Raw genomic sequence first — 121,896 nt, forward strand, 5'->3', positions numbered from 1 at the left:
TGCTCGCTCATCGCACAATACGGGCAAGTCTGTGCCACCCTAACATGCAGGAACTAATATCGACCCTGTGTACTTTACAGGCTGGGAAGACTTGAAAAAAGTGATTTACAAAGTAATTTTTTTATTTGGAAAAATGTACTTTTTAATATAATTTATCGTCAAATTGGTTTCCATACAGCATCCAGTGCTCATCCCAACAAGTGCCCTCCTCCCTGCCCATCACCCACTTCCCCTTCTGCCCCACTGCCCCCATCTACCTTTAGTTGGCTCTCAGTCCCGAAGACTCTCTTATGGTTTGCCTTCCTCCCTCTCTGTAACTTTTTTTTTCCCCTTCCCCTCCCCCAGGGTCTTCTGTTAAGTTTCTCAAGATCCACATATGAGTGAAAACATATGGTATCTGTCTTTCTCTGCCTGACTTATTTCACTTAGCATAATACCCTCCAGGTCCATCCACATTGCTACAAATGGCCAGATTTCATTCTTCCTCACTGCCAAGTAGTATTCCATTGTATATATAAACCATATCTTCTTTATCCATTCTTCAGTTGATAGACATTTGGGCTCTTTCCATAATGTGGCTATTGTGGAAAGTGCTGCTATAAACATTGAGGTACAAGTGCCCCTATGCATCGGCACTCCTGTATCCCTTGGGTAAATTCCTAGCAGTGCTATTGCTGGGTCATAAGGTAGCTCTATTTTTAATTTTTTGAGCCACCTCCACATTGTTTTCCAGAGCGGCCGCACCAGTTTGCGTTCCCACCAACAGTGCAAGAGGGTTCCCTTTTCTTCACATCCTCTCCAGCATCTATAGTCTCCTGATTTGTTCATTTTAGCCACTCTGACTGGCGTGAGGTGGTATCTCAGGGTGGTTTTGATTTGTATTCCCCTGATGAGGAGTGACATTGAGCATCTTTTCGTGTGTCAGTTGGCCATCTGGATGTCTAATCTTTGGAAAAGTGTCTATTCATGTCTTCTGCCCATTTCTTCACTGGATTGTTTTTCGGGTGTGGAGTTTGGTGAGTTCTTTATAGATTTTAGATACTAGCCCTTTATCCAATATGTCATTTGCAAATATCTTTTCCCATTCTACACATCAGTAATTTTTAAAAAGTCTTAAACGTCACAAAATGAAACAAGTGAACATCTCTAGGAGTAGTAAACCCTTAGACTCCCTTCATTATTATGTCAACATATAGCCAACCATGAGAAGAATGTTTATCCTTAGTCCTAATTAGTGCCTCTTATTTGTCTTCTGGAAGCAGAAAAAAACATATTCAAATCCTGGTGCCACCATCAGGAGCTGTGTGACCTTAGATAAGTCACCTAACGTCTCTGAGCACCCACTTCCTTATCTGTAAAATGAGGCTGTGATAGCTTCCTCAAAGGGCCATTACAATGGCTAAGTGAATCTGTGCATGGAAAGCACAGGGCATATGTTAGGTCTCAAGAAATGGTATTGTTAAGAAATAGTTTTATTACTAAAACAAAACTTCAGAGTTACTAAAATCCACTTTATTCTCTTGTTCTTCTCCGGAATCCACATCCCTGATGCCTGTCACTGTTCCCAGTTCTCTAATCCCTGTCTTTCGCACGAGCGATTCTTAAACTCTTTATGGTTCTTAGCATTATTGACAATCTCATAAAAATTTCAGACCCTCTCCACCAAAAATTCGCCCACAATTTCAAGAAATTCAGGAAACTTTTGAAGCCCATCCGCATGCCCCCCACAAAGTTCATGGACTGCAGCTGGAAACCTCAGGTTTAAGAATTCCCTTACTGCCCGCCCCCCAACAAACTTGTGAGCAGTTCCCCCAGAAACAGCCCTTTCTGGCAGACTCTGGTTTCTGAAAGGGCCTGCCCGCCCTGGAGTGACTTCAAATACAAGTTTTTGGCAAGTGCAGGGATCTGGAGGAGACTGGGGTTTGGGCAGAAATAATCAAGCAGAGGAGAAATGTACCTCAGCACAGCCTGAGTCTGGAAGAACAAAGGCCCAATTACCAACCTCAGACTTTCAAATTGTCAGGCTCAGTTTATAGGAAACCTTTCTCAGTTAAGAGGCATTAATAGCACCAAAGGGACAAAGCTGAGTCAGAGGCAGCAGACACTGAAGCTGGCAGGGACACATCCAGGAGCTCGCAACTACAGGTCCCTTGACAAAATTGCAAAGACCCCAATGGGCTGGTCTGGGAACCCTGTTCATGAGCCAGTGCTCCGCCCTCCCCAACTTTTAACGGTAAGGTCCACATCCCTTCCACACACAGGGGCTCAAGACAGGATCTTACCATCTCTTGCCACGACCACAGTGAATCCCATTCACTTGGAGCCTCCTGTTAGCCCCACTGTGAGTTCAGAGAGGGGTCCTGCTGAAGGGTCCCCCAGAACTGCCCAGGAGAGGTGTCTGAAATCAGACAGATGCCTGCATCGGCATCTAGCTTCTACTGCTTCCTTTATAGGCCTCGGAAAGTCACTTAATCTTTCTGAGTCCAAGTTTCCTCATCCATTACAGCTGGATAATCCCCATCTCTTGGGGTTGTGTTGAGCATTAAATGAAGTAATATACCTAAAACATACATTACCTACAATCTAGTAAGCCCTCAGTGAATGGCACTATTCACTGGTATTATTGCAGTTATTAACATTACCCACAGGAAAAGGGATTGCACCAATATGGCCATTTCACCAAACGTGTGTTAAAAGCCTACTGTGTGTAGAGGCAATAGGCAATAAGATGCATGTAGGATTGAAAGGAGAAGAGACCATTTTCAGACAATTAGAATCTCCATTTACTACCAATTGTTGTGATGCTATTTGTTCTGTGGACCTCTAAGGAACTCCGTCTTGCAGAGAATATTTAGTCAGTTGCTCTATGGTTGGGAGAATACAACTACCATTGAGGGAAAATTCTACAGTTAGACTTTATGTTCATTTACACTAGCCTTTGCCCTAGTGAATCCTAATTAGTGAGATTTGTCTACAAGGAAAGAAACCCAACTGACTTACCACCTGTAAGCCAGAAGCTTTGACAGCTATTTTATTCAAGCTTCACAAGCCTGCTAGGCAGGTATCATAATCCTCTTTTGTAAGAGGAGACATTTCAGCTCAAGAGAGGTCCATGGAACACTCTTTGTTTGAGATCATAAGTTGACTTCTGGGATTTCAACACAAGCTGCCATGACGCTCCATGCAGCACTGTCTTAGTACAACTTCAACCTGCAAAGCACTGGTAAGAGCTGGGATGAGCTCAGGCTGGTTCAAAGGAGCCAAGTGAGGGACCAAAGAGGAAGGAAGACCTCGGGGGTCCTGTTAAAGAGAAATCACATTGAACACTCTCCAAACATGGCAAGAAAGACTTTAATGTGATGCCTGCACTAGAGGGGAGGGAATGAACTCAATTGCAAATACAGCAGGCCCTGCTGGGGACTTGTGGCCAATGGGCAGGGTGAGAGCAAGGCTGGGAAATTCCTAACAGGAACTTGGTGAGGTATCCAAGGTGGAGGTGGTTGGGAGGAACTTGGACACATGTCAAGGGTGGGGGGGGTGGTGCTGATTCTCCCTGAACTGGCTTGTCAGTGTTCTAACTAAAAAACTGTGCTCAGCAGGCCAAGGGTAGAGCCCCAACCAAGGCCTAGCTGAGAAGAGGCTCAGGAGAGCCCGGCTAAAAAGCTTGGTTGAGGAGCAAGCCTTTGTCAGTCCAGTGTGGCATCTCGCAAAAATGGCCACACTTCTCCATCACTTCTTGGGTCTGGGCCTTTTGTAATGTGACTCTGCAGTGATTTCCTTAAAGTCATAGTATCAGGTGCCTTCTCCTTTGAATCTGGGCTGACCTTGGGACCGGCTTCAGCCAATAGAAAACTATGGAAGCCACATGGTGCCAGTTTGGAGGCTAGATCTTTCTCTCTCTTCTACCAAGATGCCACGTGAACAAGCCTAGGGGGGACTTATGGATGGCCAAAGAAACAAGGCGCAGTCCCGCCCACACCTCCTTCCTTGCCCCTGCTGACATCCCCAGAGGCAGAGCCCCCCTCCTGGTCCTTGGCTGCCTGGAGACACATGAGTGGGCCCAGAGGCAACCAGAGGAAATGCCTAGCAGATCCCAGCCCAAAGTGCTAACCTATAGAAGCCTGAGCTGAATAAATGATTACTACTTTCAGCCACGAATTTTGGGGCCGTTCGTTAGGAGGCAATAGAGAATTGATACAATTTCAAACAGGTCCACAAATCGGAATCATCTGAAGAGCTTTAAAAAATACTAGTGCCTGGATCTTCCGCTATTCCCCACAGAGCTTCTCATTCAGAGTTAACCCCAGCATCAAGCGTCTCAAAGGCTCCCCAAGCAACGTCAATGTGGGGCTCAGCTCGAGCATCACTGCCCTAGTTCCTCTGGCTTGGGCCACCTGGATGTAGCCAGGTGGACTCTCCAGGTGTGTGGAGGACACAGGGGAGGTACACGGGTAGGTAATGACGAGTTGTCATCAGATCCAAGGGTCTATGGATCAGAGGCAGTGCTTCTCAAACCTTAATGTGCATTCTAATCACCTGAGGCTCTTGTTAAAATAGTCTGATTCAATTGATGGGGGGAGGGCCTGGGAGTCTGCATTTCTAACATGCTCCCAGGTGACACTGCTGCCGTGTGGGAACCATACATTAGCTGGTCTATGGGAACTTATTGAGACCCCTTCCTTACACTCTTCAGATGCTTGGCAGCCACCTCGGAGCTCAACTTTCTCACGGGAACTGTTGTGATCTGCAGGAGAGCCACCTCCAAATAATGAGATTTTTATTTATTTGAGAGAGAGAGCAAGCATGAGCCAGCGAGGGGCAGAGGCGGGGTAGCGGGGAGAGAATCCCAAGCAGGCTCTACACTGCCAGCACAGAGCCTGACTTGGGCTTTGAACTCATGAGAGATCATGACCTGAGCCGAAACCAAAAGTCAGATGCTTAACCGACTGAGCCACCAAGGTGCTCCCAAATAATGAGAATAATGCCACTCTGAGGGGCATAGGCAGGCCCTAGAGCTCTGCTTAGCAATTCCAGACCTCCGTGGAGTCAATTCTAGGACAGGGCCTCTGTCAAATCCAAAGAAGGGCGCTGTATGCATTTGCTAGAGCTGCAGCAACTGAGCACCCCAGACCGGGCGGCTTAAACAACAGAAATGTATTTCCTTACAGTTCTGCAGGCTGCTCGTCCAGGATCAAAGTGCCTGTAGGCCTGGTTTCTTCTGAGGCCTCTCTCCTTGGCTTGCAGATGGCTGTTTTCTGTGTCCTCACATGGTCTTCCCTTTGTACCTGTCTGGGTCCTGATCTCTTCTGATAAGGGCACCAGTTATATTGCAGGAGGGCCCACACTAGTGACCTCATCTTAATTTACTCACCTCTTTAAAGACCCTATCTTCACATACAGTCATATTCTGCGGGTTGGGATTTCAACACAGGAATTTGGTGGGTAAAACCCAGCCTCTAATAGACACTGCTTTTCTCTGCCCTCCTCTGTGGAACCGGTAACATGGCTATCTTTAACTGGCTGTAGCCTGCCCAGCAGAGCCAGGCTGGAAGGCAGGTGCTGGGCTGTGAAGCCCTTTCAAAGGCAGAAGACAGCAAGACAAAGCCATGTTTGGAAGTGAGAGAGTGGGCTGGTGTGGCCAGAGTGTATATAAAATACCTGAAGAAAAATGGTATTTTCTCTCAGAACAGCCCATACGAGAGCACGGATCTATAGTATGAAAATCCCTGTCTAAGCAAACCAAACGCCTGATGTGCTTAACTTGAACTAAGAAAATGGTCAAGGGATGATCTTAAAGCACCTGAGACCATACAGGGGAACCATGCAACTGTTTGGATTAGGACTCTGGGGGTCAAACTGCTGCCAAAGCTTGAGAGGACCATGGGGCGGGGGGGCTTCCCTGAGCATTAGTGCAGCACGTCAGGACTTTTCTTCCTAATAAGGTCTTACCACCTGGTTGACCTGAGCCTCATTTCCTCCTGTGTAACATGAGGTTAGTTCCACCTCCCCCATAGCGTTTGGTGAAGATTAAATGATAAGCTGTATCAGCATGGAAATGTGCCCACATTCCCAGGCTCCATCCTTCTTCATCTCCTTGGCACCCATCCCACCCCACCTGCCTTGGGGAATTTTGCTCAGCTCTTCCTCGGCCCTGGTCTTTCAGAAGAGTTCTGCCTAACCATTGCCTGGCTTTTTGCAGAGCACTTAGGACGAATGGAGGGAGAGAGAGAGAGACCGCACCAGAGAGGCAGAAGGCAGGGCGACAGGCTCTGGCCCGTTGGGTCAGGCCCAGGCCTGATGTGAGAGAGGTTAAATCTAGCTGCCCAGTAAAGATCTCAGGCCGAGGAGAGGCAAGGGAGGGGAAAGCAGCAGCAAAAACACTGAAGTATCAGGGAACATTCTGGAATAGTTGCCAAACGAGAGCTTCTGAGGGAGGCCACAGAGTGTGGGAAAAGGAAAGGGAACATTGACAGATTTTGCTGTGGCTCGAATTCCATCATTCAGTGCTCTTTGAGAGATGCCAGCAAAGATTGGAATTCCTGCTTAATTACTTCTGTCTGCTAGAATTTGCTTCTGACAGCACGACTCAATGCAGAGACTGGAGAACATGAAGCCCTGGGTTTTATGTACGAGAGACCCATCCACATCCATGGCATGTCCACCTGTGTATCTACCTCATCTCCTTCTGCAATTTCTGCTACTTCGTAAATGGTATTGTATAATTGTTATTATTAGCCACTGGCCATATGCTCTGGGCCCGACATCCACATCCTTCTGAGAAATGACCCGAGATTCTGGAAATCTCCCATCCCCTCATCTCTCCAGTCCCTAACCCCCTCCAGACTCACCTATAGAAAGTCTGTTTCAGGATGATTGGAGGAGAGACTATCAGGGCTGGTTCCCACCTGTCGGAGCCTCCTGAAAAAACCAGAGAGCAGGTCCCTTTCCAGGAGCTATATATAGCCTCTAAGACAGAAGATCTCTCTACCCCAGTAACGTTAAGCTGTACTCCCCTGGGGACGGAAAAACCACTGACACATCCACAGATCCAAAGGCATAGCAAGCATTGCCCATGGGCTGAAAAACGATGTTATCACATAGATAAGCTATTTTGGAAATATATGTGCTCTGCTAGATTCAGTGTACTCTCTGCTATCCTTTACCTTCTCGATTAACATATACTTTCACACCAGTTCTGTTGTGTGAAGAGAATACCCTAAATATTTTTTTCCAATGTAAAAATAGTTCTCACAAGCAAAAACATTAGCAATCTCCAAATCCTTGAAGGCAGGAGACGTGCCTCCTCTGGGTTCTGGAAGTCTCCAGCCTTCACCTGGAAAATAGCAGCTGGGTTTTGTTCCGAGAGTTGTTTAAGACCAAGAGTCTCTCAAGAAACTCACAGCGTCTGGAGGCCAAGCGATATAGGGCAACATCACATGGCCTGAGGGAAGGGAACATCGCCCACTGACCACCTTGCCGCCTCACTGCACGCCTTCTCAGGGCTGGCCTCCATCTGGGTCCAGCTGTGCCACCACCTAATACCGGGGTTACCTTGCCCAGCTCATCTCTCTGCTCAGGGTCTCAGTCTCCCGACTGCATGGTGAGGAGGTGTTGTTACACGGCTTCAGACATCCTTCCGTGTTGAGCTCCTCATCAGCTGTGCACGGGTGGCCATGAGGAGGACAGGGTTCTTTTCCAGTCTCAAGCCCACAGGGAAAGCACTCTCAAAGCAGAGTGTGGGCAAGCACAGAGCGGTGACCCAACCCTGATATGGGGTGTGTGTACTGAGGGGAGGGGCTAAGGGAGCAGAGAGTGTGGGTGGTATTGCCAGGGAGGGCTTCCTGGAGGGAACGCCCTGGGTCGCAGAAGAGCAGAACAGAGAACACTCTGTGCCAGACAAGCTCAGATTACGTATGACGCACGTGAAGTTTTTAAATTTTCACCCCAAAAGCCACATTATAAAAAATTCCTTCTTCTTTTGCCATCATGCAAATCATCTTGGTACCTATTGATTGCATTTGCATGTGAAGAGGGTTGCTGTGTTTGTAACTGATGTATTTGCATGTGCATTTTAATTAATCCACTTGCTGGTGGTGGTGATTAGAGAGGTAGGTATGGAAATAGGACTCTCTCCTGCTAATAGAATTTGGCACCTCCAGAGTAGGCTGAGTGCCGTCTGACGGTGGCATTATTGCAGGCAGGTGGGAGCTGAGCGGCGACGGCCCCTCCTGACCTGCCCTGCAGGACTGCACACTGGCTGCCCCCTAAACCATGCACTGTCTGGCCCAACCTAAGGACAGGGGAGGGCTGCAAAGAGCGGGTGAGCTTTCGGAGAGACACATTCTGCGTGAAGAGCCCCTTTCTCGTCACGCCACTGTGTTTTCGCTGTGGCTCGGCAGAAGCCATGGAAAAGCCATCACATTGCGTCTGCATACCAGCAATCGGCTTGTCTCTTCTGAAGAAGGCCTCATGGCTATTTAACTACCTTTTTTGCTCTTTGCTCTTTGCAGCTAGAGTTGATAGTATGTCTAATTTGCATCTAACATTTAAATGTATTCATTAAACTCTAGAAGCCACAGCACCTCTTGACAGCCCAGTCTCTGATAACGACTATAGCCGCTTCAGAGGAACATGTCCCTTTCACAGAACTAGCTTCCTAAAACACATTTTTACCCAAATACAAGGTTTTTTTGCATACAGAGGAATCAAGTGACTTCTCTGCTGGCTGTCCCCAGGGAGTGGTGGGAAGAGGGCACAGCAGTGGGTGAGCTCTGGGACCTGGGAGGGGGTTGTTCCCCAGAGTCCTGGCTGATCTGACTCAGAACTCAGAGTGTCTTTTGTCATTGATGGTTTTTTGTTTGTTTGTATTTGTGTTTTTACATTTGCTCAAAATGAGTGAGGCTGACCACCAGCTTGATGCCAGGGAAGAGGCCTCAGTTCTTAAGCGCTCAATTGCCTGAGTCCCCTTTCCTCCACAAGGACCACCTAAGATTCTCTACAGGTGCACTTTTCCAGGAATTGGGAATAACAGGGGAGCTGTATTTGGCACTGCAAGTAAACAAACTCCAAGCGAGTGCTAATATACATTTGATACATCTGGTGTGATGGCTAACAAGGCAACATACGTGTTTGAAAAGAGACTCAAATCAGCATTTTTGAGATGAGACAGAGTCTTAGCATACAAAGTATATGACTGAAAGAAGATTCAGAGGTGGATAGATGGTTGGTAGATAGATAGATGATAGAGAGAGAGAAATAAGATGACAGGCAATAGATAGATAATAGGTAGATAAGAGGCAGGTAGTTAATAAATCAATAATAGATTAGATAGATGATAAATTGACAAATGATTTGAAAAGAGAGAGGATCTTACTATTCATTCAGAAGAATAAAGAGGGAGTTTGACATTGAGAGACTAAAACATCAATATCTGTTATGTTATTTAACATTTACTTGAGTTACGGCTGGAGGAACCACGGCTCTGGCTTGAACTCCCATCTCAATTCAATCCACACTGAATTCCCTGGCCATCTCGCCTGTCCTCCCAACTTTAAACCCCCTCTCAGTGCTATGACTCCCAAATTTATGTCTCCAGTGCAGCCCACTCTTCCGAGCTCCGGACTCATAGCCAGCCACCTTCCAACACCTCCACTTGAGTGTCTAGCAGACCTTCAAGGGTAACACATCCAAAACAGGAATTCTGCTCTCACCCCACAAACCCACTCTGGGCCCACAGTCTTCCATATCTTAGTCTTCCAATTACTCAGGCCAAAAACTTAGGTACCACCCTGACCCTCATTCTTCCACTCCCCAACCTGTCAGGAAATCCTTTAAATTCTGGCTGCACAATGTATCCAGAATGCAACCACTCATCACCAATTCCATTGCTGGTACCTGGCCCACACCCCCATCACCTCTCACTTGGATTACTGCAGATGCTTCCAGTGGGTGTCACTGTTTCCCCCCATACTCCTGTAGAGAATATTCTCAGCAGAGCACCTGGAGCAGTCCTCTTAAATGTCAGTCAGACTCTTTCACCCTTCTGCTCAAAGCCTTCCAAATGGCTCCTATTTTAGAAGGGGCTGATTCTTCACAATGGCCTCCAGGGCCCCACCCAGTCTGTACCCACCTTCTATTTCCTGTTGTTCCAACCTCCCGCTTTTCTGCCGTTTTCCCACTCAGTTCCCGCCCTACAGGTTCCTTGTCCCCCCTCAGATTCATGCTCCTGCCTCAGAGACTTTGCACTGGTGCTGGTACCTCTGCCGGGAAGGCTCTGCCCTGCACGAACCGGGCCCAGGCTCTCCACTCCCTCTCCACTCCCCTTGCTTAAATGTCACCTTCTTTTTGCTCCATTTCAATAGCAGCCCTCACCCCTGCCGGCACACCCTCCTCCACTGTTGCTGGAGTCTGTCTCCCACTCACACTGGAACATAAGCTCCACGGGGCAGAAATTGTGGTCCACGTTTCTGTGCTCAGAGAAGCATCCTTCCGACAAAGGGGGCCCCACAACATATATGCTGGGTGAGTCAACAGGTATTTCAGTGGGCAAGGAACGTCCTAAGTGTTTTAGGTACATTTTTGTATTTAATAACCGTCCCTGTTTTCTTGAAGAGAACACTGAGACTCAGAAATTAAGTAGCTGGCCGAGGGTTTCACATTTAATAAGTCATAGGGTCAGAATTTGCATATAGGCCTGTTTAACTCCAGAACATCAAATAGCAAGCATAATTCGAACAGAATGAGACCTTCCTCAGAAATTTCACACACCTTGGTGAGGGATGTGACCCAGTACCCACAGCTCTGCCCCAGGTGCATAATTAAAGGGACCGAGGGTCTCTCCTCTCCAAGGTGCGTCTGAGGAGGCTGACTGTGGGTGGACGTGGCCCTTTGGGTCTATCCCTTCAATAGGTGAGCTACATCATAGTCCAGGGGTGGGTCAAACATGGTAGAACCCCACCTTCACCAGGGGAATAACAGTGCAATGCCTAAACATGGTTCAGCTGTGTTGGATGAGGGATCAAGAAGTAGGGGAGGAGGGGCGCCTGGGTGGCTCAGTTGGTTGAGCGTCCGACTTCAGCTCAGGTCATGATCTCGCAGTCCGTGAGTTCGAGGCCCGCGTCGGGCTCTGTGCTGACAGCTCAGAGCCTGGAGCCTGTTTCGGATTCTGTGTCTCCCTCTCTCTCTGCCCCTCCCCTGTTCATGCTCTGTCTCTCTCTGTCTCAAAAATAAATAAACATTAAAAAAAAGAAGAAGAAGTCGGGGAGGAGAAGATTTTAAATGCCAGGGCTTCTGTCTCAGGATCCCAAGCCTCTACCCCAGTGTAATTAAAAGAATCAAATTAAGGTTTATTCCAGATAGGAAAGTCACCACTATCTTGGCAGCTTCTAAAGTAATTACTATGTTTCTAGCCCATTACATGATCTCATTTATCTCACTCAGCCTTTACAACATCCCTAAAAGGGAGGTCTTATTGTCTCCCTGGAAATAGAAGGTCAGGAAGGTTAAATAATATGCCTATCAATAAGACAGTAATGGATTGCAGAGCTGGATTCGAACTCAGGTGTCTCTGAACCCAAGTCCATGGTCATCCCCTAATTTCACATTGCACATGTGGCCCCACCTTTCAGGCAGTTCAGGGATAAAGAGGTAAACGTGGCAGCAGGCTAGGCACTAAGACACCGCAGATGCTCAGCTCAGCAAAGCGAGAGAAATCCTTAGACCTCACTCAGGGGCAAGGGACGCGGGTCAGGATGGGGTAGAGGGAAGATCTCCAGGACTGGCACAGTGAGAGGCAAGGGCAAAGTAAATACACTAGTCTCTTTAGACCTCCCTGGAAGGGGCCTGCCCTTGGACTTCATCTAGATTCCCCTGGCCTCCAGCCCAAGTGATTTTTGGCTTCAGTACATTGGTTACAGCTACACATTGGCCAGTGCCTCAGGTGGGTCCACACGCTGATAGAGTTGGGGGTTTCATAGAGCAGAAGCATCTGGGGAGGATCCCGAAGCTTAGGTAGGATGTTTACAGGCCTTGATGGAAATGCAAGGAGACAATTTCAGGCAAGGGCATGCAAGGGCATACATACAGGAGGGTAAGTGGCCCCATGCAGCTAAATTAAGGCCACGAGAGGAAAATTAGGGAACAGTGAGGGCCACAGTGCTCAAGGCCTTATCTCAGTAGGCCATGGGAGACCCTAGCTGCTTCTGGATAAGCGGGTGTGACGATCAAAGCTATATTTTCTAGAGATCAACCTGGTGGCAACCAATAGGTTGGGTTGGAAGGGAAGGAGCCCAGAGGCTCAATAAGAGGCTTATGAAGTGGCCAGACCTGAGGTGGCAGCAACACACAGAAAAAGGAATGGATGTGACAGACACTTGTTCCATTCCTGCGAGGTTCCCAGCTCCCTCCTGCCTTAGAGTATCAATCAGCACAGACATTTTTCTCTGCTTGGAACCTTCCATGCATGCCTCACCATTCCTTGTCCCACCCATCAGGATCTCTGCCTCTAATTGGTTCCCCAAACCTCCAAGACCAGTCCAGGCCCCCACTTCACACCTTCCTTTTACTTTGTTTGCTACTTATGGGTGAGGCTGTGTAAGTGGGGCCATCCCTCCAGCCATGACCTGCGCCCAGCCACCCCCAGCAAAGCCAGGCAGGCAGTGGGCTCCCCTGGGGCTGTGACACCAAAGTTCTGTTGGGGTTCCCCCCCTTGCTGCTTTCAGAGGCAAGTGGTTTGGGGTTCACTGGACACCCGTACCACTCTGAGAAGTGCCGTGTCTGGGGGGGAGGTGGTGGGGAGGGCAGGCAGACTAAAAGCTGGGAGCGTGTGGGGGATACCTGCCCTCCCCGCAGATGCCTCGCTGCCCCCCAGGCAGCCCCCCGCTTCCCGAGCCCCGCATCCGCAGCAGGCAAGCTTGCAGAAGTGTTTCTCATGCTCCAAAGTGATTGACTTCTACGGAGAGGTGCGGCAGCTCAGGAAAACGCTCCTGGCTCACGGTGTATTGTGAGTAAAAGAAAAGAAATAACAGGTACTCTTCAAGTGTGGGAGCTGAAGAAGATGCTAATTAAATGTCAGGGCTGGAGTTTAACCCACTTGAATCTGTGTTTCTATTCCGGAGTCCTTGCGCTTCTCCTTCCCAAGCACTCAGCCTGGTTGAAAAGCTTTACAAGGGGAGCTGGGGGCACGGTGAGGGCCGGACCAGGCTGGGCTGGGCTGGGCTGGGCTGGCCGACCTGGTGAGTCCACCTCCTCCCCTGGAATTCAAAACCAGCCGTGCAGAGCAGGGCAGGGACCCAAGAAGCTGAGGAAAGCCACTCAGCATCTGAGTCTTCTTCCTCATGTCCAGAGCAGACCCAAGAAGGGGCCAGAGTGGAAGGACCCATTTGTAGGGGTGGAGGTGGGAGGGGACATGTCTTACATTCCATGTGAAGAAGGGGATTTGGAGCGGAGGGCCCGGGGGCCCAGCAAGGCTGAGGCACAGGTGGGGACCTATCTGACTGTGGCACGTGTATGGGGGGAGGCTAGCCTCACTGGGCCAAGAGCCAACACCCAGCTCTTAGTGTTACCCTTTTGCATTCCGGTCCCTAATCAAAGGCCCTGCAGGGGCAGCCAAGGCCACCTGGAGGTTTTGCTAATGTGCTCTGGCTAGAGAGGCCAGCAGACAGGGGACTCAGGGCTCCAGCCCCGTGTGGAGCCCCTTGGCTCCCAGATACAGTGAGTGGCAGAACATCCCCTCCTGTGGGACACAGGGTGCTGGGGTCCTGCTCTCTTCCAGTCCATCCCCTGGTCTCCACATTACCCCCACCACCATGTGGGGATGAGGAGGGGGCCCCCTCCCTGTCCTCTGTCCCACCCCCATCTGTAGTGGAGCAGGGCTTGCAATAATAATAATAACCCCCATCCCCAACACAGGTTCCCTGCTTTTTCCGAGCCCTTACCACTGCTAATTGTCATTACTGCCCTGTGAGGACAGATCCACATGCCTGCTGCGAAGCTAAGAAAATGGGGCCCGGTGGTGATGTGACTTGCCTGAGCTCAAACAGCAGAAACTGACAGTGATGGGAGTCCTTCTCCAGGGCTCTTTGGACCAAGCCTCCAGAGCTATGCCATGCGGTGGGAGGATTGGCCACCTAGGCCCCGGGGCCCCAGCACACTGGACTCTCCCACCCAGGCAGTCTCAGCTTCACACCCCTAACGTCTGCCCAGGCCTGCAAGCCCTCCTGCCCCCGCTCCCACCCACGGGAAGCCTGGCAGGCCAGGGGGGCTGAGAGGCCAGGTTGAGGGTCAGAGAGCGAAACTCAAGCAATGACCTCTTAGAAACGAAATCCTTGTTTTAATCATCCATTTGCATGCATGGTAACCATTTTTCCATTTCTTCCTCCTGCCGTCCACAGGCGCAGGGGGAGGGAATGAGGGAGAAGGATGAGGAGGAATGAATGAAAGGCGAACAAATCCCCCCACTGGAAGCAGCAGCATAAACCACTTATTATGAACAGAGGCCCCTAGAGAGGCTTGTTTTTAATATGGTTTGGATTAAGCAGAGAAGGAACCCGGGCTCCCACACACACTTTGGTGTGATTAACTCAGCCACAAAGGGGCCGGCCTCACCACCCCGCCCCTGGGCTCCCAGGCTCGAGCCATCCGTGGGGCTGGAAGGGGGCCAGCCTCTGCACAGGGGCTTGGATCCTGGGCCACCTCTGAGCCCCTGGGGGGCCCAGCTCACACACGCTTGACCAGGGATCCATCACACCACCCTCCAGAGCAGCCACCGACCCTGTGTCCTCACAGCCCAGGGGTCCTCTCTAAATGGATTTTCTGTATTCTCTGAAGACAGGAAAGAAACACCTCGCCAGGAACCCGGTCCCAGCTCTGACATTCCACCAAATGGGTGAAATGACACTTGCTCCCTCTCAAAGTGTGGGTCTGTGAGGCTCCTGAGGGCTGATCCAGCTGTGACATTGCCTCAGACGGGAAGCAGCCTTCTCTCAAATGCTGCCATGGGCTCTGCAATGTCATGTTCCCTGCCCCCTCCCTGCCAGGTACCTACAGAGTGCCCAGCACTTAAAGGCATCTTACCAACGTGTGTTAAATTAATAAATAAAGGAACTTCCCTTTTTAAATCTGTGACCTGGGCAGACTGAAAGTTCTGTGTGTCTAACTAAGCTCTACACTTTTATTTCAACACATTCTCCTTAGTTATCAGTGGATATAGCAGACCCTGGTTACTGACCTAAGTCCTGGAGAAGGGATGAGGTGTCATGTTGGAAAAAGGGTTAAATATGTAACTTGCATTTACATATATTCAGGGTTGGTGCTGAAAATACTTAACACCTGCATGGGCACCAAACCAATCAGATGCCCCCTCTAGCATTCAATACCTTCTCACCAGTGAGATCTGGGTATCTGGAACAACAAGCACGCATGTAGACAGAGTAGGTGTTTAATATGTGCACTACAACAACGGATCTTCTCAAAAGTCACAGGCTGACAAGGCCCTAGAAAATGGGTTCCAATGTTGTCACTGTCCATGGAGGTTATTACATGTCCCACTGTGCTAAACTGTATTATTGTCCAGCAAATGCTCCTTCCATATGTCCTGACACCACCCACACCTTGGCTGTTGGGCTTGGCCACACGACTTGCTGTGGTCAATGGATTCTGAATGGATGTGGCATCTAGGTCCAAAGCTTCTAGGAGGACTGTGCATTTATGGCAGCCTTTTTGAGCTTCTATTCTCAACCATGAGAACAAAATTCCCCACAGTTTGGAGACTCCTTGAGCCTAGTCCTGGAGTGAGGAAATACTACATGGAACAGACTTGAATGTGGCCTTCAGCCCAGAGCCAAGCCCAGCCAGGGCCAGCAGAGCCACAGCTGAACTGTGGACCCATAAGTGTGAACAAAATGTTCATGGTTGTAAGCCTTGAGGTTTAAAGGTTGTTATAAGAGCAAAAGCTGATGCATCAAGTCACTTCCCTGATTCTTGGGAGCTCCCATCCAAATGTGACCTGAATGGCATTGTTCAGGGCATCATAAAGTGGAGAAACTGATGGGCTTTGAAAGCAGACAGACCTGAGTGCAAATTCTGGCTCTGTCGCTTAGCTGTATGATGTTAACCAAGTGACTTTGACTCTCTGAACCTCAATTTCTTCCTCTGTAAAATGAGATTGGCAGAAACCCTCTCAGAGGACTGTTATTAGCATTACATGTGAAAAATGTGTGTATGTGGGTTTGGAGGCATGTCCCCTTGTGTCAGTAGAGCCTCAGTGCCTTCAATTGTAACAAGTAGATATTGAGCCAGGTGCAAACCCATCCATTCATCCATCCATCCATTCATCCATCCATCCAAAATCTATGCTTTGAGCAGTCTTTCCATCCAATCACCGTACTGGGCACAGGGACACAAAACTGATGAAGACAGATGTGGTCTCTGGCCTCACAGAACCCAGCTCAACCCCCTACCCCTAAGCTGAACTCACTACTAAAGCCAAATGCTGTACCTCGTGAAGGACACAGACATTGGGTGACTCCTTAGGTATTTCAATGTACACACAGGGGGCTATGGGAGCATGCAACCAGGGACCTGACCTGGTCTGGAGGTAGATGAGGTTCCCTTGAAGAAGGAAGATTAGAGGTGAACACTGAAGGGTGATAGAAATCAACCAGGTGAAGGACAGGCAAGGGAAGAGAGTTAGGGCAGAAGGAACGGCATGTTCCAAAAGTCCAGCACAGCTGGAAGAGAGTAAGTGAAGAGGGGAGGGGAGGCAGAAGGCAGGTCACGCAGGCCTGTAAGCCAGGCTGAAGATTTGGGGCTCATACCCTCAGAAAACATCAGGAACCCTGATTCTAAGCCAAAGACAGAGAAGGCCAGGCTCACTGTTTGAAAAGATTCACTCTGAAACACCTCAAACAGAACAGTTCAGAGAGGTTGGAAATGAAAGTGAAATGTGGGGCCCTGAACATTTTTCTGTTTCTTCCCTGATGTGACTAAAAAGGTGACAGTAAACAGATGAAAACAGGCATAAAACCACAAGGATTTTATGCAGGTAAGAGATGTAAACAGAATTTGGACTTTGGATGGAGGGGAATTGGAAGCAGCACAGAGAAACTTAGCTGATGAAAAAGAGCCGAGTCTAACTTCCAGCATGGAGGGCCACAGACAGGGAGGTGGATGCAAAGCCGCTTTCGTGCACAGGATCCCAGAAAGGCTCAGGAAGGGGAGGCACCCAGGAGCTCCGAGGCAGGATGTGGCTGGGACTGAAAACCATAGCATTGGCCCAAAGTCTGTGGAACCAGCAGTCAGGCCCCCAGCCCTGCCATCGCCAGGCAGAAAGGAGGTTTAGGAGAGGGAGACCCAGAGAGACCTTGAGGGTAAACGAGGTCTTCATGTTTAGTGATGAGACTCCCCCCTCCTTCCCTGGCCCTCCTTCCCCACCGAGCTCCCAGAAGTGGGCATCTATATATATTTCCCCACCCCCCACCCCACCATCCAGGGCAGAGGGCAGGAGATGGACACATTCCCCTCTGCAGAAACTAACTGGTCAAGAGAAAAGATAGTGTCATGGCGGAGGGATGGGGTGTCCTCAGGAAGCCACGTGCCCCCTGCCCAGTGATCTCGTGGTAAAACCCACCACTGGAGTATCTGCCCCACGTGCCTGAACTTCCAGTCTGCATTGTAATGCCTCACTCTTAGCAACTAGACAAAGACCAACAGATTTAAGAAAGTCTCTAATATAAAACACAAACACCAAACCAATAGAAAAACAACTTAAAAGAAAGTGAATCGAGGTAGGAAGCAGAGAAAACTCCCTCAATATTGTAGTTAATATCCTCAGAAAGATAAAAGGAAGCTGTGGCATCCATGGAAATTAGAACAGGATGCAGAAAAAAATTTTATTTAAGTGTTGGGGGGGAGGGGTGGAGACGCACCTGGGTGGCTCAGTTAGTTAAGTGTCCAATGCTTGATCTTGGCTCAGGTCACAATCTTATGGTTCATGAGTTCGAGCCCTGTGTTGGTCTCTGTGCTGACAGCACAGAGTCTGCTTGGGATTCATTCTCATTCTCTCTCTCTCTCTCTCTCTCTCTGCCCCTCCCATGCTCGCATGCTCTCTCTCAAAATAAATAAATAAAAAGTGTTGTGACGAGGAGACTCAGGAAACAAGAATATATATAATATCCTGAGTTTAAAAATTGATAGAAGGATTAGAAGATAAAGGTAAAAACTTTCTTTTAGATAGAATAATGAGATAAAGAGATTGAGAATAGGAAAGAGAGAAAAGTTAGAGGATTTGTCCTGGAGGTCAAGTATCTGATAATATGAGTTTTGGAAAGAGAGAAGAGAGAACAAAAGGAAGGAAGCTGTTCAAAAATACAATATTGTGCAAATTAATCTCTTAGACCTGAAGGAGTTGTTTCCACATAGGAAGGTCCAATCATCAAGAACGCAGCACAAATTGTCATGATGAGCACTGGGTGATGTATAGAAGTGTTGTATTACTATATTGTACACCTGAAATGAATATAATTCTGTCTGGTAACTATACTGGAATTAAAATAAAAAATAAAAATAAAACAATAAAAATAAAGAACCCAGCACATTGCAAGAAAATGGATATCCAAGCATGTTATCATAAAACCTCAGACTCCCAGGTGTGAAGAGGTGATCTAGAGGCATCCAGAGAGGTGACGTATTGACAGGAAGGGAGGTGGGGAAGTTGGGGTCACACCCAAAGGATCCAGAATCAGAAAAACTTCTCAATAATACTGGAAGCTAGAATATAATGGTCCTTCAAATTCTAAGGGAAAATTGTATCGAAGGTAGGATTCTCTATCTAGCCAAACTATTAATCAACTATGGAGACAGAATAAGAACATTTTCAGAGATAAAAATCTTCTCAGAGCACCACTGAAAAATGGCTCTACCAAAATGAGAATAACCAAAGATAAAGCCAGAAGACAGGTGATCCAACAGAGAAGAGAACGAAGGGGATCCCCGGAGGGTGGTGGACAGAGCCCTCAAAATGACAGTCTGGGCAGCAGGCTAAGAGGGTGATTATTCTTGATTGGAACAAGAGGCCAGGGCCTCCAGGAAGATACTACTGGAGTTTTGAACACATTGAGACAAGAATTATACTCCCGTCACAGAGTATGGAGTAAACTAATGACAAATACGGAGAAAACTACGCAAAAAGAAAGTCAATAGTAACTGTGGGGGGGAAAACACAAGGTTGTACAAGAAAGGATATGTAGCTATGATTCAATGCATGGCTCAACTCTAGCTAATATTCATACAATCACAATAACATACACATTTACTGATATATTTAGTCCCCAAAGTTGTAATATAGCTGTATTAGGAGAATTAAGAGGGGAAGTGGGGAAGAACAGAATGAAAGAAACTAATCCACATTTTCCATTGTGGGAAGTCAATAGATTGTAGCTAAAACTTAAAGAAGTTAAAAGGGGGGGGGGGGCAACATAACCGTGTTATTCAGAAATATAGAGAAAATGCCGGAAAAACTAAAAGGATTCAAAGTGATTGCCTTGCCTGAGTACAGAAGCTGTGGATGAAAAGTACTGGGGAGTTTTGTAAATACATATTTTCAAATATAAGACCCATGAATGTTTGCCATTTATGTCTTTAGATTCCTATGTATTCCCATGTGTTCCTTATAAAAAACACAAATTAAATGAAAGGGAAAAAGCAGGGGCGCCTGGGTGGCGCAGTCGGTTAAGCGTCCGACTTCAGCCAGGTCACGATCTCGCAGTCCGTGAGTTCGAGCCCCGCGTCGGGCTCTGGGCTGATGGCTCAGAGCCTGGAGCCTGTTTCCGATTCTGTGTCTCCCTCTCTCTCTGCCCCTCCCTTGTTCATGCTCTGTCTCTCTCTGTCCCAAAAATAAATAAACGTTGAAAAAAAAAAAAAGGGAAAAAGCAATACAATAAGTAGCTTCATTGAGCATCTCCTAAATGTAGGAGACCAAACAATGGAATGTTCAAGAATGTTAAAGTATTTGTAGCTTGGGATAGCTTTGGCAGTGGTATTAGTACACATGGATACAAAAATTGTGGCATCTCAGCTTTTAGGAGATAAAGATGATGTGCTCTGGAAAAATTGGGATAAATGAATCAGAACATTATCTCTAATGATGGAGAAGAAAACCGTAATCCTGAAAATGCATGCAAAGGATTTGAACGAAATGATTTCATAAAATAATGAAGGTGGAGGAAACTGAATTTCTTTTTTTTTTTTTTCAGAGAGAGAGAGAGTGAGAGAGAGAGAGAGAGTGCTAGTGAGGGAGAGGGGCAGAGAGAGAGAGAGAGACAGAGAGAGAGAGAGACAGAGAGAGAGAGGATCTTAAACAGGCTCCACACTCAGCACCAAGCCCGATACGGGGCTTGATCCCACAACCTGGGATCATGACCTGAGCTAAAATCAAGAGTCAGACGCTCAACTGACAAAGTCACCCAGATGCCCTGGAAACTGCATTTCTAAATTAAGATTTAATTTAATATATGAGTTTAGGGGCACCTGGGTGGCTCAGTCAGTTGGGCGGCTGACTTCGGCCCAGGTCATGATCCCCACACTTCGTGAGTTCGAGCCCCAAAACGGGCTCTGTGCTGACAGCTCAAAGCCTGGAGCCTACTTTGGATTCCGTGTCTCCCTCTCTCTCTGTTCCTCCCCTACTTGTGCTCTATCTCTGTCTCTCTCAAAACCAAATAAACTTACAATTTTTTAAATATAATATATGAGTAAACATGCATATGCAAGTGAACTAACTGATAAATTAAGTTTAAGTTTGAAAAATCCTAAATGAAAATGTACAAGAATATGAAGAAAAGCATAGGCAAAGGCTTTTGAGGCAAACGTATATTTGAAGTGAAACGCAGGAGGAAAAAGTGCTAAAACAAAACAAGGTCTCTTACAAAAAGAGTACAATTCACCACGGAGGTCTAACAGCCCTGAATATCTGCACCCCGACAATAGGATGTCTAAATTCATAAAATAAAAACTAAAAATATGAAGGAGAAATGGAAACACGTCTGTTTAATAATACCCCCTATTAATAGGCAAGGGTGTGACACAGCACTGATAAAGTGGACATCTGTGAAGATCCACAAAATGTATCAGGTTACCAGGGCACCGACGTATCTTTGGTCCAGGAATGCTATTTCTAAATTTACCCTACAGATAGAATTGCACATTATGAGAGGCACCTTTAAAAACATCTATGACAGGGGCATCTGGGTGGCTCAGTCGGTTAAGCGTCCAACTTCGGCTCAGGTTATGATCTCACAGTTTGTGGGTCCGAGCCTCGTGTCAGGCTCTGTGCTGACAGCTCAGAGCCTGGAGCCTGCTTCAGAATCTGTGTCTCCCTCTCTCTCTCTGCCCCACCCCCACTTGCACTCTGTCTCTTAAAAATGAATAAACGTTAAAAAAAATTTTTTTTAATCTAGGGGAGCCTGTTTATAATGACAAAATACTGAAAATAATCTGAATCCTGTCTGCTCAAATGGTAGTCAATGGACCAGAAGTATCAGTATTACCTGGGAGCTTGTCAAAAATGCAGAATCTCGGGGTACCTGGGTGGCTCAGTCGGTTAAACGTCCGACTTCAGCTCAGGTCATAATCTCACGGTTTGTGAGTTCGAGCCCTGTGTCAGGCTCTGTGCTGACAGCTCAGAGCCTGGAGCCTGCTTTGGATTCTGTGTCTCCCTCTCTCTCTCTGCCACTTCCCAGCTTGTCGTCTCTCTCTCTCCCTCAAAAATAAATAAATATATCTATTTTTAATGCAGATTGTCAGGTCTCAACCCAGAACTACTGAGTCAGAATCTGCATTTCAACAAGATCACCAGACGATTTAAAGTTTGAGAAACACTTGTCTGAACATCCGTCAACAGGAAGCTGATTGGATAAACTATATAGCACATCCATAAAATGAAATTTTATACACAATTGTTAGAAACTATGGGACCTCTCTTACGAAGTGCTGAGAGAGAGCAGTCTATAACATACACTGTAAAATGGTGGGGGGGGGGGTACATGGAACAGAAAAGCAGTGTCCTATGCTACCATTTGTATGGGAAAAATTATTTTAAAATGTATTGTGCAGCTACAACCTAAATGGTGACCTAATTGGTCACCCAGAGTCTCCTCTTGTCCCAGTTAGGTCAGTATTTTTCCTCCTTCTCAATCCCTGGCGATCATGGGATCAATGGTCAGCAATGACCATTCATTTTCATCTTACTCAGCTCCTGGAGGAGATGGTTAAAGACGGGAACTGGAAGGCAGTATCTCCATCATCCCTAGGCCCCGTGGAAAAAAACAACACAACAAATTTTTAAAAAAGAAACAGCAGCCCAAACCAGCCCTGACCTTGTCCATTTTTCACAAGCTTGTCTGACACCCATGTAGGACTCAGAGGTGGGATGGCAGATAGGTCAGAGCCCTTTCCAAACCCATCCTCTGTCTCTCTCTCTCTCTCTCTCTCTCTCTCTCTCTCTCTCTCTCTCTCTCTCTCTCACACTCACTCACACACACACCCACCCCTCTGAACAGTCTCAGACTATGGTTTTACGGGCCGCACCCCACACCAAACACACCCCATGGGAGGCTCAGTCAGGCCCTGCCGGAGCCCTAGAGAAAGCTGTGTGTCAAAGTGGGCATTTGTCACTTGCAATTATCTGCTCCTGTGGTCAATAGTCATTTTGTAAATGACGCACTAACAGCCCCTAAGAGCCGGCTCAGAGGCAGATATTGATTAGACCCCTGGGGCCAGGGCCCTCCCCCTGCGGCTCCAGGGCTGAGCTCTGAAGCCTGTGAGCAGCCCCTTGCAGATGGAAGGAGGGTAACAGGTGATTAACGTCACCATTCGCTTCCCCTTTGAGTGAAGCGACTGGTAGGTAGGAAAGGTAAAGTGGCCCAGCCATCACATCCAGGCCTGGCAATCGATCCCATGCACAAATCTGTGCCCATTCCCCAGCAGCCCACATCGCGCCTGCCTGTGAGTGACAAGAAACCTAACATTGGGGGTCTGAGAAAGTGAGTTCCTGTAAGCATTTGGGTCTGGCACCATGCCCCAGTTATCTGTTGCCACATAACAAACCAGTCCAAACTAAGTGGCGTAAAGCAAACACTATTTCATTCCCCTCACAGATTCCATGGGTGAAGAATCTGGACAGGGGGCCGTATCGGAGAAACTCAGCCAGGTATGGTTGACAGGAACAGCTGGAGGGGAAATCACTGGAGGCTTCTTCACTTTCGTGTCTGGTACCTGGGCTGAGCTAGGACTACCAACCAGGTGCCCGTGTGGGGCTCCTTCATCTGACACAGGCTTCCCACAGCGTGCTAGCTGGGATCCAAGAGGGATGTCCCTATGGAAGTATCCAGAGACTGAATGTTCCAAGAGAACCAGGCAGAAGCTGTGTGCCCTCTTGTGACCTAGTCTCAGAAGCCTCAAAGGATCTCTCCCTCTGTATTCAATGGGCCCAAGCAGTCACAATGCCACACAGATTCAAGGGGAGGGGACAGAGACACCATCGTTGGAAGGTACAGAGATTTCCCATATATACTCTGCCCCTCACATGCGTAGTCTCCCCGTTAAAAACATCCCCCACCAGGATGGTGCATCCGTGACCAAGGATGAACCTGCACAGACACACCATAACCACCAAAGTCCGTAGTTTACAAGGGCTCACTGGTTGTTGTATATACCCTGGGTCTGTGCAGATGTACAATGACATGCACCCACCATGACAGTATCATACAGAGTGTTTTTCCCCCGTGCTCCACCTATTCATCCCACCCCTGCCCCTCTCCCCTGGCAACCACTGATCTTTCTACTATCTCCACAGCTATGCTTTTTCCAGAATGTCGTGTAATTGGAATCACACGGTATGTGGCCTTTTCAGATTGGCTTCTTGCACATAGTAATATGCAATTAGGGTTCCTTCCTATCTTTTCATGGCTTGGTAGCTCATTTCTATTTAGCACTGAAAAATAAATATTTCATTGTCTGGACGGACTACAGTTTAGTTATCCATTCACCTACTGAAGGGTATCTTGGTTGCTTCCAAGTTTGAGCAATTATGAATAAAGATGCTATAAACATCCACGTGCGGGTTTTTGTGTGGTCATTTCTTTTAACCACCAAACCTGGGATCTTCTCAAAGGGGCCCTTCTAGAACAGCTATATAAATTAGCTGATACTCTAAAAAAAATAAGGCAAGGGACTAAAATATAAACTGTAGACTTTAAAATGGTTGAATTAGACTGAAACTTTCCTTGAAGCATTCAGATCTGGATTTAAGTGTCTGAGTGGCTTCTCAGTCAAGAAACTCAAAGAGCCTCAGTTTATTCGTCTGTAAAAGGGAAAAATAGAAGTTCCTTTTCTTACTTAGAAGTTGTTAAAATCACTGGGGAAAGGGGCGCCTGGGTGGCTCAGTCGGGTAAGCATCCCTCTCTTTGTTTCGGTTCAGATCATGATCTCACGGTTTGTGGGATCAAGCCCCATGTCAGGCTCTGCGCTGACAGCATAGAGCCTGTTTGGGATTCTGTATCTTCCTCTCTCTTTGCCCCTCCCCGGCTTATGCTTGCTCTTGCTCTCTCTCTCTCTCTCTCTCTCTCTCTGTCAAAATAAATAAACTTTTTTTAAAAAGGAAAAGAAATAGGGGCACCTGGGTGGCTCAGTCAGTTAAGTGTCTGGCTTCAGATCAGGTCATGATCCCATGGTTCATGAGTTCGAGCCTCACATTGGGCTCTGTGCTGACAGCTCAGAGCCTGGAGTTGACTTCAGATTAATTTTCTCTCTCTCTCTCTCTCTCTCTCTGCCCCTCCCCGGCTCTTGCTCTGTTTCTCTCTCAAAAATAAATAAACATTTAAAAAATTTTTTTAAATAAAAAAAGGAAAAGAAAGAAAACCTACCAAAAAAATCACTAGGGAAAAATGCATTTGAAAGCATATTAACTGCAGAATACCACCAATAGGTGGCAATTATAGTGTGCTTCTTTTCATCAATCTCAGCAAAGGATTGGAGGTCAGTGATAGTGTAGCCCAGGGAATTCAAGAAGGTATTCAGTCTGGGTGGGTGTGTGGGTTAGGGCCAGGGCAGGCCAGGTCGGGGGGGGGGGGGGGGGGGGGGGGGGGGGGATGGGGCGGGCCTGTCATCAAGGCTCCTGGCCTTTGGTATCTGGAAGGCAAAAGCGTCCTTTTTCTCTCTGAATTCCAGAATCTCAGAGGCGGGTATGTTAGCTTCTGGCTTCCTGGTCCCCAGAGAAGAATGGGTCTTGGATGGCAATCCCTCATGAGAGAAGATCAGAACAGAGCAGGGTCATAAAGACAGAAATGGACCATCAGAGAATTTAGAGAGGAAGAGGAGATCAGATGGAAGAAGGCAGGATTCAAACTGTCAGGAAAACATTATTAGGACGTTGGCACACCAAGTGGGCTACAACTGGGTTTTAAGAGAGGAGAGCAGCAAAGGTCATCTCCAGAGCTGTCCTCTTTGTACTTGGGAGGCTCACAAGTTGGCAACGGGCTGTTCATGCCTCATCATCCCGAGAAGTCACCTGCTACAGTCCTAGTTCCCTCTGTGTACAGCCTTCCATGGCCAACCCACCTAGGGACCTCCACCCTTGGGGAAAGCTGGGGGGTCAGGAGACGTGACCACACAGCAAGAAGGCTGAACTTTGACCTTCGGTGAGTCACCCTGGCCCTTGGGACTCTGTTTCCTCATAATAAGATGCTTTCAAGCTCTAAGTTTTGGTGAAACCAATCAGTAGAAGACCCTTCCTCCACCTGACAAACTATCATTGATCATATGTCGTGTGGACTGGGTGCTGGGATTGGATAGCAAACCAGACAGTTCAATGGGGGAGAAACATCCTTTACCTCTCCCTAGAAAAATGTACCCACACTTCTGGTACTGGTGTTAAATTACTCAAACGAGAAAGCCATTCGAGTAATGTGGCTTTAATGCCTTAGTGGCCTACACAAACAAACCCAAACGTACACCTCAAGGGTGAGGAATGGAAACCTATGGACAGTCAGCTGCAAACAGCCACCTAGACTTCCCCAAATAATGCAGCCACTGAAGCTACAGCCACTCAAACGATGTCCTTGCTCGGCTTCTGCTTCTTCTTTATAAAAGTCTTGCCCCAGCTCAGGAGCCCTCCTAACCACTTCCCACTGGGTGCCACCCAATTCCAATCAATTATGGTTCATATAAACTCTTACAATGTTTAATATGCCTCAGTTTATCTTTTAATACCGGGCAGAAACAGCTGCTTCCCTCCCACTTGCTCTCGGAAGAAACAGTGACTATGTGTTGAGATTGGGCTAAGGGCCAAGTGGATGTGTGACCACCCCTCCTTGCACTGAGTAAGATCTCTGCAGCCACCCCCCTGCCCTTGACATCAGTGGCGGCCTGTCATGCTGCTGGGAGTGGGGGGCAAACTCAGCCTTGGAAGGAAGGCATAGGGAACTTGTTTTGTCTTCAGGCCAAGTCACTCTCTGCAATCCAGCTTTATTAGCAATCATAAAAAGACTAATAATAATAAAGAGCCCATCTGACTCTTGTGCTTATTTCCTAATTCAAAACTCACAGCTAGAGGGCAGGAATTGTTGGCACTCCCTTTCCAGTCCCTCCTCCCTCCCCCGCCCCCATGTCCCAAAGCCTTTGTTCTCCAGGAACACAGGCTGGTGGGAAAGCCGGACCAGCCATGGCGATATCATCCAGCATGGTCAATGCGATGTTAGGGACCAGCCTGCACGTATCTATGCATGCACTCACTGCTTGGGAATCATCAGAAGGCTCACCCAGCCCAGTCCTGCAGGCCAGGGAAGGCTTCCTGGAGGAAAAGATGCCCAAAAAACCAGAGTGGGAGCAGGAGTGCAGCCCATGATAATGAGGATGTGCCTGGGACATGGGATGGCTGTGCAGTACCCACTCAGGAAGGGTACCTGGAAAGAGCGGCATGTGCTGCGTCTGGCTGTAGGATGGAGAAAGGATCTGACAAGGGCAATCTGGAGGCAGAGAGGCCAGCTAGGAGGCTGCCACCACCACCTGGGTGGAAGCCGATGGTGGTGTGCCCCAAGGTAGTGACCTAGGGGAGGGGAGGCCTGTGGAAGGATGTTAGGCACACTCAGGAGGTGAATTATGTGACTCGGTGACTGATTTGTAGTGAGTGGAGGTGGGACAAATGGCAAGTTTCCAGCCCTGGGGCATCTCCCAGCTGTGGCTGGAACTTGGGAAAGGAAGAAGAAGGGTGAAGGTAAAGGAGAGGGTGGCTGAAGCGGCACCCTGATGCTGCAGGTGCGTCTGAATCACCTCACCAATGCTCCCCTCCCCCCCATTAATGCACGAGCCTGCCAGCCTGCCACTTCACAGGGTACTCTGCTGATTTGCCCCTGGAGACAAAAGGAAATTGGAATTAAGAGGAGACAATGGAATTGCCGCAGGATTATTAGCTTCAATGAAGTTAATGAAAGGAGTAGGGGAGGAGGGAAGAGGGAAGGGCCTCAGGGGGACAGTGACTCAACCTGGGTGCTGCGGCAGGACCAGGCTGGGGAGGCAGTAAAACTCTGCTTGTCCGGGCTCCAGGGTCCTGGGGTTGCACCAAGGTTGGGGGTTCTGTGGGAAGCAGGATCCTATGCGAAGACGGAAGTTGGGACAGGGGGGAGGGTTTTCGCCGAGCAAAGGGAGCACAGCAGAGAGACAGCAGGGATGCAAGCGTGGGTATGGCCGTGCTTCACCCCTGAGCTCAGGGACGAGGGGCCCAGGTACTGAGCAGCCCCAGGCGCCCTCCAGGCAGAGTCAAAGCCCAGTTGTCCGCTCCTGTAGGGGTAGAGAGAGGGCTGTGTTTCTCCAAAGGGGGACCGACTAAATCTCCACCTGCTCCCTGGTAGCGAGACCCAGTCAGTGGTCTGCCCAGGTCCATATCCACAGAGGGTGAGGTCTGGGGACTCAGTTCCGGTCCCTAAGGTCAGAAGTCACAACACGGATGGAGAAAATGAAAAATAAGTACAGCCCAAGCCAACAGAAAGAGAACGGGCATTCAGGTGGGGGCACGACCTCACACATGCACACTGTAAGCTCACGTGGTCACCAACCCACATGTGACACAGACCCAAATGCACAGACGCATGCATGTGCACTCACACTTGGGCTCTCACCCGACCGTGGGAGGTTCTAACACTAACTCGGTGATAACCATCTCCTTTGCAAACCCATCCACACGCCAGCCCCTCTTTCCGATGGCCTGGGACTGGGTTTGCTTCCCCAAACATGGCTGATGTCCATCCTTCCCTGCTTTCTGTATCACTGGCCACTTAGAGGCGGGGCAGGGGATGTGGTCACTCCGGCAGCGTTGCCAGGACGACAGAGCTCTGCCCCAAACTGCAAACCCCCAATTCGCCCTCCCCTCTGAAATGAGACAAAGTGCTCAACAGACAGACACAGTTTCATTTCCAGGGTGGGTTTTCTTTCTTTCTTTTTTTTTTTTTTTTCTTATATGTAGCTCATGAGTCACTAGATTAGCACCTTTCCAATTACTGGGAGGCAAAAAGCCTATTATCATATAAAACCTCCTGCAGAATGACGGCTCTATTCTTTTTGATGGCAGCAGGCAGTCCCCCAGAGAGCTGCAGAGCTCAGCAAGCTGGGAGCCCAAGTTCCAGGCAACTTTTTGTCCTTGTTTCAAAAGTGAACTTTAAAGAACTCGCATCGAAGCCTCAGCGGCGCCTCATACTCTGAGCCAGACATGCCGGAACAGCCCAAATCGGGGGGCTGAGGAAGGGCAAGCGAGCACATCCCAGGAAGGTATACACAGGGCCCAGGGTAGACGGGTACTCCTGTGGGGTCTACTGTAGCATGAAAGGTTCTGTCAGAGCTAAGGAAGGCCACGTGCCTCACTCACAGAGTTTGGCAAGTTCTGGAATGATGCTGGAAGAATCGCCAGAGAGCCCTTCTCCGGAGGCCTTCGGGACGAAGGCAGCCAGCCTCACATGGCTCAATCACAGCCAGCCTCAATCTGGCTTGTCCAGATTAGGGACGTGGCTTGTCCAGACTGGAGCCATCAGACCTCAGTCAGGTTCAAGGGCTGCTGGACGTCTTAATGAGCCACATCATTGTGGGCCTTGGGCTGAGCGGGAACCTGGATCTGAAATCATCATTTACTTGCTATGTGTCCCCACTAAGGGACCTCTCAGAGCCTTCATTTTGTCAATTGCAAAATGAGGATACTGACAAACTCCCTTCCAGCTATGATGTTCTCTTTTCTCAGTGAAGGTTCTATCCAGATCCATTAAGACTGCTAGCTCCATGTAGCCAACAGCTGCAGGCAGGGATGGACCCTTTAACGGTTCAGAGGGAGCCCACCCCTCCCCCACCGTCCTTTTGGCCGTGATCCACTCTGGATCCCCAGGATGCCCATGCAAAGTACTGTGCAGGCAGATTGGATGAATGCTAGCAGTGATCGGTACCAGATGCAGAGCGCTTCTTAGGAGCCAGGCCCTGCATATAGATCATCCCATTACCTCCTCCCACAATCCTGGAAGGAGGTGCTATCTCCGTCTTACACATGAAGACACAGAGCCTTAGAGAATTTAAGTCATTTGACCAGCAGGATTCAAACTCAGGTAGAATGTGAACCAAACCTGTGTTCTTATCCATACGGCAGATCACCAATATACGAGTTACAGGTCACAGCCTCCAAAAATCTCAGGTTGGCGGGCTGCTGATGACTGCAGCCTCCTGGAGGCTTTCTTCTGCCCCTCTAGACATACAGGTCATGGGGGTTTACTGGAGGTCAATTCCAGATCACAGCCCCCCTCCTGGGGAGTAGGGGAATTCCTGCACTGCAGGCTCCTGGAGCCAAGGGTCACTCAGACTCACCAGATGCATGCTTTGTGCAGAAAGGGATGCCTGTGTGGGAAAGTGGGCACTACCTGACCCGATGTCCACTCCCGTCCTTCTATCTCCCAAAGCTTAAAAGATTTGCAAAGTCAGGGGCACCCAGGTGGCTCAGGTCATGATCTTGCAGTCTGTGGGTTCAAGCCCCGTGTCGGGCTCTGTGCTGACAGCTCAGAGCCTGGAGCCTGCATCTGACTCTGTGTCTCCCTTTCTCTCTGCCCCTCCCTCACTCACACTCTGTCTCTCCCTATCTCTCAAAAACGAATAAACGTTTAAAATTTTTTGGAAAAAAAAAAAAGATTTCCAAAATCAGCTCAGAGAGTTTAAAAGATAACAAAAGGACAGCCTGAGGCAGAAAGGGAGACCAGGAGCCAGGAGAACTGGGAGGGGTCAGGGGCCCGCTGACACAGGTGAGTGTTAAATTCTTATGTAGTGGCTTAGCAATGAAACTCTTCTTTCCAGAGACACAAACAAAACCTTCAGGATGTATAACTGCAGTATCTTTCAACATTTTTCAGAGCTAGCTTTCACTCAGACAAGATCATTTATTATTGACATTCACTTACTTTTTACAAATGGTCCGGCTCTATTAAGGAAATCAAAATCAGCATCAGCACTTAACCACATTAATTGTTGGGCTGTGTTTTTTTTTCTGCAAGCCACGTCTTCTGTAGCTCAGTGGATGTCAACTGCATAATTAGAATTGGCTGCATTAATTAATCAATTAGAACACTGAATATTCCTCCAACTGTTCCTTTGAAGTCATTTGAGCTCAAATGTGACTCCATTGAAGAATAAAAGATCTCCATAAATATTGCAGTAAAAAATGTAATTATACTTCAACTGCTCTGTGGATGTATTTGCATGAGTCAGAAAGTTCTCCTATGCTCAGCTTCTCAGCTCTTTCTTAGACCATTAATTAGCCAAATAACCATCTTAATACTTGACAGGCTTCAAATTCTAGTTTCAAGGAAACTTTCAACTTCTGGGAAGACAGGCCAGGCCCAGAGACAGAGCATTACAATCCTGTCCCGGCTGAACTGGACTGTCTCCTCTTTCCACCATACCTGCTATGAACAAATAGTAATCATAATATAAAATAACCATGTAATGAGGGTTCACAACTTACCAGGAGCTATGCTGAGTGCTTTATATACATGATCTAATTTATTTCTTGCATCAACTCTGGGAGGAATGTATTATTATCCCAATTTTACTGGTGAGGAATCTGAGCACAGAAAGATTACATAATTTTCCCAAAGACACATCATGAGTAAATGGCAGAGGTGGCTTCAAACCCAGGTTTGCCTCATTCCAAGTTCATTTACTCCATTTTGCCTTCTAATCTGTACCATAGGCCTATGGCAGAATAACATAATGGGTTGCTCCCAGGTCCTTCCCAAATGGTTTCAGGTCTCTGATGACTACCCCAACGGCTATTCTCTGGGGAAAGTACTCTCAGGAAAGGTATTCTCTAAGTAAAATGCATGGAGGCCATTGTGGCTCCACCCACCACTCATCAGCCATTCCGATCTCTTCAAGTCCACGACCACAGAATCTGGGAGTGTGAGAGCTGGGGCAGCCCTTACACATTATGCAGTTAACATCCTCAGTTTGCGTAGAATAAAACGGAGGCTCAGAGAGGTTTAGGCTACTTATCCAAGATCACACAGTTGGTTAAAGCTGGAGCAGGATTTGGTACCTGGATCTGGCCATTTTTTTGAATAAATGGGGTCACTCCCCTGCCACCCCATTCAGACCTCTCTTCCTTTGATTACATCGCTCCCCCAGAACAATTCACCTGACCTCTTATTAAGTCCAGAAGGTCTATCCAGGCCTGAGATTGTGAGGCTTTGACTATTTTCAGTCTGCACAAAAGCACAATGACCAGTCCCCCCTGTTTTGAGCCTCTGTGTAAAACAGCATTTTTTCTGCTGTCTCTTCGTTGAGCTTCAAAGTGCGCCTTCAAGGCCTTTGATCAAATCTCTACCGTCTCAGGCTCCATTCTGACATAAGACCCTCCTATCTCTGAATATCTTGGAGGTCTTCCTCTGCCTCCTTGCTATCTCTGGGATACTTTTTTAGGATGCAGTGGCCTGAATTCCAATTAGACTCTCTGTCTGGGAGAGCTGGCCATTAATCTCACACATGCTCTCTGCCCCTGGGAGCCCTGAGCCCTAGATCTAGTCCCTCTGTGGGTAAGCTCAACGGACATGCTGAGAAACCACAGATCTTCAAGTACAACACTCCTCTGGAGTCCCTTCCATCAGCATCCAGGATCCTCTGCACAGGCCCTCTGAGCCCCACATGTCCTCATCTGTACAGTGAAGGACATGATTTCTAAGGTCCCTTCCCCCAGCTGTGGACAAGTGACTCTCCAAGTCCAGTTTCTTCATCTGTGTAATGGGTATAATACACATCAATAATATGTATAGCCATAGGATCTAACACATAGTAAGCTTCAATAAATGTTAGCAATTATATTATCATTTTATTATGTGGGAGTCAATCTTAGAGAAGAGGAAAATGGGCAAGTGTTTAGAGGTAGGGCCTATGTGCAACACTGGACCAGAAGCTCTCTGAGCAAGAGTGGCCCCAATGGGACAGCCGGCTTGTGCTCACCAGCCTACCATCACATCCACTGAGCCTAGGCCCACAGTCTGGAGGCGGTGATCTCACTGAGGGCAGCAGGAAGACCAGTGCAGGCAGCCAGACCCTCATGCACCCTGCTGGGACTTTGTGCCTGGCACAGGCTGGAATGTGTCCCTCCCAAACTCATATGTAGAAACCCTAACCCTGGGTACCTCAGAATGTGACTATATTTGGAGATAGGCCTCTAAAGTGACAAGTAAGTTAAGATGGGGTCATAAGGGTGGGCCTTAATCCAACATGGCTGGTGTCCTTATGAGATTAGCACACAGAGACACCGGACATGTGCACGCACATAGAGTCCACCACGTGAAGGCACGGCGAGAAGGCAGCCACCTGCAAGCCAAGAAGGGAGGCCCCAGGAGAAACCAACACTGCCAACAACTTGACTTTGGACTTCCAACCTCCAGAGCTGTAAGAAGATAAACGTCTGTTGTTTAAGCCCCGGAGTCTGTGGTGCTTTGTTACAGCGGCCCCAGCAGACAAGAGCAGTGAGCTTGTGAAGAGAATGACTTGTGGAAGGCCTGGTGTGGTTGAGACACCAGCCCGCTTGCTATTATGAGCCCCCTCCCCCTTTACTTATCTTGCCCTGCCCCTTACACAGAAAGCTCCAGGGCTCCTGAGGGAGTTGTATCGGGTGGAGAGACGACTGTGGAAAACCGAACACAGGAGATCAACTGGCATCTCACAGATAAGGGACGTGCAGGGTCAGCTCCTAGGAACTGAAACAGCACTGCAGCAGACGGGTTGTCCATCCTGAGGCACGAGACATCCAATGAGGCTGATCAGAGAAGGGTGGCCTCCAGCCTGTCTTATCTTGCTCAGACCAACTAGGGTCTCGGAGCAGAGGTCTTATTACTGTGCTCCCTCCTCTCCCAGGCCCCATGCACCACAAAAGTGGGGAGACTAGGGGCGCCTGGGTGGCGCAGTCGGTTAGGCGTCCGACTTCAGCCAGGTCACGATCTCGCGGTCCGGGAGTTCGAGCCCCGCGTCAGGCTCTGGGCTGATGGCTCAGAGCCTGGAGCCTGTTTCCGATTCTGTGTCTCCCTCTCTCTGCCCCTCCCCCGTTCATGCTCTGTCTCTCTCTGTCCCAAAAATAAATAAACGTTGAAAAAAAAAATTAAAAAAAAAAAGTGGGGAGACTAGAGCAAAAACCTCCACATTGGGAAGGCAGATGATCCAAATGCTTGTCTGGTCTCTTCTATATGATATGATACGATGGAGTCCCCTGACCCTCTGTTCTTATCTACTAAATAAGGTACTCATCCCTGCCTTCTCAGCATGGTGCGAGGGTAAGCATGATCTTATCTCTGCAATTGCATCCAGAGAGCTCCCAAGGTCTCCGGGTTGCCAAAGATTGTGGAAACTGTTATCGCTCTCTGCAGGAATACGTGGTCAGAAAACCAGAAGAACGCTAGCAAAACCAAGCAGCAAGCAGAGAAAGGACTCAGGGACTTGAGAGGGACTCAGAGGCCTAGAGAGACTGGGCAGGCATTAAATGAAGTTAAAGTTGGTGGCTAGGGCCTGGGGACTGACTCTGGGTGGGTGGAGGGGGTCTAGAGAGCCAAGAGATTTTATAGCCATCTGCTCCTCCCTGGCTCCCATCTCCAAGCAGCCCAGAGTTTTTGGCGAAGCCAGAGGTTTTATCTGGACTAGTCTGGTGAAAATAATCATTTTGGCACTGTGTTTTTAGGGAAAATTGTCATTGAAACGCCATGTTCTCGGAGATGTCCACCTTGGATGGGATAGAGGTGATGGAGTAATGTCAGGGTGGTGTGCAGGAAGAGTGGAGGGTTGGGTGATGGAGAATTTACAGTCCTAAGGCCTGGTCCGAGACCAGCTTGAGAGGCAGGCACCGTACAATTCTGTTCTCCATCCAAAAATCCACCAAGGCCATCAAGCAAACCCTTTGGAAAGGAGAAGGCACAGGGAGAACAGGAAACTAGGAAGAAGCTTGTTTCCTTGCTGTCAGACAGGGGGAGAACTTCAGGAAGAAACAGTCAAGCTCAACTTTGCCCGCCCCTTCCACACCAAAGAATAATCACATGCCCACCTCCCAGAGCCTTTTCTCTGGAATGAGAGAGAGGCAGGGAAAAGAGTCTAAGAGGACGACCATCCCAGGCTAATCTTTCTTTTTAACAGCTTTGTTGGGGTCCAGTGGAAGTATGACAACCTGCACAGATGTCAAGTGCACAAGTGGATACATTTCAACACACCGTTATCAAGACAACAAACACTTCCATCACACCCGAAGGTTTCCTTGTGCCCCTGTGTAATCCATCCTTCCCTTCACCCCATCTTCAGGCAACCACTCATGTACTTTCTGTCTCTAGAGATTAGTTTGCTTTTCCTAGAATTTTATAGGAATGGGATGATACAGTCCATACTCTGCAACAGTAGCTTGGTCCCGGTATCACTGAGAAGCGTTCCACTGTGTGGATACACCACAATGTGCTTATCCATTCACCGACCCATGTCCATCTGGGTTGTTTTCACCGTGGGGCAACTCTGAAAATCCACCATCACGCTGCTACAAATATGCACCAGAGTGTATAAAAGCAAGCCCATCTTTGACTACTGTTTGGCCAGGGCAGGGATGGTGTCTTTGAGGCTTTAAATTTCTTAAGGTCTTTCACCTGCATGAGCTCATTAGATATTCAACACAACCCTGGTGTGCTGGTTATAGGTGAGGTAGGTTTTAGGCACCACTGAAATGCATGACTACATGCTGGCCGCCTGCTATGTTCAGGCACCGTGTTACGTGTTGGGGTTCGGGAGGGATGTGAGACGGGCCCTGAAGGATCTGACACTCTAGTACTTTGTAGATGAAGAAGCAGAAGTCCCTTGCCCAAGGGCACACAGATGGGAAGTGACACAGTGGGAAGCAGAGCCTTGTCTGGTATCCCCTCCCCACACAGTTGCCTCTTTAGATGGCCAGGCTTCGGGAGCTGCATCTGAACTGGATGTTGACCAGAAGGCAAAAGGTAGGAAGACAGGAAGAGGATGAAGTGAACGCATGCTGTCTTGATTTTTATCTGTGACGAGGCAATGGTGGGAAGTTTTCCCACACAAGCTGGTCCAGGGCTTCCCCTTGCCGACTTACTTTGTGGGCACAATTGCTAGACCTCTTTGGGGATGTAGGTTCTGTTTTAGGGGGAAGCCCTCTCTTGTTTATCCACCATGTTGTGGTGGACCCTGCAGGTGGCTGCATCAGGAAAGACCTCCGTCCCCCAGACCCCTCTTGTCCCCCAGACCCCCTAGGGCAGCAGAGCTGATAACAGAAGGGAAACCCAGATGAAGAGGTGTCAGGCCCTGCTCTTGGGGCACCCACTGGAGGGACAGAGCACAAGATTCCCACACGGGAATCAGTATTTCATTCCTTTTATTTGGGGCTGAATAGCATCCCATTGTATAGATATTCCACATTTTGTTTATCCATTCACCAACTAATGGATATTTGGGTTATTCCCACCTTTTGCCTATTCTATAACACCACGACGAACATTCGAGTTTTGGTATACAGAGGAGCACATACAACAAAGACCATAATGCCTAGATTCCAGCCCTGCCACAGGAACAGTAGGACTGACAGCTGCTGGGGCACAGGGGAGTTTGGCAGGCTCAGTCTTGGAAGACTACCTGGAAGAGGCAACTTTTGAGCTGCATTTAACAGTCTTGTTTTTTGTTTGCTTGTTTACGTGTTTATTTATTTATTTATTTTGAGAGAGAGCAGGGGAGGGACAGAGAGAGAGGGAGACAAAATCTCAAGAAGGATCCACAATGTCAGTGCTGAGCCCAACGGAGAACTAGATGTGAGATCACGTCCTGAGCAGAGATCAAGAGTCTGACGCTTAACAGAAGGAGTCACCCAGGTGCTCCTAAAAGCCTTGAAGGGGGGCAGGGTGAGGGAGATGAGCTGATGGGTAGCAGGTAAGAGGTAAGGAGAAAAACTGTTCCAGGTTAAGTGAGAAGGTTGCCTTCACTTACAGAAGATTGAGTCTGGACTGGACTCTCAGGGAGAGCACGCAAGAGGGAAGGGGACTAATTTTTGGCGAGCAGTGTTGAGCTTCCCATTTGAGCCTCACAAACTCACTAACCTTATTCTCAATTGAGGCTTTTTTATGGAAAAAGCTTGGGATCAAAAGTCACCCTGTCCTAGTTCCTCTGCTTAGTGCTTATGTGATTTTAACCTTTCCAAGCCTCAGCATCCTCATGTATAAAACAGGGGCTATACCGATGTCCACCCCAGGAGTTGGTCCTGTGTTTAACCAAAGTGTGTCTATTCTATGAGATTCCAGGGCACGTGATGCTTGATGCATGTTTAACAAACAGAAGCACAGGCAGGAAAAAGGCCCTCCGGCATCCCGCTCCAGGCTGTCGGCTCCAGCATTCCACCCTCCTCCAGCTCGGCCCTGCCCTTTCCGGGTGTTTTCAAGATAATCCCGTAGGAGGAGGCCCTGCAGACACTCCTGCCTGTTCAGAAGCTGGCAGGCACTGAAATGCCCCATCTGCCAAAGGGAAGTACAATGACTCCTCTTAACAGGAGAAACGACCTTGGCCACAGATCTTTCAGAGACTTATCTAGGCTTAGGCAGAGGAAAGGGGCCCCCTTTCCAGGGTTGAAATACAGCCTCCAGCATCCCTGCTGTGGCACTGGGGCGTCTGCTGCTCCTGGGACAGACAGTGCCACTTCTGGAAAGGCCCCTGCCCACATCAGGTGCTCCGGCACTGCACTTGGGCCCTAATGTGTAGGGGGCACAGGTGCCTGACGGCCCCACATTTCCAGTCTCTTGCTGTAAGCGTCGCTAACCCAATCTCCGCAGATGCCCAAAGTGGCTCCCGATTGAATTCAGAATTTTTGTTTAATTAATTATCATTCATCTGAAAACTACTGCTTTCCTCAGACCAAGTGATTAACTGTTTCCCTTTCTGAGACTCTTAGCTTCCCCTGAGCCCTGAAACTAGGACTAAAGAGTAAATCTCCTCCCAGGGAGACTCCTAGTTAAAGCTTCAAAGAGGACAAGGCAAAATGTCAAGGAGTCAAAAAAGTGAAAAGGCGGTCCCGGATGGGAGAAGATATTTGCGAATCTGTTAAAAGGTTAGTATCCTGAACATATAAAGAACTCTTACGTAAAACTCAACAATTAAAAAAAAATTTTTTTTAATGAGGAAAGAATGTAAATAGACATTAGCACATGTTTTCTTTAGAAAATGTTATAAGGGGTGCCTGGGAGGCTCAGTCAGTTGAGCGGCCGACTTTGGCTCAGTCATTATCTCATAGTTTATGAGTTCGAACCCCACATCAGACTCTATGCTGACAGCTCAGAGCCTGGAGACTGTTTCAGATTCTGTGTCTCCCTCTTTCTCTGCCCCTCTCCCTCTCTTGCTCTGTCTCTCTCAAAAATAAATAAACGATCATTTTTAAAAATGTTTTTTAAATTTAAGAAGTGTGGTAAAATTACTTTTAATTTAGGGGAGGAGCCAAGATGGTAGAACAGCACGGAAGTTTTTTTGTGTGTCTCGCGTCCATGAAATGCAGCCAGACCAACACTAAACCATCCTGCACACCTAGAAAACTGACCTGAGGATGAACACAACAATCTGCACAACGCGAACCACAGAATTCAGCAAGTACGCGGCTTGAAGAGGTGAGCTGGGGGAAACAGAAGCGGCGGAGGGCAGGGAGCTGTTTTTGCTTGCGGAGAGAGGACGGGAAAAGCAGCGCCCCCCTCCCCCTCAAAGCAGCGGGAGAGAAAGTGGAAACGTGGAAACAGCTGCAGGGACTGAACTAAAAAGAGAGAAAGGAGAAAGGAGAGGGTTTGAGTTCCATGAAGACGCTATAAATAAGGAGCGCATAGTGTGAGCCTCGGAAGCTCCATACCTGGTGGTGCTCTGGTGAGAAGGGCGAATCCCCAGGAGCAGAGTGAAGTCCGGAGTCTTCAGGCCACATGGGGAAAGCTGGTTTCCCTGCTCGGAGGACATCGGGTAGAGGCTGTGTGCCGGCAGGCAAAGGCCCCAGTGGACCCGGGAGAACAACCACATTCACTGAAACAAGGTTGTTGGGACTGAAGCCTGGTGCCAGGTATGTGTTGTGATTTTCCATAATCCCTGAAATACTGCTGCTACACGATCACGTGAACTTTTTCTGGGGCTGGTTAGCACCCGGCCCCAATCTCTGGGCATCACCAGAAGCACAGTCCGCGAAGGCTCCTGGGTGCAGGCGGCACCCGACCTTTGCTCGGTGAGACCCTCCTGCAGAGGGACAGAACGGGTCAAAGCCGCAGTCCCTCAGAGGTGAGAGGTCGGGACACACAGCCGCATCTGAGATAAAACCCAGGAGGGAGGTGCCACCTGACAACCTGACGGCTTGGTCACAGACATTGTAAAAGTGGGGAGTGGACGGAAGCCGGAGACAAAGTACGGGCGTGCGATGGCTGATCAGAGAGAACAGAATTCTGGTACTAGAAAAGTGGTAGCTGGGTGACGCCATTTTCACCGATCCGGCGCATGCGCATACGCATACGCACCTACGAGAGCAGCAACAATCCGCCCCAGTACTCTAAGCAGCGCCATCTAGTGGAGAACGGAGCCATTACACAAAGCCCAGCCTAACTGGGCCAACCTCACTCTTCAGGAACATAAATCTCTCCACCTGCTTAGTTTACAGACTTTGACTTCTAAGGGAAAACGAAGAAATTTCAATCTTATTTCAGTCTGTTCAGTGGCCCATCTATTCAACTTTCTTTTTTTCCTCTCTTTTTCATTTTTCTTGAATACAGAAAGATAAAAAAATTATTTTTATTAAAAATATTTTTAAATCATTTTCTAGTATATTTTTTACTTTTGTGTAAATTATTTCAAATTCTATTTTACTTCCATCATTTCACTTTATTTTATTTCAATGTATTCATTTTTCCAAATTTTCAAATGATTTCCTTTTTTTTTCTTTCCCCTATTTTCGATAATCAAGACCCTTTCAACACCCAGACCAAAATACACCTAGAATCTACCATCATTTATTTGATTTGTGTGTGTGTATGTTGTTTTTAATTTTTTAATTTTAATTTTTTTCATTTTAATTTCTTTTCTTTTACCTCATTAATTCCTTTTCTCCCTTCAAAATGATGAAACGAAGGAATTCACCCCAAAAGAAAGAGCAGGAAGAAATGACAGCTAGAGACTTAAACAACATAGATACAAGCAAGATGTCTGAACCAGACTTTAGAATCAAGATAATAAGAATAATAGCTGGATTTGAAAATGGATTAAAATCCCTCCATGTGGAGATAAAAGAAATAAAATCTAGACAGGATGAAATTAAAAAATGCCATAACTGAGCTGCAATCTCAAATGCATGCCATGGCAGCAAGGAAGGATGAGGCAGAGCAGAGAAACAGTGATACAGAGGACAAACTTATGGAGAATAATGAAGCAGAAAAAAAGAGGCAACCTAAGGCAAAAGAGTACAATTTAACAATTGGAGAAATCAGTGACTCATTAAAAAGGAACATCAGAATCATGGGGTCTCAGAAGATGAAGAGAGAGAAAAAGGGGTAGAACAGTTATGTCAACATATCATAGCAGAAAACTTCCCTAACCTGAGCAAAGACACAGACATCAAAATCCAGGAAGCACAGAGGACTCCCATTAGATTCAACCAAAACTGACATCAATAAGGCATATCGTAGTCAAATTCACAAAATACTCAGGCAATGAGAGAATCATGAAAGCAACAAGGGAAAAAAAGTCCTTAACCTACAAGGGAAGACAGACCAGGCTTGCAGCAGAACTATCCACAGAAACTTGGCAGGCCAGAAAGGAGGAGCAGTATATATTCAATGTGCTGAATCTGAAAAATATGCAGCCAAGAATTCTTTATCCAGCAAGGTGTCATTCAAAATAGAAGGAAAGATTAAAAGTTTCCCAGATAAACAGAAATTAAAGGAACTTGTGACCAACTAAACCAGCCCTGCAAGAAATTTTAAGGGGGACTCTCTAAGGGGAGAAAAGAATGAAGAATGAATGAATGAATGAATGAATAAATAAATAAATAAATAAATACCAAAAGCAGCAAAGACTAGAAAGGACCAGAGAACACCACCAGAAACTCCCAACTCTACAAGTAGAGTTGTCAATAAATTCATTATCTTTCAGTACTCACTCTAAATGTCAATGGACTAAATATCTAATCAAAAGCCATAGGGTAACAGAATGGATAAGAAAAAAAGATCCATCTGGGGTGCCTGGATGGCTCAGTCGGTTAAGCATCCAACTTCACTCAGGTCATGATCTCACAGTCCGTGAGTTCGAGCCCCACGTCGGGCTCTGTGCTGACAGCTCAGAGCCTGGAGCCTGCTTCAGATTCTTTGTCTCTCTCTCTCTCTACCCCTCCACTGCTCATGCTCTGTCTGTCTCTGTATCAAAAATAAATAAAAATATTAAAAAATTTAAAAAAAAGAAAACAAGATCCATCTATATGCTGTTTACAAGAGACCCACTTTAGACATAAGGACACCACCTTCTGACTGAAAGTAAGGGGATGGAGAACCTTCTGTCATGCTAATGGTCACCAAAATAAAGCTGGAGTAGCCATACTTAAATCAGAAAATCTAGACTTTAAAATAAAGTCTGTAACAAGAGATGAAGAAGGGCATTATATCATAATTAAAGGGTATATCCACCAAGAACACCTAACAATTGTAAACATTTATGTTCCAAATGTGAGAGCACCCAAATACATAAGTCAATTAATCACAGACATAAAGAAACTCATTGATAATAATACCATGTTAGTAGGGGACTTCAACACCCCACTTACAACAATGCAGATTATCTAAACAGAAAATCAACAAGGAAACAATGGCTTTGAATGACACACCAGACCAGATTGACTTAACAGATATATTCAGAACACTTCATCCTAAAGCAGCAGAATATACATTCTTCTCCAGTGCACATGGAACGTTCTCCAGAATTGGCCACACGCTGGGACACAAATCAGCCCTCAAGAAGTACAAAAAGATCGAGACCATACCGTGCATATTTTCAGACCACAACACTATGAAACTCAAAATCAACCACAAGAAAAAATTTGGAAAGGTAACAAATACCTGGAGACTAAAGAGCATCCTAGTAAAGAATGAATGGGCTAACCAAGAAGTTAAAGAGGAAATTAAAAAGTACTTGGAAGCCAATGAAAATGATAACACCACAGTCTAAAACCTCTGGGACTCAGCAAAGGTAGTCCATTGCTGCTGGACGCAGCAATCCAGGTCTTCCTATAGAAGGAAGAAACGTTTCCGATACACAATCTAACGTTACACCTTTAAAAGCTGAAAAAAGAACAGCAGCTAAAACACAAAACCAGCAGAAGACAGGAAATAATAAAGATTAGAGCAGAAATCAATGCTATTGTAACCAAAACCAAAACCAAAAACAGTAGAACAGATCAATGAAACCAGAAGCTGGTTCTTTGAAGGAGTTAACAAAATTGATAAGCCACTAGCCAGTTGGATCAAAAAGAAAAAGGAAAGGACCCAAATAAATAAAATCAAGAATGAAAGAGGAGAGATCACAACCAACACAGCAGAAACACAAATAATAGGAGAATATTATGAGCAATTATATGCCAACAAAATGGGCAATCTGGAAGAAATGGACAAATTCCTAGAAACATATACACTACCAAAACTGAAACATGAAGAAACAGAAAATTTGAACAAACCCATAACCAGTAAAGAAATTGAATTAGTGGGGCGCCTGGGTGGCGCAGTCGGTTAAGTGTCCGACTTCAGCCAGGTCACGATCTTGCGGTCTGTGAGTTCGAGCCCCGCGTCAGGCTCTGGGCTGATGGTTCAGAGCCTGGAGCCTGTTTCCGATTCTGTGTCTCCCTCTCTCTCTGCCCCTCCCCTGTTCATGCTCTGTCTCTCTCTGTCCCAAAAATAAATAAACATTGAAAAAAAATTAAAAAAAAAAAAACAAATTGAATTAGTAATCAAAAATCTCCCAGAAAGGGGCGCCAGGGTGGCTCAGTCGGTTGGGCGTCCAACTTAGGCTCAGGTCACAATCTCACGGTCTGTGGGTTTGAGCTCCATGTTGAGCCCCGTCTGTGCTGACAGCTTAGAGCCTGGAGCCTGCTTCGGATTCTGTGTCTCCCTCTCTCTCTGCCCCAACCCCCACTCAAGCTCTGTCTCTGTCTCTCTCAAAAATAAATAAACATTAAAAAAAAAATTTTTAAATATCTCCCAAAAAACAAGAGTCCAGGGCCAGATGGCATTCCAGGAGAATTCTACCAAACATTTAAGGAAGAGTTAACACCTATTCTCTTGAAGCTGTTCCAAAAAAGAGAAATAGAAGGAAAACTCCCACTTTTTCTATGAAGCAGCATTACCTTGATTCCAAAAACAGAGACCCCACTAAAAAGGAGAACTATAGCCAATTTCCCTGATGAACATGTATGCAAAAATCCTCAACAAGATATTAGCCAACCGGATCCAACAATACATTAAAAAAATTATTCACCACGACCAAGTGGGATTTATACCTGGGATGCAGGGCTGGTTCAATATCCACAAAACAATCAATGTGATCCATCACATCAACTAAACAAAGGACAAGAACTACATGATCCTCTCAAGAGATGCAGAGAAAGGATTTAAGAAAATACAGCATCCTTTATTGATAAAAAACCCTCAAGAAAGTAGGGACAGAAGGATCATACCTTGAGATGATAAAATCCATATATGAAAGACCCAACACTAATATAATTCTCAATGGAGAAAAACTGAGAGCTTCCCCCTAAGGTCAAGAACAAGACAGGGATGTCCACTCTCGCCACTGTTATTCAACACAGTATTGGAAGTCTTAGCCTCAGCAATGAGACAACACAAAGAAATAAAGGCATCCAAATCAGCCAGGAGGAGGTCAAACTTTCACTCTTCACAGATGACATGATACTCTATATGGAAAACCCAAAAGATTCCACCACAAAACTGCTAGAACTGATTCATGAATTCAGCAAAGTTGCAGGATATAAAATCAAAGCACCTAAATCAGTTGCATTCCTATACACCAACAATGAAGCAACAGAAAGAGAAATTAAGGAAGTGATCCCATTTACAATTGCACCAAAAACCATAAAATACCCAGGAATAAATCTAACCAAAGAGGTGAAAAATCTATACACTGAAAACTATAGAAAGCTTATGAAAGAAATTGAAGAAGACACAAAATTGTAAAAATATTCCATGCTCGGGGCGCCTGGGTGGCGCAGTCGGTTAAGCGTCCGACTTCAGCCAGGTCACGATCTCGCGGTCTGGGAGTTCGAGCCCCGCGTCAGGCTCTGGGCTGATGGCTCAGAGCCTGGAGCCAGTTTCCGATTCTGTGTCTCCCTCTCTCTCTGCCCCTCCCCCGTTCATGCTCTGTCTCTCTCTGTCCCAAAAATAAATAAACGTTGAAAAAAAAATTAAAAAAAAAAATATTCCATGCTCCTGGATAGGAAGAACAAATATTGTTAAAATGTCAATACTACCCAAAGTAATCCACATATTCAATGCAATACCTATCAAAATAACACCAGCATTCTCCACAGTGCTAGAACAAACAGTCCTACAATTTGTATGGAACCAGAAAAGTCCCCAAATAGCCAAAGGAATCTTGAAAAAGAAAACCAAAGCAGGAGGCATCACAATCCTGGACTTCAAGCTATATTACAAAGCTATAATCATAAAGACAGTATGGTACAAGCACAAGAACAGACACTCAGAGCAATGGAACAGAATAGAGAACCCAGAAATGGACCCACCAATGTATGGCCAACTTATCTTTGACAAAGCAAGAAGGGATATTCAATGGAATAAAGACAGTCTCTTCAGCAAATTGTGCTGGGAAAACTGGACAGCAACATGCAGAAGAATGAACCTGGACCGCTTTCTTACACCATACACAAAAATAAACTCAAAATGGATGGAAGACCTCAATGTAAGACAGGAAGCCATCAAAATCCTTGAGGAGAAAGCAGGCAAAATCCTCTTTGACCTTGGCCGCAGCAACTTCTTACCCAACATGTCTCCAGAAGCAAGGGAAACAAAAGCAGAAATGAACTATTGGAACCTCATCAAAATAAAGAGCTTCTGCACAGTGAAGGAAACAATCAGCAAAACTAAAAGGCAACCGACACAGTATGAGAAGACATTTGCAAACACTGTATTAGATAAAGGGTTAGTATCCAAAATCTATACAGAACTTATCAAATTCAACACCCAAAAAACAAATAATCCAGTGAAGAAATGGGCAAAAGACATGAATAGACGCTTCTCCAAAGACATCCAGATGGCCAACCAACACATGAAAACATGTTCAACATCACTCATCATCAGAGAAATACAAACCACAATCACAATTAGATAACTCCTCACACCTGTCAGAATGGCTAACATTAACAACTCAGGCAACAGATGTTGATGAGGATGTGGAGAAAGGGGAACACTTCTGCACTGTTGATGGGAATGTAAACTGGTGCAGCCACTTAGAAAACAGTATGGAGGTTCTTGAAAAAATTAAAAATAGAACTACCCTATGACCCAGCAATTGCACAACTAGATATTTATCCAAGGTATGCACGTATGTTGTTTCGAAGGGGCACATGTACCCCAATGTTTATAGCAGCACTATAGACAATAGCCAAAGTACGGAAAGAGCCCAAATGTCCATCGATGGATGAATGGATAAGGAAGATGTGGTGTATATATATACAATGGAGTATTACTCAGCAATCAAAAAGAATGAAATCTTGCCATTTGCAACTACATGGATGGAACAGGAGGGTATTATGCTAAGCAGAATTAGTCAGAGAAAGACAAATATCATAGGACTTCACTCATGAGGACTTTAAGACACAGAAGAGATGAACACAAGGGAAGGGAAGCAAAAATAATATAAAAACAGGAAGGGGGACAAAACATAAGAGACTCTTAACTATGGAGAACAAACAGAGGGTTACTGGAGGGGTTGTGGGAGGGGGTTGGGCTAAATGGGTAAGTGGCATTAAGGAATCTACTCCTGAAATTGTTGCACTATATGCTAACTAACTTGGATATAAATTTTAAAAATTAAATTAAAAGAAAAGAAAAAGAAAATTACTTTTAATTTAAAAATTTTTTTAATTTTTATTTTTAGAGAGAGAGACAGAGCATGAGTGAGGGAGAAGCAGAGAGAGAGGGAGACCCAGAATTCGAAGCAGACTCCAGGCTCTGAGCTGTCAGCACAGAGCCTGTCGTGCATCTCAAAGTCATGAACCATGAGATCATGACCTGAGCCGAAGTCGCACGCCCAACTGACTGAGTCACCCAGGCGCCCCTAAACTTACTTTTAATTTTATAAAAAGACTATCATCTTATATCTAATCTTTTGGGATTTAAGTCTTTCACTTATATGCGAAAGATTCATTCATAATAATGTCCTGTTGGTAGTTAACATTATAATTAAATCGATAGGCATGCTGTCCTAAAACGTGCTGGCAAATTTTTTAAAACCAGCTTTCCAGAAAACAAAATACATGCATTCAGTAAATTCTGTTCATTAATTCAGAATTGAGGGGCACCCCAGACACCTGGCAATTTCTCTGACCGCAGTGGGGCTCCCTACCTTTCAACTGAATTCTGATACTATCTACCCAGAGATGGCATCAGGTCCCATAGGTTAAGAGCTCGGTCCCACAGGTCAGCCCTCTGCTGCAGGTGATCAGCAGGCTACAAAATAGAGGTTCTAACAACCCCCTTCTTGGTTTATAGGCTAAGGGCTCAGTCCTACAAGGCTGCACACACACACCCCAACTTCAGACATCTGCAAGTGCAGGCTGTCTGTCGCCTGTGCTTCTGATCAATCGGCTCTAAATCAGAGGTCCCCATGACCCCCTTCTAGGATTCAATTAACTTTTAGAGCAGCTCACAAACTGAGAGAAACAGTTTACTTACTAGATTACCAGTTTATTATAAAAGGGTATAACTCAGGAACAGCCAGACAGAAGAGATGCTTAGGGAAAGGCATGGGGAAAGGGGGTGGAGCTTCCATGCTCTCTGAGTGCACTCTTCTCCCTGAATCTCTGCCTTTTCACCATCCAGAAGCTCTCTGAACCCTGCCCTTTCAGGTTTTCAATGGAGGCTTTATTACACAGGCAAAATTGGTTAAATCTTTGGCCATTGGCAACTAAGTCAACCTCCAGCTGCTCCCCCCTCCCTCCCCTCCCGGAGGTCAGGAGGTGGAATTTAAAGTTCCTTCCCTCTAATCACATGGTTGGTTCTCCTGGCAGCAAGCCCCTCCATCTCCTACCCACTCTCCCCACCCCCATACACCCCCAGACCCCGCTTTGGGTGCCTTTCAAAAGTCACCTCGTTAACAAAACAAAGAGCAGCTTTGTCTATTAAACATACTGAAAGTACTTTTTACCTGTCCTTTGTCCTAACTTTGTTTATGATGCCTTGGACATACTGAACTGTTCAGTCTTCATGTAGTTAAGCAACAGACCTCTCTTGCTTTTGGCTCTTGGGTTTGTATCTTTCAGAGAAGAGCCCCTCCCTTTGCCAACATTTTCTTTCTCCTGTTGACTTCATGGGTTTACATCTTGACTCTGACTCTGGCTGGCTCCATGCAACACAGAGACAGTGATGATATCTGCCAAGTGAGCCAGTTAGCCTGCATCTAGACAGTAATCTACATTTTAGATATTAGTCTCTGTCGTTAAAATAAGTGTATGGGTTATCTGTTTAATTCCTCTGGAATGAATGTTTATGTGTGGGGTGGTGGTCGTTTCCTTAGGACGCTGGGATGAGTACCACAAACTGGGTGGCTTAAAAGAACCAATATGCATTCTCTCACAGTTCTGGAAGACAGAAGTCCGAAATGAAGGTGTCAGCAAGGCCAAGCTCCCTCTGAGACTCTGGGTGGAATCCTTCCTTGCCTTTTCCAGCTTGTGTTGGTGAATGGCCACCTTGGTGTCCTTGGCCGGCAGCCCCGTATCTCTACTCTCTGCTTCCACCGTCACTGTGTGTGACATCTCCCTGTGTGTCTCTGTCTTCACAGGCTGTGGCAGTTTCCTCTTTTTATAAGGACACCAAGCATATTGGATTAGGGCGCACATTAATGACTTTGTCTTAACATGGTTACATCTGCAAAACTCTATTTCCAAATAAGATCACAGTATCAGTCAGGGTTCTCCAGGGAAACAGAACCAAATATATACATGTATAACATTATATTTTATACAATGAAATGGAGAAAGAGAGAGAGAGAGAGAGATTGATTTATTTTTTGTAAATTGGCTCAAGCAATTATGGGGGCGGGTGAGTCCAAACTCTGTGGAGCAGCCAAAAGCTGGCAGGGTGGAAATTCAGCTAAGAGGTGATGTTGTAGTCTCAAGTCCCAAAACCATAGGACAGGCCAGCTAGAAACTCAGGCAGGATTGCTATGTCTAGAGGCAAATGTGGGGAGAGCAAGCCCAGGCTGTGTGCACCTCTCGTTGTCCGGCTCCCTTCTTCACTCAGAATGGAGCAGCTCACAGTGAGGTGTGGGTCTAGGTCTCCTGCCCTGTCACAGTTCAAGCCAAGATTCTGACATCCCAGGGGAAAATGAACTCACGGGCAAAATCCACCAGCCACCTGAGAAGCATCACTGTAAAAAGAAAGACAACAAACTGCACAATCAACACAGGATAAATTAGAACCAATGGCACAAACTGATCAATAATGCAAAATAGGTATAATAAATAAGAGAAGGCAATGGTAAGATGAAGCAAAACAAAGCAGTTATTAAAAAGAATCAAATAGAAACACCAGATACAAAAAATTTAATCATTGAAACAAAGCATTCAATAGATGATGTAAATAATAAAAATGGATTCCACTGGAACATAGACAAGTGAGCAAGGTGATCAGGTTGATGTCTTCTCCAGAATGACACCGGGAATAAGAAAGATATAACAGAGGGGCGCCTGGGTGGCTGATTCGGTTAAGCCGACTTCGGCTCAGGTCATGATCTCGCGGTCCATGGGTTCAAGCCCTGCATTGGGCTCTGTGCTGACAGCTTGGAGCCTGGAGCCTGCTTTGGATTCTGTGTCTCCCTCTCTCTCTCTGCCTCTCCCCTGCTCATGCTCTGGTTCTCTCTCTGTCAAGAATAAACATTAAAAATAATTTAAAAAAAAGAAATATATAGAATTAGAAGCTAATAAATAGAAAAATAAGCTAATAAAATGTAGGTGTTATCACCTGTATACTAGGAAGTCTTGAAGAAAAGAAAGAAAGAAATTTTAAAAAGGAAAGTGTCAAAGAAAAAAATAGCTAAGCATTTTCCAAGATTAAAAAAAAGATGAAAAGCTACATGGGCTCATGGGGTGTCTAATCAGAAAGACATGAGAAAACTCATGCCTAGACACATTACAAGAACATTTAAAAACATGGAGACAGGGGCGCCTGGGTGGCGCAGTCGGTTAAGCGTCCGACTTCAGCCAGGTCATGATCTCGCGGTCCGTGAGTTCGAGCCCCGCGTCGGGCTCTGGGCTGATGGCTCAGAGCCTGGAGCCTGTTTCCGATTCTGTGTCTCCTTCTCTCTCTGCCCCTCCCCCGTTCATGCTCTGTCTCTCTCTGTCCCCCCAAAAATAAATAAATGTTGAAAAAAATATTTAAAAAAAAATAAAAACATGGAGACAAAGGCAAAACTCTAAAGGCTGCCAAAGAAAAGGAGATGGTCCTTCATGAAGGAATGAGAATCTGATAGACATCTAATTTCTGTTCAATAGTTAAAACACAGGCCAAAAGACAGACATGTATTCTTTTCAAAGTGTTAATGAACTTCAAGCCAAGGATCTACCTTGAACAAAAACAAAGATTTAAATATGCCATAAAAATAATCTCGGGCATAAAAGGCCCAAAGAAGCTAATACATGAAAGTCTCTTACAAACAAAATTCTCTCTTAGCGAATGTGTTCTAATTGGAAAAGAAATGAATCCATAACACTACTATGAGATAAAAATGAAATGAGAATCAATAAGTAACTTAAAAAAGTTAATTCTGTATTAAAAAGTAGAGGGAGGGGGCGCCTGGGTGGCGCAGTCAGTTAAGCGTCCGACTTCAGTCAGGTCACGATCTCGCGGTCCGGGAGTTCGAGCCCCGCATCGGGCTCTGGGCTGATGGCTCGGAGCCTGGAGCCTGGTTCCGATTCTGTGTCTCCCTCTCTCTCTGCCCCTCCCCCGTTCATGCTCTGTCTCTCTCTGTCCCAAAAATAAATAAACGTTGAAAAAAAAATTAAAAAAATAAAAATAAAAATAAAAAGTAGAGGGAGAAGGAGAGCTAGAGCTAAAAATAAATAGAGAGAGAAAAAGAGTGAGACTGAGAGAGAAAGAGAGAATATCAAAAGTATTCATAACACACCCGGAAATAAACTCTGGGCAACACTAACACAACAAATGAGCAGTGGATGAAAAATAGTTCTTTGCAAAGGGAGCCAAGTGCAAAGTGAGCATATACTTATTTTGTTATAGAGAAACATATAAACACTGATAGAGAACCTATGAGAAAAAATAAACACATATATGATTTTTAATAAGCTTAATATAACCATCAAAATGAGTAAAAATAGAAGTCAAGGTTTTCGAACAGGCAGAAGAAAACTGTATCTGATGAAAGACATGAAAGGGAAAAAAAGCAAAGAAAAGTAAAATACAGTAAGTATAAATTAGAAATAAGAGGAGTGAAATAAACACTAATATAAAATCTACTACATAATTTGTGTTCCGGATTGAATTGTGTCCCCACAAAAAAGACACATTGGACTTTTAAACCCCAGTACCTCAGAATGTAACCTTATTTGGAAATAGGGTTGTCTCAGACGTAATCAGCCAAATTAAGATGAGATCATACTGGAGCAGGGTGGGACCCTAACTCAATATAACTGGTGTCCTAAGAAAAAGATGGACACAAGAAGACAGAGACGCAGGGAGAAGGCCATGTGACAACAAAGGCAGAGATTGGAATTATCCAGCAGCAAGCCAAGAAATGCCTAGGAAGAGATAGAAAAGGATTCTCCTGCAGTTTTCAGAGGGAGCATGGTTCTCCTGACACCTTGATTCCAGGCCTCTGGCCACCAGAACCACAAAACAGTACATTGCTTTTTATAAAGTGTTTTCTTTTTAAGTTTATTTATTTATTTTGAGAGAGACAGTGAGAGTGTGAGTTGGGGAGGGGCAGAGAGAGAGAGGGAGACAGAGAATCCCAAGCAGTCTCCACAGTCTCAGAGCAGAGCCCGGTGCGGGACTTGACCTCAGGAAACCAGGAGATCATGACCTGAGCCAAAACCAAGAGTCGAGGCTTAACTGACTGAGCCACCCTCGCACCCGGGTTTCTGTTGTTTTAAGAACCCAGTTTGTGGTACTTTGTAAATGGCAACCCTAGGAAACGAATACAATTTGTAATGGATGAAACTCGGCAATCAGAAGACAGAGATTCACAGACTGGAAGGTTTTTCTCTTTTGAAAAATAATAATCGGCAATGTTTTCTCAAAGGAATATTCATAAAATACAAGGTGACAGGAAAGCTACAAATAAAAGGATGGAAAGGGGATATGCAGTAATTCCGAGCCAAATAAAGCAGGAGAGTGAATTGAGTGTCAAATAAAACTGAATTCAAAGCAAAAATAAATCATAAAGAGGGATGTTTTTTAAGGAAAACAAAATCAGAAAGCTGTAACAATTTTGAACATACATGCCTTTAAAGAACAGCTTCAAGATATAAGACGCAATAGCATAACTACAGGGAGAAACATATAGAAATTATTTCAGAAACTTTTAAAAATGTTTATTTATTTTTGAGAAAGACAGAGATCATCAGTGGGGGAGGGGCAGAGAGAGCTACAGAGGATCCCAAGCAGGCTCCATGCTGACAGTGTCCAGCCCAGTGTACAGCTCGAACTCACAAACTGTGAGATCATGACCTGAGCCAAAGTCGGGTGCTCAACCTACTGAGTCACCCGGGCACCCCTGTATTAGAAACTTTTGTACAACCATCTAAGAAACTAAGAAAATGAGCAGACAAATAATAAGGGATGACAGAGGATATTCAAATGACATGATTCACACACTTGAAATAATAATTATATGGGAAGGGAGAATAACTTAAAAAAACTGACTAACAAGTGGGAAAAACACATTTTTTTGAGCACACACTGAACATTTAAACAATTTACCATTTAGCAGATCAGAAAGAGAGACTCAACACAGGTACCAAAAATCAACATTATACACATTATTATCTGAGCACAATGGATTAAAGTGATAAGCTATCACTTTAATACCTTTAAGGCCTTTACATCTGGAGAGTAAATGGCATGATACTCAATAACCCTTGGGTTAATAAGAAAATATAGAGGAAATTATAAAATACTTGGAAATGAATGATAATGGGAAAAGTACATGACAGAATTTAAGAGACAGCTAAAACAGCCTGAAGAATAAAATTTATGGCTCTGAACTTATTTATCAGAAAAAAAAAACAATTAAAAATGAGCTAAGGTTGTAGGCTTTTTTCCTTCCAAGATTAATTAACATATGGTGTAGTATTGGCTTCAGGAGTAAAATTTAGTTATTAATCACTTACATATGACACCCAGCGCTCTAAGGAGCTAAGGTTTTAACTCGAGAATTTAGGGAATGAACAATAGAACAAATATAAAAAAAAGAAGAAGAAAGAGAAAAAGTAAGGGCAGAATTCAATAAACAACTGGACCAAAGCAGAAGCAACTACAAAGTAAGTAAAAACCAAGCCAGAATCTGGACTTTTGGAAAGATTGCTAAGATGTACTAACCTCCATCAGGAACTGATAAACGTGAAAAAAGATGCAGATATACAAAATTCAGAATCAAAAAAGGGAAAATACTTATAGACACCAAAGAGATCAAAATAATCATATAAAAGAGCATTACGGATAGCTATTCACTAGTAAAATAAAAGCAAAGATAAAATATATTTAAAACATTAAAATATTTAAAATTTATAGAAAAAGTATAAAATATAAAACTGACTCAAGAAAAATTAGGAAATTTGAACAAATTGGCAACCAATACAGAAATTGAAATGATTGGGGTGCCTGGGTGGCTCAGTCAGTTAGGTGTCTTCGGCTCAGGTCATGATCTCACAACTTATGAGTTCGAGCCCCGTGTCAGGCTCTGTGCTGACAGCTCAGAGCCTGGGGCCTGCTTCGGATTGTGTGTCTCCCTCTCTCTCTCTGCCCCACCCCTGCTTGCTCTCTGTCTCTCAAAACTGAATAAACATTAAAAAAAAAAAAAAAAAAAAAGAAAAGAAACTGAAATGATTAATAACAACAAAAAAGGGACACACACTCCTATCACAAGGGGGAAACATGGCCTCAGGCAGTTGGTTTTACAGACGAGAGCTCAAAAAACATCTGGAACAATTTGCTTCAGAAAGTAGAGAAAAAGAAAAAGCTACCCAGCTCGTTCTATTAGACTAGTATTAGATTAATTCCAAACCCTAATAAAAAAGGAAGAAATAAAGAGAATGGCTCTTTTTCACTTACAGATCCCCCAGATCTTAAATATAATATAAGCCAACCAAAGTCAACAAAATATAAAAAAGTAATAAGTCATAATTAAATTAGGTTTATCCCAGTAATGTAAAGATCATTTGACACCAGAAATCGTTGGATATGATCCATATCCTAGACTAAAGGAAAAACACTAAATGATTTCAAAATTTTTAATTTTATTAGAATTCCACATATACTTATGATAGAAACCCTCAGAATAAATAAAAGGGAATTCCCTTAACTTAATAAAGGAATTATGCCCCAAATATACAGCACATATCATACTGAATAGAGAAGATTAGATTAGACATGGTGTTCATTATCACCATTTCTGGGTATCCTGGCCAAGACTTGTCATACTAATAACAGCACAACAACAAGAAGTTGTAAGAATTCAGGGGTGCCTGAGTGACTCAGTCGGTTAAGTGTCTGACTTTGGCTCAGGTCATGATCTCACAGTTTGTGAGTTCGAGAGCTGCATCAGGCTCTGTGCTGACAGCTCAAAGACTGGAGCCTGCTTCGGATTCTGTGTCTCCCTCCCTCTCTGCCTCTCTCCCTCTCTCAAAAATAAATAAACATGAAAAATTTTTTTAATTAAAAAAAAAGAAGTTGTAAGAACCCAATGGGAAGTGATGAAACTGCTATCATTTGCAAATTATATGCTCATCTATGAGGAATGCCAAACTGTAAAATTCAGCAAGGAGGCTGGATACAAAAACAGTCTCCAAAGATCAGAAGCATTTCTGCGGATCTATAATAACTATCTAGAAATAGAAACAAAAAAAGACATGATTCACAACAGTGACAAAATCGATAACATAATCAGGAAATAAGCTAATAAAGAATGCACATTCTTCTAAAGGCATAAATTTAAAATACTATTAGTGTTTAAAGCTTGTTTAAAAGATATAAAGAAGACAACTAAATGGAGAGCTCTCTTTTCCCCCAAATTAATCTATAAAATCAATGCAATCCAATTAGAACGTAAGCTGAATTTTTGGAGGAACTTGACAAATACTTCTACAATTTATTTGGAAAAATAAGGATGTCAACTAGCAAAAATCAACTTAAAAATACAGTACTCCAAACCACTGGTCATTAGGGAAGAGCAAACAAAACCACAAAGAGATGTCACTTGTCACCTACTAGGATGTCTATCATAAAAACACCAGAAAACAAGGTGTGTTGGCAGGAATGTGGAGAACTGGAGCCCTGATGCATTGCTGTTGGAAATGTAAAATGGTGCAGCCACTGTGGAAAACGTTTTGGCACTTCTTCAAAAAAGTAAAATATAGTATTACCATCTGATCCAACCATTCCACTTCTAGGTATTTACCCAAGAGAACTGAGCGAACAGATACTTGTACACCCATGTTTACTGCAGAATTATTCACAACAGTCAAGAGGTAGAAACAATCACATGTTCCTGGGTAGTTCAGTCGGTCGAGTGTCTGACTCTTGATTTTGGCTCAAGTCATGATCTCACAGTTCGCGGGTTCGAGCCCTGCATTGGGATCTTTACTGACAGTGTAGAGCCTGCTTGGGATTCTCCCCCTCTCCCTCTCCCTCTGCCCCTCCCCTGCTTATGTTCTCTTTCTATCTCAAAATAAATAAATAAGCTTTTTTTTTTTAAAAAAAAGGTAGAAACAACCCAAACATATATCACAAATGACTAAATAAATATGATACATACATACAATGGAATATTGCTCAGCCATAAAATGGAAGGAAATCCTGAAACATGCTACAGCATGGATGAATCCTGAAGGCATTATGCTTAAATGAAATAAGTCAGTCACAAAACGACAAATACTATACGATTCCACTCATAGGAGGTTCCTGAAACAGGCAAACAGAGAGAGAGAGAAAGTAGACTAGAGGTTATCAGGGGTGAGGGGGAGGACGGGTTGGGGAATTACTGTTTAACAGGTACACAGTGCCTGTTTGGGATGATGAAAAGTTTCTGGAAATGGACAGTGGCGATGATTACACAGCCTTACGAATGGACTTCATGCCACCGAATTGTACACTTAAAAATTGTTAAAATGGTAAATTTTACATTATTTATATTTTACTACCATAAAAAATACAGCAGAAAAAATAACCAATATACAACAGTAAAAGAAAATATAAAATCCCTAGGATTAGACAAATAAAAATTCAGCTGGTCTACATGATAAGTGTACAACATGGCTGGAAGATGTTAAAGAAGACCATACCATTTTCCTGAATGTGGAAGTTCGATATGGCAAATATGTCCATTTTGGCCAAGTAGATCTATAAATTTATCGAAGTTCAAAAATTGTGCTGTTTCTGGAGACGCACTCATGTATACCTGTACTTACACATCACATGCACCTTTGAAACTGGGTGCACACTGAAACTCTAGAGAACAAAGGGAAAAGATACTCTGGCTCAGTCTGTCATTTTTTAAATTTTTTATAATGTTTATTTTTGAGAGAGAGAGACAGAGCATGAGCATGAGCAGGGAGGGGCAGAAAGAGACGGAGACACAGAATCTGGAGCGGGCTCCTGCTTCAGAACTGTCAGCACAGAGCCCAACCCGGGGCTCAAACTCACGGACCGTGAGCTCATGACCTGAGTTGAAGTCGGACGCTTAACCGACTGAGCCACCCAGGCTCCCCTCTATCATCTTAATCCAATCTGTCAAAAGCCTCTTCTGGTTTGGGGGGAAGGAGTTAAAAAAGAAACAAACAAAAGGCTAACTAGATGAGTAGAAGTCATTTCACCATGCATCTCTTCTCTGGAGAAAGAAGCCTCCTTCTTTTACCCAAAAGAAATGTTCTCGAGATACCAAAGTGGGCAGATCCCTCTTTGGTTCCACAGATACCCCCTGAGTCTGTAGACAGACAGATGCTCTCAGAACAGACTGAAGTGGTAAGAAATGGAAGAGAGACTTTGCTAAGCTTATTGGAAAGGCAGGAGGGACCTCTTTCCAGATGTCTGTATGGTGGAGGGTCCATTCTCAAACCTGAAGGGACCCAGGCTCCCCTGCCACCCTGATAAACAGAATCTTGGGGAAAGAGAAGCCCTGTACTGAGAGGAACCACTCTGTGCTGAATGATGGCTCCAGCCAGCCGGAGCAAAATTAGGAAGAGGAGGAAACTCAACTGTGCTCTATCTCCCAGTACCCTTTTTCCTTCTTGCCCTTTTTGGTCTTTCCTTGCTGTGCCCTTTCCTCACTCATTCACTCACACAACAAATACTTCTTGAGCTCTTCCTATGTGCCAGGCACAATGTCTGGCATCCAGGACTCTGAGGAAAGCAAGGATTTAGGCACCAACCCAAAGACCTGGAGATGTAAAATGCTCCTTCTGCCAACTTCTCTCATGAGGATTTGTGTTTTAAGAGCCCTCAGAGAGAAGGCAATGCTTAACCCAAAGGTTATCACTTCTCTAATAGAGGGTTTTAAGATATTGCTATCTTTTGGGGAAGAGAAAATACTTTGGCCAGCAAAAACGTTTCCATTATTCCTCATAATGCCAACAATAGCTGGCATTACAGCTCACAACAAAGTCTCCCTAGAACATTTCCTCATTCCACTATGTGGTGACTTTCCCCGTGCAGCAGTGATTTCCACCATGGGATATGCCAGAAGATCTATGAAGTATGAGAAAAGAATATGAGACCTTCTCATTCTTCACAACTTTCTCAGCCTATAAATTTCCCATAGGCTTTACAACATATACATTAGTGCAAATGTACAGGTAGAGAACTTATGAATAAAAACATAAGCAAAAACTGGAGTGTGTGCTCAAAGGAAAACATGATCAAAAATTGTGGATCCCTGATGTAACAAGAAGTGTGATCTGTTATACTTAAAACCAGTCTTGGTAGGAACAGTCTTGGCAGGTGCCTGGGATTTTAAGGCGTGTGTCCCCGCACTAAGGTGCAGCTCAGTTAACTCTGGGTCATTTCATCCCAGTCCCACAGACAGAAGGAAATTCTAGTAAAACAATAAGGGAAATGAGGGAGTCAGAAACATAGACTGGAGGGAGAATTGGCTCTTCCAGGTCACTGGCTCATTCATGGGCAACATCCCAGGATCTAAAAATAGAAGAACCATCTGCAGTTTGCCTCCTGGAGCTGGGGCTTGGACGAGCCCCAGGACAGACCCTTACAGACTGGTGGCCGTGATGACAGCACGGCCTCTCAGGTGACCTCAGCAGATAATGGCCAGGGGCCAAAGCAAGATGCTTCCAAAGCCAGGATCCTCACAGTAAAATTAGAGTAGCAGGAATAAACAGAGACATGAGCTCTATACCAGAAAGCTGGCTCTTGTTTCTTAGTCCAGAAACTGGCAACAGTGTAGGGAAAGGAAAGAAGTCTAGAAAAGAAGTTAAAAAATCAGATGGAGTCTCCATTCTCAAGGTTACATACTGTGTGATTCCAACTATAGGACGTTCTGGAAAAGACAAAACTATGGATATGGTTAAAAAAAAAAAATCACTGGTACCCAGAAGTTGGGATGGGGACAGAAGACTTTTCAGGGCAGTGAAAATCCTCCACATGATACTATAATAATGGATATATGTCATTATACATTTGTCCAAATCCACAGAAGGTACAACACCAATTTTGATATATCACTGTAGGTTGATCAACTATAACAAAGTGACTCTCTGGTCAGGGATATTGATAATGGGGGAGGCTATGCATGTGTGGGGTTAAGTGGTATATGGGAAATCTCTACACCTTGCCCTCAATTTTGCTGTGAACGTAAAACTGCTCTAAAAAAAAAAACACGAAGTCTTAAAAAGATTAAAACCCCTGCAGTCCTGAATTTGCACTGGAAGTATCAGTATTAACTAATGATATTTTTTGTATGTATTTTCTAGCTTTGACCATTGAAAAGACCAAAAGCAATGGCTAAACCTAGAGCAATGAGCAAATCCTAGCACTAGACTATGACCTTTATAGTCATTTCTCCCTAAAATGAACCAGGGCTCTAAGGAGAAATGGCGGATTCTAGGTCTTAGACAGGAAATTTGCAATAGGAGCTTAGAAGATCTTATCTTACCAGAGACCTATCAAAGACAACCAGGGCCATGTCTAGGACATGCAGGAGCCAACTTGAAGAGGCTCCTATGGGCGAAAGATGGAACACTTTGAGCATCAGTAAGAATAAATACAATTATTTAAACACATCAAATTATGTTTAAATCCATGAGTTTGTAACGTTAAATTTTTTTTAAAACTTCATTGGATGGTTATCTTTGGAGAATTCTAGGGAACCATTACCTGAAAACTGGCAAATAACGACAACAAAAAAATCAAGATCTATCTTGCCCCTTTTTTTGTGAACTATCTCAAGAAAAGCAAATAATTGATGAGGGTAACTTTCTTTTTCAGCTGTCTGGCAGCTAAAAAATGAAGGCAGCATGCTAGAATTAGAATATCGTGAATATGCATCCTCCAGTGGAGAACGGATCCAGCCCATAGTAGTTCTGTCCAGTATGGTAGCCAGTAGCCACATGTGGCTACCGAGCACTTGAAATGTGGCAAGTTCGAATTGAGATGTGCTTTAAGTGTAAGATCCACACTGAATTTCAAAGACTTCATTTAAAAAAAAGAATGTAAAATAATCCATTAGTAATGTTTCTATTGATTTCATGTTGAAATGATAATATTTGAAACATATTAGACTAAATATAATATATTATTAAGATTAATATTACCTGTTTCTTTTTACTTTTTCTAAATATAACTACTAGAAAATTTTAAATTACTTATATGGCTTGAATTATGCTTCTATTTTGTAGGACAGATCGAAGCAATACCCACCAATACAATAAGCACTAACAATACAACAGCTAACCAATGTTATATGCCTCTCGATAAAAGTATACAACATTGCCTAGGATGGATTTTTTCTTAAAATATCGACACTGGGGGCACATGGCTGGCTCAGTCAGTAGATCATGGGACTCTTGACCTCAGGGTCATGAGTTCAAGCCCCACAGTGGGTGTGGAACCTACTTTAAAATATGTGTGTGTGTGTGTATACACATATATAAAATCTGATACTTTATATTTAGCTACTAAATTCAGTAGATACAGGTGGAAGAGATAAGGTAAATGATACCATGAGCACACAATGAGCAAAATCTTGAAAATAGGAAACTAATTCTACAAACAAATCACCCTGTTAGTACAACAGATAAATTGCAAAGAAGGGAAAAACAGGAAGAAGAAAGCTAGCAATGAAGAAGAGATTTAAAAACATCAACTAGTTGTGAGGTATGGACCTTATTTGGATCTTGATTTGAAAGAACCATAAAAATAAATAAATAAATTAGGATACAATAGGATTGATTTGAACACTAACTGGATACCTGGTCATATTAAGGAATTATTCATAATTTAGGTAATGATATTACAGTTATTTTTATAGGTCACTCATCATTTAAAGATGCAAACAGAATATTTATGAATAACATGGTAGGATCTCTAGGATTTGCCTGGAAACAACGTAGGGATGGAGAGATAAGAGTGGGGATGGTATGAAACGAGATGGGCTGTAAGTAAATTGTTGGTAAAGCAGGATCATGAGGACGTGGCTACTTGTTACACTCTTGCACTTTTGTACGTGTTTGAAATTTCCCATAGTAAATGTAAATGGAATGCGTTATATGTAATAGTATTCATTATTAAAAGTGGAAAATCACAGGGGCACCTGGGTGGCTCAGTTAGTTAAGTGTCCGACTCTTGATTTCAGCTCAGGTCACGATCTCACAGTTCATGAGAACGAGCTCTGCATTGGCTTCTATGCTGACAGAGTGGAGCCTACTTGGGATTCTCTCTCTCCCCCCTCTCTTCTACCCTTCCCCTGCTCATGCTCTCTCTAAAAATAAATAAGTAAACTAAAAAAAAATAAATAGGGGCACCTGGACAGCTCAATCGGTTAAGTGTCCGACTTCAGCTCAGGTCATGGTCTTGGGGTCGTGGGCTGGAGCCCCACGTCAGGCTCTGTGCTGACAGCTCAGAGCCTGGAGCCTGCTTCAGATTCTGTGTCTCCCTCTCTCTCTGCCCCTCCCCTGCTCACACTCTGTCTCTGTCTCAAAAATAAACACTAAAAAAATATTTTAATAAAAAATGAAATAAACAAAAATTTTAAAATGACTTTTTAAAAAGTTGGACAAGTAGATTATAAACCCACAGGGTTAGCATGTGGAATCTGGCAAACAAATCAGTAAGCTTATTTCATGTGGTCCCAGAGACTGGGGACTCCAGTGATTGTGCCCAGAGACACAGAGGTCAGTCAAATACAGTGCATGAAAGATAAATGTGACTCCCAGACTGAAAGAGACAAAGCACAAAGGTTCTGGATGCTTCAACTGAAATCAGTACCAGAACTCAAGACAGAATCCTGGGTTCTGGTGATGGGAGAACTCGAGTCAGTTGCCTAAGTCTGAAAGGACCAGGCCACACCGGGCTCGGCAACGTAATGGGTTTTTATTTTTTAATCTGGGGCCAGGACCAGAAATTCTTCTGCAAGCCAGCCACATGATTGCTTCGCTGATACCAAAAGGGAGGGGAGAGCAATAACCTCCTCTCATTCACTGCCAACTCTGTGCCAGAGACTCACCCAAGACTTCCCTTTAAACCTCGCATCACTGGATGCAGGTATTGTTCACGGCTCTTCATAGAGGAGGAATCAGAGACTTGGAGCCTTCAATCATTCACTCAAGTTCACAAAGCCAACAGATGACAGTGGCAGGATTCGCACCCATGTCTTACTAACTCCAGAGCACTTATTTTTATATGTTAGGTTATGTTGTATCTGTTAGCACACACATACAGACTAATATTGAACATGACACAAAAGTGAGTCGGGATAATGCCCTGTTTTATGTGCTACTTCGGTGCCTCACTGCTCAGGGTTCCCCTCAGACCAGCACCATGGGCACGACCTAGAAGCTTGCTAAAAACACAGGATCTCAACCCAACTAAATTGGGATCCACACTTGGACAAGGTACACAGGTGAGTCTTATGCACACTGAAGCTGGAGAACAGCTTCAGTGCGTTTAAACCTGAAGAGTCCAAAATGACATAACTGATTCAGTCAACTGTAAACAAGTAAAGGTAAATTTATTAATTGATCCAAGTCTCTTAGCATAAATGTTTGCCCTACGGTTCTTCCCATTCTTCCTGTTCATGAGTTTTGTGTTAGGTAATTAAAATGTTTTTAAGGTTTTAAACCTATAGGTAGCTAAGGTTTTAAGGTTTTAAACCTATAGGTAACCTAAGGTTTTAAGGTTTTAAACCTATAGGTAGACCTCATCTGGGACCATGGGCTGCAGACCAGAGAGGCAATTCAGGGTTCCTGACTCCTATTTGAATCTCCAGGGAGTTCTATATTCTAATGAAGACTCAGAAAGTGAAACCTTCCCACCCTAGTTCCCAAGGCATCCAGATTCTATGAGGGTGAATGTAGCAGCCCCATTTTTATTTTTTTCACATTTTTAAAAATTTAAATCCAAGTTAGTTAACATATAGTGTGATAATGATTTCAGGAATAGAATTTAGTGATTCATCACTTAAATATAACACCCAGTGCTCATCCCAACAAGCGTCCTCCTTAATGCCCATCACCCATTTAGCCCATCCCCCAACCCATAACTCCTCCAGCAACCTCTGTATTTAACAGTCTCTTATGGTTTGTCTCCCTGTTTTCATCTTATTTTTGCTTCCCTTCCCCTATGTTCATCTGTTTTGCATCTTAAGTTCCACATATGAGTGAAATCGTGTGATATTTGTCTTTCTCCGATAAGAGAATGGCAAGGTTTCTTTCTTTTTAATTGCTGAGTAATATTCCACTGTATATATGTACCACATCTTCTTTATCATCAGTTGATGGACACTTGGGTTCTTTCCATACTTTAGCTACTGTTGATAGTGTGTGGCAGCCCCATTTTAGAAGCTGGTGGACCTCACCCAAATCTGTGTGTGCCTCACCATTTCCCAGACCCCTTGTCATAGACTGGCCAAGTGATGGAGTTCTGGTCAATAGGGTGTGGGAGAAAGTGATGTGTGCCACTTCCAGGCCCCCAGCAAATCCCACACCAAATTCCATCAGAGAGCCTGGCAGAACCACAAAAGAGAAGGAGCCTGGCTGGGCCCCTGAGTCACCACTTGGAAGGAGACATCCGACAGCATAACCCAACCCCATCAACATAAAATTTTATGTTGATGGGCCACTGATATTTGAGGGTTGATATAATGGCTAGCGTTACTTAGGGTGGCTAGAGAGTGCTACTAACCTATCACGCCATCTGGGATCCAGCCCAAGAAGCCAAAAAGGCGAGATTTTCTGAACATCTGAGACAAGAGTAGGTAAAAGTAATTGCTTATATATTAGTCAGGGTTACTCTAACACACAGAATGGCCTTTTGCCAGAAAATAGTATTTAAGTCGTACTGTGTGTATAAACTAGTTTCACTACTGACAAATTAAAGTTCTGAATTATAGTGGAGATGAAAATCACATCTAAATTTACAGAATTGTCAATGTAACACAAGTTATTATTTGCGAGGGTTGGGGGGAGGGTAGTAATATGCTTCCTGAAACAGCCAAAGATTCTTTTTTTCCTAAAAGCTGATTATACATTTGTTGCTAGAATTAATGGGCCTATTTTATACACTTAACTGGAGATGATTGTGTTAAGTTAGAAATCTTATCTCAAGTGGAATATAAAGTAAAAAGCAACCATTTTTGAAATTGCAGAAAGCGCATATAAAAGGATACTTCTGAGAGTTGGATATTGAACATTACAAAAATCATAATTATGTAGAAAGAAATTTATTTCTAAGAAAGGAAACTAAATAAATATTAGAAATGTTCATGTTATATGAAATTAGAGCAAGTGTTTGTGTCCAAATTCACTTGATTTTTATCAACACTGACATTATGTTGAAGGCAATCTGTTAATGTTTCAGTAAGAGTAAAATTAAGTGGATGTCAAAATTGTTTAGCTGTTTGTACAATAATTTAAAAAATGTTTTAATGTTTATTTAGTTTTGAGAGGGGGAGAGAGAGAGCACGAGTGGGGGAGGGTCAGAGAGAGAGGGAGTTACAGAATCTGAAGCAGGCTCCAGGCTCCAAGCTGCCAACACAGGGGCTGATGCAGGGCTCAGACTCACAAACCACTAGATCATGACCCGAGCCGAAGTCAGATGCTTAACCAACTGAGCCGCCCAGGCGCCCCTGTTTGTACAGTAATTTTAAAACAAAAACAGGGGGCGCCTGGGTGGCGCAGTCGGTTAAGTGTCCGACTTCAGCCAGGTCACGATCTCACGGTCCGTGAGTTCGAGCCCCGCGTCAGGCTCTGGGCTGATGGCTCGGAGCCTGGAGCCTGTTTCCGATTCTGTGTCTCCCTCTCTCTCTGCCCCTCCCCCGTTCATGCTCTGTATCTCTCTGTCCAAAAAATAAATAAACGTTGAAAAAAAAAATTTTAAAACAAAAACAGGTTTGTTATCATTTGTGATTTTTTTAATAAACGTGCAGACTCAGTCGAGCCCCCTTCACGAGGGCCTGGGATGAGCAGTTTGGGCTGGATGCATTTTAGGATCAGGAGTCATCCAGCAGCCTCCCAGAGCCACCTCATTACAGCAAAAGATGTTCCTATTTCTCTTATCACATAGGAATTTACATGGTTTGGGGGGCTCTATATCAGGAACCAGAGGCAGAGATGAACATGTATATTTTCTATGATCTTACAGTAGATGGCATGGAAAAGAAACTAGAGGTGTCACTAAGGCCACTTTCAGAGATGTACAAGGTTTCAGACAGCATGAGGACAAGTACAATAGCAGTGGAATTAAAGAAAGACAGGCAAGAAATATGTTGGAAGAAAGACAGGAAGTGATAGCTGGAGAGAGGTAAACAAGGAGACAAAATATTAAAGTCTCAAACCTGGGTTCCAGGGAGAAGGACAGAGTATTGCAAGGGGCCGCAGAAGAGGAAGGAAGGTGTCGATGGTGAGATGCTTTGTTCATAAAGGGTAGGGCAGCAGAGAGGTCATTTTGGGTTGGGAAGCTACGTTTCCACTGGTGGAGAAGCGGGAACGTGAGGGGCTTGTCTGTTAGACGAGTGCCTAGGCCAGGCTGAGAGGAGCTTCCTGAAGGCAACTGGAAAGTGTTCAGGAAAGAGCCCAGCACCTGGCAAAAGGCAGATCGGCCTCTGAATCCTAGCTCAGCCCTTGAGAGCTGTGTGAGCTTAGGCGATTTACTTAACCTTTCTGGACTTGAGTTTCCTCCTCCATAAAATGAGATAAACAATAGGTGGCTAAACAGAAGCCATTCTTTTTCCTTGACCTGTAAGACTACTTCCCAAACTCATCTCAGATATAGCAATTCCTGGGATCACAGGGGAAATCGTTTCTTCATCCCCTGTCCATCGGGCCAGGGAAAATATTGTTTACAACTGGGGTTCTTGAATGCTGCGTATGCACCCAAATCATCTATGGAATATTTTTAAAATACAGATTCCTGAGCTCTCATCCAAGAGCTTCCGTCTCAGTACTTCTAGGCTGGGATCCATCAATATCTTTCTGCTCAAGAACTACTAATCCATAATAAAAGCTGCAGTGGAGATTGAACAGAATGATGGTTACCAACCCCACGCATCCCAGGTCCTGGAATCCAGTGTTTGCTTAAAAAGTGGCTCTGGTTGTGATGGTGAGACGGTGATGTAGGTAGCAGGGGAGTGGGGGTGGGGGGGTGATGGGTGATGGTGAGAGAGGGTGGGTGGTGGCCCTGGAAGAGGGGAGTGATGGCAGTGGCTGGTGAGTGGTGGGAGCCAGGTCCTTGGAGGTCCCTAATTCAGCAAGAAGATTCAGACGATCTCAGGTAGAACCTGAGGAGGCAGAAAATGGGAAGCTTCCATTGGGAACATGTATCCCTTCTAGCCTCCATCAGGGATCTCCTCCTGGACTGAATCAAAGAAGTAGCAGCTCTTAAGAAATCATATTCTCCTGCCTTCAGAGGGCAAAAATAAAACTGAATCCATGAATAGCAAAACTGTACTAGAATTTGCAAAAGAGATCAATTGTATGAAACCACGCTTTGCTATACAACCTAAGATCAAAATAATGTAACCGCCAGCTCCTACACACCCATGGGCTCCATGATGAAAATGATTTAACAGTAATTCCATATGAACTCAGGTTCGAGAGACAAGACCACCGACCATTCACCCGTTTGCAAATTCTGACCAATCCTTGTCCAGACCTCACTTACTAACTTCTCCCCTAAAACCACCCTATCACAAGAGCGCAGGAACTTCCCCCTTTTCAGCTACTACTGAGACGCTGCCAACATGATAATCCCCTTTTTCTCAGCATGTTGAATAAGCTCCACTTTGCAAAATCACTGCATTTCCCAGCAGTCGTTGTAAGGGGGCTTCGACAAGGAAGGTAGGGACCCATGGGCCTTTGCTCTTAGGATGTCAGCTCGTTTTACTGAAACAGCCATCCAGCATCTGGACCCAATGAATATGGAAAACGGCTCAAACACTTTGAAGAATTCAGTGAGTCACTCCCTGTCAGAATCAAAATTTTGGCGTGTTAAAATGAAACCTTAAAGTTAAATTTATTAGAGTCTTTTTACATTCATTTTGAAAAGGGATCTGGGGCCCGGAGGAGCCATCAACAGGTACTTACCTTCCCACACTCGGAGAGCTCTCTGAGCACTTCTTGGAGAGAAAAAGACCAGTGGAAAAGCAGGGGCGACTTAATTATACCCGCAAAGGCCATTTTTCCAACTAAGGTCAAACTCACAGGTTCCAGGGATTAGAACATGGATGTATTTGGTGGGAGGGGGGCACCATTCGACCGCCTAAGCCTGCTGACATACATTATGAAAGTAAGAGACGTCCCTTCTGTCATCTGTACAAACCTAGCTCTAAATGTATCCCTTTGAGTCCATCTTGAGAAGTCATTTTATTCTTCCCTGCAAAGTTCCTTAACTTTCCACGTTACCACCAGCAGAAAGGCGTCTTTATCGTTTCTAGAGAACCTCAGAACTTAAGACGCTCGGATATTGACAGGAAGCAACACACTTCCTCATCCTGAAAGCTTTACTCCCCTCCGCCTGCCTGGCCGTTCTCCCCCAAACCCATGCTACTCTTTGAGGCTTCCTTGAAACCACCCCTCATCCACCCCTCTCACAACCAGGCAGAGATTCGGTCAGTGTCCTGTTGCCCTTCACTACATAGCTGCATGACTTCCTGCTTCTCACTTCCACTCTCAAGTCCCGTTTCCTCCTCGGTATGGAGGGGGCAAAGGCAGACAGTTTGATCTTGAAGGTCTCTACATTCGAACCACAGAGTTGAAGTTGTTCAGCCCAGAAACCACCATCTCTCTTGCAAGACCCCCATTCAGCCTCACTGTCCTGCTCGGGGACATCTCAGCTTCTCCTCTCACCCCAAGCCCGCTCGTCCTGTTCTCCTGCCCTGAAAGGACCCTCGAAAGGCCAGGCTTACGTCCACCCCTGAGTTCTCCCCTCCCCTCTGAAGGAATCAGAGCAGAATTCTCAACTCCTTAATCCAGCTCCTACTTCCTCACCCGTAAGTGACCTTCTGATCGTTTCACGAAGGCACACAGAATACTGCAGTATTCTTAGCAAAGCCCCACAAAAGCCTGCAAATGTTGTTATTTACCCATCACATCCCATTACCAGCCAGAAAGTGAGTATGATGAGAAAGAACTTTCTGTGGGTTTCTATGCCTTCCCTGTTAGAGGTGGCAGATGGTTCCCAACCAAAAATAAATACTTAATCATGCTTGATTAAAAATACATATATATACGTACAGTGTGCACACCAAACCGAAAGGACAGAGTCAGAGCGCAAATCAACAGCCTTCACTACTATAGCTTATATTTTTCATTCAAAGGCACTGGTTCGTGTGCATTCAAATCACATCATGCCACAATAAAATCCATAATGGATTTGAAAAAAACCAAAGAGAGAGAGAGAGAGAGAGAGAAACCTGCGTGCGGTATTTTTTCCAGCAGACATCAAGCTCAAACACTAGACGGTTTAGTTCAAAACCAAGCACACGGTAATCCCACTGCCTGCAGGGGCCTGGGGCCAAAACAGAGCCAGTGTGATACCCTCAAGAACAAGTCCAGGGGCAAGGCCAGCACTGTGGATTCCAGGGATCAATTGCTTTAAATAGCTGTCATCCTATGACTACCTTCCCTACCTCCCTCTTGGGCTGGCTTTGAAATTTTATCACCTTAGCCTTCACCAGAGCATCAACAGAGTTTTATCTTCCAGCCGTGCTCAGGGGAGTGGGTGACCCACCCCTTCTCATCCAGGCCTGTGAGATGCAGAGCCAGCCCAGAGTCATCCTCCCTGCTCAAAACCCGGCCAGCAGGGCAACCCTGGGGAGGCCCCGGGCCACTCTACCGCAAGAGCTGGCAGCTAGGATTCAAAAGGTTTCACCAACTGTAGGAAGCAGAAAAATATCAAATAAGGGGGGGGGGGGGGAATCCAGTGAGTTGTTCTGTGATAAGCCTGCCCTGAGGAGTCTCTACAAGCCATTATTCTGAAGCCTAGAGGCAATGCCTTCCCCAGGGGTGCCCTGCTCTCACAGATACTGAGAGGCCAGACAAAAACACTCCGTTTCAGAGCTTCGAGGAACCCCTGATGAGGCCGGGGCCCCCTGCAGCCGCACGGTGGTTCTGTGCATGAGGAGAGGTCTGAGGCCACCGGCAGAAGCAAGGGACGTGAAATGTAGGAACCACCCCAGGGGAAGGACAGATGTCAGTAGACATCACTGTTTGTGTCTCTCAAAAACCCAGATAGCTCCAGACTGGACAGGTTGCCACTCATTCATTCATTCATTCATTCATTCATTCACTAAGGACCTAACAAGTGTTAGGGGTCACAGCAGTCCTTGTCCTACTAGAACTGTTTTCACGTGGGGCGCCCAGGTGGTACAGTCGGTTAAGCAGCAACTTCAGCTCCCATCATGATCTCGCGGTTTGTGAGTTCGGGCTTGCTGCTGTCAGCAAGTCAATGCAGAGCCCGCTTCAGATCCTCTGTCCCCCTCTCTCTGCCCCTCCCCCACTTGTGCTCGCCCAATAAATAAATATATTTTTTAAATCTTAAAAAAAAAAAAAAAAAAGAACTCTTTCCATGGGAAGAGAAAATAGTATTTGTGATTATAAAACATCTGATCTGTTTTCTCGGAGGCATGCAAATTGAGGTGTTGAGGGGCACAGAGGAGGAAAGTCTAAAGCCCAAGGCAGGAGGCAGTCCTAGAGGAAGTCGTGTCTAACCTGAGGACTTTACAAGGAGGAAGGGGAGACAAGTTGCTGCGGACAGAGAGAGCAGCCAAGTTCTATGCCTCAGAAAGATCAGTGTAGCTGGAGCAGAAAGGAAGGGGGAGGCTCGTTGGTGGGAGGCGAGCCTGGGTAGTGGATTATAGGCGCTTCAAGGACTCTGGACATTGTCCTAAGCGTATCTGGATAGTCTTAAGTGAGTAGGGGAGAGGGACAGCATGCAGATGGGGAGCAAATGACATAATTAGATCTGCAATTTAGAATCATTTCTCTTAGAAGCAGCACCTTGACCTTGGGCTCTTTGTTATCTTTGACATGCTCAGCACTGGTGTCACAACAATTGGTAAAAAAAAAAAAAAAAAAAGTTAAAAAAAAAAAAGGCAGAAGATAGGAGACAGAAGATGGGAGGAGTCCCTTAATAATCCCCTTACAGAACCAGCATAAGCCTGCAAGGTCCAAGGCTCTCTTGAACCCACATCTGAAGGGAATGCCCCAGGTCCCTCCAATGCCCGGGACAGGACAGGTGCCCCAGCCTTCCCTGCACACAGACGGGGCCTTCGGTAAGCTCTCCATTGCCTTTTAGCCAACTGTGCCCCATCACATCAGGCTGAGTCTGTGTTTATAAAAGATGCCCAGAGACCCCCTCCACACTCACACTCAGATGCTTCTGAGGCCATCATCACAACCCCAAGAGACCAGCCCCTCTCTCCTGCCCACAGTCAGCACATTTCCCGAGTGAGGCTGCTGGGGGTGCTCTAGGACATCCCTGGGGAGCAAGTGGCCTGAACACTGAGCGGCTGTCAGCGCAGTGGATGCCTTTCCCGAGGGGCCTGCCTGCTGCTTGCTCTGCTAACCGGGGAAGGCAGAGTCCTGCCTCTGAGCCCAGAGGGGTTTCTACCCTGAGACTGACTATAAGTGGACACTGTGAGAATGCCACTCCAGGACAGGACCTTCTGGGCAACCTGCACCAGCTCTCAGTTCTGGCAGGGTTTCCCACTCTCATGGCGAGAACCTGGAAGTGGGGGGTTTGAGATCGTGTAGCCCGAAGGAGAGACAGAAGAGTTTGGAGGTGCATACGGTAGTGAGGGAAGAGTAGAGTGGATTAAAACTCTTCCAACGAAGGCAAATGGGCCACTTACTTAGAAACGACCTGTTGTCAGGTGCCAAGGAGGATCCAGAAGCGACCAGAGATCCGTGACCCCATCAGGGCAACAGTGTTTTCTTGTGCAACCCAGAGATGCTAGAAGACGACAGCTTTAAGAGGTGCCTTATTTTAGGTGCAATGGATGCTCAGTACAGTCCCTGAGACACACGTATAGATGCAGTGAGAACTCACATTTGTAATAGAGCTTTAGAGTTTGCAAAATTCTACCACCATCATATTGGATCTTTCTCACAAATCAGATGAAGTAGAAAAGGAAGGTACATTCACCACTTGACAGATGAAGACGCTGCGAGGAGGTGAAGCGAAACAGGCGTGGCAGAAAGGACGTGAGCTCTGGGCCTGAAAAATCGGGATCCAAGTCCTGCCTCTCCACCAACAAAAGCTGCAATAATAACTGTGTTTGTGGATTCACTCTTACAAAAATGGCTGCATTTCTCTTATTTCCATGTTCCTGGGGAGGGGACGGGCACCTCACTGCTGCCCCCATGCATGGCCAACACAGCTCACATTCTCTCCATGGCTCCCAACAGATTACTGCTCTTTCAGTTAATGTGCGCCAAGTGCTTTGAGGAGAGCCTGGTCTGCAGCAAGTCGTATAGGTACGTTAGCTACTATCGTTTATCTCTCTGTCCCCAACTCCCAGCACAGGGTCTGACACGTGCCGAACACTCCACAAAGGCTGAGGGCATGAATGAAAGGCCTTCATCGTCCAGTGAAGGAGACAGACATATATACACACGATGGCAAATGCACTGATGAGTGCCATGGAAGGCATGATGAGCGTGTGGTGGCGGGGAGTGCGAGATGGAGCTGCTGGCTGTGGGCAGAAGGGTGAGGGATGGTGCCCTGAGGAGGTGACCCACAAGGCAGGGTTTCAAGGAAGAGGGAGAAGAACAAACAATTCGGTACGACTGGAAGGTAGAGTGTGAGGGAAATCATGGTAGAAGATGTTGGTAGAGCCGAGGATCAGAGCCAGACATGAAGAGCTTCAAAGGCCAGGCTAAGGAATTTGGATCTTGTTGTTGAGCAATAACGGAGAGCCAGTGAAGGATCCTCTTTGAAGCCAATAAGTGAATGTTTGTATTACAGAAAGGCTGCTCTAGGGATCGTAGGCAGGATGGACTTGAAAGGCGTGAGACCAGAAGCAGAGGGGACTAGTCAGGAAAACTCCCTTCACACTCCAGGAAAAAGAGAAGAAGGGTCTCAACTAAGGTTGGATCCCAACATCAGGTTGGATCCCTTGGATGCACCAGGGAAGGAGGAGGCAGCGATGGTGGTGACGTTTCAAACTTGAGTGACTGAGTAAATCGAGGCACCACTCACTGAGTTAGAGGACACCGGCCTGAGAGCACAGGAGGGTTTCCCATCTAGATGCTCGCCCAGTGTGTAGAGCTGTGCAGTGGGTGCCCAGAACCAGAAGAGTTTGTGAAGAGTCTGCAGGGAAGTCCACCCTGGAGCCGTAGGCTTGGGGCTGTCAGTGGACAGGCAACAGCTCAGCCATGGGAGAGGAGGTAACCTGCACTGGCCATGCCTGGGAGCCACGGCCACATGCTCGTTCTGCCTAAGAACTTGGAGATGAGGAAATACAGACACTCTTCTAAGAATGAAACAGTAATAAACAGCGGATGTGAGGAGCTAACGGTGGGAGTCAACCAAGATGTCTGTAGCCAAGGGCCCCATGAATTGAAAAGGCCTAAAACACCAATCAGAACAGCCTGGTGTAACCTCCTTTGCTTGGACCTCGTTTATAGCTGTGAGGCCAGGGCTCGGTGCAGGGTACCAGCCTGAAGAAAGGTCAGAGTGCCAAGAGCATCTCAAAGAAAGCGAGCATGAGCCATGTGTGAACCATGCTCCACGCCTGGCCTTTTTCAGTTACATGATCCAACCAATCTCTTTTACTGCTTTTGGCTTATTTGAATTGTGTTTCCTGATACTTTCGGTTAAAAGCATCCTAAGCTGGGGGCGCCTGGGTGACTCAGTCAGTTAAGTGTCTGACTTCGGCTCAGGTCATGATTTCACAGTTCATGAGTTTGAGTACTGAGTCAGGCTCTCTGCGGTCTGCACAGAGCCTGCTTCAGATCCTCTGTCCCCACCTCTCTCTGCCCCTCCCTTGCCCTCTCTCTCTCTCTCTCTCTCTCTCTCAAAAATAAGTTAAAAAAAAAAAAAGCACCCCAGCTGGTATCCCCAGTGAGCCTGGAAGCATGGCAAGAGGAGGTAATGAATGAGTCCCAGTAGGACACAGCTGTCTGGGAACCAGGGGACTCAAGTCTAAGGGACGGACCAGGCTTCCCAGGATCACTGCTTGCATGGGGTCTAGATCTTGGCTCCCTGTTTTCAGAACTCCAGAGTCATCAGGGATACAATTTGTGTGGCTCTTTCTTAAAACAAAATTTATTTAACGCTTATTTATTTTGAGACAGAGAGAGACAGAGCACAAGCAGGGGAGGGGAAGAGAGAGAAAGAGAGACACAGAATCCGAAGCAGGCTCTAGGCACCGAACTGTCGGCACAGAGCCTGACGCGGGGCTCAAACTCACAGACCGCAAGATCATGTCTCGAGCTGAAGTCAGATGCTCAGCCGACTGAGCCACCCAGGCAGCCCTCTGTGGCTCTTAAGAGTGAAGAAGCATCTGGGAATGCAAGCTGGTGCAGCCACTCTGGAAAACAGGATGGAGGTTCCTCAAAAAACTAAAAATAGTACTACCCTATGACCCAGCAACTGCACTACGAGGCATTTATCCAAGGGATACAGGTGTGCTGTTTTGAAGGGACACATGCACCCTCATGTTTATAGCAGCACTATCCACAATAGCCAAAGTATGGAAAGAGCCCAAATGTCCATCGATGGATGAATGGATAAAGAAGATGTGATATATAGATACAATGGAGTATTACTCGGCAATCAAAAAGAATGAAATCTTGCCATTTGCAACTACATGGATGGAACTACAGGGTATTATGCTAAGTGAAATTAGTCAGAGAAAGACAAATATCATATGACTTCACTCACGTGAGAACTTTAAGAGACAAAACAGATGAACCTAAGGGAAGGGAAATAAAAATAATATAAAAACAGGGAGGAGGACAAAACAGAAGAGACTCATAAATATGGAGAACAAACTGAGGGTTACTGGAGGGGTTGTGGGTGGGGGGATGGGCTAAATGAGTGAGGGGCACTAAGGAATCTACTCTTGAAATCATTGTTGCACTACATACTTACTAATTTGGATGTACATTTTTAAAAATTAAAAAAAATTTTAAAAAAAGAAAAAAAAGAAAACTGGGACCTACTAGAAATTTAAAAAAGGAGTTTATATGGGTTTGCAGTGATGAAGCAAAAAAAAAGTTCACAACTTTAATTACCAATTTTAAATTGCCAATATTTTCCTTTGTGATTTTTTTGTATTTTGTCTAAAAACTACTTTTTACACCAAGGTAATAAAGTATTCTCTACATGGTTTTCTAATTAAAAAAAAAAAGAGTGAAGAAGGATCTTTCCAAACAGACCCCAGTAAACCTGGCCCCCCGTCTCACTGGACCAAGTGGGTCACAACCTTCCCTGAAAGAATCCTGAGGCCATGACTGATTCACAGCGGCCTGGATCCCTAATGCCAAGAAAATGTAGTTATTCTTAAGCCCAACAGGCCAAACCTTGGAGCTGAGGGTGGGGGCGGACAAGGGCAGGGGACCTGAACAAAACTGAGACAGCTGCCACAGGTAAGGGAAATGGGTTTCAGGGAGGGGCCTGAGACATCCGCTAGACTAACCAACTTCACCAACACTGAATACAAGCTGGCTTCCCATTCAGACCTACCTGAGGAGAGAATAAAAACACTGCCCATGCAAATATCCGGGCCCAAGCTGTATTTCATATTAGTAAGGCTGTTTTCATTTTCAAGCCATTTCGCTTTCAACAGATAAACCCAGAGATCTCAATGGTTCCATATAGTAAAAGTTTCTCTTCCTTTTTAAAATTTTTTTTAATGTTTATTTATTTTTGAGGGACAGACAGAGCATGAACAGAGGAGGGGCAGAGAGAGAGGGAGACACAGAATCCGGAGCAGGCTCCAGGCTTTGAGCTGTCAGCACAGAGCCCGACATGAGGCTCAAACTCACAAATGGTGAGATCATGACCTGAGCTGAAGTCAGATGCTTAACTGACTGAGCTACCCAGGCATCCAAGTAAAAGTTTTTCTTGTCCAAACTCTAATTAGTGGCAACAATGATAGGAGTGCTCTGCTCTGGAGATGGCGGGGTCCCTGCCTCCTTCAAAGGGGCTTCGAAGGTAATCCTGGACATCAGCATTCAGCCAGAAAACGGTGGAAGAGAAGTAAAGGATCAAGAGGGAAGTTCTATGGGCCACGCCTGGAAGTGAGGTACCTTACCCCCATCCACGGTTACATGCCACACACACACAACATAACTTCAGGGAAGTCTGGGGAAGATGTTCCAACCACACGCCCCAGAGGGAGGGGAAATGCGTGTGTAAACAGTAGCCAGTCTGTGCTACAGAGGCTTCTTAGCATTCCCTGGCTACGTTCCCTGCTCCCATCCAACCTTCCCCCAACTGCTCCCCTCACCCCATTGCAATTGCCAAAGAGACAGAAAGGAACAGAAGATGGGACAGAACACTGGAGGAAAAAAACATGTCATCTGTGAAGTAGAAAAAGAAGCAAATGAAGAAAACTAAGAATGGAAATCCAAGGACTGAAGACAAAAACCAGAAATGTGGACACACTGAGCTCAAAGAAAGGCGTCCCAACAAGGGAAATGAGAACACTTAACCTGTCTTTTTTCCTCATCAGATGGTATGGAGGGTTGAATGAGCTGGGGAAATGAAGTGCTTTGAAAATGGTGAGCTGTGCAGTTGGTTGAGCAGCCGACTTCGGCTCAGGTCATGATCTCACGGTCCGTGAGTTCGAGCCCCGCATCAGGCTCTGTGCTGACAGCTCAGAGCCTGCAGCCTGTTTCAGATTCTGTGTCTCCCTCTCTCTGACCCTCTCCCGTTCATGCTCTGTCTCTCTCTGTCTCAAAAATAAATAAACATTAAAAAAAAATTTTTTTTTTAAATGGTGAGCTGTGGCAGCCATGGAAGATGTCACTTCGGATACCCTATCGGTTTCCTACCACCATCAGGAGCCCAGCCAGCCTGCAACATTCCCAGCAGTCCCACCCTGCTCCCTGACTTTCTGCACTCCCAGCAGATGGAATAGCCAGGAAGGTTTGGACAACTACTCCCTATGACCCCCCCCCCAAAAAAATGCCCGCATGATTCCAAAACCTCAGGTAGACCTTCCAAAGTCAAGAGATGCCTCGAAACCCCCAAGAGGTCATGAGGGCTTACATCCCCAAGTTACAGTGTCCCTGGACCCTTTGTTCACACTAGACTGGACTGCGCTTGTACTAGAAGAAGAAAAAGAAAGAATAAATACAAGAAATCTCTTGTACAGGCGGCGGGATGGGAGGGTAGGAGGAGTGTTTCAAAAGCTTTTCTAAATTTAATTATATGTCATTTTCTAATTGTACTTCGTAATTGTGTGATTATCCCCAAGTATTTTTTCTTTAAGTAATAGAACTCATAATTACATGCTAATTGAAATGTGTAATCTCGTCATTAGGATATGTAAATACATAATAGTGTGAAGATAGGTAATTAAAATTCCAGGGATGACTCTGCCATAAAAACCTGTACATGGTGCTGCTTCTTTCCCAGGAGTCTCTGTTGCAATGGGCTTTGAAATTCCACCTGGACAGGAGAGATAAGCTCCAGGACCCAGGAAACACGTAATGAGACAGTACATTTACCAACAAACATGGGCCATTGAGCAGTGAGGTTGCCTCCCTCCACACAATCATAAATACCCCAAATTCCTCTCTGGGATTTCCCATTTTCACACTCTTCCCCAGCGGGGAAGACTAGACTTTCAGAACATCTAAATATGCGCTCTCTGACAACTCTCCCTCCCCTGGCTGAATGCAGAGCTCAGAGAGGGCTAGACTGGCCATGATACTAGTCCCTAGAAATGCACAAAAGTTAGAATATATATCCCCCCTCCCCCATATTAGTCAGTGTTCCCCAGAGGAACAGTACCAGTAGGATCTACAGAGACATGTTTAAGAGGAGGCTTATTCTAGGAATTAGTTAATGTGGTTACAGAGACCCTGAAGTCCCACAGTCTCCTACAACCTGGAGAAGTAGGAAAGCCAATGGTGTCATTCAGGGCAGATCTGAAGGCCTGTGCATCAGGAGCTGAAAGTTAAAGTCCTGCTCTGAGTCTGAAAGCCTGAGAACCAGGAGCCTTGATGCCCAAGGGCAGGAGAAGATTCACATCTTAGTTCAAGTAAAGAGAGTGAATCTACCCTTCCCCCACCTTTTATGTTCTATTCGAGCCCTCAACAGATGGGATGATGTCCACCCACATCAGTGAGGGTAATTTTCCTCGCTCAGTCTACCAATTCAAATGCTAATCTCTCCGGTAGGCATCCTCACAGACACACCCAGAAAAAAAATGTTTTACCAGCTGTCTGGGCATTCCTTAGCCCAGTCAAGTTGACATATAAAATGAATCATCACACATCCCCTAACCCCTGACCTCCTAACCCCTGTGATGCCCCAAACCAACCACAGATCAATTATGTGAGATTTCATTCATGGGTAGAAACTACCCCTTTAGGGAGGTCCACTAACCAGGATGACTCTGGGAGAGATTTCAGCCACCTGGACGGCCCCAAGAGGGAGGCAGAGAACCAGCCTGAGCCACAGCCACCAGGGGCACAGACCATGAACAACCCAGCCAACACGAGATGACACTCATGTTTTCCCCTATAGGGTGACAGATGTCCTCATGGAGTAAATTCAAAAGCTAAAGAAGCACAGATAAGGAGCACCAACAGGCAATGGGGAGGATGTGAGAACAGACTTCCTGGAGGAAATGACATCTCAGTTCAAGCCTGAAGGCTGAGTGGAAGATGAACCCGGTAGAGGAGTCAGAGTAGACAGGGTGTGATGTAGGGGAGACAACCTGCACCACAGCTGGGAGGTGAGAGTGTGGCTACTTCAACGGGGTGTAGAGCATGAAGGAGAGGGTCAAGAGAGAAAGGCTGGAGAGGAGACAGGCTGGGCTGAAGAGCCTTGGAACCTTCATTAAAGTTTGGACCCTCCTGAAGATAATGTTTCTGATTAATTTGGCTGGAAGGATGAAAAGATGGACAAATGGATGGACTGATGGAGTAATGGCAGATTGGAAGATCTTGGGTATCACAGCCAAGCCTAAAGCACAGCTGGGCTCCATCAAGGCTGAGGTGTTTCATTCTTCTTCTGGTTGCCTAATCCTACAAGGCCAGTGGCAAAGCAAAGGCTACACCATTAGGCCCAGTGCTCTCTCCCCTCTGTGTGCTCATCTTGACGACATAGAGAAGGTTGTGTCATCCACCCAATACTCCTCACCTGCTCTAGTCACTTCATGTAAACACACACACACACACACACACACACACACACACACACACCCCAAGTGCCCCCACCCAACAGCACTAAAGTCCCTTGACCTCCAAGTCCCAGAGGAAGGACCCCTCCGAGCCGACATTCTTTTTTTTGTTTGTTTTTAAATGTTTGTTTATTTTTGAGAGAGACAGAGACCGAATATGAACGGGTTAGGGGCAGAGAGAGAGGGAGACAGAGAATCCAAAGCAGGCTCCAGGCTCTGAGCTGTCAGCACAGAGCTCGATGCGGGGCTCAAATTCACAAGCTGTGAGATCATGACCAGAGCCGAAGTCGGACGCTTGACCGACTGAGCCATCCAGGTGCCCCTGAGCCGACATTCTTAAACAGAGAATTTAATACCAGATACACAGATTGATTTTTTTTTGTCATCATATTAAAAAAAATGAGAATTTCAAGCAAGTTGCTATGAGGTTCAGTGGATGATCCTCAGAAATCTCAGAGGTGCCTGGCTCTACAGCCAGATGGACAAGGCGGACACTTTCCTAGGAAGTGGATCACACACTCGTCTCCAGAGTGCAGGGCCTGTTGAAGTGTGGCTTGAGTGACAGAGAGGAGGAGGGAGGGTGGCTCTCTGCAGGGAACCTAGTGGAACCCCTTGGTGACAGCTTTGGTGTAGGAGGGAAGAGGAGGGGAGATTAATGTCAGAAACTGGAAAGAAGGTAAGTGGAGCCCCTACTTGTGTGTATTTTAAGCACTTTCTCCGTATACCAGTCAGATGAGGGTTGAATTGTGACTTGACTCAGTGTCCCCAGATGCCAGCAATCTGTTATAAGACCCACTCTAATCACTGAAACTGAAGAATACTTCTTACAAGTCCTTTTTTTCTGTCTTCTGAGATGTCTTTTTATTAACATGAAGAATTCAGCCCATGGGCACACAGAAATCCCCAAGCTGATGTTGGTGGCCTTCTTCCACCATGTTGTGCTGAAAGGCTGGGGATAAAACATGAGAACAGAGGGATCGCCCAGCACAGATTCCAGATTCCAGATATCCAGCTGGGGATAATAAGGACCTTCTTCCTTACATTTTCTTGGAAGCCTGGAATCTCAACTATAGTGAGGCCTCAAATGCCAGTCCTAGACAGATGGCTTAAATCTCATCCCATTTGTTCAGAAAAGTAACAGTTGCTTTGGCTTAGACATATTCTTTATCAAAGTTTCTATAATTGGCTGCCTCAGAGACACACACATTGGGACTTACATTAGTAACAATACAGCAGTATATTAAGTTAAATTACATTTTGAAAGCCATTATCTACTTCAGAAGTCTTTCCCAATAGGTCTGGAAGATGAAGCTGGACAGCTCCCAGCTGAGTCATTACCCAGGGCTTCTCTGGTGAAATTGGTAGGGGGCGGGCGGGGGGGGGGGGGGGTAGGAGCAGATGGGACAGAGGGAATCACAAGCAACCTGAAAACAGAGCTGAGATCCTTGGACATAGCTTGTGGCCTGAGACCCTGTCATCTAGTTGTGGTCCTCTGCCTTGGGTTATTCATCTCAGCACCCCTAATTCAGAGGCCATGGCTGTGGCAGATAGGGCTTGGAGTCCCAAGTCACACAGATGTGTGTGAATTCAAGTCCTGGCTTTGCCACTGAAAGTAGAGGGACATAGAGAATTTAACTTTATCTCCCTGAACTTTAGTTTATTTCAGTAAAATAAAAATAGATGCACAAAGCATAAGACTATTGGGAAGATTAAATCAGATAGTGTCTTTCAGTACCTGGCACAGAATGGGTATGCAATAATGGTCTTTCCTGGGCTCCCCGTGACACAAAATATAATATACCCTGCCCTTGGGGCTCCTTCCTTGCCCTAGAAATTATCTCTGTCTAGCTGGCTAGCTCATCTCCCTCCTACTCACCCTAATAAGAAAATGGCTAGTATTTATTGAGCAATTACTAACAAAGAATCCATAAATGGTGAGTGATAAACCTGGAGGGATGGGGGGAGTGATCAGGGAATGATGTCCTAGAATCTCATAAATGAAGCCATTCATCATCTCATAGAGAATGAGATACAAGGGTTGAGTAATGGGGTGAGTGAGATTATGGAGTACAAGAGATCAAAGATTCCAAAAGCCATGCTATTTCATACCGCCTGTCTTTAAAAGCTTAGAGACAACTGGAGAAAGAAGACATGCAAATACAAACCAGGTGCAGCCACAAGATTATGAGGTTATTATCAGTTGGGGGGCCATAGAGGACTGTGTGTAGCAAATACTAGTTCAGATGGGCAATATTTAGCAATGCAAAGACTGGAGGAAACAAGTTTGAGGAAAATATATGAGGACTCAGTTATTGCAAAGATCTTCTATCTTGGTTCTGGTTCTCCCAAGAAGCTTAAATTGGACTCAGAAATGTGGATTTTAAGCCCAGCTACTCTGCTTAAAAGTTGGTGACACTGGACACATCACAACCTTCCTGAACCGTAGTTTTCTCAACTGTAAAATATGGATAAGAATATTGGTTTGGATTCTAAGATTAAAGGAAAAAGCAATTGGTAAACAGCATACAGGTCAATGATTCCCAGGCCTACCTGAGTACTAAAATGACCTACAATAAAGGCTAAAAATACAGTTTCTGGAGGGACACAGCTCTGACTAGCAAGGGCAGAGCAGGGAACATGTTTCCAGGGCTCTTGTTGACTGAATCTTGCCAGAAGCTGGCCATCATGGAGGGTGGGTAAGGCAGCTTGTGGGAGTCTTTCTCCTAGCACATACAAACAAGGGTACAAACACAGAATAATTCACACTCTCCCCTTCTCAAAACCTTCAGTGGCTGCCTACTCCCTACTAAACTAAGCCTAATCTCCCTAACTGAACACCCCAGTCCCTTCATACCTACAGAAAGAGTCTGGAAAGACTCTTCTTCCACTCACCGCTCACATACTTGAGTCTGAAATGAAAATCAGCCAGCGCCACTTGTTTTCTAGCCCATCTTCTCAAGCCAGTCCACCTGCTGGAATGTTCTGCCCAGCCCCCTCTGTTTTAGGAGATTCCACTCAGCCTTAATTTAGAGTGGGTCTTGAGCTCTGTCCCTTCCATCATGATATCTCTGATCACCTCCAGCTGAAAGGATTCTTCTTTCCTTCTATTACTACGAATTTCATTTGTGCCTTTTGTATGATTCAGCACATCCTACACCTACACCTGTCATCCATCCTCACTATTTCTTGTAGTGAAGTTATCTGTGTCTACCACTTCCCCTGTTTGATTAAAAGCTCCTGGAGGGTAGAAACCATATCTTGTATGTCTACATTCCCTCATTCTCAACATTGTCCTGCTCAAGGTGTCTCTCCTTCCTTCCCCTAGCTCACAGGCTCCTATGCCTTCTTTAAGGTACCATTAAATGCTAACCCCACATATCCTCTGTGCACTGTATACTTGGCCCCCTACCCCACCTAGGGAGACAACACCATAGTTAGGAGCACACACTTTCAAATCTGAGTTCAAACCCCAAAACTCTATCAACTCAAAAACTGTGTAACACTGAGGAATTTATTTAACCTCTCTATGCCTGTTTCTTCACGGCACCCTTCATAGCAAATGAGTTAATATATGTAAAGCGCTGATTTAGCACATTGCTGGACATATATATTCAGTGCTGAATAAATTTTAGCTTAATATCATTACTTCACTCTGAGCCCCTTGAACACAGGACTTGTGTCTTGATCTTTGTTTCCCTAGTGTCTACACAATGCCTGGTATATAGTGGGTGCTCAATATGTTTGTGAGCTGCATGAATGAATACGCCTTTACTATTCAATAAATACTGAATTAATTTATTGATTGCTGGTTGGTTGTTGGTTAGTTGGTGGGTTGGTTGGTTGATTGGATGGATGGATGGATGGATGGAGGGATGGGTTCAAAGAGTAGGCACTTTGTTACTGATTGGTTGCATGAGTAAGTAAATCAGTAGCTATTCAATACATGTTGGCTGGTTAGTTCACTGCTTAAAACAAATGAATGAACAAGGAAATGAATGAATAATAGGTATTTAATAAGAAGGTTGGCTGTTTGCATGGTTGAATTAACAAACAGATTTTCCACAAATAGCAGATGTTCCATAAATGTTGGCTGGTTGAGTGAATGAACAAATATCCCTAAAATATAACAACAGCCTCGAGCCAAAGCCAGAGAGGCCACAGCTAGAACATTGGAGGGGGAGAGGGGTGATAGAGGCTGCCCCCCACTAACTGCCTCAGAGATTGTTCCCTTGTGCCTGCCATCTCTGAAGCTCTCCCCCTTTCCACAGCTACTTGTATATATTGCCTAGGGCTGCAGTGTGTTGCTATGGGAACCTGGGGCTGGGGAGATGACAAGAGATGGGCCACCCCAACCTTCTCCCCACTCAGCCCCAGAGGCCCCAGTGCTGGCCTCCCTGCCCCACCCCTAGTAAGGGGTTGGGGCTACACCTTCAAGCACAGTAGAAGCAAATTCTCCATTACCTCAGTTCCCGAGGGCAGGGATGTCAGCTAATTAGTTCACACATCCTTGGCCCCATTCCTTGGCCCTGCTTTTCCCCTGAGGCAGCCCCAACAGCTCACATCTCTAGTTAATGAATTATTTTGCAACAAGTCTGGAGATGCATGAACTAGAAATCTTACACAAGTTGGAAGATTTTGCCATTTCCATTAAATATGCCATTCATTTGGTGGGTAATTAAATGTGCAATAATGGGCTCTAATTTCCATCTTAAATGACGTCCTAGAAGCAGCAGAAAGGGAAATGCAGGGTGTAATTTTCTGGGAAAGCCTTCGCACCCCCACCCCTAAGCCTTCTTAGCACATAGAGGAAGGGGGAATTCAGTAAAATAAAGTTGGGTTTGATCCTGTTCCACAGGTGAGTCATCTGCAATTACCCACCTTGGGGAAAGATACAAGAGCCTACAACACAATAACAAACCCCCACCCCAAAGCCCCAGGGCAGCCTGGGGACAGCCTGAAGTGGGGCAGGTGTGGTGGGGAGGAAGCATCTCTGCAGACCCCAGACATTCCTCCTCCTGTCCATACTTCCTACAATGTACATGTATGCTGTACATGAGCACACACATACACACACGCACACACAGCATAGGATTCACCCTCTAACCCTAGAAGCACCAGTCTGAGCCAGCTGCAGGAAGCTGCCAGGAAGCAGGAGGGAAACCATGGAGTCCACATTAGGAATGGAGCCAGGTGAGAAGCACCCAGGGATGAGCAGCATGGGCTTTGAAATCAGACACATCTGGGTTCAAATTCAAGCTCCACCACTTGCTGTGAGAATATAGTTGAATTATTTTACTTTCCTCAGCCTCAGCTTCCTCATCTGTAAGATGGGAGTAGTCAAACCCAACTCAGAAGATAATTGTAATAGTCAAAGGAACCATGTATGGAGGTCCCCGTTCAGCCCTGGACATGGTAGCAAGCTCTCAACAAATCACATTCCCTCTTGCCCTTCTCCCCTCAGTTGGCAATGAAGGTCAGGCTTGCAGGGTCAACTCACAATTATAGAGGTCCAGGAGGCACTCACCCTCTGAGAGGTGCCCTGATTCCTCACTGCTCTCCAGCTTGCAATGGGCCCATTCCTGCCCTTCCCATTGATGAGGGAGCATAGGGCAAGCTGATAGCCAGCAAATACAGCCCCCCTGCCTCCCACCAGGTGGGACTTGTGTGACATCCCTCAGGCACTCCTGTCGGAACAAGAACAAAGGAAAGGAAACAAATGGTTAACTGATAGAGATCAAAGTCCTGCAGGACAGGAGTCTCTGTCAGTTTACAAATATCTTAGTAAATTATAAGAAAAAGGCAATCTTGTCCACAGCCTAATCTCCAGAAACCCATAGACTCAGTTTCCTGGAGCCCCAACATCATCCCTCAATAGTGATAAGGGAAACAAAGGCGAGAAGGAAATGGCAAGTAAAATTAAATTTCCTTATAACCTGCAGCCCATTGACAAATACTTGAGGCAAATACAGAGTATAACAGGTCTCCAGGAACCCCCTGCTGTCCTAATATTAATGCCTTACTAGAGGGAAAACAGCCTTAGCTTGACAATAGCAAGGCCCCTGGCATCTTATGAGTCCTCTTTAGCACATGAAAATCCTTCTGGAGGCCTCCCTTTTGCCTTTACCTCCCCCAACTCCACAGTACATAACCAGTCACTCTTCACAACCCCAGTGAAGCTCTTTCTGCCCATGCATTCTATCGCTGTGCTTCAATAAAATCACCATTTTGCTCCAAAGACATCTCAAGAATTCTTTCTTGGCCGACAGCTCTGGGCCCCACGACTCCAAAACCCATCAACATCTCTAGGACAGCCTCAGCATTTCAGGAGGAATGGGTCTTTCAGCCTTTCTTGAGGCAGGGCTGAGATTGCAGAGAGGCTGAGGAGGGTGGAAGAAACTGGGCTCCCGATATGAACACAAAGGTAGCACAAGGCAGCCTTTCTTGAAGCAGGGCTGTGAAGACCAAGACCAGGCCCTCGATTTTCTAGCATGGTCTGTGGTGAGTTCACAGACTTCCTGGTCAGCCCTCAGAGGCATGCCCCCCTCATTGAATCTTCAGAGGCTGATGCCTGGAGGCATCTAGCCAGGCTTCTCCCTTCCTCATGAATTTGGAGGACTCAATGGCAGAGCTGTCCCTGGCTGGAGCCTCTCAGTTCCTGGGTCTCTCCTTAGTTTGGCAGAGCCTCTGAGTGTGGATGAGGGTGCCAGGATGGGGCTGAGGGCAATAAATCAGGCTGTCCCCTGCTCCTCTGACTGGTCTCCACTCTGGGTATCTGGAAAGGAGATAAGTGAATAACTCTGAGGACACATCCCAGGGTATCTCAGAATCTGAGTCCAGAAAATGGATGCATAATAGCCTACCTGGAAGTAGGCTTGGGGAAGAGATAGAGTGAAGACAAAACGAAACCAAAAAAAAAACAAACAAAAAAACATAAAAAAACCCGGTTCACTCAAAGCAGATGCTTCACTCAAAAAAGTAGATACGGGTGAATGTGTGCTGGGCATTTATGAGGTGAGAGCACAGACTAGAATGGAAAGGAACCCCAGAAGACAGTTCCCAACTACAGGATCTGGGGCCCATTCAGTGAGGTGAAGGAGGTGGCCTGTGACTCCCTGAAGCCCCTGAGGGTCTACCCCAAAGTCTTTCCATTTATTTATTCTTTCAAGTTCTCACTCTTTGCTTACTCAATTACTCAACTAATATTTCTGGACTGACAACTTTACACAGAGCAGACTATTCATATGATAAATGTCACAGGTTTTAGGGGCAGACAGACCTGGGTTGAGTCTCTGTTCTGTCGTTACTGGCTTTAAGACACTGGTAAGTTACTGAAGTCCCTGGGCCTCAGTTCCTACATCTCTAGAAAATTGTTGTGAAGGTTAATGAGGCAGTACCCACAAAGTGCTTAACGTGATGGCAGGCACATAGTTTTGTGTGTACTAAAAAAATTAGTCATTGCTGTTATTATGAAGGCAATATGCTAACACCCTGAGATGTTCAACACATGATTATCTCCTTGGAAAATCAGTGCATAAAATACACTATATAAAATTACATCCCTAAGGAAAAGAGTATTCTGTCCTTTTCATTGCCTATGGCATGCCTGATAAGGTTTTACACATAATAGGAATTCAGAAGCTATTTGATAAATGGAGTTAAATTCCTTAATGACCAAGGATGAACCATTTCAGCGACTTGTCATAGAGAATATTATTACCTCATACAGGACCATTGGGCTGGAGAGGTGGCCATTTAAGTTGGGGCAATGACACAGACCCAAATTTAGACCAGTCATGAAATCTAGGCCCGAACAGTCTCCAGAGTTTGCCTTCATGATGTTTCATTTGAATTTTTCTTAAAGAAATAGGACATAAAACATGACATATAGGCTGCCAGGAATTAGCATTACAACATTCATCTCTTATGTTTTGTGTAATATTTAACCCTTCCTCCCACCAGTGATGCTAATATGCAAAGCAATTTTAGTTTGTGAAGAGGGAGAGAGAGGTTTGAGGGGGTCCAGGCAGAATTCATAAAATCATAGGGCATGACACAAATCTGTAAACTCCTCCCATAATACAAGACCAAGAGGGCAGAAGGAACTTAAGAAATCACCCTCATTCTTCCTGCTCATCTGACAGATGGTCCCAGGTGGCTCCAAGAGTTGGCCAAGGCCACTGGCCAGCTAGTGACAGGGCTGGGACAAAGTGTAGTCTCCTGACTCCACTTCGATGATCTTCCCACTACACCTGTCTGTCATGTTCCCTGAACAAGAAATCATCAGAGACAAGCAGATGACTGCTTTCCTTCCCAAGCAGGCCAGAGGGACCACAAGAGCATCACTTAGCAAGAGAGCCAAACACAGTTCTTGATAAGAAAGAAGGCAATGTGGTGATGTAACCATGCTCAAACGGATCCCGGTTCTTCTTTGCCCCCCAACCACCACCCTCTACCCTGCTTTTGAAGAGACGGATGTTGGTAAGCAAGTTTACATCTGCTACTAAGCCAGCTGTTCAGGGGACTTCATCCTAGACACAATTAGAACGGACACCTGCTTTTAATAACGAAAACAATCTGAGGATATTTAAGTTAGTCACAGTTCAGCTGTCACATTTGGGGGGAGAAAAAGCAGGATGAGCCGGAGGGATGGCCCTAAGGAAGGGATAATGGCTGCTGGGCCAGGCTCTTCAAAGGCCCTCTTCCACATGAAACCAAACTCAGGAAAATCCGCGGAGACCCCATCTGCCCTCTCTTCCCAGCCCTGGTCCACCAGGAAGACACAGGAGAGCAATGTGCATCAGTGGAAGTGGACAGGCTGGGGGCCATGGAGAAAAGGACGTTGAAGGGCCTGGGAGCTACCTGTGGACCCAGCCCCTGCCTGCCCACCCACTCAGGGTCCCGTTCCCTCCCCCTGCCCTCACACACAGTCCACTCCTTCTTCACTCTGCCTCGTTCTCCCTGATAACCATTGCAAAGTCTCAAGTGACAAGTGAGGGACCCTCATCATTTTATATCCAGAGCCTGGTACAGGTCCTGGTGTGCAGTAAGCACGTATTAAATAAGTGTTAAATAACCGATAACCTTCAAGCGTCAGCATTCATTTCCTTACATTATAGTTTAATTCTATCATATCCGTCCTTCACTTAAGTATTTATTACCTTTCAGATGTAGGTGGCTATGAACACCATTTCACAGATGGAAAACTGGAGTTTGAGCCAGTGAGGAGGACCTGCCCAGTATTACCAGGTAGCCAGAGAAGCCAGGAAGCCAGTAGGCCTTACGCCCCATACTCTTTCTGCCACGTGAGGAGCCTTGTCTGCCCAGAGTTGTTCCACAGGTATTAGCATTTAAAAGAGAACCCCCCCCCCCACACACACACACAGCCCAGGACCTACCTTGGGGCCATGCACATTGTCAGAGCTCATTAGCTAAGACAAACCAAACTTGGAGGCTATTCTCTCACAGGAGCCTGCTTGGGGGGCCGGGGGAAGGTGACCTAAGCCTAGTGTGGAGGTAGGCGCTGCCACATAGGTGGTGGTGATAGGAAGGGGCAAGAACACAGAATAATAGAGCAATCTCAGATAGTCACAAGAGCTGCAAAGATGGTCACAAATGGGAATTTTAGGGGAAAAATACAGGACCAAATGCATCAGTGGACTCAAGGACTGGGCTGTATGAGTCACACGCTAAGTGCTGAGACTCAGGGAAGGGAGAAACTAGGGTAAACAGTGTCTGAGACGCTTCATGGAAGTGGAGGGCCTTAAGAAAGCTTAGAATCTGCTTAAGTGAAGGGTGCAGGAGCTGGGTCTTCCCAATGTGAAATCCAGAACAGGGAAAGGAAAGCAAGGATGCATTTATGGAGCGATTGTTATGTGTCTGGCACCATGCCAGATGCCGTCACATCCATTAACAGCTCATTTCACAGAAGAGAGAGTAAGCACAACATGAGGGAACGGGGATGGGAAGAGACCAGACTACAGCAGAGGGCCCAAGTAGGAGGGGAATGAATAAGGAATGAGAGGTGGGGGCAGAGGAGCTCAGATTAAGGAGGACCTGGCATGCTGGGCTGGGAACACATCCCTGACTTCCCATGGCCGTGCTACAACACTGCGTCATGATTGTTCAGTAACGTCAGCTAAGCCCTGAGCAGCTTAAGAGCAGAGAAGGTTTCATATCCCACTGCAGTCGTTCCCAGACTGTAGCATGCATCTGAGGCACTGGGAGGGGTTATGCAAACAAGTTCCCAGTCTCACAAATGGCCCTCCTAATGCTTGCTTCCCGGTCAATCCCCTGTGGACTTTCCTCCCACACTGAGTAGATCTGACCTGTGGGACCAATGGGCTATTGTGGGAGTGAAGGTGTGTGGTTTCTGAGATGAGATTACAAAAGAAATTGCAGCTTGTCGCTTTTTCTCTTAGGCTGCTCCAGCCACCATGTTGTGAGGACACTCAAGCAACGCTGAGGAGAGGTGCACAGGGGTTGGAACTGAAGCCTCCAGCCAGCAACCAACACCAACGTGCCAGCGATGTGAATGGGCCACCTCGGAGGCAGGTCCTCCAGTCCTACTTCAAGCCTCCTGACTGCACTCCCAGCAGCTCCATGATAGATCCTAAGCCAGAAGCTCCAGAAACTAGGAGGGATAAGAGATGGTTATTATTGATTTAGGCCACTAAGTTTTGGAATCATTTGTTAGGCATCCATAGGTAACTAACACACCAGATGGTGCGGATGCAGCTGGCCCAGAGACCACACTTAGAGAATGGCTGTGCTATTTTAACCTTTGTACCTAGCATGTGCCTGGCACACAGGATGCACTTAATAAATGTGGTTTTTTTTAATGTTTATTTATTTTTGAGCAAGAGAGAGAATGCAAGTAGGATACAGGGCAGGGTGTGGGGGGGGGAACAGAGGATCCAAAGGGGCTCTGTGCCAACAGCAATGAGCCCAATGCAGGGTGCAAACTCACAAACTGTGAGATCATAACCTGAGCCAGTCCAATGCTCAACTGACTGATCCATCCAGGTGCCCCAATAAATATATTTTTAATTGATTGATTAATGAGTAAGTATCATATGAATGGATAAAGGTGAGAGACCTACAGCTATGAGTACTGGGGGGCCATACGGTTGGTGAATGTTAGGACATGGGAAATATTTGGGGATGTTTGCTGAGAAAGGTCTGTAGAACCGTGGTTTGCCAAAGGGCCCTGCTGGCAAAATTGCCATCTTAGTGTGCAATCTCCACTCTAGTTTCTAATGCCTCTGACCAGGGGCTTGGCAGGCAAGGGAGCCTAGGCCTGGAAACTGGTCTCTCTACTTCTCCTTCCAGCCAACAGAAGACCTGCCAAGATATCCATCCACCCCTGCATTTTTACCTCCATCAGGGATCTTCCAGCCCTCTCCCTGCTCTCCTTTGTCAGCCCTCATGCTCCCATTCTGCCAGCCCCCACCTTTTTTCCTCCAACAGCTTCACCTTCCTCTATAAGCCCACTGGGGAAATTCCAGCCTCCTCTGCTGCTGGCCCCATGATGACTGTTTTATCCCATTTACATTATTCCTACAAAGCAATTCACAGTACAATGCCCCAAGTATTTAGCAAGCACCAGCTGTCTGTGCTGGCCAGCACTAGACTGAATACACAGAGACAAATAAAACCTATTTACAAGTGAAAGATTTCCATTAAAGACTTCAGAGCACCCAGGACCAGCATCTCTGTTTCAGCTAAAATCCCTCCATGCCAAACTCCAATCTCCCCACCCGCCTCCACATACACCACAGCCACCTCTGTGGGACTAGTGTGGGTATAGGGGTTGTGACCACCAGCCTACGCTATGCATCACCTCCTTAGTGGCAGAAACATGTAGAAAAGTGCTAAACATGAGCATCTCTATCAGAGGGGACCTTTCACCACAACCCTAGCCCAGGACAAATCCTCTGCTCCTCCAGATATTTGATTACTGCATTTGTAACTAGCCTGGAGTCTCTGGAAGAAAACTGGCTTTGCTTTGATGTTTTTCCAGCTCTCTCCCTCTTGCTCCATTGGTTTCAGTCACTCTGCAAGGGCTTCAGACTTGTTTGTCTTCCCTTGCATTTTGGCTCAAAGTGTTTGTGCAGCAATATTCAGGATTCAGTTGGGATTTCTAAAAAACACAGTATCTGATATGCTATAGAACACTGGGGCTGTCTAGCCCACTTCTAGGAAGAGCTTGAGATACTGAGCCATTTATTTTTAGCATTGTTATGGTCAGGGTTAAGTGGGCCCATCTAAACCCCCTTTTCCCCTTTGGGTCTCAGAGGTCACTTCCCAGGATGCCTAGAGCCTTCAAGACAAGTGTAGTAAGCTTAAGGGGAGGGAGTTGAGCCCAGCCTCAAGTGCCACCCTCTCCTAAGCCTTTGCCATAGGAGCTCTAGAGTTGTTCGATGATACAAGTAAACTTCTAGAGAAACTCTCAGTCCACATGAGGAAGTGGGCCACATGCTCCCACAAAGGATACAGACCACCAGTGTCAACTCAGGCAATGTCCACCCCAGAGCCCTACCTATTGGGGCTCTCAGAGTCTGACTTCCAATCCCTTCCCTGAGGCTGCTTTCTATAATAAAAGCACCTCATACCTAGCAAGCCAGAATCAGAATGTTTGATCTTCCCCTCTATCTGCACACATTCATTAATATCACCATCAGTATCAGAAAGTCTTGAAGAAGTGGGAAGCTATCCAGATCCTGGTGGGTACAAGCTTTCCAAAACCCTACTGTTCACTTGAAACTTCAAATGCCATCGTTGTCAACCCATCAGTTGTTTTCCTTGAACTGGCAGACTCCCTCTGTTCATTTTTAAATGTCTGCAAAATATCAAATCTGAATAATCATAGTTTTTCTATCAATATATCTCACAAGTAAAATGACATTCTAGGGAAAAAGTGGCTAGTTCAGCTTGCAACTCGGTCATATGAGTGCTTTTCCTAAAGACATCCTCTGTATTTCAGTATGCAGCAGAAGGGCTGTAGGGGGGCTCCACACAGACTTTAAAAAAAAATGCATGTCTTGTCTCAAAAGCCAAGATTTAATAAAACTAGTACTCTATTGCTTCATCAAATATACTCTTTAGTGAAACTGGATTTTTTTAAATGTCTGTGGTAGTGAAAAATATGGTAGAAAACCACTAGAACAGTTTGGTGGCATTGCCTTCATCTGTGCCAAGGCACCAGCAGTTTTGCCCACCCTCGTTTTCGAAGTGTCAACACTAAGAAAGGGGCAAATGAAATCTTAGTATTATCATGAAAAGAGTTTTAACCATACAGATATCCTGAAGGAGTCTCAGACCCCAGGGGTCCTCAGACAATACCCTGAGTACTACTGGCCTAGAGCAAAACTGATCAGCTAGGGAATCAGATTCCCTCTCAGAAATTTTCTAAACCAAGAAACACTTAACCAACAAGGTGGCTAGTAGGGAAAAGTGAACTTAAGAAGGTAGCACCCTTAGATCAGAACCAGCAGAGCCCCTGTCCTGGATTGGCCTCCCACTTCAGGGGAGGCTAGTACTTTCTCTCTGATGCCTAGTAGCATCAGACGAAGGAGACTATCAGTATCATCTAGAAGGGGCATCCCAAGCCTGGATGAGGACCTGCAAAGGCCCTGTTTTATTTCTTTCCTTTGGGGAGCTCACAGACCCTCTACCTCATATGTGGGATTAACCAGATTCCCTGAGAGCCCTGGGGCTCACAGCAATGTGGTTGTCACAGGCCCTTATAGGTGTCTCCTGATTCTAGGAGGGCAGCTTGGCAAGAGGATTGCTTCTGCTGGCCAATGCAAAGTATTTCTTTCAAGGGATTACACAAGGTCAGGAAACCAGGATGGTATTGTCACATTTCTTTTGGTGACACTCACTCATGTCAGACACAAGATGAATTCAGGACTTTGGGCTACCAAAGGTTCACTATCAATCTTTGGGCTCATGTATCAGGTGTTCATCCATGGTGCTCCCTTCAGTCTACAGCACCCAAGGACAGTGGAGACACCCATGCTCCCCCACCATCTGTAGTACTTCTGCTTTCTGTGGGCTCCATGCCACATGTCAGATGATCCTCTGGGGATGGTCAGGCCATCTCCTCCAAGGGCTTTAGAGATCATGGTTCCACAATGCCAACAGGCCCTTATGATCAATGTCTTCTCTTGATTCTAATAGATGTGATGACATCATATTCTTCCAGGTTAGTCTTTAACTGTCTAAAACAAGGGACTTTCCTTCTTCCTCCACCTGTGTGTCCTTCATCTATCCTCCCTGCAGATGGCAGTGTATAGAGTACTACAGTGGAGTCAACATTGAAAGAAATCATATTCTAAAGTGTCCGAAAAAGTCAAAACAAGACTTAATTAGGAATGTCTTAAATTCACCTTCATTTTTTTTTAAGGATACTTTTGCTGGATATAAACTTCTTGGTTGACAGTCTTTCTATCAGAACTTTAAACATGTAATCCCACTTCCTCCTGGCCTCCATGGGTTCTCATGAGAAGTCAGCTGTTAACCTCGTGGAGGATCCTTTGTATTTTTATTTATTTATTCTTTTTTTTTTTTAATTTTTTTTTTCAACGTTTATCCATTTTTGGGAAGGAGAGACAGAGCATGAACGGGGGAGGGGCAGAGAGAGAGGGAGACACAGAATCAGAAACAGGCTCCAAGCTCTGAGCCATCAGCCCAGAGCCTGACGCGGGGCTCGAACTCATGGACCGCGAGATCGTGACCTGGCTGAAGTCAGATGCTTAACCGACTGCGCCACCCAGGCGCCCCTATTTATTCTTTTTTTTATTGGAGGATCCTTTGTAAATGATGAGTTACTTCTCTCTTGCTGCTTTCAAAATTCTCTGCCTTTGGCTTTTGTTATTTTGACTATAATGTGTCTTGGAGTGAATCTCTTTGAGTTTGTCTTCCTTGGAGTTTGTCAAGCTTTTATATGTATAGATTAGTGTTTTTAATCAAATTTGTTAAGTTTTTAGCCATTATTCCTTCAGATTTTCTCTCTGTCCTTTTCTCTAACTCCTTTCCTTCTGGGACTCCCATTATTTATATGTTGGTAACTTGATGGTGTCCTATATGTCTGAGCTCTGAGTTGGGTCAAACAAAGGCAATCCTTGAGAATGGCTCTCTTCCAGGGAGCATCCGTACAACTCAAATAAAGCTCTTCTCTGAGTATAGGGTTTTTTTGGAGAGTCCAAGCCCATTCTTCCCTTTTTGGCAGCTATTAAGCTGCTAATTTTCACATAAACCATAGTTGTGAGGCTGCTCATTTCCAAGGTTGCTGTGGAGCAAGGGAGAGGGGAATGGGAATAGGGCAAGCTAAAATACTATGAAAACATGATGTTCTTGCTGACATTTGGCCATTTCTTGAGTGAATGATCCTCAAATTGTTGTATATTGTGGTCAAATTCCAGCATTCTAGGAAAGTTGATTTTGACTATTTTTGCCAGTGTTTTCATTGCTTTAATGAAGAAGATTTTTGGAGGACCCTCTTCCACCATTGTTATAAGTGCTTTAAATTGTTTACATACACAAGGGCCCTGAACACCCTCCCAGTAGCCCTATCTGAAAGATTGTCAATGAGGCAGAATTTGAGCCATGGCTCAAGCCAAAGTTATAAGGAAACAGAAACTACATAAGATGAGGAAGAGCAAGCAGAAGCTATAAACTGGATGGAAAAAAAACCAAAACATATTGGGGAAACATATATTAGTTGGAAGAGAGCAGAGTTAAGAGCAGATGCCCAGAGTTGCTGAGTCACTTAGTGGCCAAACATTAGAGGAAATGCACACAAATTTCTGTGGCTGATATCCCTTCAGACACCTTGAAATCAGAACCGCCCATCTGTTCCTGCTCTTCCTGAGATCTGGTCTGCCTCTCTTGGGATCCTTAAAATAAAGTTCCTATAAAATGAAGTAATTCGAGAGAGTACCTGTTCCTTCGAACCAAAAGAGGCAAATAAAACAGGCAGACAGAGAGAAAGGAAGGAAATTCCGGGCTCAGAACTCAGCATATGTGATGGCACAGCCAAGTCATAAAACAGCCTGGAATGTTTGAAAAGATGAAAATGAGAGCCAGAAAAGAAGAAAAGGCTGAGAGCAGGAGAAAAGAAACAGTCAGGAGGACAAGGATTGCATTTTGTGGTGGTTAAAGTTGATGCTAAAGGAACCTGGAAAATGTCTGCTACAGTTTCCATGAGGAGAGGGCAGTGCACAGCTTTATATCTTGGATTTCCAGGAGTATTCCAGGGTTTCATTCTCCCTAAATTGGGTTAACACCCAGAGAATCCAGACCAAAAAGGGCCTGTCTTTTCCAGCAGAAATTCTCAAAACGTGCTGCCAGGACCAGTAGCACCAGCACCACGCAGGAATTTTCTAGAAATACAAGTTCTCAAGCCCCACCCTAATCCTACAGAATCAGAAACTCTGGTGGTGGGGCCTAACAGTCTGCATTTAACAATCCCTCCAGGTGATTCGGATACATGCTAAAGAACTACAGGTCTGTGAGCTGAGAGAGGTCTATGGACCCAGGAAGGAGAAGCCCAAGTAGAATTAGAGAAACACATGTACACGGAACTTGATGAAGAGAAACATTCACGTTTCATGAGCCCTGCATGTGGCCAGGACTGAGGAGGCCTCACTTCTGGTCACAGGAATCTCCATCCCCATCACTGGTTTGGGGTGGAAGTGTGGAGGAAGGAGATAGAGGGGAGTATTGCATGTGCTAAGGGCAGTAAACTTGAGCCACTTCAGTGACTGGAGGAATCCAGAATATCCTAGATCCAGACTTATCTTAGCATTATTTTAGGTTCCCACTTTGGTTTTCCAGCTGATTAGAGCTACACTGTGCTGACTTCAACATAAACTCAATATTGTAGAAGTAGAAGAGTGATCGTCCTCCCCCAGGTTATGTCTCTTATCCCCTTAATCTGGGACTAGAATGTTCAGGACTGACTTGGTCAATTCTGAGATGGTTCTACCTGTACTCCTACCTCAATGGTAGGCCTTGGTGCAAAGCCAGCTCATTCCTCAGCCTTCAGCAGCTTTGACCACAGAGTTTATTGATCCTCAACATTAGAATCAATAAGAGAACTTTCAAAAAAAAATTTTTTTTAAGTCTGACCCTGAGCCTGGGAGCAACTGAATCAGAATTTCTGGAATGGGTTGGTATTTTTAGGGTGATTGCCACGGCAACTCTAACACACATCCAGTGTGGAGAACCAGTGATGACTGCAGTTTCCTTGTGAATCCCATCCTCCTGCCCCATAGAAGGAGCACCCTGGGGTGCTGGGAATCTCAAAGGGTCAAGAGATGGAGTGAGGGAAGAAGGTGGACCTGCATTCTGCTAGAGGGTGTGTGTGCCCGACCCAGGGGTTCCGACACCATCCTGAGGACGCTGGACAGTTGCAGACAGACCTGAGATGGCACCGTGTACGTCTGGAAAAGTCACAGTGTGGTGGATGCAGTGGGAGGACCAGGTGTGGAGGACTGGAGCCGAAAGCCTGAGGGGAGATGCTGAGAGTGTGAAGGAAGGGGCCACGAAGGAGGAGGAAGAGGAAGACGATGTGGAGGAGGCCGGGTTCAAGGAACTCTGTGCGGATTGATGAGGGAGGACCAGGGATAACCCTGGGTTTCTAGCTTAGGCGCTGGCTGCAGGATGATTCCATTCACTGAGCTGGGTATAGGGGCTGCCCTAGCTGCCTGGCGCCCAACCCAGGGGTGATTAGTGGCCCCCTGAGAGCCCAATAAAGCAAGTGGCTGGGAGTCTGGGCTCTGGATTGGTTGGTCTGCATATGGAAGGTGCCCTTGCAGGGGAATCCTTTACTCTCCATAAGAATTAGCGAGCCCTGGGAGGGCCAGTCCCTCCAGAGTCACTGAGGCCTAAGGCATCAAAGCATCAGAAAATAAAAAGATATGATAAGCACAAGTGCCAATTCATGTAGCCCACTCCCATGTGCCTGGCACATAGCAGATGTTCAGTGGATGCTCACGGAAGAGACAAGCAGCATAGGAGAAGCATTTCTGTCTCTGAAGGCACCCAAGGTGGGTGTGGGAGGGCCTGATCGGATGGTGTCCTATCCCTGACAGGCAGTGAGGAACAGGCCTGAGAGACAGGTGGCAGGAGAGGGATGTTCTAAGGATTCATGAGGGCTCTTCAAAGAAGGAAGTGTTTGAAGAGAGGGGCAATGTCAGCGGGGTCCTGCGAGGAGGACAGAAATGGGACAGCTGGGGAGCCAGGGCCCCAAAACCACCCGGCCTCCATTGCAGGGCTAAGCCGAGCCCCTCAGGCCTTCCCAGAAGTGCCCTCTCGCATTTACCAGCACTGCCCTCCTGCTCCCACCCAAGTCTTAAAGGACCTGAAGCGCCTGGGGTTCTGGCAGGAGCCACCATCCTCATCCCAGGTAACGACTCCAGGCCTGCCCTCCCCTCCGGCCTGGGCATCTTCCACCCTTCCCTGGACTTGGCTGGCTACCCAGGCCTCGAATCAAAAGATGACTTACTTCCTTTCTGGTGCCAACACAAAAGAAAGTTTTGCCTTTAGATGGATTTTCCCCCCATTCTGCCCCACAGTGACCAGACCCCGAGAGGAATTATAAATGACTTCTTGGCTGAACAGTGAGATCTTCATCCATTCAAGCCCAGAATGTTTGGAGATCAGTGCTGTGCCAGAGATCCCCAGGGGTACATAATGGGGAAGAGGAGAGTGAACTCACTGGACACTTCAGTGCTGATTGTTCTGTCATCAAATGTGTCCTTGACCGTGACGATGGCTTCTGCATACTTGCTTTCATCTATTTCACAACCCTCCAAGGGGAAGGGGAGCATATTATTTCTGTCATACCCGAGTTGGACACTGAGGCTCAAAAAAGTCAAATAACTTGCCCAAGGGCAAAAGCTGAGAGCCTGCGAGTCCCATGGGGAACATTTTGGCTCGAGCCCTGCCGGGAGACACCATGGTGGCCACTCCTGGGCGTCACTGAAAGCGGTGAGTTTCTTGTCTTTTGCTCAGGAGGCAGGGCTAGTGCAAAGACCACAGATTTTTGGAACCCAAAAAAAGGTGTAGTTGAACCCCATCCCCACCTTCTCCATGTGTGTGAACTTGTGTGTGTTAACATAGCTGAGCCTCAGTTTCATTTACACAAAGAACAGGCTACCTCCTCGAAGCAGTTTTGTACAGATTCTGTGAACCAAGGTACTTAGCATGGCTCAGTACTTGATACAAAGGCGGTGTCCCACAAGCAACGGTTCCCTCCCTGCTCTTTTCAGCCAGGAGCAGTGGTTTGGCCACATGGAAAGAGACCACACGCTCATTCTCAGAGCTGTGGTTGCGTTGGAACCAGCTCCCTGCTCACGGAGAGACCTGAGCTCGGTGTGATCCCCAGGAGCTGACACCCTGAGGTTTGTGGGCTGTGAGATCTCTGAGCATGGTGCTCAGACTAACCCGGGGGTGGGGACAGCCCACGGATACCTGAGCAGAGGCCCTCGAAGGTCAGGTGGCAATCATGGCCTGTGTTCACTTGGCTGCACAGTGCCACCAGGAGCCCGGGGAGGCTGAACTTCCCGGTGGCCATTCCACAAGGTCAAGCAGCTTCCCTGAACCTCTCTATACCCCTCCCCAGGCCTTCTGCTCTGCACACTCCAAGAACTCATTAAATCCTTCCTTGATGGTATATCCATTCCCTGGTGCTCACACCACAGATTACAAGCTCTCCCAACAGGAGATTCCTTTTGTTGATGCTAAAATAAACTCTTTCCAACTTCAACTTTGAGATCCAGCAAACAGGTCAGAGGCCACCCTGACCATGACCTGACTCTAGAGGGTGCTGCTCCTGCCCATCCGTGCAGCCCTGACTGATGTGCCTTCATTTATTCAGTCTGCTCAGCTCAGCATTTATTCTGGAGAAAAAGCCATCCTGGCCTCTTGGGACCTTCTCTTAATAGACTGGTTTTGCGATGGCTGATCCCACCCTGCTGTTTCCTATCAATTTAGCTGCTTTGCCAACTTACTCTCATTACAGTCTCCTCTTAAGCTTTTCAACCTCCCACACTCAGTGCAGGCTTAACCGGCTGCTTCTCTTCACTTGGAAGGACCAATGCCAGAAAAGGGTGGATCTGAGGCAGACCTGGGAGCTGGGAACACAGGTCACCCAAGCCTCAGCTTCCCACCACCCTCTCTGTACTGGGTCTGTCCCACCCTCTTGGTACCTTGGATCCTGCAGTTGACAGAGAAACAGAGGCTGTGTGGCTCACAGACCCCCTAGCATTATTTCCTGACTTCACGATACCTGATGCTTCATGTTAGCATCATGAATCCAGACCATGGAGGGCCCAAGCCCACCTCCAAAGAACACTTTTCCAAAAAGTTCACATGTGTGTGAAGTCCCTTTCCCCACCTACACTGCCCATTGCACAATTTCCACTGAAAGCCCATCCTCAACATCAGCAGAAGAACCTACGTGCTATGACCGGCACTGAGGATATTCCTGGGGAAAATTAAGGGACAAATGCAATGCTCATTCCAATGAAAAGATATGTGACCTCAGAGGTCTAATGTAAATTCTTACCTTGAAGAGGCACAAGACAGCATAGTGATTAGGTACGCAGGCTCCAGGCTATGGATTCAAATCCCAGCTCTGTCACTTCCTAGCTGTGTGATCTTGGGCAAGACGCTTAACCTCTTTGTGCCTCAATTTCCTCGTCTTTAAAATGGAGAAAATAAGAGCAATCATCTCATAGGACTGCTGCAAATGTTAACAGTGTTGGTACATATAAACTGCATAAAACAGTGCACAGCACATAGCAGGTGTTCAGTAAAAGGATTTGTTATCAGTCTCCTCTTGGAGGGTAGAGGGGGGTGCTTTTCTACTTGGTGAGTTCCCTGAGCATACCCAGGTAGAAGTTTGCAAATGAATATAAGGTCTCTCAATATCCTGATGTTTTGCTTGGGTTCTCCCAACTCCCACAAATCATAGGTCACAAAGGTACCAAGATTATGGAAGTGCCACACGCTGTCTATAGGGTAGATGAACCCAATGTAGCTACCCCACTGCACTGCTCCTGCCAGTTTTGAGAGAAGTCCCCATCAACATCCAACTGAAGAAGCATGTATTAACGTAACCCTAACTGCCCAACTTCGGCCATGGCAGGATCAACACAAACAAACCACATAATACCCTTCACTCATGTCTTCACCTTCTGCAAGTGGCATAGGGGTTCTCAAATATTTGATTTACATTGAGTTTAAAACATATTTTAGCCATCTAGACCATTACGAAAATGTGTAACATGCCCAATTTTGGTACTTGGAGACCACCACCCCATTAACTTAGGATACGAGATTAACTCATTTTTATACAGACCTCTGAATGAAGTTTTCCTCTTTTAATTAAAGCATGCCCTGAGACTAAAAGTCAAGCTGTGCAAACCCCATTGCTATTAGCAACGACTTAACTGTGTTAAGTCAGGATTCCTTGGTGCTATGCAACTGAAACCAAAATCTGGAATTAAGCTGGGTCGTGAAATGAATATAACTCTGTAATTTGATGCATGGTTCCTGACTTCAACTGCTGATGCTCATCAAAATGGCATCACTGTTCACACTGACTGATTTTATCCTACATAGGTATCGGCAATGTGGAATTATAAAATGAACGCATGCTAATAAAACACTGCTTTGTCTCAAATATTTAAGGGCTCCAAATAAAGATTTTATCTTTAAAAGCAGTTTGAGACCCTACACTAACGGTTATATTAGTATGCCGCAGTTCCCCTCAAAGCCCACCTGCATATCTCCTCCAGGGTAATCTCTCCATTATACACGACTGTGACTCTCTCCTGCTTTAACGGTCTCAGAAGCTCCCCCCACACTTCTCATTAGACAAAGGAGGACTTCTTGGCTTGGCTGCCACTTATTCACAGGTGTCAGACCTTGTTCTAGGTCCACAATCACAAAACTACTTGCTTCCCAGGAAATATCAGGTGTTTCATGCTGTTCCCTTGGTCCCAAATGGCCTTGTTCTCTCTTCCCCTCCTGGCCATATCCACGCCCCTGCCCCAGCTCATTGCTGACATTCATCAGTCAAGGCCCAGCTCAAGCAGTCTCCTTACCCAGCCACACACCTTATTCATGCTCCAGAATGAAGCATCTTGCACCTGGCCCTTATTGAAATGATTGGTGCACATCTCTAATCTCCCCCACATGATTATGAGTTTCTGCTGAAATAGTGAGATACTTATCTCCACATTCTGGTACATGACAAGCATTCAATAAAAATGAAGGGAATGAGTATGGAGGGGAAAGGGAGGGAAGGAGGAAAGAGGAGACAGGAAAAGGGAGGACAGAGGGAGGGAGGAAGGGGTGGTCAGAGGTTAGCAGGACAGATTGGGGAGGACCCGATCCTCCACAGTGATCATCCTCACAAAACTAAACACGGCTTCTCATGCCACACTGCTCACCTCCTAGGAACATAAAAGACCTTCCAGATTAAGCTATGGCTGGACTACCTATGTGACTACTCTGTTACTTGCTCTTTCAAGATACTAGTATCTTTGGTGTAATTTCAGTTTCATGACAATAAAAGTAATGAGACAGAATCACTCCTCCTATACAGACAAGGAAACTGAGACCCAGACATGTAAAGTGATAGGCCAGGGTTAGAACCCAGGATTCCACAGAGAGCCTGATCTGATCCCTCTAAGGGCCCCAGTTTACCTCCCATTGTGTGCTTGCACGTATGTGTACGGGACCACAGACAATTTGGCAAGGCGCTGTGGGGGCTGGGGGCTTAGTCTTTTCTACTAAAAACATGATTCAACTAAGGCTCGCCTTATTGTGAATCAGAGGCAGCATTTTGTTTTGGGCTTTTTATTCTGCACAAATACGTTGGTATGGAAACCACATTTCTGAGGTTATGATCGAAACACCATTTGCCTCCATTGGTTTTCTTAAAACCTTACATGCTGATAGTAGGTGGGAAATTTCTACATTTGCCACATCAGTTCTTTCTTGGCAACAAGCAACTATCTGTAAATGGTTGTACAGTAATTGTAGCAAACTCTTTCAAAATATTTCATATTTGTGCTCTTTCAGCAAATAATAATAGCCGTGTTTTAGTGTTTGCCTGCAACTAGCCCATGAACCCCTCGAAGACAGTGCTATTCTTCTATTCAGTTCTGGGTATTCCAGGCTCAAGATGGGGCACGATAGCAAGGAGACATTCAATAAATGGTGACAATAAATGTGACAAGTGGCAGATGTACCAATACAGATTAGAAGCAATAACCTGTTACTTTTGCCTAGCTCCATACAATCTCCGAGGCCTTCTGGTTATTTCATTTGACTTGGTCTCCCCATCTACTCTGTGAGTTATGTAGAACATATGTTATTAGTCCCGTTACATAGAGGAGAAAATAGGAACTTCGCAAAGTCCAGAGACAGCCGGGCTCAATCACAAGGGATGAAGGCCAGTTCGGAACCCAAGCTCCAGGGATCCTGGACCTGGCCTCCCCTAAATGCCTCCCATGCATCATGTGATGGAAACCCAAACCACGGGCTCCAGCATCAGGCTGCAACACCCTGGACGTCCTCTTCTATTTATTCTCCTGTTTTACGAGCATCTTCTACAGTGATTCTCTTTTATTTTTTTAAGTTTGTTTATTTTGAGAGTGAGGGACAGCACACACGCACATGTGTGCAAGGACGGGAAGGGGCAGAGAGAGAGGGAGAGAGAGAGAATCCCAAGCAGGCTCCACACTGCTAGTGCAGAGCCCGTCTTGGGGCTCGATCCCACAATGAGATCGTGACCTGAGCCGAAATCAAGAGTCAGAGGCTTAACCGACTGAGCCACCCAGGCGTCCCTACAGTGATTTAATTTTATATTAATTGCTGTGGGCTGCCCTAACAGAATACTACAGACTGCATGGTTTAAAGAACAGAAATCTATTTCTCACAGTTCTGGAGCCTGGAAGTCCAAGATCAAGGTGCCATCACGGTCAGGTTCTCGTGAGAATTCCCCTCTTGGCTTGCTGATGACCACCTTCTGACTGTGTCCTCCTATATAGCCTCTTCTCTGAGCTTGTGAGGAAAGAGAGAGAGTGCTGGTGTCTCTTCCTTTTTTTATAAGGACACCAGTGAAGACCTCATTCAACCTTAATTACCTCCCAAAGGTCCTATCTCCAGATACAGTCACATTGGGGGCTGGGGTTTCGACACATGCATTTGGGGAAGACATAATTCTGTCCATAACAAGTTCAATCCAGATTTCTCCAAAATGCATACAGATTGTATCCTGGCTCCTCTCCCACAGACCTCCCCTGACCCTACACATCCATTTTTCTAATTAGCTTTGGCTTGCCTTTGTTTTAGCGAATTCTGTCTGTGAGAGAGTTCTGGAATATAGTTCATTTGTTCACTAGAGTTTTGTCCCTGTGTTTATCTCAGTTAATTTCTGAGGGCCAGTGAGTGGGAATCATGAATCACTCTATTTTTCCACTGAGCATGAGTCTGGGGACTGCCATGAGGGGAGGGGGGGGAGGGTGGCTGATGTAAAGTGGAGCCCCCTGAAATGTAGCCAGGGGCACTTTATAGCATCTGGAAGAGTAGGTGGGGGTCTACTTTTGTCATTCCACCTCTGTCTCACATGATGGGCTGCAGTAAATATCAGCCCCCACAGAGACCAGAAAGAGAAGCCAGCCTTGTTCTGGGCTTCTTACTTAATAAGACCCTGTCCAATAGGGCCAGGACCAGGATGAGGCAGGGGCCAGCCCACCCTGTGAGATCCTGAGAGCCATGCCTCACTTAACCTCACCCTAGGCCTGACCCTGCTGTCCTGGACCTTTTTGATCATACCCTCCCTCAAAGGAGAAGCTCGCAGGGCTGAGGTCACATGCCCACCCAGAGCCCATGTGCCCCCTTCTAGACCCTGGAATTCAAGTGGCCCCGAGGCTGCATTCGCCTCTTTCCCTGAGGGCAGACCCCACTGGTGGGCACAGCCCTAGGCAGGAGGAATGCCCTCCTGGCTGCCTACGAGGCCCTGTGCAGGAGGGCAGGGATCAGGAGGTGGGAAGAAAAGGTAGCCACACGCCAGTTCTCCCCATCCTGCCATGCCCCAGGAAAGAATCCAAGGATTCTAGGATTCTAAATTTGAACCTGGTATTCCACATCTTTAAGGAGGTATATTTGTCATGGCAAGACATTTTCAATTGAATGATCTGCTAGTTTGATGTGTTAGTTTTAACTCTTTAGACATATGGTATATTCCATCCATGCTCCTGCCCAAGCCCCACAAATGTTCAAGTGGACCTGGGGGAAGCAGTCTTGAGAGGCTGACTTAAGATTCAGAAGCTCCCATGGGGACATGACCACACATACGTGCACACACACACATATGCACACGTGCACATGCGCATATATACAAACAAGCTAGTACCAGACGTCTGTGTTTCTTATATGTGACCACTGTGATTCTTCCTAGTTATTTATGATCACATCTGCCAGGGTAAAGTGTTGAGGTGGTGTGTGTGTGTGTGTGTGTGTGTGTGTGTGTGTGTGTGTGTGTCATGGGGAGGGAGAAGCTAAAGGTGGGGGGAGCCCTGTACATGGAAACTGGCCAGAGTTCGATCTGCCTCTTCAAGGTTAGGGGAGAAATTCTGTAGAGCCTTATCCCAGACTCTCTTTATGTCTCCTCTTCCCTCCAGACCTTCAAGTTTCATAGAATATACATACCAGTATACATACAGACATGCGCCCAAAAACACACAGAGACCACACACACACACACACACACACACACACACACACACACACACAGACATATGCAGACACAGACACACAAAGATACACATACACAGGCAGACACAAAGATACATAGACACACACACAGTATGGATCCTATCACTTCCCAGAAGCCGCTACCAGTCCCTCAGACTCTCCTCTTTTCTGCTACCTCCCACCACCAGCTTTGACCCATTAGGATTGAGTGTACAAAAAGTGGTCCGTCTTTTGTTGGCCCCAGGACACTACGATGCTGTACTGTCTTGGACATGCATGCAGAGGTGACACCGGACCCCGTCCAAGGTCACTCTCAGCTGAAAGGTTCCAGGTCCCAGCCCCAGGCCAGGCTAGGCCACGACTAATGTCACTTCTTGATTGTGCCCATTACCAGGGCCATGAATACAAATGAGTGCAGCCTGGGGCCCTTTCTTTTGGGGTCCTCATTGGCAGTGCACCCTACCAGGCCCACCACATGCCCCAGGGTTTAAGAGGTTCTTGGACCCAAGCTGTTGGCTACTGGTTCATGTAAGGGACAGAGCAGAAGAGTGGAGGGGACGCTCTGGCCCCTGGGGGGTCACAGAGATGGCCTAAGTAGCCTCCTCACAGCCTCACCTTCCGCTCCACCCCAGGGTCCCTTCAAAAAGACTGCCTGGAGTCTGGCTTTCTCCCTGAGTCCCAGCCTGGCCTCCACCTGCTCCAGCCCCTCCCAGACAGGATCCGCTGTGCAAATACAGGGCCACCGCCAAGTGTGGGAACAGTAAATCTTCCCTTGCTCTTTTATTCATGCCCTCACCTCTGCAGACAGTGCCGAAGCAAAATAAACCCCACAAAATCCCTGTGGGCTCCAGCAGTCTGGCAGTCTCTTCTTTGCTCTTCTCTGCTCCCCTCCGGAGGGCAGAGGCTGGAGAAGAGACCCACCCGCCTCCCAGGAGGGCGATAGCCCCCTCTTATCCTCCTCCCAAGGGGGCTCAGTGAGCACCTCATGCCAAGCCCCAGACCAGGATCTGGGGACCAGACATGAGTGAGACGTGGGCAAAGTGGGAAAGCGATGTTCATGGCTTCCGGGAGCAGTGCTACATGTACATCACCTTCCTAGCCTCCCCCAAATTGCAGGAGGGCTTCTGGGCCTGGAAGGATCAGGCTATGTGCCCAGAACATTAGGTGAAGCGACAGCTGTCCTGGCTGCCATCTGAGGGACCACCGTAGGGAAGGATGGACAGCCAGGTCTGTGGGAGACTTGCTCCGAGGGCCTCAGGGCCAAGGCACTATCTGCTAACGTTGTAGCCTTGACAAAACCATCCAGACCTCGAGAATTCCCGGGAACCTTCTCTTCCTCCAACTCTGGGTCACCAGGGAAGCTTTCTTTTAAGCCCGATTGGACTGGAGGAGGCCGAGGGGCACTAGAGTTTACAGAGATGCCTTTTATACAGAAGGGAGGCAGCAGACTTAGCGTGACCCATTGGTTTGCCCGGATGGTAGTTTCAGTGTTAAAACCAGGTCAATCCTAGGCAAATTGGGAAGATAGGGTCACCCTGACTGAAGGGCCATGGGAAAGGATTCTCCCTCTGTGAGGCTGGTAACATGGCCAGGAACGGGGACAGCTTGAACCAAAGCTGCCTGTTAATGGTTCTGGTAGCCAAAACTTTTCCTCACTACTCGTCCTCATGCACGGGGAGAGACTGGGGAGCAGAGGGGGTCCTGCGGCCAGCTCAGGAGCTGTCAAGAGAAAATGGGCGAAAGGAAAGTGTCCGTGGGTCTTTGAGGTAAGGAGGGAATTCCCTCAGTGTCTTTAGGAGTCTGCAGCCCATGAGGCCCCACACAGAGCCCAGGGTGTCGGGAAGGAGCTGAGGAGCAGCTGAAACAGTGCCAGTCACCGGGCTCAGCCTGTCCTGGAACCCTTCACCCCTATACAAACGCTGGACAGATGGACATGGGGAAAGATGGCTTTTCAAGTTGCCTGGTGCTATCTCTCCCCTTTCCCCCAGGACCCAGAGGGCGAGCCTCAAGGGAGAGCAGCTGTGAGTGCCTTCCTCTTATGGGCCTGAGGAGCCCGAACAGTTGTGGTCCTTTAGATCTGTCCCAGGGAACAGGCAGCTGTCCATTGTGTCCCAACTACAGGGTGTGGGGCAGATGTCTCCGGGGGTGACAGAGGTTTGCGTGAAAGCTGACAAGGCAGATCCCATGGAGACCACCTGGCCCAGACTCCCTATTTGACAGGTGAGAGCCCAAGTTTGAGGGAGGCTGAGTCATTAGCTCAGGAAAGCAAACTCCCAAGTGGTTGGAGACCTAGATTGGGACTCTACACCCTCAGAGGCCACAGCCAAAGATTCCTGGGGAGGGAGGAGGCTCAGGAGATGAGCCCGGCCCTGTGAGCCCCGCTGCCTTCCTGCAGCCCTCACCCCGCTCTGGGAGAGGCACACAAGGGCGAGACCGGCGCCTTCTGGAGCCAGGACTCCTCTTTCTGTTTCGTCTGAGTCCCCAGCTTGGTCTGCTCCAGCACCAACCCCAGGTACAAACCCTCCAGTGGCTTCCCCTGGGCTGCTCTGACCCGGGGCCTCCAGCGCACGAGAAGTGTGCCCGCCTGCCCCGCGTCTTCCTGTCCAGGTAATGGAATGTGTAAGAAAGATCAGCCTCGTCCTCAGGAGTAGGAAGCTACTCCAGGCCTGCTGCTAGGAATTCTTCTAGAGGCAATGGTATTCAAGACAGTTTAAACAGCTGTGAGCAACCCTGGGCTCCAATGGGTCAGCAGGAGGCAGAGCCCCAAGGGTGAAGTGTACCCCAAGAGTGCATTCTGATGTGTCTGAGTAGAGGGGTGGGGGGATCCGGACCAGATATGCTGAGAGAGGCTGAATAGTGTAGCTGGGTTCTCTCTTCACTAGCCTGGAGGGTCCTAAGTGCATGGCCAGGAGAGGGCAGAGCACAGAAGGCAATAGAGAGACTGGGGAAAACCATCCCCTGACAGCTGCTGTACCAGCTTTTAGCATTTATAGCATTTCCAGTTTTGTCCTACTGTGGGTGAGCCCAGCACTTCCAAAAATAAAATGTAGGAAAGAGCTTGAGAAATGTTCCTCAGGAATGGCAGGCCTGCCCCCTCATTCACAGCAGCCCATCTAGGAAAAGCAGGACCCCACGGAAGTTCTAACAAGTAGAGAGAGCCTGCATCCCACTATACCTTCCAGACCCCAAAAGCACAGAAAAGGAGAACGTTTCCACCCTGGGCATGGCAGCCAGGAGCAACCTGCTTACAAAGTCTCCTGGGGCTCACAAGCTCTGCCCAGGCAGGTGGGATGCTGAATCCTTGGAAGGGACAGACAAGTTTCCTGCACAGAAATGCCCTGACTTATTCCACGATAGTCCCCTAGAGCTCCCTTCGCAATTATTGCCTCACCACGCAGCTTTGTGCCTGGCTGGCCACTAATAATTTATTACAAATAAGTCTCCTCGCTCCAATAAGGCAGTCAGTTTCTCAACCTCTGAATTCCCTACAGAGCTTAACACAGCTGGGCACCCAGCTGGTCCTCATTAAAATCCTTCTGGACCTGAATTTTCCCACCCTTCCTTGCCCCCATCCCCACCGCTGCACTCCAGCAGCTGGCCCAGGAGAAAGAGCCCAGGCACTCTTTCTCCTCATTTTCCTAAGAGTTGGATTGGCGGGTGCCAGCCAACAAAGGAAGAGCAGGTGGGAGCCTCTGAGTCTGCAGATCTGACTGGTAGCTTGATGAAAGATCCTGGGATCTTCTGTAGGAAAACAGGGAATCACTTTTAGCAAATTCTCTAATTAGGGTTCTCTTTATCGTCCTCCTGTGGAAGATACTCATTTGTAACGTTTAAGTCAGGCCATCAATCTCACGGAGAACTGGAAATCTGTCAGAATATTGCCTAAGAAGGGTCTCTGGCAGGAGCCACTTAACTTCTTCCCAGGTTTTGGTTGCCTCACCTATAAAAAGCAGGGATGGCGATGCATTTGTGTAGGCAGGTGACTCCACTAGGTGATAAAGAACCTTTCACGTCTACACTGCTGTGCAACACTGGACCATCTCGTTCATCCATGTGCCAAATGGTGATGTGGGTGTGGAATAAAAAGATCCAGGGTTCACTGGCGCTTACTAGTGGCTGGTCTTGGGGAGATGCTTCATCTTTCTGAACTAATCTTCTTGCCTATAAAGTGGGCACAATAATAATATCTTCACCGCATAGCTAGTGTGAGATCTCAATGAGGTACACGTGAGCTGTGTTGATAAACTGTAATAGCCCCATGTTACTGATTATTAACCGGCTACAATGACTATGATAAAGGAAAACCTCCCTTTAAATAAGCAAACACTCACAGGGACATGAGAAACACTGAAAAGATTATAGTTGATGGATTTGCAGGTAACTCTTTCCTGCCCAGGGGGATCAGCTGCCCTGAACCTGCCTCTTGAGATGGGGACTCACCAGAGTCAGGTGGTAAATGTTCGAGCTCAGGGAAGAGGCTGGAGATCTAAGAGCTGGGTGGTGGTGGGGGGGCGGGGAGGGATGAGGCTGTCTGTCACCTGCCAGAGTCTCTCCCCCACCACTTCTCCAATGTAAGAGCCAACTCCCAGCAACCCCTCCCAGGTAATACAGCGACAGTAAATCGAGGTCCTTATTTTTTAGTGCACTTCGCCAAAAGTGAGCAGACCCTCCAGGAATGAATATTCATTTGTACTACCCCTCCAAAAAAGTGCTGATAAATTCATGAAAAAGTTGTTATTGCTAAACGCTAATTGCATTTCCTTGGGTAAGCACCATAAAAAATTCATTGCACTTTTTAGAAACAAGATGCCAAGTGCATTTTAATTGCTAGAGAGAAGAGAGTCGGGGAGAAGCTTAACCAGGAAAATGCTAACTGGGCATAAACTCAGAAAGAAATCTCCCCGAGACAGAAGGCCCAGTGCTGGAACAGGAGCCAAGGAGACAGAGGTCTCCCAAGACAGCACTGACTTGGGGTGGGGGGAAGGTCCTCAAACCTGTGCATCAGCCCATCTGGACGGCGGGGGCTCTTTGCTGCAGGTTATGACATGTAGATTCAAGAAATGTAAAGAATTGAATAAGTGAATGCCCAGATTCTAGAGAGAGGAGCAGGAGTCAGATCCGGAGATTTAAGAAACATGTATGGGAGGAAAACTGTAATTCTATCCTTTTAGCGTGTATGTGTGTGTGAGAGAGAGAAAGAGAGACAGAGACAAAGAGTGTGTGTGTGAAAGAGAGACCGACAGAGACAGAGACACAGATAGAGAGAGTGTGCGTACGAGAGAAAGAGAGACACAGAGAGCAAGAGAAAATGAGGGACTGAGACCCTGTATCACTTCACTCCAAGACAGCAGTCCTTGAACCAGTTCACAGAACTGTCGTTATAAAAGCAAAGTCCTAACTGAAGGCCAACCAGAGCATTCTTACATGTCCCCGACCCTGCCCGGTCGGGTCAGCCACAGCCACTTGAGAACATGCAGAGTGGGGAGGATCCTGACTGCATGGGCTTGCCCAGCCTTGACCCCATCTGCCCAGAAGCCTCGGGGCCAGGGGCTCCTCTAAGGAGGCACTTTCCTTGCCTGAGAGACATGGAGAAAGCGGTCCCAGGGCATCCCCGAGCATCCTCCCAAAAGATGCATGCAGGGAAGGGCAGAGGGGGGAGGGCGGGTGCCCGGCTGCCGCCAGCAGCATCTTCCTCCCCCGCCCCTCCCCCCACTTTTCCAGCCCAGCCCCATCGGCTCTCCTGTTACTGAGGCTCCCTGGTGAGAAAGAGGGACTCAAAACCAGGGCCCGAGAGGAGAGGCCCGGACCCGGAGGCTGGCCTGCGGGCGATGACTGTCTTGTGCGAAAGGAGGTCCGTGCCTTCTGCACCTGGGTCTGCAGCTCCTCCTCCATCTGGCGGGCCTGCCAGAGACCCAGGAAGAAGTGTGAGGCTGCGTGTGGTGCGGTGGAGGAGGAACAGGGCTGGGAGAGGGAGGCCTGGGCTGACGGAGGAAGGAGCCAGACCCATGATGGCCCCAATACCTACCAACCGAGAAATTTCCATTTGAGGAAACCACCGTTCAGAACCTTGGTTTCCACTTCTATCAAATGCAGCTAAAACTATTTCTCTAGGTTTTCTGTAAGGCTTGAATGAGAACAGGGGTTTATGTGTCCCCTGAAATTCTAAAATGTACTACCGGCCACCTGCCCCTGTGCCCAACCCTGGGGAGAGATGCTTCTCATCATCACGCCCTGCATCTGTTAAGTACTTTACACAGAGGACCTGTCTTCATGCACATTATCCTCCTGGGCCCTCCCACTGAACAGATGAAGCCAAGTGGCTTGCCTGATGTCACACAAGAATTAATCCCCTGCTGAACCCACACTGCAAAATGCCGAGCTCTCTCCAAAGTGCAGGGAGTGCAGGCACTCACAACTGCCTTAGAAAGCAGGAACGAATGATGGTCGGAAATACGCCCCCGAACAACCTGAGGACCACCCACCACAAGCCTAGGGCTGCGCGGCTGTCTCGTGGTAATCTTACCTCACTACATCGCCGCAGGAGCATTCGAGGTAGCCGTGAGCTACTACCAAGAAACTGGGGCTTGCCAAGGTTAGGGACGGGCCAAAGCTCACCCAGTAAATGGCAGATCTGGGCTACAAACTCAGGTCCACTCTTCCCTAGCTAATAGTTAAATTGATAGAAATCCAATGCATTCGGTGCTATAAGCATCACTTCCTCCTCCCCATCTAGGGACCATTCTCCAGCCCCAAGCAGCACCCAGACCTAAGAGCTGAGCATCACCCAAGGGTTGGGTCCTTTATAAAGCTGCCCGCCCACCCCTGCCCCCACACTCACCCTCGCAGTGTCATGGATCCAGTCCAGGAACTCGGCAACCTTGGCGTAGACGCCAGGGTGATTGGGCTCCGCGCAGCCGCGGCCCCAGCTGACCACCCCCACCAAGTGCCACGTGCCCCCGTCCAGGCACACCAGGGGGCCCCCGCTGTCACCCTGAGGGATCCAGACGTAGAGACACAGAGAAGCGGGCAGTTAGTCCTTCCTGGTGGAGGCGCACCAGAACTCCCCAAAGCACACCCTCTACGCTAGGCCCCTTCTGCTTCCAGCATGGATCTCCCCTCGCCTCATCCCTCCATTAATCCTTAGCTGCACTACTCAACTCGCCTAGACACCCATCCTCCTAGAGAGGCTGCTCAGACTAGGGGCCAAGCCCCAGCAGGAAACCCCTCATCCCCGCCCCCGACCACGGTCCCGCTCACTGCTGCACCTGGCACGCGTCGGCCCTCCCGTCCACGTAGCCGGCACACAGCATGCGGGGGGTAAGGGCCCCGCTGTACATGCAGGAGCTGTTGCAGAGCCGGGTGCCCAGCAGGGGCACCACCGTGTCCTGCAGCGTGTCTGAGTTGTGGGCTGCGGGAGGCAGACATGGAGATGGAGGGATACAGAGCCGGGCCATGGGGCACAAAGCAAGGCCAGGAAGACACAGCAGCTGGAGGGAAGGTGGTTAGAGGCCCCAGAGACACGAGACCCAAAGAGCAGAGCCCAGGGTGGGAGCTGTGGACCCCGGGAAGGAGGCAGGGGTCTGTCAGACTTAAGAGTGAAGAAGGCCAGAAAAAGGGCAGGGGTATAAAAGGCCTGGCTTCAGGGGAAACTCAGGGGTGTTCTCCCAGGAAGACCCAGGCAGGGGAGACTGAGGCCAACGATGACACCAGAGAGAAAGGGGGTTGGCACTGCCATTTGGCCCAGGGGGGGAGGTGGACATGGGAGGTAGAGGTGCGTCACCTTGGGGGAGGATGCTCCCCCACTCCCCCACCCCTTTTGTACCCAGGGCCCTGGGAGCTGACTCACTGTGGCTGGGATCGGTGTGGCCCCAGCCAGACACCCAGCACTGTGAGCCCCTCGGGAAATCTTGCTTCTCAGCTGGCAGGCACACAGCACCCACGGTGTCTGTAGAGAAGCAGGTGGTTCTGGGCTCCACTCAGGCTCAGCTTCCCTTCCCCACCACCTCACCCTCAGCCTCGGGGAAGAACCAGGCCTGGCAGTTCCTCCTCACCCCCTTCTCAAACAACCCTGGTTCCCGGCCTCCACCAACCAGGTCTCCTGTAAGGTTGTGCAGGTCGTGCACCGTACCACATTGCAGAGGGGGCCACCATTCGCACAGAGGACAATGTATAAACTGCAGTGTGCAGGGTGCCTTCTAGGCTGGGCAGTGCACACCCCCAACCCGGGGACTGAGGGAGAACAAGAATTCCTTCTGAGCATCTGTACTCCTTTGGGACTTCACTTGGGGTGTTGGATCCCTCTTGCGGAATTGTTTCCAAAAGTGTGGCAAGTCCTATGGGGGCCCACACTTGTCGTCAGGTGGCACGTAGACATGCCATTAAATAATCGCTGATGCGTGAGGGGAGGAAGGGTTTTCTTCTGGGTTCTCCTTCAGTCCCTCGAACTACATCATGGAGAAAGATTCCACGGGGTGCCCCTGTGTGGCTCTCCCAGTGCCTGTCAACTTCCCCCTAAATACGGAGACAGCAGGCCCAGACACCAAATTCTGCAGAGGACTTGAACCCTGGCTCGTTTTCGCTCTGTGTTTTCATGGTTGTTACCTATTTGCTACAAGTAATGTGGACTCTCCAGTTAGGCAGTAGCTTGAAGTTCGCCTTTTAAAGGTACTTAAGTCAATTTAGGGGCGCCTGGGTGGCTCAGTCGGTTAAGCATCTGACTTTGGCTCAGGTCATGATCTCGCTGCTTGTGGGTTCGAGCCCCGCGTCGGGCTCTGTGCGGACAGCTCAGAGCCCGGAGCCTGCTTCGGATTCTGTGTCTCCCTCTCTCTCTGCCCCTCCCCTGCTCACGCTCTGTCTCTCTCTCCCCCTCTCTCTCGAAAATAAACATTAGGAAAAATAAATGTACTTAAGTCAATTTAGAAATATGAACTGTTGAGCAAAAGTTCAGAGTCACGTAGGCCCAAGGGTATGTAGCAACACTGGGATGTGTGTGTGCATGTGTGTGTGTGTGTGCTGGTGAGCACGCACATGCACGTGCATGCTGGGGGGGGCTTGCTCTTCGAGGGCAGGTGCTGTGGAGAAGCAGCCCTGGAGCCCAGACACCAGGCTCGGGAACCATGTGCCGTGTGACCTTGCAGAGCGTCCCTCTCCTCACTAAGTGTCACTGTCCTTGTCTGTATATACCTGTCTCATCTACCTGTCAGGGTTGTTATGAGAGTTGAAGGAAAGACATCTGGAAAACCGTGTAGCATGTCACACCATGGCATGGGGACGGGGGGAGGGGCGGTCTGTTGGTAGATAGAGCAGCCAGGAGCTCCGCTGGGGACTTGGAGGCAAGACCCGCTTGCAGTCCAGCTGCGAAAAGGGCCAGAACCTTTGTCCCCAAAAGAGCCTGCGCAAGCCTGGGTGAAGCTGAGGTCCAGGAGATGGCAGAGCTCATCCGATGAACTGAGTGTGTTAAGGTTTACAGTGCTGGGAGGAAACTCAGAAGGGAGCTCACCTCTCAGGCGTCCCAGGGCCTGCCCCGCTCCCTCCACGGCCCGCAGCCTGTTCGTTCCTGGCCGGTGCCTCACCTGAGAAGTTGAGCGGTGTCCGGAGCTGGAGGAGGGCGACGTCGTAGTCGTGATTCTGGGTGCTGTAGAGGGGGTGAGGGATGATCCTCTCCACCACAGCCCCCTGGTGCGGCCTGATGGCACTGTGGCTCACCAGCCCTGTGTACACCCGCCAGCTGGACAGCCGGGACAGCCTAAAACTACACACAGGAGCCGTGCTGAGCCCAGGGAAGGGAGGGGCAGAAGAGGCTGACATAAGCATGCCGGCGGATGGAGGAAGCTGGCCAGAGAAACCATTAATGGAAGCCCCCATCACCAGGCTGGCCACTCGCAGGACCCAGGGGCCAGGCCTCTTAGTATCATTGCAGCAGCTGGCAAGATACTGGGCACACAGTAGGTGCTTAATAAATGCTGCAGAACGGCCAGAGACATGAGACACTGGGGATCATCTGCAACCCCCCAGCCCCTCTGTCCTGAATGAGCCCCCTCCACATTTTGTAACGAACATCAAAGGGGCTTGTGTGACCTCCTAACTCTGAGTCAGAAAAAGTTCTGGGAGTCCTGCCTCTCCACTTACTACCTGTGACCATGGGGAAGACACCTCACCTCTCCCAGCCTCAGTTTCCTCATTGTGAAGTGAGAAGTGTGCTACTGCCCTGCCCGCCGCCAAAAGAAGAGGTCCAAAGAGCTCATTTGCTCGTCATTCATCCCTTCCTTGCTCCAACCAGTATTTATTAAGCACCTATTGTATTTCAGGACTGTTCTAGGCCATGGGGACATGGCCGTGGACAAATCAAGAAAGGGACCCAGGGGTAAACAAGACTGAGAGTCCCCGTTCCTGGGGAGCTTCCAGTCTAAAGGGGAGGAGAGACATTAAACAAATAATTACCCGGAAGGTGATTTAATGACACTTGTGATAAACATTAAGAAGCGCAGAGTGCTGTGAATACAAAAGTATTTTGAAAACTTCAAAACTGAGCCAGCACAGAGGACCAGTCTTTGTCTTACTGCTGCTACTCATGCAAATTGTTCTTGGCACTGAACGGGGAGAGCACTTCGCAATCCGTGCCCCTGAGGACGTACATAGGGAGGCAGACTGTTCGACGTGGACTTTTTTTTTTAATTTTTATGTTTGTATTTATTTTTGAGAGAGAGAAAGACAGAGTGCGAGTGAGGAGGGGCAGAGAGAGAGGGAGACACAGAATCCGAAGCAGGCTCCGGGCTCCAAGCTGTCAGCACAGAGCCCGACGAGAGGCTCGAACCCAAGAACCATGAAATCATGACCTGGGCCACCCAGGCGCCCTTGACATGGACATACCAACGGCCAAACGGAAAATGCAACTGAGGCCATGTCCTCCCCAGCAGCCCCCGAGACTTGCCTGTGCATGCAGTGTGCGGCCGTCATCACCCAGCGTGGGGCCAGCACAGAGCCCCCACACGTGTGCCGGGAGCCCAGGGCCACACTGGCCTGCCAGGGCCAGCGCCCGGGAGCCACGGCCTGCCCGCCAACTATCCGGGAAGCCAGGGGCCTCGTCCCACACTCTGCAAACAGGAAAGCATGAGTGAGATGGTGACTAGGGAAGAGAGGTGGGTGATAGATTGGTCCTAACTCTCGGGGAGCACGGTCCAGTGTGGACGGCTCTGATTTATTTCTCCCGACCCTGAATTGGGGATATGAGAAGGCAGAAATCAGTCTGCGAGCTCAGGGAGGCCCACACCCAGGCCTGTGTTGTGTGCAGAGCCCCGACACCTAACCAAATGCCTGTCCCACAGGAGGGGTCAGAATGCTGGTGTGTAGAGGGATGCATGCAACAGGAGAGGTGAAGACACAGACGGATGATTGGGGTCACACGCAAGGAGCTCTGCAGACTGTCTCCCATGCAGCCCCTGGTTTACCACCTGCCTTAGTCTCCTAAAGTTGCTAACCGGTTAACGGCCTATAGTAATCCCCCTGGGGGCTCTCCAGAGGAAAGTGGGAAGGAGCCTCAGAAGTCAAGACAGATAGTGCTAGGAAGAGAAGCAAGATCATCCAACCAGATCGGTGGCTGGTGGGGGACACGACAGAGGAGTGGACGGGGCTCTGTTGAGATGGAACTGTGTCTGCAAGAAGGTGACCGGCAGGCAGAGGGGAAGGTGGGCAAGGAACCCCATCCCACACCCACTCTGTGTGGCTCTCCACACTCAGGACAGTGGGGAGACCCTTTCCTCCCACTGCCGCCTTCCTGGACTGGACACATGACTCACCAGAGCATCTGAGGGAAACGATTTGACCAGAAGCGCAGCTGTCCCTGCAAAATGGAGATGGCAGCAAAAAGCTGGACAGGGGCCCACCCAAGGGCATGGAGGCCAGGTGGAGACAGAGGAGGCCTCCGGTGCAGCCCCCCTCTGTTTCCCACCCCCGCCCCAAGCTCCAGGCCCCTCCTCATTCACAGGCCCCCAGGACAGCACTGCTACCCTGGCCCATTGCCCCACCCCGGGGTACCAGCGGAGGTCGTGGCCCTTGAGGGTTGTCCTAGACAGGGCCCCAAGTTACAGACAAGAAAGTCCAACTGTGCCCACTAAGAGCCCCCAAATGGACGTGTTTTCGGTGGATGAGCGGATAAGGGACTGAAGGAAGAACAGGGAGCTTTGTCCCATGCCCCTCCTGGGCTTACTCTCTCTTCTCTATCCCCCGCCCTTTGCTCTCCTCTCCCCCTCCTCCTTCTTAGCAAACCTCCATTCCTGCTGGACCAAAGCCCTCTTCTCTCACCTGCTCTTACTGGCCCCAGCAGCCTAATGCCTCGACCGTTCTAGTGTCTCAAACCCACAGCATCCCGGCTCTCCTGGCAGAGTGAATCCCCACTCATGGGAACGGAGTTTGTGATTTCAGACTGGGAAATGTTCCTCTGTGTCCTATATCACACGGCCAATGTCTTTGCTACCAGCCTCCCATGACAGGAAGATTTCTGCCGGACTGTTCACCAGAAAGTAAGGGACCCCACTCAATCTCCTCAGAAGCCCTACCTGGGCTGCCACACCTCCTCCAGGAAGCCTCCCAGTCCTGGAGAGAGCTGAGCAAACCCCTGGGAGCTGTTGAGCTGGATGTCAGACAGGTTCACTCCCTTGTAGTGAGTGAGTCTTGGCAGAAGAGGGGAACAGAACGGGAGGAAATCGGTTTACACTGTAGCACAGTAGATGGCAGTTAATCATGACCGGGATATACGTGATATACAATCCACCCAACAGTACCCTCACTGAGCAAGACTTTGACAATGACTTCTGGGATTTATATTTGTTAAAAAGCAGTATTGCTCAAAGGAGAGAAACAGGCTGGGGTACCATCGTGTCCAGAGGCCAGGAGATGGCCAAAGTGGCCTCTTGCCAGTTCCTGAGCACTTTGATGGGGACGGGCAGATAGAGGTCTCCAACTCCCCCTTTCCTACCACCAGCCTGCCACCCTCCCTGGGCCCCTAGCCTGGCCCCCGTTACCTGAGATGTCCCAGGCTCTGGCAGATCCGCAGCCCCAGGGCAGAGCTCCAGCTCTCATGGCAGACCAGGAGCCAGTCTGGCCGAGCCCTCACCTGTACTGCCAGCAAGAAGCCCTCAGGATTGATTCTGAAAGATACTGAAGGCACAGCATAAAAGTCACATCCTACCTGCTGAGGGGTAGAGGGGCAGAGTGGCCAGGGGGAGCTGGACCTGGTCGTGCGGGGACCCAAAGAGGCCTTAATGACCCCTGTCCGTGCCTCAGCTGGAGATCAAAACAGTCCCCAGGCTGTGCTGGGTGCTCCGAACCAGAGATCCACTTTTTGAGGCTGGACCATGTCACTCCCTTCCCACCAGAGGAGGAGACCCGGATGCAGGCAGTGGATTCATGGCCTTCCATTTTGGTCCTCTTTGCCCCTGGCCAGAAGTGGGGAGCCCAGAGCTCTGACGGGGCTCAGGGCTGGGGGGAGGGCAGTCTTGCTGCCTTGGGGGTGTGGCCCACCTGTTCTGGGAAGCGAAGGGAGCAGGGCTTCCTCACCACTGGCCTCTGAGCAGTTCAGAGGCATCTCCTCATCCTGCAAGTTCCCGGGAGATGGCTGAGAGGCGGCTGGCCACAGATACAGCACTTCAGAGGACAAGGACAGGGAGAGGTCACAGAGAAGAGGCTAGGAGAAGGGAGGGATTCCCAAGGAGAGGGCCAAGGGGCAGAACAAGACCCCTGCAACAGAGGGAGACAAAAGCAGCTGCCTGGGGACTCACGCACCACCCAGCCTTAGGCGGGTCCCCCAACTAACACCCCGAGGAGAGCACACTCTGTCTGTGCCTGTCTCCGTCTCTCTCTGAGTGGGAATGATTTCTAGAAAACGTCTGCCCTGGGCCTCCCCGGGTCATCCATTCAAGTACCTTACACTTCTCACTGTAGGACTAAAACATTCTTTACGCGGAACCTAAATCCCTCCAGCTGCAAATCCATCCCTTCTCCCCTGCTGTCAGCTCGGGGTAGATCAGAAAGACGCTCTTCCCGACTGCCCTTTACACCCGCTTGTGTCTTGCAACAAGGATCCCCCAGATCCTGTTCTCCAGCCCTCCCCAGAGCACCGAAGGGCCCCAGCACTGACCGAGAAGCCATGAGCCGACGCTCGCACCAGCCAGCAGCGCCAGGGCGCCCAGCCCCACGCAGCCGCGCCGCCTTGAGCACCAGCGCCCCGCCCGAGAGGCTGTGGGAGAGGGCAGAGGAGTCTGGGTGCCCCGCTCCTGCCTACCAGCCTCACTCTGCCCTGAGGCACCTCCATGGGGCACGGCAGCCACTGGGCTGTGGCGGGAGTTTGCTCCCACTGTCCCTGCCCACCTCCCCCTGCCCCATCACCACAGAGCCCACTCAGTCCCCAAACTGGGCAACGGCCAAAGCGGTTCCGGGAGGAGCAGTGAGGCTGCCTCTCGCCATCGGTAATTTGGGACTGGCCCATGAAGGGTCTGGGGAATGTGGACAGCTTATCCACTCACTGTCTCCACCCTATCATTCCCCTATAGCCCAATCTCGCCTACTGGGCTGCTGCTGGGCCTCAGGCCTCCTCAGTGGGTCTCCTGGCTCTGCTCTGAAGATCCCAGGTCCTGGACCCTCCTCTGCATACTGAGGCTCCATGTGGGCTTGGCCATCCGGCATCAGGCTCTGGGAAAATAACTGTCGGTCACTCAGGATCCCCACACCACGGTGAGAAGGCACAGCCCACTACGAGCCCCCACTCTCTAACCTCAGCTGTGCACTCACTGCCTCTTCTTCATCTTAGACACTCTCTCTGTCTTCCCACCGATGCCCATGCCCCTCCAGGCCTTCTCCGCTCCCCTGGATCCCCTAACCTCACCCACCTTATTCTTACAAGGTCAGTAAGCACCAGAGCGGGTATTCAGACCCAGACTGGGCTGACTCTGAAACCCACACTCCTCACCACCCACTCCCCTTGCCTCCCACAGCTATCAAGGGCATCCACTGAGTCTCTCCACATCCCTCCTCAGGCCTCCAGACCCCAGCCTTCTTCTTCCCCTCCTGTGTCCGAGTAGGAAGTGCCCCTGCACAACGCACCATATTTAGCCCAAGTGGATAGGCCTCAATGGGGGACACTGGAGGGAATTCAAAATAAACCAACATGGAACACTCCCCAGCTGCCCCCGAAGAATCTGCAGTGGAGTCCTGACAATAGGTCATGTAAAAAAAGCAGAACATGTTAAGTGACAGAAGGGAAGTTCAATTTCACCACCACTGGCATTCAGAAGCAGAGCTTACTTCTCACCGGGGAGATCAAAAAAGGCTTCCCAGAAAAGGCAGCCTGAGACAGGCCCTCGGAGACGCACGGGGCCTACATGGACATATATGGGCATTGGGTGTTCTAGGCGACTGAAGAGGCAAAAGCATGGGGGTGGAAAAGCACAGAGCAGAGTAAGTTATATGTTTGCCTGAAGTTCATGTGCCGTGAAGAAGAGTAATGGAAAATAAGATCTTGGGGGAAATACTGGAACAGCAGTTCAAAGCTAGGTCTGCAGCCTAACACCTCTCCAAACTTCAGTTTTCTCATTTGTAAAATAAGAGTGATCACCATTACTACCCAACAAGTAATCTCCCTTCTCTAGTTCTTGTCTCCATCCATTCTCCGTGTCAGAGCAATCCTAAAATTCAAACATGAGCAAGTTAATCTCATCTTTAAGGGACCCAATGAGAGGCGTCTGAGTGGCTCTGTTGGCTGAACGTCCGACTCTTGATTTCAGCTCAGGTCATGATTCCAGGTCATGGGATCGAGCCCTGCTCAATCATGGGCTCCTCCCTGAGTGTGGGGCTGCTTAAGATTCTCTCTCTCTCCCTCTGACCCTCTCCCCCCACCCTCTAAAATAATAATAATAATAATAATAATAATAATAATAATATACCAAATGAATCTCTGTAGTCTGATAAATCCAAAGTCCTAAGACATGGTTCACAAAATCCCCTGTGATCTCACCCTTCCTCACCTCTCCATCCCCAGCTGCCAGCATGACTCCCTCCTCAGTGGAATTCAGGATCATACTAACACACATGCCAGTCCTCCAGGCCTTCACGTGCTCTCACACCACAGAGACTTTGCACTTGCTGTCCTTTCTCCCATGTAGCTGACTCCTAGGACCCTTTAAGACATAGCTAGATATCACTGCTCTAAGAAGTTTCCTTCAACCCATAAGGCACCTGTTTTGGCCCTATACTGTGCTCATTTACCTCTCTCTCTCTCTCTCTCTCTCTCTCTCTCTCTCTCTCTCTGCCTTTCCTCACTGGTCTAGGCATCCCTAGATGCCCCGTGGGGGGCGCGGGGGAGAGACAGAGAGAGAGAGACAGAGAGAGAGAGACAGAGAGAGAGAGACAGAGAGAGAGGCCAGGTCAGGGATAGCACAGATGTAGGTACAGCCTTACCATTTGGGTCAGTGGCACCAATGTAAAGCCTCAGGGTCTGCTAGTCAGGGTTCTGTTCCTGTTCTTGGATCAGCATTGATTAAATAGCCCAGCCAGCTTGGTTGGAGGGTGAGGTTTCCCTAGTTCACATAGGGCCCCTCCCTTTATCCTCCCCCCACTACACACACACACACACACACACACACGTGCGCGCACGCGCGTGCCAAAGAGACAATAAATCTGCTCAGAAACCATGAATAGACCCCTTGTTGCAGGGAAAGGGGCCAAGGGCTGGGCTGGGCTGGGCAGCCTCAGGCCCTCCCATCTGCTAACTAGAAGCTTAGAAACAGAGAAAAAGGTTATAGGGAGGAGGGGAGGCCAGCTACTGTTGCTTAGCAACCAGGTCCCTTGTGCCAAACAGTGTGCCCCATGCATGCTAGCACATTCCCTCTTCCTGCTGACAGGGCTGTATTGGAAAGACTGATATTAGCATTTGTTGAAATGTTTCTGAGCCCTCTGGATTACATCTCATCTCTGTGTGGGTTGGCTTTCCCAGCAGTGTGGGGCTGTCACCATGTTGGAATTGGGATGATAATGAGGAATCTTAGTCGTTTCTCTCCTCAGGGCTACACCTGTCGCCCCAATCCTGAGGAAATGGGGCCTCTCCCCCCACCTGCCCTGGGGACCAGTTACTACAGGAGCCCCCAGTGCTATCTTGCTTCAAAGCACAAAGCGTCCCGGCTGAGCTGAGCATGCCTGGGAACCACAGCTCTTCAGAGAGGCAGAACAGGTCCCAAGGAAGAAAAAAGACTTGTGCGGCTTCCCCTGTTCCAAATGCTTCCCACAGATCCCTCAGATAGAACAGTTAGGAATACGGGCTTTCACCTAACCCCAGATCTGCCACTTCCCTTACTGTCTCAACTGTAAAATAAGGAAATAGTACCCACCTCGTGGGACTGATGTTGGAAATGGAGGAGATACTGAATGTAAAGCTCCTAGCCTGATATCTAGCATAGAATCTACTCAGTAACTACTAGCTGCTATCACTATTATGATTATTACTGTTGAACCTCATCCACACAGCCTTTATTTTTGCTCTTTTCCTCTTACATTCAGTGTGTCAACTCTGAGCTTATGGTAATCACACACAGCGCCCCACACTTCTAATACAATGAAGAGACAGAGGTCAGCTATGAATCACAGAAGGAGGAGGAAAGAACTGGTGGCGGGAGCTGAGAATTCCCTGGCTAGGCTCTGAGAGCCCCTAAAACAAATACCCCTCTGCCTACATAGATGAATAGTTACTGTGTCTGGAATTAGTTTAGGCATGGAGAACGAATACGTCACAAACTAGGAAACTGCAGGCTGAGGGAAGACACAGGAACAGGTATAAATAATTGTTATTTGTGAAAAGTGAAATGACAGGGGCATCAACACAGATGTATAGGAAGATAAAGAAATAACCGAGTCCTTTGCCCAGAGGACACAGAAAAGGCTCTATAATAGAGGAGACATTTGAGCTGTGTTTTAAGAAATGAGAAGGCAATCACAGAGAAGGGCATTTCAAATATGTTACAGGTGATGTCAGTGAAAATGCCAGAGTAAAGCCCTCTGAAAATTCTCTTCTTCACAAAAGCAAGGAGAAAACTGACAAAAAATTACCAGAATCAACTTCCTCAAAAGTCTGGAAATTAACCAAGGGCTTAATATGGAAAGTGTTTATTCAAGAAAAAGGACACAATCTTGGTAAGAACAGTGAGCCTTTATGGCATTTTAATGTTTATTTACTTTTGAGACAGAGAGACAGAGAGAGACAGAGTGTGAGCAGGGGAGGGGCAGGGAGAGATGGAGACACAGAATCCAACGCAGGCTCCAGGCTCTGAGTTGTCAGCACAGAGCTCGACGTGGCGTTCGAACCCACAAAACGTGAGATCATGACCTGAGCCAAAGTCGGACGCTTAACCGACTGAGCCGCCCAGGCGCCCTGCTTTATGGCATTTTAATTTGCTCTAATTCCATCACCCTCTCTCCAGCGCTGAAGTAGCCTTAGGAACCAACATCCCATGATCACAGGGAAAATCAGCAGCTTGGTAGTCACAGGTAGAAGAGGGTTGGAGCTCCTTCAAAAAGACTCATTTCCAGAGAGCAGTCATTATTTGAACTGTCTGGAAGATCCCTTTTGCAAGGCCATCTTACTTTGACTGGACTCTGAGCTTGCCCAGGATGAAGAGCTTTTTCCCTAAGGAGGTCTGTTGAAAACAATCAAAGATAATTGTGGGCCTTTATGGCTGCCTGAGGCAATGGATAACAGTTGGGGCAAACAATAAGCTAATCAAAAACCTTAACATAAAAAGCTGGGGAATAAGGTGTCCATAAGGGGATTTTGAAATATTCCAGAGAATCTAGAAAGCATGCATATGCATAGGAATGTGCGCATACCCAGGGCTGTGTACTTATTTAGGAAAGACTTCAGGAAGGTCCTAAGCTCTCATCTCTGGCTAACCTTGATGCTCTAAAAAAGTAGGAAGTGAAGGCTAAGGCAGAGTTGTAAACTTACTGGCTGATTGTTGAAGGCCTGCCCCAACA

General features: G+C 47.1%; 1 protein-coding gene across 4 annotated transcripts; it reads right to left on the reverse strand.

Moving 5' to 3' along the window:
- Window positions 1-47,832: 47,832 nt before the first annotated feature.
- On the reverse strand, window positions 47,833-119,650 carry TMPRSS5 (transmembrane serine protease 5). 4 transcript variants are annotated; one of them, XM_043579366.1, is made up of 13 exons: window positions 119,332-119,650; window positions 117,444-117,567; window positions 117,017-117,115; window positions 116,401-116,616; window positions 115,902-116,037; window positions 115,437-115,550; window positions 114,678-114,721; window positions 113,813-113,975; window positions 112,455-112,633; window positions 110,729-110,827; window positions 110,148-110,290; window positions 109,721-109,873; window positions 107,430-108,783 (listed from the first exon to the last, which is right to left on the reverse strand). In XM_043579366.1, exons 4-13 carry the CDS (start codon window positions 116,462-116,464, stop codon window positions 108,277-108,279), a joined length of 1,602 nt encoding a protein of 533 aa, XP_043435301.1. In that variant the 5' UTR covers window positions 116,465-116,616; window positions 117,017-117,115; window positions 117,444-117,567; window positions 119,332-119,650; the 3' UTR covers window positions 107,430-108,276. The 4 variants fall into 4 exon arrangements, with proteins under 4 accessions (XP_043435304.1, XP_043435302.1, XP_043435303.1 ...); XM_043579369.1 differs by lacking the exon at window positions 107,430-108,783 and adding an exon at window positions 47,833-48,216 and having other exon boundaries at window positions 116,401-117,115; window positions 119,332-119,619; XM_043579367.1 differs by lacking the exon at window positions 107,430-108,783 and adding an exon at window positions 100,950-101,182 and having other exon boundaries at window positions 116,401-117,115; window positions 119,332-119,621.
- Window positions 119,651-121,896: the final 2,246 nt, after the last annotated feature.

The sequence above is a fragment of the Prionailurus bengalensis genome, chromosome D1 (genome assembly GCF_016509475.1).
Source record: "Prionailurus bengalensis isolate Pbe53 chromosome D1, Fcat_Pben_1.1_paternal_pri, whole genome shotgun sequence".
NCBI classification, from domain to species: Eukaryota; Metazoa; Chordata; class Mammalia; order Carnivora; family Felidae; genus Prionailurus; species Prionailurus bengalensis.

Bases quoted from the DNA above. Each gene is read 5' to 3' on its own strand.
- TMPRSS5 (XM_043579366.1), bottom strand. From the start codon at position 116,464: ATGCCTCTGAACTGCTCAGAGGCCAGTGGTGAGGAAGCCCTGCTCCCT. The intron at 115,551-115,901 runs GTAACGGGGGCC...TCTTCTGCCAAG, and splicing joins CAGAGCCTGGGACATCTCAG to ACTCACTCACTACAAGGGAG. The intron at 109,874-110,147 runs GTGCAGCAGTGA...TGGATCCCTCAG, and splicing joins GGAGGGCCGACGCGTGCCAG to GGTGACAGCGGGGGCCCCCT.